Source organism: Natrix helvetica (genome assembly GCF_964273705.1).
Source record: "Natrix helvetica genome assembly, chromosome: 1".
Taxonomy (NCBI): Eukaryota; Metazoa; Chordata; class Lepidosauria; order Squamata; family Natricidae; genus Natrix; species Natrix helvetica.
In genome coordinates this window covers 365,209,821-365,328,690 of record NC_138548.1, presented here as the reverse complement: position 1 = coordinate 365,328,690, position 118,870 = coordinate 365,209,821, and the positions used below count along the sequence as shown (strand labels likewise).

The 118,870-nt window shown below is 45.7% G+C and overlaps 5 protein-coding genes across 10 annotated transcripts in view; all 5 read right to left on the bottom strand.

Moving 5' to 3' along the window:
* Positions 1 to 6,878: 6,878 nt before the first annotated feature.
* LOC309384546 (HLA class II histocompatibility antigen, DR alpha chain) lies at positions 6,879 to 15,855 on the bottom strand (the record flags this gene model as incomplete). Of its 2 annotated transcripts, XM_081938232.1 has the most annotated exons (5): positions 15,701 to 15,855; positions 12,056 to 12,337; positions 10,124 to 10,405; positions 9,221 to 9,371; positions 6,879 to 8,313 (listed from the first exon to the last, which is right to left on the bottom strand). In XM_081938232.1, exons 1-5 carry the CDS (start codon positions 15,786 to 15,788, stop codon positions 8,310 to 8,312), a joined length of 807 nt encoding a protein of 268 aa, XP_081794358.1. In that variant the 5' UTR covers positions 15,789 to 15,855. The 2 variants fall into 2 exon arrangements, with proteins under 2 accessions (XP_081794358.1, XP_081794359.1); XM_081938233.1 differs by lacking the exon at positions 6,879 to 8,313 and having other exon boundaries at positions 9,217 to 9,371.
* Positions 15,856 to 38,063: 22,208 nt separating this feature from the next.
* LOC309384798 (uncharacterized protein) lies at positions 38,064 to 63,833 on the bottom strand. 5 transcript variants are annotated; one of them, XM_081938584.1, is made up of 5 exons: positions 55,148 to 55,865; positions 54,779 to 54,893; positions 54,595 to 54,662; positions 53,284 to 53,413; positions 38,064 to 40,279 (listed from the first exon to the last, which is right to left on the bottom strand). In XM_081938584.1, the coding sequence occupies exons 1-5, from the start codon at positions 55,559 to 55,561 to the stop codon at positions 38,751 to 38,753; spliced, it is 2,256 nt and encodes a 751-aa protein (XP_081794710.1). In that variant the 5' UTR covers positions 55,562 to 55,865; the 3' UTR covers positions 38,064 to 38,750. The 5 variants fall into 5 exon arrangements, with proteins under 5 accessions (XP_081794710.1, XP_081794712.1, XP_081794711.1 ...); XM_081938585.1 differs by lacking the exon at positions 38,064 to 40,279 and adding an exon at positions 48,014 to 50,192; XM_081938586.1 differs by lacking the exons at positions 53,284 to 53,413; positions 54,595 to 54,662; positions 54,779 to 54,893; positions 55,148 to 55,865 and adding exons at positions 60,575 to 60,704; positions 62,544 to 63,811.
* A 4,215-nt stretch (positions 63,834 to 68,048) lies between these two features.
* On the bottom strand, positions 68,049 to 99,189 carry LOC309384807 (uncharacterized protein). The gene is made up of 5 exons (XM_081938602.1): positions 98,891 to 99,189; positions 98,522 to 98,636; positions 74,121 to 74,188; positions 72,454 to 72,583; positions 68,049 to 70,888 (listed from the first exon to the last, which is right to left on the bottom strand). The coding sequence occupies exons 1-5, from the start codon at positions 99,053 to 99,055 to the stop codon at positions 69,693 to 69,695; spliced, it is 1,674 nt and encodes a 557-aa protein (XP_081794728.1). The 5' UTR covers positions 99,056 to 99,189; the 3' UTR covers positions 68,049 to 69,692.
* LOC309384832 (zinc finger protein with KRAB and SCAN domains 5-like) lies at positions 86,246 to 89,326 on the bottom strand. Its single transcript, XM_081938646.1, has 4 exons — positions 88,789 to 89,326; positions 88,443 to 88,557; positions 88,259 to 88,326; positions 86,246 to 87,030 (listed from the first exon to the last, which is right to left on the bottom strand). The coding sequence occupies exons 1-4, from the start codon at positions 89,203 to 89,205 to the stop codon at positions 87,019 to 87,021; spliced, it is 612 nt and encodes a 203-aa protein (XP_081794772.1). The 5' UTR covers positions 89,206 to 89,326; the 3' UTR covers positions 86,246 to 87,018.
* Positions 99,190 to 112,513: 13,324 nt separating the features above from the next.
* Positions 112,514 to 118,870, bottom strand: part of LOC309382524 (uncharacterized protein) — a gene marked incomplete at its 5' end in the record, with an annotated part of 469,143 nt that continues 462,786 nt past the window's right edge. The window contains one exon of the mRNA XM_081934141.1: positions 112,514 to 114,825. Within this exon, the coding sequence (XP_081790267.1) occupies positions 112,922 to 114,825 (1,904 nt within the window). The 3' untranslated portion in view covers positions 112,514 to 112,921. The remainder of the gene's footprint in view (positions 114,826 to 118,870) is intronic.

Sequence of the window (118,870 nt, the reverse complement as noted above, 5' to 3'; positions counted from 1 at the left end):
ACTTGAACATTGGGCACTATCTAATAAAATGAAATTCAGTGGTGAAAAGAGTCAGGTTCTACATTTAGGCATGAAAAACAAAATGCAAAGGTACAATATAGGTGATACCTTGCTCAATAGTAGTAACTGTGAAAAGGATCTTGGAGTCCTAGTGGACAACCACTTAAATATAAGCCAGCAGTGTGCAGAAGCTGCCAAAAAAGCCAGTTCTAGGCTGCATCAACAGAGGGATAGAATCAAGATCACGTGAAGTGTTAATACCACTTTACAAAGCCTTGGTAAGGCCATACTTGGAATACTGCATTCAGTTCTGGTCACCCCGATGTAAAAAAGATGTGGAGACTAAAACATAAGATGATTAGGGAACTGGAGACTAAAACATATGAAGAACGGTTGCAGGAACTGGGTATGTTTAGCTTAAGAGAAAGAAGGGCTAGGGGAGACACGATAGCAGTCTTCCAATATCTCAGGGGTTGCCACAACGAAGAGGGAGCCAAACTATTCTCCAAGGCACCTGAGGGCAGAACAAGAAGCAATGGGTGGAAACTAATCAAGGAGAGAAGCAACTTAGAACTGAGGAGAAATTTCCTGACAGAACAATTAATCAGTGAAACAGAAGTTGCCTCCAGAAGTTGTGAATGCCCCAACACTGGAAGTCTTTAAGAAGATGTTGGAGAGCCATTTGTCTGAAACGGTATAGGGCAGGGATGGCGAAAGTATGGCACACGGAGCCATTTGTCAGGGCAGAGAAGGTGCTGTCTTGTCAGCTGGGCAGCGTTCATGCGGGCGCTGGCCAGCTGAGTTCACCCTTTTTTAAAGCCATTTTTCGCCCTCCCCAGGCCCCAGAGACTTTATAGGAGCCTGGGGAGGGCGAAAAGAGCCTCCCCCGGCCCTCCAGAGGCTTCATGGACACCCACATGTCCATGACACGATCCAATCGGACACCGTTACCTCTCAGTCACCTCATTGCAACTGCCCGGTGGCCTTGACTCAGAGAAGCCGGAAAGGGGCTCCTGAGGGGGACACTGCAGGGATGCAGGCAGACTAGGGGAGCAGAAGGACGCCCAATTGAGTATCTGACGCAGAGAAAGGAGAAGTCGAATCCCTCACAAAGGAACCCTCGATGTTGGCGCTTCCCTCAGAGCCGCGTCTGTCTCTTCCCGCCAGAATAGGCTCCTCCCACCCCTCTCGGGCCCCCTTTTCCCGCTTCTCCGTCTGAGGGAATCGCACTGGGAGAGGAAGAGCAAAGGGGTGGAGCTCCCGCCTCGCTTAACTGTCATCGGGGGACAGGGTCTCACTCAACTCCCCCCCCAGGCAGCAATAATGGTCCCTCCCACTCCCTCACCCTTACTGTGGTTCCCCCTCCCTCCCTTCGCTTCCAGGGCTCCCGGCCAACGTCCCTACAAGCAGCAGGAACAGGCGGAGCCAATGGAGGCTTTCCACAAGCGCCTCCCCAAGAAACAGGAGAAGTGGAGGCGGGGCTTGAGAGAGATATTTCGGAGTTGCCAGGATTCAGTTGCGCCAATGGGAAGCCTTCCTTCTGTTGAGTCATCTGTCTCCGGGCAGAATCTCTGGTGATCTCTCCCTGCGGAGAAAGCCGGAAGCCTTTGAACGCAAAGCGGGGCTACGCAGTTCCGTGTTCACTTTGGAGGGGGGGGGGTGTCCCAAAGAGGACACAGGTGGTCCACGAGCGAAGCAATCTCTCGGTGTGGCAACGACTGCTGAAATGTGGAAATCCCAGGCTACTAGCCGATGAGGCCTGAAATCTAGAGGTCTCCTCTAGCCACGGCCCACTTGTTTTTCCCACGACCCCCGTGACACGTGTCTCTAGCCTTCCACTGCACGGTCAGCTCTTGCTTTCCAGAGGACTCTCTGTATGATTCTCCCCCTTCTCCTTCACGGGGAGCCAGTTTCTCTGGCCTCTGTAGGAAGTTTGACGTCTGAGAAGCACAGGCGATGGCCTTTATCTCTGTCTTCCAGCATGGTGGCTGTCCGTTTCCCCCATCCCACTTGGCTCACGATCCTTAATGACATAATTATTACAAGATACATAAATACTGAAGCTCGATTTTCTTTTCTTTTTTTAAAATAGTATTTATTAAATTTTCCAACATTTAAAACACAAAACGTAAATTTACACCTGTAACAGCTTTTACACATCCGTATCGATATCTTTCGTAACAATCCTATTTACAAAAATTGTAACTTCGTATCACTATCCTAAATTATATCCTTACTTAAATTACAATAACATCCACTCACACATCGATATCATGTATTTCTTTTAAAAATTGCATTCTATATATTATACTTTTTCATTTTATACCTTAGGTTTTATGTTTACTCTCAAGCCAGGAGTACCATCTATTCCCAAAAATTTTTTAAACCTTTATTGAAAATTTTAAAACTTTAAACTACAAATACCTTTTAAAATAGTTAGTTACAATCCTTTTTGACAGTACTAGCATAACCATTTGTTATTCAAATACATTTTTATACCTTCCTAATTATTCCTATATCCATACATCTATGTTTCTAAGCTATACCTTTCATATTGCAAATTTGATAGTACTCGGTTTCTTCCCTCTCCTTCATTTCCATAGACAGTCTATTAGAATTATAGACTGATATTAGAACTACTAACGACCTCTGCTCCTTACGACAGAAGCTTAAGACCCACCTGTTCCAATTAGCTGGCTTAGCAGATTTATAGCTCCATCTTTCACCTCCTGGCAAACATCTTATTGTGGAATTTTTAAGGGAATTTTAATTTTATTAGTAATTTTATTAGTATTTTTAATTAAATATGGTACAGTATATTTTCTACCTCCTCCGTCTATGTCCATGTTTATGTATATGTATATTTATGCACATCTATTTTGATATGTATATGGTTTTTAATAATGATTTTAATAATTATTAATAATTTAATACTTTTTAATTTTAATAATGACTGTACACCGCCCCGAGTCCTGTTTAGGAAAGGGTGCGGTTTATAAATAAAAGTTTGATTTGATTGATTGATTGAGTCTATCCATTTCTGCACATTCATAGATTTTTCTACTTATAATTGTGTCTGGAGAAGTATCTGTTTCTAATTCTGTGCTAAGATGGTTCTACTTGCGGTTAATATATGTAATGTTATGTATTGTAGTTTTTTTCCCCATTTTCCCATCAAAAATACCCAGGAGAAACAATTCCGGCCTCAACTCTATCCTCTGTTCAATCATCTCTTCCAGCCACTTTCTTATCTTACACCAATATTTTCTAACCTTGGGTTACAAAGCTCGAAGCTGAAGCTCGATTTTCAATGTCTGAATCTGCATTACCATTTCTTGGAGAAATATTGATGTATCTCCTGGGATTTATTTATGCAAAGGTAAAAAATCAAATGCATCACTCCAAGGCAGCCTTTTGTGGGGTATTTGGGGGATTGCCTCCTCACCTGGCTACCTCACCTGCTCCAGAAGGAGAAGGAGGAGAAAATTAAGAGGATGAGGCCCAGGCGGGCAGCTTCCCATGTCTGCTGGCCCTTATTCCCCACCATCGGCAAAGGCCTTCGATGACCACCAGATGGCAGCCACGTTCCACAAAGCTTGCATCCGCCTTGCTTGGCCAGCCCTCGCAGACCTCGGCAGGACCAGCAGGGGCAGCAGAGATGCAAAGAAAACCGTTCCTAATGGTTTCCCTAACACTGTGCGGGGCAGAGCAGGCCTCTGCCGGCCTTTAAGGCGAGCAGGGAGAAGTGAAGTTCTCCGTGAATCTACCCCCGCCCCCAACCATCATTTTCTTAATCGGCTGGGCCCGCGCAGCTCATGGGGCGGGGAGGAGAGAACCCCTTCCCACTGCCGCTTCCGGGATGACTTTGAATCAGCATCTCCCCCCCCCCCCGTCTCTCTCCCACTCTCTTTCTTTTACTTTCTCTCGATCTTTCTCTCCCTCCCTCCCTCTCTTCCTTTTTCTTCCTCCCTTTCTCTCCCTTCCTCACTCTTTTCCTCTCCCTCCCTCCCCTTTTCCTCTCTCTCTCTCCCTTTCTCTCTCCCTCTTTCTCTCCCTCCCTCTCTCTCTTCCTCCCTTTCTCTCCCTCCTTCTTTTTTTCCCTTTCTCCTCTCTTCCTCTCTCTCACTCTCTTTCTCTGTGTCCCTCGCTCTCTCCCCCTTCCTCTCTCGCTCTTTCTCTCCCTCTCTCTCTCTCCCTTCCTCCTCTCTTCCTCTCATTCTTTCTCTGCGTCCCTCTCTCCCCCTTCCTCTCTTGCTCTTTTTCTCCCTCCCTTTCTTTCTCTCCCGCTTTTCCTCTCCCTTCCTCCTCCCTTCCTCGCTCTCACTCTCTTTCTCTGTGTCCCTCAATCTTCCCCCTTCCTCTCTCGCTCTTTCTCTCCCTCCCTCTCTCTCCCTTCCTCCTCTCTTCCTCTCTCTCAGTCTCTTTCGCTGCGTCCCTCCCTCTCCCCCTCTTCCTCTCTCGCTCTTTCCCTCCCTTCCCCTTTCTCCCTTCCTCTTTCTCTTGTTCTCTTTCCCTCCCTCCCTCCCTCCCTCTCGCTCTTTCTCTCCCTCCGTCCCTCCCCTTCTTGCTCTTTCTCTCCTGTCCTCTCTCTCCGTTTCTTGCTTTTCATGTTCGGGCACTTTCTGAGGCTGTTGGAACTCCGCCCGCGTTTGTCGCGTGACATCGGGGCGTGTAACACAACCCTTGCCTTTGTGAAGCCAGTCTACCGGGAATCCTTTTTCGGATGGCAGTTTCTTCGCGGACACAAAACACACACACACTCGCAAGAGCTACTGCGGGGGGGGGGAAGCCTGCCAAAGGGCCTCATATATCCCCCACCCCACCCAGGCTGATCACTGAAATAACTGCTGTAGTCCTAGCAAGCGCGTGCGCGCACACACACACACGTGAAGATGGGGCGCTCCCCTCCCGCACCAATGTTGCTATTCCCCTCAGTGTGTCAGATCCAAGAACGACTGACACAGGGCTGAATCTAGGCGATGGGGTAGAAGACAGTGCCTCTGAGCAAGAGCAAAGTGCGCTTCCTTCCCCCTGGGGTCAGCGCCCGGGGTCAAAGACCAAGGATTGCCTTGGGGGGCGGTGTCACCTGGAGTATTCCAACTACGGACCTCTTTGGAAAATAAAAGTCGCCGCTAGTTTATTGGCTTATTGCCACCTAATAAAGCAGAAGCGGGGTCCAATTTCCCTCAAGAAACCGAGAGTCCAATCGTCAGTTGCTTTGCAATGCCCCTCCCCACTCTACAGCCCCTCCCACACACTCCGCTGGACCCACGCCAGGGGTTTTCCACACTTGGATGGGACTTTCCACGAAGAGGCCAATCAAAACTCTGAAACAGGCTTGGTCACTAGTTGCCAGGCAGGGAAAGCCGTTTTCTCGTCCGATTCCCCACTTAAGCTACGCGGCTGCCTTGAAAGCTTCGCATCTCTGCGGAAGAGATTCGTCCGTCCGTCCCCCCGCAAGGCTTTATTAAAGTTTATTGTACTATAAAATGCAATATAATTAAAGATTTTTAAAAAGAGGGGGGGGGGGTCAGGATAGAAAAAAAGAAAAAAAATGCGTTGACCCTTTTCAGTGCCGTGAAAATACTAACTACATTTGACTTTTGAATTATATTTAGTTATTACCAGCCATTTCTAAAACTAAATTTCTGAAACAATTATTCAATCTGAAAACGAAGGCCTATTTTGTTTCCCTATTTCAAGCCTAAAAAAGAACCGATTTCCCAACGAAAACAGGACCAAGTAAAAATCTTCTGTTTAAAAATCTTTGCATTGCCTTCCCAACCAAATCCATTTTCCCCATCCATTTTTGTCAATTGTGAGTTTCCATTTGCACTTATTTAATTTTCTGCACTGTCATCATCTACGGGCAGTCCTTGTCTTCATTTAGTGACCATTCAAAGTTACAACGGCACTGAAAAAAGTGACTTATGATCATTTTTCACACTTATGATCATTGCCGCATTCCCCACGTTCATGTGATTTATATTTGGATGCTTGACAACTGACTCACATTTGTGACGATTGCAATGTCCTGGGGGCCATGTGATTTTTGCAACCTTCTGACATGCAAACACACTGGGGAAAGCCAGGTTCACTTAACAGCCGTGTTGCTAGTTTAACGACTGCAGTGATTCTGTTAAACGTGACCAGAAAAGTCATAATACAATACAATACAATAGTAGAGTTGGAAGGGACCTTGGAGGTCTTCTAGTCCAACCCCCCTCCCTAGGCAGGAAACCCTATACCGTTTCAGACAGATGGCTATCCAACATCTTCTTAAAGACTTCCAGTGTTGGGGCATTCACAACTTCTGGAGGCAACTTCTGTTCCCCTGATTAAATGTGGCAAAACCCACTTAAAAGAATTTCTCACTCAGCAACATACATTTTGAGCTCAGTTGTGGTTGTATGCTGAGGACTACCAGCAAACATTGCCTCCTGAAGTTGTGAATGCTCCAACACTGGAAGTTTTCAAGAAGAGATTGGACAACTATTTGTCTGAAGTGGTGTTGTAGGGTTTCCTGCCTAAGCAGGGGGCTGGACTAGAAGATCTCCAAGGTCCCTTCCAACTCTGTTATTCTATTCTATTCTATTCTATTCTATTCTATTCTATTCTATTCTTCTATTCTATTCTATTGTAAAAATCATCATTTTTTCCAAAGTCCTTCACCAACATGCCCGTAAAAGGAAAATGTTTACTTCCAATTTTATATTCCTTTTTAAACATCCACAGAATGGATTATTCTGCCGTCATGAAATCCATGGCCTTCTGGCTCCTTTAACCCTCCCTCCCCCCACCAAAAAAAGCCCCCTACAAACCACAACCGACACCGCTTCCCTTTCTAAAAGCACCAAAGGGACAGGAACAGACACGCACACAGTTGAGTAATATCTTTATTCGAAAGAAGAAGCATTAGACAGCCTGGAAGCATTCCTATTCTGCAGCGGTTGCAAAAATATAATAATTAAGGAGCTGATTTTGCAGGACATAATTTTAGGGTGTGTGTGTGTGCACACACAGTGGAGGAAAAAAAAAACCTTACTAATTCAACAGGGAGGGCAAGGGAGATAGCTAAATCACTGTCCAGGGTCCTGAAAAAGGGATAGGGGCTTCTGCCTTTGTCTACGCAAGCAGGCTTTCATATTCATCCTGAGCAAGCAAGCTGTGGTTGGACTTCCAGAGAATTTGTGGCCTGGGACGGCAGATTTCACAGCCGAGGCACGCAGGGGGTTGCCTGACGGGAGGTCTTCGAGACAGACCAAGATGGTGTGTGTGTGTGTCATTGAAGAGCTAAGGGATCGTCCTCCGTGCCTTCCCCGACAACAAAGGGGTCCCGGAAAAAACCATGGAGCTGATCAGAAAGGGTGGGGAGGAAATAACTCGAGAGGTGGGGGAGGATGAGTAGCAGAGATGGTGCCCCTTTTAGCTAGCCCTGGTTCCAGGGGGTGGACCAGGTGTCCCCCTAAAACTGCCCTTCTCTATCGCTAGGGATTTTTCAGCAAAGGTCCTGAGTTTTCTCTCAATAAAGGATAATATTTTGTACCTCGGGGTTGACATGAGGAGTTCTCTCCGAGCTTCCTGCAGACATTTCATGACCCAATGATTGTGTTTCCCCGAAAATAAGAGAGGGTCTTTTTTTTTTTACTTTTGATGCCGAAAATATTTATTTATTTATTTATTTTATTGAACTTATTAGCCCTGGGCCTTATTTTCAGGAAGGCCTTGTTATTTTTGAGGTGCAGGAGTCAGCGAGCGTGGTCACCTCCAGGCTGCTGCTGTGTTGCAATATTTTCGGGGAGGGCTTATTATTCAGGGAGATCTTATTTTGGGGGGAAACAGGGCAGGTAATTGCATCAGTGCCGACTGTGTTACATAGGCCAGGTCAGGAAACGTCTGCAAGAAGACAGCCAAGCTTAGAGATTGCTCCCTTCTAGCGCTGATAATGTTAGCTAGTTGGGTCGTTGAAAGGTCTTCAAGGAAACAACCAAGCTCAGAGAGCACCAAGGACTCTCCCGCGCCTCCCCTCCCCCAAGCTCTCTCACTCCAAAACCCACTCCTACATTTCCCTCTAGACCCAATGCTTGGAAGACAAGGGATCGCAGGATCCACTGGGAATGTTGCACTTCTGGGGTCTCCAACAAAAGCGGTGGGGAAAAAAATGTTGGCAGTGGGGCAGAGAGTGTTTTCCCTCCCCCTTTCTGGTTTGCTCTCTGGAGTCGTCACAAGTGTCGGAAAAAGAAAAGTGTGCAGCACAAATGCAGCTCACAGGGGGAGGGGAGGCGGAGAGTCAATCCTGCAATCGTGGTTTACCTGGAAGGAAAGAAAGAAAGGGGGAATTCTGGGTGGGCGAGCCATTGGAGAGAAAGACCCGATGTATAATGCTGTGTCTGATCTCTGTGGGTCTTCCACAGTGGATGGGTGGGGCTTCCTAGGGTCACCCTTTCCTCCAGATGCCTCGAGACACATCCCCCCACTTCAGAATGAACCCCACCCCCAGCTGAGGAGCTAAGTGGGGAGAAACCAACCCACCAAGGCTTCCTCTAAGCCAGGGGTGTCCAAACTTGACAACTTTAAGACTTGTGGACTTCAACTCCCAGAATTCCCCAGCCAGCAGAGCTGGCTGGGGAATTCTGGGAGTTGAAGTCCACAAGTCTTAAAGTTGCCAAGTTTGGACACCCCTGCTCTAAGCAAACCTCAACTGAACTGGATGCTGAATCACGCAGATGGTTCAACTACTTTAGGGATAAGGACTATGGGGGAGGGTTTCCCAAAAAATCAAGACGGAGGCCACAATGCTACAACTGGATCTCCCTCCCCCTCTCTAGTTGTGGCTCCCATCTTGACTGGTTTGACCCCCTCGATTGCCTCTCTTCAGACTTCAAATTGATGGTGTTTGTTTAACAATAAAAGGAATTTGCGGTTTCTTGACGAAGCAACGGAGTCCAGAGAAATACACGCGACGATTCACGCGTCACACGCATGAAAGGAACCTCCCCCATACAAAACGTCAGGTGGCCACTCGGGGGGCGGAACAGAGATGCCCACTGTCTGCCCTCTAGTGGCTCTCTGGGGCTTTGCAGTATTCCCTCACTTCCTAGCTGAGCCTGAGCCTGGGTCCTACTGTGAAACTTCCCGACCAGGCTGATGCCAACCTACTGGATTCTCCCTCCCTTGCCCCCCCCCCCAATGTGAAACTGGAGGGTCTCTGGGAACTCACAGGTTTCCTCGGCGATAGCTGGCCTCTCCCATCTTCCGGCTCTTTATCATCAGGCCGGTGCCAACCACAATGCCCACAAGGCCTATCGCCAGGCCCACCGCGCACACCACGGTCTCGGTCGTCTCCGGGAGGGGCTGTGGGGTATTGAAATCTATGGGAGGAGAAGGAGAAAGGGACAAAGTGGGGATGCTGCCATCCGAGCAGTGGGCACTGCGGGAATTCCCTGGGAGTTATTACTTTGACGGTTGGGGTGGGGGGGCTGGCAGTCAGCACAAATCCAATTTCAGTAAGTCGCAGAAGCCATGGGCTGCAAGGGATTTTGGAGGTCATCTAGTCCAACCCCCTGCCCAGAGCAGGAACTGTCAAACTTTCCCAGACAAATGGCTGACCAGCCCTTTCTTGAAACCTCCCCTCCTCCATGGCTTCAAGTGGCAGGTAGTTCCCCTGCTTCATTGCTTTCCCCATCAGGAAAGGCCTCCTTTAGTTCAAGTTCGGATCTCACCCTGCGGAGTTGCCACCCGTTGCTTCCACCTTGCCTGGAGAATGTCTCCTTCCCCACGTCTACCACCCTGAGAGACCCCTGCCTCTGTGGGAAGATGCCACCATGTCTCCCGCCCCCTCCCTCCTTCTCCCCCACAGACTAAGATCCTCAATAGGATTTGATACCCACCCCCAGGCCTCTTTTCTGCCTCTTTAAGGTGTGGGGAGGGGGAATCCCCCATCTATTCAGCACCACCTGGAACACCTGGGTGTGGGCAGATGTGGGACAGACAGGCATGAGGAAGGCAATCTTGGGACTGGAGTTTCCCAAAGGGGACACTGTCCCCTTTTCAAATTGCTTGAAATACATGGGACCCCTGACCCAAAAGGCTGCCCACCCTCTGCCCCCCTTGTTCTGCTTACTCCAACTCCTGCCAAGGGGCTTCTCGAGGCCCCAGTGTTCCACGTTGCAGATGTAGACGTCGTCCCCGTTTGGGACGAAGGGCAGGTAGGAGAACCGGCGGAAGGAGTGGTCCTTCTTGGGGTAGTAATCCATGGTCTGCACCCCTTCGGTCACCGGCTGGCCGTTCTTCAGCCAGGTCATGTTCAGCACCGGCGGAGAGAAGCTGTCCGCCATGCAGATCAGAATGTTGGGCTCCTCCATCTCCACCGTCTTCTCTGGGTACAGCACCACTTTTGGGAGCACTGCAGGGGGAGAGAGAGGAGAGGGGCTTCGGTTTGGAGGAGGGGTACCTTGACTTCCTCCAACCCTTGGAAGAAGGAGGCCATCCTTCAATGATGGGAAGGTCCTCAGGAGAAGTCTGAAGGACATCCAGCTGGGATCAGGAGTCCACTGATGGCCGGTTGAGTGGTTAGGGGCAGTGAGAGAAAAGATTGGGGTTTGGACCAGGTCAGTCAGTCAATCAGAGCTGGAAGGGACCTTGGGGGTCTTCTGATCCAACCCACTGCTCAAGCAGGAGACCCTAGATCACATCAGGTCACAGGGTTCCCACATGGCGTCAAGATTAATATTTGTTTGCTTTTATGCTGCTCTCCTTCCCTACAAGATTATGCTGGCTGCTTGCGATGTTCAAGAGGAGGAAGGGTGCCTGAGGAAATTTTGCCTCACAAGTTGAGTTGCGGTTTTGTTTGAAAGTATCTCCCTCTCCTTCCCCTCCCCTCCGCCCCATCATGAAGAATAATCTGGACAGGCAGGAAGACTCAGAAGGGGGAAAGGCAGAAACAAACCACTCAGCCAAATCTTGATTAAGGTCATAGATCAGCATAGAAAGGGTGGAATGCAAACAGCAATTGTAGGAGAGGGGGAGGGAGGGGCAGAGAGAGGAGAGAGAGGAGAAAGAGAGGAGAGTGAGAGGAGAGAGTGAGTGAGAGAAAAGAGAGAGGAGAGAGAGTAAAAGAGGAAGGACAGAGACATAGAAGAGAGACAAGAGGAGAGAGAGAGAAAATAGAGAGGAGGAGAGAGAAGGGAAAGGGAGAAAAGAGAGAGAAGAGAGAGATGAGAGAAAAGGGGAGAGAGAAGAGAGAGAGAGAGGAAAGAAAGAAGAGAACAAGGGGGAAGAGAGAGAAGAGAGAGAAGGGGAGAGAGAGAGAGACACCGAGAGAGACTGAGAGAGGAGAGAAGGGGGGGAGAGGGAGATAAGATAGAGAGATGGGGAGAGAGAGACAGGAGAGGGAAAGAAAGAGAAGAGAGGGGAAAGATAGAAGAGAATAAGAGGGAAGAGGAGAGAGAAAGAGAGACGAGAAAGAGAGAGACTGAGAGAAGAGAAAAAAGGGGGAAAGAGGGAGAGAAGAGAGAAAAGAGAGAGAGGAGAGAGAAAGAGAGACGAGAGAGAGAGAGAGAGAGAGAGAGAGAGGAGAGAGAAAGAGAGACGAGAAAGAGAGAGACTGAGAGAAGAGAAAAAAGGGGGAAAGAGGGAGAGAAGAGAGAAAAGAAAGAGAGAAGAGAGAGAGAGAGGAAAGAGAAGAGAAGAGGAAAGAGAGAAAGAGAGAGAAGAGTTACAGGGAGGGCAAAACAAAGAGCTGAATTCCCCTCCCCCATCATTTGAGTTCAAGAGGAAGCATCTCTCAGGGATCCATCTGATCTAAACCTCCCCCTCCTCCCCAAATGTCCTCCGGATTTCGAGTGAGCCCATCCAGGGGTAGCAGCAAGAGACGGGGAGGTCAAAAGATCTCGACTCCTCTTGTGAAGGAGGGGCAAGGCACCTCCAGGGTCCTGTCTGCCATCGTGACTTTTTTGATTCCCCTCCCCATGATGCCAGGGCTCCGGTGGGGATGGGGAGGAAGGAAGAGAAGGAACGAAACCGTCCCCCCCCCCCGCTCTCCCGCCCCCCTCACCGTTAATGGCAGGCGTGTAGTTGGATCTCTTCATCAGGATATCCAAGTTGGACTGCAGGACGGCGATGTTCCCTTGGGCGCCCTCGGCCTGGAAGCTGGTGAAGCGGCCAAACTCGGGCAACCGCCAGATGGTCTGCCTTTGCTCCAGATCCACGTGGAAAATCTCGTCGTTGTCAAACTCGAACATGAACTCGGAGCTGCTGCTGGTGTTCCGGCGGGTTTTCTGGACGAAGGCCACCTGGGACAAGATCTCCTCGCCAGGGACAGAGGGGATATCCTGGGCTGAAAGAGGGAGGGAGGCGGTCAGTCTGGGCCGGGTCTCTCCAGCCACTGAGTTCACGGGAAGCGGGTGGTCCACCTTGGCCTGCCTCCTTCAAGGCCACAGCTATCTTCCCTTATATTATGTACGTATGGTATAAAAAGAATTTGAAGTAAAAGATAATTAAATATAGATTGACAAAGATAGTAGATCAGCTGATATATATTAACTGAGGAATGTGAAATGATTACATTGGGTTATAACTAAGAAAAGTATTAATTGGAAAATATATTAGGGGGGGGGGAATGGAGGAGGAACTTGGAAATACTCCCGACAATGTATAATTGAAGCTATAACAAGAGATTTAAAAATTCTGGGGGCTTAATGATGTATAACTATGTAATAATAGTATAAGGGTAGCTGGAAATTTGAATCCGGCTTACACTTTGGACAAAAAAGAGGCTATTTTGGGGGGGGGAGGGAATAAATGGAATTCTTATATATGTATATCTTTAAAAGGAGAATGTATGCAAAATTATCAATATGATTTTTTCACCAACATGAAACGGAGCTCACTCGGACGCTGAAATACACCCTGCAAATGAGAGGAAGGGAGAAAGAGACAGGGAAAGAGAGAGGATGGGTATGGGGGAGGGAAGCAGAAGGGAGGGAAAGAGTAGGAGAGAGAGAAGGAGTGGAAAGAGGAGAAAGGGGAGGGAGAGAGGGAGGGGAAGTAGAGAAGAGAGGGATAGCAGAAAGAAGAAAGGAGGTAGGGGGAGTAGAGAGGGAGAGGAGATGGGTCGGAGGTGAAGCAGACTACAATATGGGGTATGGAAAGCAGAAGAACTATTGACGGCTGTTGTGGGTTGATGATAAGAGGAACTGATATACTGTAATATTGAACAATCTAATTGTTCGGGTGTAATGGTATATTCTGCCTTATCTGTATGTAAAGGGGAAAAAATGATTAAAAAAAAAACCACAGCCCCCCACCTCTGGAAAAAAAACACCAAAGGGGGGTGGGAGGGAGAAGAGGTCGTAAGGTAGACGCTAGAAAGGGTCTCAAAAACAGCTTCTATCCCAGAGCAGTAACTCTACTATATGCAGAGGTGCAGAGGTCTTCAAACTTGGCAACTTTAAGACTTGTGGACTTCAACTCCCAGAATTCTCCTGCTCTGCTTGGGGGCCCCTGGTATAAGTGCAATATTAATGCAGGTATGGGGAGGGGGGGATCAATTGAATTGTATAGAATGTGGAGGATGTGCGTTTGTATGTTTTATTTTTATAGTTTTCTTAGGTACGATGTATTTATTTACTTATTTGCTTATTCGCTTATTCACTTAGTAACTTATTTATTTATTTATTGGAATTTGTCAAACAAAACTGAGAACAAGAGTCGCCATGGGCAAATAGGCGGCCAGCTAAACTCAATAAAATAATAAAATAAAATAATAAAATAAAATAAAATAAAATAAAATAAAATAAAATAAAATAAAATAATAAAATAAAATAAAATAAAATAAAATAAAATAATAAAATAAAATAAAATAAAATAAAATAATAAAATAATAAAATAAAATAAAATAAAATGAAATAAAATAAAATAATAAAATAAAATAAAAAATAAAATAAAAAATAAAATAAAATAAAATAAAATAAAAAATAATAAAATAAATAAAATAAAATAATAAAATAAAATAAAATAAAATAAAATAAAATAATAAAATAAAAAAATAATAAAATAAAATAAAATAAAATAAAATAAATAAAATAAAATAATAAAATAATAAAATAATAAAATAATAAAATAATAAAATAATAAAATAATAAAATAAAATAAAATAAAATGAAATAATAAAATAAAATAAAATAATAAACAAGTAAATAAGTAAAGCTAATAAAAACACAAGGACAGAGAGGACAGGGACATTAGAGCACTTATGCACGCCCCCCTCTACTGACCCCTTAAGTACGAAGTATGTACTCCGAAGGTGACATTTTAATTTCGTCGTAAAGGGCGCAATGACAATAAAGCATATATTAATATTAATGATTAAACAGTGCAGAGAAGAGCAGCTGGGATGACGAGGGGACTGGAGGCTAAAACATACGATGAACGGTTGCAGGAACTGGGCACGGCTGGTCTAGGGAAGAGAAGGACCAGGGGAGACGCAGTAGCAGTGTTTGGGTATTGGAGGGGCTGCCGCAGAGAGGAGGAAGGGGCTCAAGCTATTCCCCAAAGCACCCGAAGGCCAGACGCGGAGTAATGGATGGAAACTGAGCAAGGAGAGATTCAACCTGGAAACAAGGAGACATTTCCTGACCGTGAGAACAATCCACCCACCGAACAGAAGTTGCCGTCAGAAGTTGTGGGAGCTTCGGCACTCGAGGCTTTCAGGAAGAGACTGGACAGAAATGGTGTGGGGTCTCCTGCTTGGGCGGGGAGGAGTGGACTAGATGACCTACAGTTCCCTTCCAACTCTGTTAATCTTTAATCTGTCCGTTGTCTCCACATGTTCGAGCGAGGGAGGGGCGGGCGGGGCAAAGGCGGCGCCACCCCGGGAGGACTTAGGGGCAGAAGGGTGGTCCCAACTAGGGGAGGGGGGGTCCTCCCTTGTCTGCTCCCTTCCTTGAAGACATCAAACACCCCCCCCGATTCCCGGGGGGCGTCGGGGGGGGGGGGCGGTAAAAGCAATCACCTCCCCAAGGAGGGAGGGTCTCTCTTTTTGCGCCAAGATTAGATCCCCGATGGATCTTTTCCGCCTGGGGAGGATCATCAGAGTGATTGTTTTCCCCCAGTCCGCGGGGCGGTGGCTGCGTCCCTACGAAACCGCCGAACTTGGCAGAACTTTTCCGGGTTCGCGGAACGGCCTGGAGTCGCGGCGCGCGCTGCCCAAGGGCTCGATTCGCCCGTTCGCAAGCGACTGGGCCGCCGTCGGTCAGAAAGGGCGTTAGGGGTCTTTTCCTTGGGTGGGCCGGGGTGGGGTGGACTAGATGATCTACAAGGCCCCTTCCGACTCTGTGTGAATCTGACCCCACCCGAGTGGCCGCGGCCAGCGAGTTGCTTGCACCGGAAGCCACGGAAAGCCCCCCCCCCTTTCTTAGAATAGCCGGTGGTGTGAATGCCACCCCACCTCCCACTCACCCGCGAACTTTCCCACGGGTCGGGTGGGCAGAGAGAATCGGTTCCGACTTCGCTAACTCGGAAAATGAAGGAGGTTGGGCGGAAAATCGAAGGGGGGGGGGGGGTGTCAGAGATTCACCCCCTCTTCTTCCGGGCCGGGTGGGGTGGGGTACAGGCTTGGCTTCTTTTCCCCCCCCTCCCTTCCAACCCCCCCTCTTCCCCCTCCCTCGCTGCGAGGGACCCCCGCAGAGGCGCCCCCTACCTCTCCCGAGCTCAGCCAGGGCCAGGAACAGCAGCACCAGCCGCGCCAGCCCCAAGGGAGTCCCCGCTTCGTTGCCTGGGCCAGCCATGGAGATTCGATCGCAGCAGCTAGACGTCGGACTCGGGAGAGAAAGTGGAAGCGACGCTTCGCGGGGGCAATTTAGCTCCACCGTCGGCTTGGCAGGGCGGGGCGCGCCCGCTCGGGGGCCAAATCAGAAAATCGGGCGGCGGTGACGCCGCTGTCGCCGGGTAAAGGAGCTCCAACAGGTGGACGATATGGGAAATAGACGTCTCAGTCCATCCGTCAATCAGAATAGATCTGGAAAGCACCCTGCAAGTCTTCTAGCCCAACCCCCTGGGCTCGAGCCGGAGACCCTATATGCCATTCCAGACAGGGGGCTGGTCAGTCCTTTAAAAAAAAAAACTCTTCCCGTGTTGGAGCAACCACAACTTCTGGTGGCAAGCTGTTCCACAGGTTAATTGCTCTCAATGCCAGGGAAATTCCAGGATCCTTTCAGATCCATTCAGATCGTCCCGACGCTTGGCAGGGATCCAGCAGCTGCTCTTTGCAAGGAGGTGGGGGGGGGTCGACAAGGTTTAGCCCCGCCTTGAAAGGCGGCTGGGTGAGCCAGTCCTTCTCTCACAGCCCGCCCCACCCCACAGGGTTGTCGTTGTGGGGGTGAAGTGACTGTCAGGAGGATTAGGTTATGTCCGCTGGCTTTGCGTTGTATGTAAGAGTCACTTTTTTTTAACCGGGCAGCAAATGCGGCTGAGGAATAAATATAAAAAGACAGGGGATAAAAATATAGTAATCGTAATTAATTATTTTTTTTTGGGGGGGGGGAAAGATGAAGAAACAGTGCACCACTTGGTGAGGCGCTGGAAGAAGATTGCGATGTAGACTGACGATGTCGACAAAAGTTACATTGACAAAGTGGCAACAATGGAAGAATCTGCCAGAAGTAGAATAGAATAGAATAGAATAGAATAGAATAGAATAGAATACAATACAATACAATACAATACAATACAATAGCAGAGTTGGAAGGGACCTTGGAGGTCTTCTAGTCCAACCCACTGCTTAGGCAGGAAATCCTACACCACTTCAGACAAATGGCTATCCAACATCTTCTTAAAGACTTCCAGTGTTGGGGCATTCACAACTTCTGGAGGCAACTTCTGTTCCACTGATTAATTGTTCTGTCAGGAAGTTTCTCCTCAGTTCTAAGTTGCTTCTCTCCTTGATTAGTTTCCACCCATTGCTTCTTGTTCTACCCTCAGGTGCCTTGGAGAATAGTTTGACTCCCTCTTCTTTGTGGCAACCCCTGAGATATTGGAACAATGCTATCATGTCTCCCCTAGTCCTTCTTTCTCTTAAGCTAAACATACCCAGTTCCTGCAACCGTTCTTCATATGTTTTAGTCTCAGGTCCCCTAATCCTCTTTCTTGCTCTTCTCTGCAAGCCAGAGCTTATCCGAGGTCAGAAAATAGACCAAGTAAACACAAAAAGAGGAAGCTAAAGTGCTCTGGGACTTTAGAATTCAAACAGAGAGGCCACACAACACAACACAACACAATACAACACGCACACACTTCCCTAACAATCAAAGCCTTGCTAGTCTCTGTTTCTCCCCTCTGAGAGGAGATTTTGAAGCATCTCTCTCTCTAGCAAGTGTCTATGGAGATTCTCCATGGTCATCCTTGGTGACAGTTGTCCCAAAGGTGCTTTTTCAAGAGGCAACTGGACTTTCTGGTTTTCCTTTGAAGACCTTTCGCTTCTCATCCCAGAAGCTTCTTCAGCTCTGGTTCTTCTTCTTCTTCATCATCAAACTATTCTCCAAAGCACCAGAGCGCAGCGCAAGAAACAACAGATGGGAACTGGTCAAGGAGAGAAGCAATACGGAATTAAGGAGAAACTTCCTGATGACAATTAACCAGTGGAACAGCTTCTAGGAAGAGACGGTCACTTTTCTGAAATGGTATAGGTTCTCCTGCTTGAACAGGGGGCTGGACTAGAAGACCTCCAAGGTCCCTTCCAGCTCATTCGTTCTATCCTGTTGTTGTTAGTTGTGAAGTCGTGCCCGACCCATCGCGACCCCATGGAGCATGTTCCTCCAGGCCTCCTTCGCCATCTTCCTGTTTTCTACCATCCTCTGGAGTCCATTTAAGCTCATGCCTACTGCTTCGGTGACTCCATCCAGCCACCTCATTCTCTGTCGTCCCCTTCTTCTCTTGCCCTCCATCTTCTCCAGCGAATCCTTCCTTCTCATTAAGTGGCCAAAGTATTTGAGTCTCATCTTCAGGATCCGGCCTTATAAAGAGCAGCCAGGGTTGATCTCCTCCAGGACAGACCTGTTTGATCGCTTTGCAGTCCAAGGGACTCGCAGGAGTCTTCTCCACCACCATAGTTCAAAGGCCTCCATTCTTTCTTACGGTTCTATCCATAGCAGGATTACTAGATTCTGGAACAGCTTTGTTCCTTATCCTTATCTTGTAAATTCACAGAATTCTTTTTTTCCACCGTGATTATTTATACATCCAAACTGGACTGTGATTTTTTCTGTGTCGTGTGTCGTGTGTGTGTGTGTGTGTGTGTGTGTGTGTACGGGGGGGGGGGGGTTATGTGCATAATGGTTATCTTTTCAGAGCTGAGTCAATGGGAATTTCATTTTAATGTATGCTGCTTCATGTACATTTTAAAGTGACAATAATTGTAGGTTTCAGAAATCCATCACGCAGTTTGTGTCCAAAATATCTGTCTGCCCCTCGCAGAGTTTATTTGGCTTTTATCAAGTTTTTACAAGCAAAGCACAGAGCAACAACACATTGTTTCGGTTTTACTCCCCCAGATCTTCCCTAGTGAATCAAGAATGCTATTCAGGCCAAGGTTAACTCCTGCCTATGTAAAGTTTTCGTTCTATCCTGTCCTGTTCTGTCCTACTGTGTATAAGATGGACGAAAATATCTGGATGGAGGATGTGGAGTCCCTGGGGAAAGAAGAATAAAAGAGAAAAGGACTGGAGAAACTTACAAAAGGCAAAGACCAGCAAACAGAAATACACAAAAAAATAAGTGGCATATAAAAAAAAAAGCTAAGTTACTGGTAGCCCTTAACCACAATTGAGCCCTAAATTTTCCGTCGCTAAGCAGGACAGTTCGAAGTGAGCTGCACCCCTTTTAATGACCCTTTTTGCCACACTTTTAAAGCGAATCACTGCGGTTGTTAAGCGAACCATGCTTCCCCCCATTGATGGTCAGAAGGTCGCAAAAGGGGATCACATGACCCCGTCATAAACGCAAGCCAATTGCCAAGACCCTGAGGAACGAAGCATGTGACCACGGGGAGGCTCATAAACGTGAAAAAATGCTCATAAGTCACTTTTTCAGTTCCGTTGTAACTTGGAATGGTCCCTAACGGGATGGTTGCAAGTTGAGGACTACCTGTAGTAGGAGTATTGTTGGGGCTTGGATGCAATCGCAAACCATCTGGAGCAGCCCTTGAACACATTCAAGGCATTCACAGAAACCCTCCTCAGTCAATTGCGGAAGGCAGCTCTGCTTGCAACTGCTGAAATCCTGCCATCAAATGCCCGCATCAACTACGGTGCCCTCTCCCGGGTCCTTGGAAGGGCTCGACGGGCGGACAAAAAGGCCAAATCCAGGCTGAAGAGCTGAGCATCGCCTGGCGCCTCCGAGAACTATCTCCTCCAAAGGACACAGGCGGTGGATCCTCCGCCTGGAGACGGATGACGCTTCCAAAGCTCGCTTTTTCATTGGGTGGGCCGGATGTTCCACTTTCTGGAAGTCAGAAATAGAATTCCGCGGCGCTGACGCTAGCGCTGCCCTCCCCCTCCCCTTCCTCGCTCCCCCTCGCTCTCTTCGCTCCCCCCTCTCTCTCCTCGCTCCCCGCTTAGCTTCCTCCTCACCCTCGCCCTCACTCTTCCTCGTTCTTCCCCCTCCTTCCTTCTCGCTCCCCCCTCGCTTTTCCTCCTCCCTCTCCTCCCTCCCGCCTCGCTCTTCCTCACTCCCCCTCATTTTCCCCTTCACTCCCTCTCCCTCCCCCCTTTGCTCCCTCTTCACTCTCCCCCACACTCTTCCTTGTTCTCCCCCCTTCCCCCCTCGCTCCCTCTCCCTCCTTGCTCGCTCTCCCCTTCGCTCCCTCCTCACTCCCCCCGCCTGCACTCTTCCTCGTTCTTCCCCCTCCTCTTTTCCCTTCTTGCTCCCCACTCGCTTTCCCCCTCCTCCCCTCACTTCCTCACTCCACCTCGCTATCCCCTTCATTTGCCCTCTCCCTCCTCGCTCCCCCCTTCGATCCCTCTCCCCCCTCCTTCCCCTCACTCCCCCTCTCACTTCCTCACTCCCCTCGCTATCCCTCCTTCACCCTCTCACTCCTCCTTTTGCTCCCTCTTCACTCTCCCCCCACACTCTTCCTTGTTCTCCCCCTCCTCTTCCCTCCTTGCTCCCCACTGGCTTTCCCTCTCCCCCCTCCTTCCCCTCACTCCCCCTCTCACTTCCTCACTCCCCCTCGCTATCCCCTTCACTCCTTCACCCTCCTCACTCCTCCTTTTGCTCCCTCTTCACTCTCCCCCACACTCTTCCTTGTTCTCCCCCTCCTCTTCCCTCCTTGCTCGCTCTCCCCTTCGCTCCCCCCGCCCGCACTCTTCCTCGTTCTTCCCCCTCCTCTTTTCCCTTCTTGCTCCCCACTCGCTTTCCCCCTCCTCCCCCTCACTTCCTCACTCCCCCTCGCTATCCCCTTCATTTCCCCTCTCCCTCCTCGCTCCCCCCTTCGATCCCTCTTCACTACCCCCGCCCGCAATCTTCCTCACTCTTCCCCTACCCCCTCTCCCTCCTTGCTCCACGTTCGCTTTCCCCCTTCCTCTTCTTTATTCCTCTCTCGCATTTCCCTCCCACCACCAGTTTTCCGTCCTGCTCTGCGTTAGCAGCCGTTCCTCCCTCCAGACACGGGACTGGGGGTCGGGCTTCCTCGTGCACCTGAGACCGGCAGGAAAGGGGGGATAAGCACTAGGGGTGGAGGGCAAGGGGGCTTTTCTTGAAGACCCCCAATTTCCTCCCTTCCGCTCCGAGCCTCGGGAAGGTGGGAAAGTTTAAAAGTCTACTGTGGGGGCAAGGACCAAGGAAGGTGAGACCCCCCCCTTCATTGCCCCCTTTAGGGTTTCTGCTCCACTCTAACCTTCTCCCCCCTCTCTGGACCAGGGGAATTGGGTTCTCACAAGGCCTTCCTCTTCCAGGAACTGAGAAAGGGGGGAGGCAGAGAGTTTCAGGGAGATCCCGCAAGGCTAAAAGAGAAATAGGAAGTGAATCTTTTGAGGGAGGCGAGTTTGAGGAGGGCCTGAAGCTTCACCCTCCTTCTCTTGGAGGGGTTTCAGCCTATACAGTAGCCCAGGTGCTTCCTGGTGGTCTCCCATCCTCAGGCTAACTAGGCTGATCTCTCTCAGCTAGGTGGGGTCATGGGAGGCTGGGCAGATGCCAGCTGTTGAGGGCTGATGATAAAATATCAGCTAATGGTTGGTGATACCTGATCAGGTGAAGGCTCAGAGCCCCCCAACCCTCTCCCAGCTGCAGCAGGCAGACATCCCACAGGTCGTGTATCCTGAGACGGCCTGAATCCTTTCCAGGGATGGGGGGGGGAGGCTGGAGGGGTCAAACTCCACCCTGGCCCAGCACTGGCCTCGGCAGGCTAGAACTGGGTCCCCACCTGCGACTGAAGGAGGCGGTGTAGTCCGAACCTCTCCCACAATTGTGTCCTTGGACACACCCAGTCACGCAAAATTGGCCCGAGATCCAGGCAGACTCTGGTGGGAGGCCCATCGCTCTCCTGATCAAAGCAGAACTTCTAGGCTCTTTCAATGCTTCCCCCTCCCCCGCAAGGTTTTGATTTTCTCTGAGTTCTTCCTGACAGCCCCACTACACACACAAACACACACACACACACAGAGCAGCAGCACTTCTTCCTCCAACCCCCAACAGCTGCAGAGGCGCTCGGGTTTCGCTTCCCCACGCACCCAGCTTGAAACCCAAAGCATTGGGCTCCTCTGAAGCAGAACTGAAAAACTGGCCATGCTCCAACAGGCAACAAACCTCGATTCTTCATCAGGGCAGCTTCCTCCCTTTGGGGACCACTTTCCCCTGCCCAATCGCTGAGTCTGCAAACGGGGCAGCCCCAAGGTCCTCTGGAAGAGGTTGAAAGGGGCCTTTTCCGACAACCTGATTAGAGGAGTTCTCTCTACGCCTTTCTCTGTCAGTTAAAGCGCATTGAAGAACGTAGCCCTTGACTTATAACGGTTCATTTAGCGACTGTTCGAAGTTACAATAGGACCGAAAAAAGTGACTCTTCGCCTAATATTCTTTCTTTTAAAGATTTTTAATTGTTTTGAATGTTTTTTTAAATACTTTTATGCATATATCAGTTTTTAGCTTTGGTGTATGTAATATCTGTTATGGGTGGCTATCCAAATTTGAGATGGATGATAGATAGATAGATAGATAGATAGATAGATAGATAGATAGATAGATAGATACCTTAGGTAGATGATAGAGATAGAGATAGATGATACTGATATAAAGATAGATAGATAGATAGATAGATAGATAGATAGATAGATAGATAGATAGATAGATAGAGAGATAGATACCTTAGGTAGATGATAGAGATAGAGATAGATGATACTGATATAAAGATAGATAGATAGATAGATAGATAGAGAGATACATAGATAGATAGATAGATAGATAGATAGATAGATAGATAGATAGATAGATAGATGAAAGAGAGAGAGACAGAGACATAGATACTGTATATAGATGATAGATAGATAGATAGATAGATAGATAGATAGATAGATGGATAGATGGATAGATGGATAGATGGATAGATGGATAGATGGATAGATGGATAGATGGATAGATGGATGGATGGATGGATGGATGGATGGATGCAGTTAAGGCCAAGCCACCTTCATCCTTCATTTTTCAGAGGTTGCAATACAAATACAATACAATACAATGCAATGCAATGCAATGCAATACAATACAATACAATACAATACAATAGCAGAGTTGGAAGGGACCTTGGAGGTCTTCTAGTCCAACCCCCTGCCTAGGCAGAAAACCCTATACCGTTTCAGACAGATGGCTATCCAACATCTTCTTAAAGACTTCCAGTGTTGGGGGATTCACAACTTCCGGAGGCAACTTCTGTTCCACTGATTAATTGTTCTCACTGTCAGGAAGTTTCTCCTCAGTTCTAAGTTGCTTCTCTCCTTGATTAGTTTCCACCCATTGCTTCTTGTTCTACCCTCAGGTGCCTTGGAGAATAGTTTGACTCCCTCTTCTTTGGGGCAACCCCTGAGATATTGGAAGACTGCTATCATGTCTCCCCTAGTCCTTCTTTCTCTTAAGCTAGACATAGCCAGTTCCTGCAACCGTTCTTCATATGTTTTAGTCTCCAGTCCCCTCATCATCTTTCTTGCTCTTCTCTGCACTCTTTCTAGAGTCTCCACATCTTTTCTACATCGTGGCGACCAGAACTGAATGCCGTACAATCCAAGCAGGACAATCATCAGCTACTAAAGAAAAAAATATGCTTCTCCATCAGAGAGCAGGATTAATTCATGAGTGCTGTAGAAAAAGAGATGGGGAAGAAAATTAGAATATAAAGAGAAACCTTTAGTGTAAATAACATATTTTTCTTCCTTTTCAGCCCTCCCCCCCAACCCCAAGGCAGACCCACACTGCAAGGGGGAGCGGTTGATAGGCAGGGACATATAGAGGGAGAATCCACCCATTTCAGGGACAAAAAGGCTGGGAAGGACCAGGGATTCCTCCCCATTTCATCTCCAGGGGCTTTTGGAATTCTCCCTAAATGACTTAATTAGGGGGGTACATCAAGAGGGGATCCCCCCTCCCAGCAGATGCTTCAGATGACCAAAGGAGATGGGACTAGGATGGGGCTGGCAGCCTCCGTCAGTAACCAAGAAAGAAACCACTCAAACTCCATATTTCAGCATTAAGAGTACTTTTACTGGTTATGAGTAGAAAGCAGCTAGCAAAGCAAGATCTGAGGCAAAAGCGCGCGTAATCATAGATATCAATATGTGACCCAACTCCCTCCCCCTAGTGATCCCAACCCCCAGTCCAATCCCCACACCCCACAGGTGTCCTGTGGGCTGCAGCTTCAAAACCCATCATCAGGTTGGTATGCCGGATGGTTGGCCTTGGTGGCAATTCCATATCTGCAGCATGCGCAGTAGATGGTGAGAAAATCACTCCCTTCTTCATTCACTCCAGTGCTTTAGCTTCCCCTCCCAAATACCATGTATCTCCCCCCCTCCCCATTTCAAAGCAAGCAGCAAAGCACAGGCTGACATGGGGGGGGGGGTGTCTCTTGGCCAGAAACAGCTTTGGGCTGCTCCCTCCCCGATGGAGGAATAGAAAAGAATCTCCCCATCTTCCCTTCCTTTTGAAATTTCCCAAAACGTGGAAAATTTCTGGGCAAGATTTTAGCTTCCGTTTTTTATTGCAATACTTTTTCAGATCTCTGTAAGGAAAAGCTGCCCAAAATCCAAAAAGCTGCTCTATCTACAGCAAGGAGATATTGTTCAGGCATGGATTTTTGTTTTTGTTTTAAAGGAACAATTAAAGAATTTTTAAAAAAAAACACCTATAACTTTTAGGAGGAGTTCAGATGAGGGAGGAAGAGGAGAAACTCACCTGCAGGAGGTTGGATGGGAATTGCTGGAAGGAGAAAAAGACCCAATCAGGACCCTTCATGGGCTGCAGGACTCAGGGGGTCCCCATCCTCATTGATAGCCCATAGTAGGATGCATGATCTTCCCTTAATAGCCCCCCCCAAGAACAGAAGTTCCCAAAAATATTTCTCAAGGAGCCCCTCTTGGCCACCTGCTAAGCTTGATGAGATGCCTCTTCTTGATGGTCCCCTCCCCACAACCTCTCCTCCACCACCACCCTGACTCACCTTTCTTGCTCTTCAGGTAGGAGAAGAGCCCCACAGCCAGGAAGGTCACTCCTATGACAGCTCCCATTATCCCCGTCCAGAGTTTGCTCCTTGTTAGGTAAGCTCCCCGTTAGGAGAGGGAGTGCGCAGAGAAGCATAATGAGAGTGGTGTGGAAGAACACACATAATCCAGCATACAGGGACACCGAATAGTAAAAGTAATAGTATTTTACTTATGTGGAAACTAGAGGTATTCAGAGTTCAAGTTACACACAGTTCAGTCAGTCAGTTATCCATCGAACACAGTCCAGTATCATATAATCAGTTCTTAGTGACACAAAGTCACTAACAGTAGCAAAAGGCACAGTAACTCACAATCAGCATCTAAAAAACAGAGAGCTAACAGTCATTCTGGCTCCATCTTATGGCTGCTTGAGGTAACAGCAATCAATCCCATTGCAGCAGTACTTAAAGCAACAGTACTACCATCATGGTTTATATATTGCTGACCCAACTGTTAGCTTACATTCCTAACAGTCCTCGCAGAGCTGGAGGAACGTGGCTTTGGGGAAGGAGAAGTCTAATAAACTAAACTTCACCTGAGCAGGAGGATCAGGTCCATCTTCCCCCAGGAGAGTCCATTTTGGTTCCCTCCACAGGGAGGGTCTCTCCCACTTCTCAGGGCAGGATGGGGTCCTCAGAGCAGGAGGGGAGGGGCTTACCCCACTGGTCAGTGATAGGGACTTCCAGGTTGGCGTGCTCCACCTTGCAAGTGTAGACGTCCCCCCACTGAGGCTGGATCTCCAGCATCACCTGCAGCTGGTAGGTCCAGACTCCGTTCTGGAGCTCCTCCCCATAGGCCACGCCCTCCTCCGGCTGTCCGTTCTTCAGCCACTGGATCTCGATCTCCATGGGGTAAAAGCCCGTCACGGTGCAGAGGAGGATGGTGTTGGGGGAATTGGTGTCCATCTTGGTGCGGGAGACGGTGACGGTGGGCTTGGCTGGAGGGAAAGAGGAGAAGGAGGCACATGAGAGACACAGGAGGGCCCAGAACAGGAGACCAAGTTGGTTAGTTCAAGACTCCTTTTGTCTCTTAAAAATATTCTGTGTTTTGAGTATCTGTGGAGATTCTCAGTCAGTCCAGGGCACGGTTGTTGTTGTTACCTTTGGGTGAAGAATGGAGTTGAAGCTGGTAAAAGCAACAGGATCTTTATTTTCTAGCATAGTCAGTTACATTCTAACAAAGGCAAGAGAGAGCTGTCAGCCAGTAGCCAATAATTTCAAGGTATTTTCCCATGCCTAGGCGAGCCTGCAGGTAGGTGCGGACCTGAGTGAAGCCTATGGCCGCACCTGAGCATACACAACAGTTGTACCAAAGGTTCTCTTTTTTTTTTTCAAAAGACAACTGGATTTTGTTTTTCCACTAAGACATTTTTCTCTTCTCATCCGAGAGGTTTCTTCAGTTCTGAGTGCCTGAATCGAAGCTTCTTGGATGAGAAGGAAAATGTCTTCAAGGAAAAAACCAAAGTCCAGTTGCCTTTGGAGAAAAGACCTTTGGGACGGTGTTTGGAGTCATCTTCCAAAGCAAATTGCAGGAAGACGTGAAAAGGGATCCCGAAAAATGGGGAAACCCAAATCAGTGATGGCTAAGCTTTGTCTAAAGGCGTGCCAAAATGGTGTGCACGGAGGCAAAATTGTGTGTGCACACATGCATTGTGTCCAAACCCACAATGGAATGTGCCTCACCCACCTGTGTGTGCACCCCCCCACCCACACAGGTGTGCTCACATGAGGGGATAGTTTTCACCCTCTCCAGACTCTGGAGGCCTTCTGGAAGCCTGTGGAGGCCAAAAACGGCTTCCCCTGCTCCCCCAGAGGCCCCCTGGAAGGCGGAAATGGATTATTTTTGAACTTCTTGTTGGGCCTGTTGGATCCATTTTCACCCTCTCCAGGCTTCAAGAAAGCCTCTGGATCCTGGGGAGGTGAAAAATGGGTCCAACAGGCCAACCAGAAGTTCGGAAACCATCCTGCCTTCTGGAGAGCTTCCGGGGGCCCTGGGGGAGGCCGTTTTTGCCCTCCACAAGCTTTAGGAAAGCCTGAGGAGGACGAAAACTCTCCCCCCCATGTGTGTGTGTGTAGTGCACATGCAAGTGGGTGGGGCGCATTCCATTGTAGGTCTGGGCAAAATGCGCGCGCACACACACAAAAGGTTCGCCCTCACAGATCTAAATCCTTCCTGGTTGGGACCAGGTGAACTCCTCAAAATGGAATAATCTCAAAATAGGCAATTCTGAAAACAGAGTTATGCATACAATAATACAATACAATAGTAGAGTTGGAAGGGACCTTGGAGGTCTTCTAGTCCAACCCCCTGCCTAGGCAGGAAACCCTATACAGTTTCAGACAAATAGCGATCCAACATCTTCTTAAAGACTTCCAGTGTTGGGACATTCACAACTTCTGGAGGCAACTTCTGTTCCACTGATTAATTGTTCTAACTGTCAGGAAGCTTCTCCTTAGTTCTAAGCTGCTTCTCTCCTTGATTAGTTTCCACCCATTGCTTCTTGTTCTACCCTCAGGTGCCTTGGAGAATAGTTTGACTCCCTCTTCTTTGTGGCAACCCCTGAGATATTGGAAGACTGCTATCATGTCTCCCCTAATTCTTCTTTCTCTTAAGCTAGACATACCCAGTTCCTGCAACCGTTCTTCATATGTTTTAGTCTCCAGTCCCCTAATCATCTTTGTTGCTCTTCTCTGCACTCTTTCTAGAGTCTCCACATCTTTTTTACATCGTGGCGACCAAAACTGAATGCAGTATTCCAAGTGTGGCCTCACCAAGGCATTATAAAGTGGTATTAACACTTCACGTGATCTTGATTCTATCCCTCTGTTGATGCAGCCTAGAACTGTGTTGGCTATTTTGGCAGCTGCTGCACACTGCTGGCTCTTATTTAAATGGTTGTCCACTAGAACTCCAAGATCCCTTTCACAGTTACTACTACTGTGCAAGGTATCACCTATACTGTACCTGTGCATTCCGTTTTTGGAAGAGACCTTGGAGCTCTTCAGCCCTCTGCTCAGGCAGGAAACCCTACGCCACTTCAGCCAAGTGGTTGCCTGATCTCTTCTTTAAGTGTTGCAGCATTTACAACTCCTTGGAGGCAAGTTGTTCCACTAGCTATTTTTTCTCACTGTCAGGAAAGTCCCACTTAGTTCTAGGTTGCGTCTCTCCTTGATCAGTTTCCACCCGTTGCTTCTTGTCCTGCCTTCATTGCCTTGAGATGGGAGGAACCTTCTGCCAGATGTGGTGGTGGTGGTGATCAGAGGTGGGTTTCAAATCCCGGCACTACCAGTTCGTCATGAACCAGCCAGATGGAACAAGGATCGAAGTGACAGGTGGGAGCCCTGACAGCATGGAGGATCCTGGCCACGTCCTCAGGCCCCACAAGATCAAATTGTTCCCACATAACAGAGAGTCTCCCCAGGAACTGAATCTGAGCTACTTTCTCTGTCAGGTTTAGGAGAAATTCCTCTGGGCGGCCCTGAAGGTGGCCAGTCGAGCTGTCCTCCCCCAAAAGGGATCGGGAAACCCAGAAGGGGGCTGTGGGGTGACACTAGGCCTTCCTGAAAGCTCTATCTGATGGGAGTCCTCCTTCCTTTCCCTCCAGAGGGTCTCCAAGGGTCTCTTCAGCCTTTTCAGGACCCTCAATTCCTCGGTGGGGGAGAGATCATGTATGAATATAATATATACACATTTCTTGAGCAGGGGGAGAGAGAGAAACCTTACTCGATTCTCCTCCACCCTCGAAATCAGATTTGGGTGGATTTTGTGGGAGGATCAAAAGGATCCCAGATTCCAGACTGAAAGAGAGTTTGGACCCTAGGAAAAGAAGAGAAGATTGTGGGAAGAAGAGGAAGATTTTGTAAATCTGAGAGTATAGAATAAATGGGGAATATGCGTACTTTTATCCAGGTGAATCTGAACGGATCAAATGAGAGGGGAGGGAGTCCTGGTGTCCCCCTCCCAGGGGATCCCCCTCCCCCACCCGCTCACCTCGCTGGCCAATCAGACGTTCCTCCGTCTTGGGCGCCTTATAGTTGTTCACTGCGTAGTTGTGTCGGCAGATGGAGTCCACAATGGCCTTCATGTCCCGCAGGATGAGCTTATCGCTGTTGAATTCGTCTGCATCCACCTGCCCCAACGTTGTGAGGGCCACGAAGTCCCCGCGGTCGCTGTCGAAGTGCAGAAATTCCTGCAGGTCGTAGACCTCCCTGTAGAGGAACGGCACCCGCTGCGTCCCGTTTAGGAAGCGGCACTCGTGCTTCCACTGGTACAAAAAATAGGCTGCCAGAAGGTGGAGTGGAGGAGGAAGAGTGTCAGGTGGGAGTCCTGGGCCCATCGTTCCCAGCCGTCGGTAGAGGAGAAGGGACCCAAGCAAGAAGGAGGAGGGATGGCAAACCTGCTGCTAGAGACTGACGGCACACGCCCCCTGGAGGAAGGAAGGTGGAACGTTTGGGAGTCCAGCAGGAGCCGAACTTAATGGGGGTCCAGAGAGGGGATGAAAAGAGGGGAAAGAGGGGGGCTTTCCTGCTGTGTGCCCTCCTTCCTTCCAGGGTGGAGAAAGGCAGGCAGGAGCTCCACTGGTCCACCAGACCTTCTTTCAGCCAGGAAATTTGGATCCTGCTGGGGCTTCTTTTGGGCCCCACTCCACAGTGGCAGAATCCATAAAATTAGCATCTATAATTTTGGATGCTACATAGAACCCTGACAATGGGGAGGAGGAGGGGGTGAAGAGACCACCAGAAGCACTGGAGGTAACCCTTTATATTTTTAATCTATCTACTAAAATATATCATATGTGTTAAAAGATTTTAATACGTTTTCTTTTCAATGATAACCTGTAAGCCGCCCAGAGTCACCTTGTATGAAAGATATCATAGAACAGAATAACGGAAGGGGCCTTGGAGGTCCTCTAGTCCAACCCCTTTCAGGCCATTTCAGACAAGATGGGCACCATACAAATGTAATATACATAGATAAAAACAAATATCTTATGCCTCCCTCCGTCTCTCCCTTGAGGGGAGATATGGGGAGGGGGAACAATGGGGACATCCGGAGTGATCCTTCTGGGGCCTCCCAGCCCCTCGCTCCCCTCAACTCCCACTTTCTCTGGTTACCCCCAACTTTTCCTCTCCCCCTAATCCTCAGCCCTTCTAGGATTTGGGATAAATTCAGGGCTCTCCCCTCCCTAACCAGCCATCCCCCCAAGACCACCTCAAAGGGTCGCTCTCCAGCCCCCTTCACAATAGGGCGCCTCTCTTGCCCTCCACCTCTTTCTCCACTACTGGGGTCTCAGCCCGTTTCTTCCCCTTCTTTCCCCAGGAGCACTCCCAGCCCCTCTCCTCCCTCTGACGAGCCCCCTCCTTACCGATGGTCTCCTACCCCCCTTCACTTCTAGGGATCCGGACCAGCGCCCCCACCAGCAGCATCAGGGGGAGCCCAGCAAAAGCCATGGATGCTGCCCCACAAGCACCCCCAAAGAGAGGGGAGAAAGACGCCGATGCTCCCAGCCCCAGGGGCGGAATCGGTGGGTCTGGATTGGGATGGGGGAGGGCGCGTTTTCCTCAAACTTCGGAATTGGGAGTGTCCAGAAGGAGCAGGAGGACCAATGGGAATGCTTCCTTCTGCAGCGTCATCGGTCTCCGAGCAGAGCCTCCCTTGACTTCACCCGATAGAGGAGCTACGTAGTTTGGCGCAGCGAGACAAGCGGAGGAAGTGGGAGGGGGGCTTCAGTCTTAACAGAACAGAATGTGGGGGCGCAGCTCAAGGCCCCCCCCCCAGAGTTCATGCCAGCTCTGGAGGGGAGCGTGGACTTCCTTTTGCCGTCCCCCCCAGATCCGGCGCGAAGTGGGGCTGCAGTGGAAGCGAGAAGGGGAAGCGCAGCCCCACAGCCAGCGAGGACTTGGGGGGTCTCTGAGCGGGCTGCTGTGCTGTTTTCTGACCCACCGCAAATGGCAGCTCGGTTTTGGTTCAAGAATGGCTGTTGTTGCTCCCAACAGAGAGAAAAAGGCAAGGAAGTAACAGGCAACAGAGAGAAAGCAGAGCTGTTTAATTCATTCTTTGCATTGGTTTTCACCCAAAAAGGAACTATACCCAACCTACCAGAAACATAACTGTAAAAAACAGACTGGAAATAAAAGTTAAAATAAGCAAAAAGACCTGTCTGATCTTGATTAATACAAATCACCAGGACCTGACAGATTACATCCCAGAGTTCTAAAAAAGAGCTGGCCGGTGTAATCTCAGAACCACTGCACTACATCTTTCAAAAATCCTGGAGCACCGGGGAACTACCAGAGGACTGGAAAAGAGCTGATGTGGTTCCCATCTTCAAAAAACAGACCCAGGAAACTACAAACCAATCAGCCTAACATCAATACCCAGGAAGATACTAGAAAAGAGAATAAAAAAACCAGATCTGCTAACACCTATAAATGAGTAAAGTAATAACTAGCAACCAGCACGGGTTTGTTAAAAACAGATCATGCCAAAACAATCTTATTTCATTCTTAACATAGTGACTAAATTAGCAGACCAGAGAAATACTGTGGATAAAATATACTTAAGACTTCAGCAAGATATTAGATAAAATAAACCACAGCCTACTTCTTTGTAAGCAAGAAAAAAGTGGGATAGACAGCTTCACCACCAAATGGATTTGCAACTGGCTGACAAACCATACTCAATGAGTAGTCCTTAATGAGTCTAAGACTACACGGAGAGAAGTGGGGTACCAAATGGTTCTGTCTTAGGCCCAGAACTCTTCAACATCTTCATAAATGACTTAGATGAAGGAATAGAGGAGGTACTTACCAAATTTGCAGATAATACTAAGCTGGCAGGAGTAGCTCACACACTAGAACCGTGATGGCGAACCTATGGCATGCGTGCCACAGGTGGCAGGTGGAGCCGTTTGTTAGGGCACACAAGGTGTTGGCCTGTCAGCTAGCCAGAGCACATACGTGCACTGACCAGCTGACTTCGGCCTTCTCTTGAGATTGTTTTTCGCCCTCCAGAGGAGTGCGAAAAATTGGGCCTACGGACAAACCAGAAGTCACTTCCGGTTTGCTCATAGGGTCGGTTTTTGCCCTTCGGAGCCTTCAGGGAAGCCTCCTGAAGGCCCCTGAAGGCTCCAGAGGTCGAAAATCAGGCCTACAGACAAACCAGAAGTCACCATTTCCGAACTTCTGGGTTCCCTGTAGGTCCATTTTTCGCCCTCCGGAGCCTTCAGGGGCCTTCAGGAGACTTCACTGAAGGTTCCGGAGGGCAAAAACTGGCCCTACAAGCAAACCGGAAGTGACTTCCAGTTTGTCCATAGATTGGTTTTTCACCCTCTGGAGCCTTCAGAGAAGCCTCTTGAAGGCTCCAGAGGTTAAAAATCAGCCCTAACGGACAAACCAGAAGTCACCATTCCCGAATGTCCGGGTTCCCCATAGGTCCGTTTTTCACCCTCTGGAGACTTCAGGAAGGAAAGCCTCTGGAGCCTGGGGATGGCAAAAAAACAGTGCCAAAAGTGGGGGGGAGCACTGGTCACGCATGCATGCGCACATGTGGGGGAGCGCGCATAGCATTATGAGTGTGGCACGCCCATGCTCCCCCCGCTTTTGGCACAGCAGCCAAAAAAGGTTCGCCATCACTGCCCTAGAAAATATGCTCAAGGTCCAGAAGGATCTTAACAGAACTTGAGCACTGCGCTCTATCTAACAAAATGAAATTCAGTGTAGAGTAAATTCAGTGTAAAGTCCTACACTTAGGTAAGAAAAACCAAAAGGACACATATAAACTGGGCGAAATCAGGCTTCATAGCAGTGATTGTGAGAGGGAGCTCGGAGTCTTAGAAGACAACCAGCTAAATATGTGTCAACCGTGTGCAGCGGCAGCCAAAAAAGCCAATGCTCTCTACATGGGGCTTCCCTTGAAATGCACCCGGAGGCTACAGTTGGTCCAGAACGCAGCTGCGCGGGTAATTATGGGGAGTACTAGGTACTCCCATGTGACACCGTTCCTGCGCGAGCTGCACTGGCTTCCTGTGGTCTATCGGGTGCGTTTCAAGGTTTTGATAACTATCTTTAAAGCGCTCCATGGCTTAGGACCTAGTTACTTGCGGGATCGTATTCTGCCCCATACATCCCTGCGACCAATTCGCTCGCACAGAGAGGGGCTCCTCCAGGTGCCGTCCGCTAGACAATGTCGTGGGGCGGCGCCTAGGAGTAGAGCCTTCTCTGTGGCGGGCCCAGCCCTGTGGAATGACCTCCCCCCGGATATTAGGAATACCTCTGACCTCCGCTCCTTCCGTATTAAGCTTAAGACCCACCTATTCCAAGCAGCTGGCCTGGCTCAACTTTGATCTAACCATATCGCTCCTGACGGGTTTTTAATTGGGTATTTTAATTATATTTAATTTTTAAGGGTTTTAAATACTGTATTTTAATTGTTTTTATCAGCCGACCTCCTCCTTGTGTAAGTTTCAGTGTATGTCTTTGTTATATGTTTGTTTTGTTCACATATTTATTTCGTTATGTTTCATTGTACGCTGCCCCGAGTCCTTCGGGAGAGGGTGCGGCTAAGAAATAAATATATTATTATTATTATTATTATTATTATTATTATTATTATTATTATTATTATTATTATTATTATTAAATTGCATTAACAGAGGTATACAATCAAGATCAAGTGGGGTACTAATACCACTCTGTAAAGCCCTAGTAAGACCACACCTAGGGTACTGCACCCAGTTTTGTTCAGCACCCTATAAAAAGATGTTGAGCCTCTAGAAAAAGTGCAGAGAAGAGCAACCAGGAAGATGAGGGGACTGGAGTGTCAGGCAGCCGGTTCCTTTTAGGATCTTTGGCCTTCCACACTAATATTCTATTCTACTATGCTGTTTCATTAGTGGGGAATTGGGAGGGGGGAATAATAAGGAATAGAATGTATTGTTGTCAAAATAAAATTATTTTCTAGAAACCAAGACCATCTTTCGTTCTCTACACCTCTGCACCTGACTGGAACTGGATGGGTGAAAGCTGCCAGTGTGGCAGAGGAAGATTGGACCATGTGATGGACTTGTGGATGTAGGGGGCAAGATCATAGGTTTAGGTTTATTAAATTTATAGACCGCCCCCTCTCCCCGTAGGGACTCGGGGCGGTGTACAGACTATTCGTGTATAAAACAACAAAACATAACATAAAACATCAGACAAAACAACGCACACATACCGTCTGTATATACAACCCAAACTAATTAAATAATTAAAAACAATGCTAAAACCAATTTAAAACTCCAAAATTTAAAATTTAAAAAGCCATCCAGGAAGGTCAGTAGTGGGTGTTCCCTGTAAGTACAATTACAATTACAATTAGGCCAGGCCGGCTAGTCGAAACAGATGGGTCTTGAGTTTCTTGCGGAAGGAGCGGAGGTCCAAGGTGGTTCTAATATCGGGGGGGGGGGGAGGTCGTTCCAGAGGGTTGGGCCCATCACAGAGAAGGCCCTATTCCTAGGCACCGCCCGCCCGCACTGCTTAGCGGAAGGTACCCGGAGGAGTCCCTCTCTATGAGAGCGGATTGGTCGCAGGGATGTGTGGGGTAGAATGCGATCCCGCAGGTAACTAGGTCCCGAGCCATGGAGCGCTTTAAAGATGACAATCAGCACCTTGAAACGCACCTGAAAAGCCACAGGCAGCCAGTGCAGCTCACGCAGGAAAGGTGTTACATGGGAGTACCTAGTACTCCCCATAATAACCCACGCGGCTGCATTCTGAACCAGCTGGAGCCTTCGGGTGCATCTCAAGGGGAGCCCCATCATGAATTTTCAACTGGGTGGGAAAATCGAGGAAGATTCAGATTCGGGTTTTCACAGATGTGCCAACATGTCTCTCTTAATAAATTGGAATTTTGAGGAATACTTTGCCTTGGACTCGGATTGAATGCTGACATGGAGACTAAAACATGTGATGAACGGTTGCAGGAACTGGGCATGGCTAGTGAAGAGAAGGACCAGGGGAGACATGATAGCAGTCTTCCAATAATTGAGAGGCTGCCACAGAGAGGAAGGGGTCAAGCTATTTCCCAAGTCACCTGAAGGCCAGACAAGGAATAATGAATGGAAACGGACCAAGGCAGGTGTGAGTTGCTGCTGGTTCGCTTTATGCATGCTTCCCTTCTACAATGTCCCAAAATTAGGAACCATCCTGAGTGAGATTTTTGTGTTTGTGTTTCCTTGCACTGCATTCTAGGGTCTCTGTAAGGAAAAACTGGCTAAAATTTCACAAATTTGGGTCATCCAAAAAGGAGGCTTTGTTTACAGGGTCACTTCAATGTTGCTTCAATTGGCTCAAACGCATCCTTTTTTAAAAAATAATAAAAAATAAAGATTTAGAGACTTTTTGAAAGCCACCAAAAACTTGTAGGAGGGGCTGAGATAAGGGAGGAAGAGGAGAAACTCACCTGCAGGAGGTTGGATGGGAATTGCTGGAAGGAGAAAAAGACCCAATCAGGACCCGTCACGGGCTGCAGGACTCAGGGGGGTCTCCCTCCCCTTCGATAGCCCATAATAGGTTGCATGAACTTCCCTTAATAGTCCATCAAACAAGGGAAACTGCCAAAAATATTTCTCAAGGAGACCCTCTTGGCCACCTGCTAAGCTTGATGAGAGGTCTCCCCTAGATGGTCCTCTCCCCACAACCTCTCCTCCAGCCCCCCAGACTCACCTTTCTTGCTCTTCAGGTAGGAGAAGAGCCCCACAGCCAGGAAGGCCACTCCTATCACAGCTCCCATTATCCCCGTCCAGAGTTTGATCCTGGCAGAGCTGGAGGAATGGGGCTCTGGAGAAGGAGCCGCACCTGAGCAGGAGGATCAGGCCCACCTTCCTCCAGGGGGGTCCATTCTGGCTCTGCCCACAAGAAGTGTCTCTCCCACTTCTCTGGGAAGGATTGGGTCCCCAGAGCAGGAGGGGAGAATGGGAGGGGCTTACACCACTGGATGGTGATGGGGTCCTCCAGGCTGGCGTGCCCACCTTGCAAGCATAGAGGTCTTTCTGTTGGGTCTGGGTTTCCAGCATCACCTGGAGCTGGTAGGTCCAGTCTCTGTTGTGGAGCCCCTCCTTGAAGGCCACCTCCTCCTTCTCTGCCTGGCTGTCCTTCAGCCACTGGATCTCCATCTCCACAGGATAAACGCCTGTCACAGTGCGGAGGAGGATGGTGTTGGGGGAAGCGGGATCCATCTTTGTGGCGAAGATGGAGACAGTGGGCTTGGCTAGAGGGAAGGAGAAGGGACATGAAAGAACAACAAACAGAAAAAAGTGTAAGAGGTGGATCATAGGCTTACAATGGCAGACAAGAATCTTGAGAGAACAGTAATTACTTTGGAGATGGATAAAGCTGAATATTTCCTGAGATTCCAGAATTCCAGAGGAAGAAAAAGGGGGAAACCTTGCTGAGATAAGGGCAGTGTCAACGTTCCAAATATCATGCAGAATTAAATCAGAGTCCAAGGCAGAGCTATCCTTAAAGTTCCAATTTAATAAGACAGACATGTTGGCACAAACTGTGGAATCCCAAATCTAAAAGCTTCCTGGGATTCCATCCAGTTGAAAATTCATGATCTTATCCCCACACCCATAAATCCATCATATGGTCCAATCTTCTTTGGACACGCTGGCATTTCCACCCATCTACTTCCGGTCAGATGCAGAGATGCGGAGACAAAAGATGACCTTGGGCTTGGAATAACAACAACACATTCCACAATTCTACTCCTTACTATTCCCCCTCCCAATTACTACACTAATGAAACAGCATAATGAAATAATAGAGTGTGTGGCAGGCCAAAAATCCTAAAAGGATTATAACTGCAGGCTTGACAGGCAGAACTGTTGGTGGATACCTTGGAGATGAATAAACAGAAGATGCTTACTGGGATGGATAAAATATTTAGAATATATACAAGATATTCAACAAGGAACAAACTCTTCAGAGAGGTACATGGGCTTGGCTGGAGGGAAGAAGGAAAAGGAGGTATATGAGAGGCCCAGAAGGGCCAGAACGGAAGACCAAGTTGGTTAGTTCAGATGTTACATGGGACCTCCGAGTGACTTCCAGTTTGCTCAAAGGGTCGTTTTGAGCACTCCAAAGGCTTCAGGAAAGCCTCCTGAAGGTCCCTGAAGCCTCCAAAGGGCTTCCAGGGGGGCGGGGGAGGCTATTTGCACCCTCCCCATGGTCCTATAAAGCCTCTGGAGCCTGGGGAGGGCGAAAAAAGCATGCAAAAATGGGGGGATTGGGGGTCGCGCCTGTAGTGCGTGCATGTGCACTGGGGTGTGTGTTGCACATTGCATTATGGGTGCGGCACGCCTGCACAGAACCCCCCTGTGCTTCCCCCACTTATGGCACTCGAGCCAAAAAAGGTTCGCCATCGCTGTTATAGTATCTATTTCAGACAAGTGACTATCCAGTTTCTTCTTAAAAACACCAGTGATGAAGCAACCACAATGTCTGAAAATAGCTGTTCCACTGGTTGTCTTCACTGTAAGGAAATTTCTTGTTAATTTCAGGTTGCTTCTCTTCTTGATTATTTTACATTCATTGTTTCTGCCCCCTGGTGCTTTGGAAAATAAATTGACCCACCTCCTCTTAGTGGCAGCCTCTCAAGTACTGGAATACTGCTATCGTGCCACTCCTTGTCAGCCCTGCCTCCGTTCCAAACCCAAGAAAGAAAACCGTTGACTTCATTGACGTACAGAAGAGGTACTTTTACTGAGTTTGAAATGATAGCAGCGAAAGAAAAGCAAGATCTGAGCCAAAAGGCATGAAAGTTACATATTGAAAGTTTCTCCAAATCCTTCCCCACAGGCACCCAGGCTGAATGTCCAATCCCCATCCCACATAGTGTCATGTGGGGCATATCTTCAGGTGTTTTCGTCCATTTGGAGTTCCAGGATGGTTAGTCTTGACTGGACGTAAACAACTCCACTCAGCAACTCAGGAATTCGTGACAGCAAACCTCCCTTTTTCTTCACATGGGCCATCTTCACACCAGCTCACTTCTCTAACCCCAATGCCATGTTCCCCCCTACCTGTTACTATGGCAGCTGATAGCAAGCAAGCATCGAAGGAAAAACCAATGCTGGAGATCTGGCTTAATCCTTCTTTTCTGCAGACTAGCCACACCCAAACCCTGCAACTGTTCTTCATACGTTTTAATCTTTAGGTCTTTAATCATCTTAGCTGCTCTTCTTTGCACTTTCTCCAAAGTCTAAACATCTTTTTTGTAATGTGATGTGCTAGAGTTCCAGCAATATAACCAGCACACAAATAAATAATTCAGCAGGAGTCATTTTTAGAAGAAACTTCTTTATATACAATATGATGCATGTATATAAAACCTTTGCAGCAGAAGTCAGAACCAGAAGTCATAATCACAGAAGCAATATCATAGAGTCAATATTGCAAGGACAAAGTAACTCTTATATACAAATAAATCAAGCTAAGCCACACAGGCAATGAGCTGTGTCACCACAGTACCCATTGGCTGACCTATTACCATGTCTATTCTAATTCATGAACTCATACACTGACATGACGACCAAAACTGGATGCAGTATTCCAGGTGTAGTCTTACTAACGCTTTACAAAACGGTACTAATACTTCACATGATTTTGATTCTATGCCTCTCTTTATACTGTACATTCAAGGATTATATTAGCTTTTCTAGCTGCTGCCACGCACGCATGATTCATGTTTAAGTGATCATCCATTCAGACTCCCAAGGTCCCTCTCAAAATTATTGTTTTTGAGCTAGGTTTCATGTAATCTCTTTTTTCCTGCCCAGGTGTAAAATCTTACTTTTCTCCACATTAAGATTTATTTTGTTGGATTCAACCATGTCTCATTTGGATCATAAAGGCACAATATGCATACATATATAAATCTAGAGAGACGTAATGGTCAGTGGTTAGAATGCAGTACTACAGCCTAATTGTCTACAGTCAGGCATCTGATTCTGACAGGCTCATAATTGATTCAGCTTTCATCCTTCTCAAGTGGGTAAAATGAGGATCCAGGTTCCTGGGGATCATATGCTGTAAACTGCTCAGAAAGTGTTGTAAAGCATTCTGGAGTGGTATATAAGTAAGTAGAATCGCTGTTGCAATATAGTTTCTCCCGAGCGTGGATCCTTTTATGATAAGTAAGACTACCATTCTGAGCAAAGCTCTTTCCACATTCCATGCATTTATATGGCTTCTCTCCTGTGTGGATCAACTTATGGCAATTAAGATGACCATTTCGAGCGAAGGTCTTTCCACACTCCATACATTCATATGGCTTCTCTCCTGTGTGGATCATCTTATGTAAAATAAGATGACTTCTTAGAGCAAAGGTCTTTTCACATTCCATGCATTTAAATGGCTTCTCCCCTGTGTGGAGCCTTTTGTGGATAGTAAGTCCACTGCTCTGAGCAAAGGTCTTTCCACATTCCATGCATTTATATGGTTTCTCTCCTGTGTGGATCATCTTATGGGAAATCAGATAACTGCTACTAGCAAAGGTCTTTCCACACTCCATACATTTATATGGCTTCTCCCCTGTGTGGATCATCTTGTGGGAAATAAGATTACCTCTTTGAGCAAAGGTCTTTCCACACTCCATGCATTTATATGGCTTCTCCCCTGTGTGGATGATCTTATGGGAAAGAAGATTACGTTTTTCAGCAAAAGTCTTTCCACACTCCATGCATTTATACGGCTTCTCCCCTGTGTGGATCATCTTATGGGACATAAGATGAGCTCTTTGAGCGAAGGTCTTTCCACATTCTGTGCATTTATATGGTTTCTCCCCTGTGTGGATCCTTTCATGGGAAGTAAGTGTACTTCTATGAGCAAAGGTGTTTCCACACTCTACGCATTTATAGGGTTTCGCTCCTGAGTGGATCCTTTTATGGGAAATCAGATTACTGCTATGAGCAAAGGTCTTTCCACACTCCATGCATTTATATGGTTTCTCCCCTGTGTGGATCCTTTTATGAATAGTAAGTGTATTGCTATTAGCAAAGGTCTTTCCACAGTCATTGCATATGTAGAGCGTCTTCCCAATGTGAATCCTTTCATGGGAATTAAGTTGCCTTCTTGTTCTAAAACATGCTCCACATTCCAAACATTTAAAAGGCTTCTCATTTGGGTCAAACACTTTTGGAGCTGTAAGGAAGTTATTCCCAATAGAAAGAATGAATGCGCCATTAGAATTTTCTCCATTGTCTTTTCTTATAGCATCTTCTCCTTTGTTTTGGGTTAAATAGTGTTCATTTACATGTAATTCAGCTTTGATTAGCTCCACACTTTTCCCAGTATATTTTTCCCTTATTTTCTCTTCTTGGGCAAGAAAGTCTTGCATCGGAGCATCAGTGTAAGATGAGCTTTCCTGATTCCAATTCTTTGACTGGTTTCTCTCATGGCTTTCGAATTCCATTTGAGTTTCATACGTCTCCATTCCATCTTTAGCACTGATCTCTTTTAACAATTCACAGGAATCTTGATTCTTCTGCCCATTATTACCTTCAAAGCAAAAGGAAAAAGAAAATGATAACAAGGTTAGAGGAAAAGATCAAACTGTAGAAAGTGAATTTCCTTCTGAATTACTCTGAAATTCCATTAGGCTGTATGTTTACATGCTTACAGGGCTGTGATATAGACATGTTGAAAGCTTTGAAAATATCAAGAAAACATCTCATTCTTTACAATTATCTTTATATATGAAAAGCTCACTCATATTCAGTTTTGAGTTAAGGAATAGAATAAGAGAGTTGGAAGGGATCTTAGAGGTCTTCTAGTCCAAACCCTTGCTTAAGCAGGAAACCTTACACCACTTCAGACAAATGGTTATCCAATATCCTAAAATCTTCCAGTGTTGGAGCATTCACAACTTCTGGAGGCAACTTGTTCCACTGATTAATTTTTCTAACTATTAGGAAATTTCTCCTTAGGTCTAAGTTGCTTCTCTCCTTGATTAGTTTCCAGCCATTGCTTCTTGTCCTACCCTCAGGTGCTCTGGAGAATAGCTTAAATCCCTTTTCTTTGTGGCAACCCCTGAGATATTGGAACACTGTTATAATGTCACCCTAGTCCTTCTTTTCATTAAACTAGAGATACCCAGTTCCTGCAACAATTCCTCCAGTCCCCTAATCATTTTCCTTGCTCTTCTCTGCACTCTTTCTAGAGTCTCAACATCTTTTTACATCGTGGAGACCAAAATATTGCATGCAGTACTCCAACTGTGGCCTTATCAAGGCATTATAAAGTGGCATTAACACTTCACATGATCTTGATTCTATCCCTCTGCAGCCTAGAACTGTGTTGGCTTTTCTGGCAGCTGCTCCATATTGCTGGCTCATATTTAAATGATTGTCCACAAGGACTCCCAGATCCCTCTCACAGTTACTACTACTGAGCAAAGTACCACTATATACAGTACCTGTGCATTTTGTTTTTCTTGCCTAAATGTAGAACCTTACTTTTTTCACTATTGAATTTCATAATAATCAAGGGAAACATCCAAGGAGGAATTAGGAGAAAACCTAAGAATTATAGAGGTGGGTTAATTTCAGCAGAGGGGGGGTTGCTGGGTGGCTGCTCATGAGTGTGGTCACCTCATGGTTGCTATGTTGTGCTGCTGCGACAGCGTAACACAGCCATTCGCCTCTGAGACTGTGCAAGGCTCTTCGGGAGCCCGCTCACAAGAGAGCAGCCGCCTGGCAACCCCAAAACAATAAGAGCCCCCCCCAACCCGATAATAAGGCCAAGGCCATATTTTGGTATTCAAAAGAAAATAAGACCATGTTTTATTTTCAGAGAAACACAGTAGGTTTAGAGAAGGAAAACAAGAAAAAATAGGTTTTTTGTCTCTATGCGTTGAGTTTTTGCCCTCCTTGGCATCCGGAAATACTCTGCAGGTCGAAAACGGGCTCATTTGTGCCCTCCCAAATCTTCTCTGCATGCCATTTTTCCCCTCCCTGGTGTCCAGAATCACTCTGCATGCCAAAAACAGGGCCGTTTTTCCCCTCCCCAACCCTCTGCGTGTCCTGTTTTCAGCCTCTACACCAGGGAGGGGAAAACAGCACACATGGAGGCCTCCAGAGGCCAAAAATAGGCCCGTATTCACTCTATAAGATGCACAGACATTACTACCCACTTTTTTTGTGGGGGGAAAAAGAGCGTCTTATAGTCTGAAAAATACGGTAAGTTACGGCGGGGTGGTGTATTAGGTAGGGCGAATGTTGCACCGCTTATGCTGTCATTCATAAGCGTCAACGACGGCCATGGTGCTGCAACACTCATAAATATCGGGACTGGGTCTCAGGTAATTGGAGGGGGGATGGTAATAACTTGAACCCGCTGCTAAGTTAACTGCTGTAACTTGGGGATTACCTGTACCATAGGATGCTTTGAGTCACACTGCACGGGGACTTTGTTCTTGAATTGGATTGAGAGAATGCTCTTCCATGGCCTGAGTGTGAAAGTTCTGTTCTCACACCATTTTGGACGTTTCAGAGGACAAATGACAACACACCCCTCTCACATGATCTCCAGAGGACACATAAAAGCACACCTCGTTATCTTCAGCCCTCACAGATTTTCTTTCTCCCTCCCAGGAGATGGTATCTGATTAGCGGTTTTTTAATTTAAAAAACTAACTATAATCTGTCTTCTTGAACTCTCTGATTGGGGACTAGAAAACTCTTACCCAGAGAGATTACGTTCCCATGGTTTTCAAGCATGACATCTGAATGCAGCGCTTTCTGGTCAGGATCCATCTGAGACCACTCCTCCTCAGAGAAATACACGGCCACCTCCTCAAAGGACACAAGACTCTCCTGAACACAGAAAAAAGAACAGAACGGGAGGATTCGCAAGATCTGTTCACCTTCACCATTTATTTAGACGAGGATAGAAGGGGAACTCTTGCAGACAAGACCAAATTGACAGGAATAACGACACTCCAGAAGATAAGCTCAAGATATAGAAGGATCTACAAATTGGGCCCCATCTAATGAAATGAAATCAACAGTGAGAAATGTAAAGCTTTACATTTACGAAAGGAAAAACAAATGCACTGGCATAGAATAGGTGATACGAGGCTTAATAGTAGTAAGGGCAACAGGGATGTTGGAATACTACTGGAAAAGCACATGAGTCAGCACTATGCTATAATTGCCAAATAACCCCAAACAGAATCCTAGGCTGCATTAAGAGAGGGGTAGAATCAAGATGAAGTGTTAATACCACTTTATAATGCCTTGGTAAGACCACACTTGGAATATTGCATCCAGTTATGGTTGCCAAATGTAAAAATGATCTTGAGACTCTAGAAAGAGTGAAAAGAACAGCAAGAAAAATTATTAGTGGACTGGAGGCTAAAACATATAAGGAACAGTTGCTGGAATTGGGTATGTCTAGTTTTATTAAAAGAAGGACTGTGCTCCAAGAAGAAATGGATGGAACCTATTCAAGGAGAGAAACAACCTACAAGTAAAGAGAAATTTCCTGACAGTGAGAACAATTAATCAGTGGAATGACTTGTCTCTAGAAATTGTAGGTGCTCCAACACTGGAGGGGTTTGAGAAGAAATTGGACAGCCGTTTATCTTAAATGTTATAGGACTTCCTGTCTGAGCAGGGGGTTCGACTAGAATACGTCCAAGATCCCTACCAACTCTGTAATTCTGCATAGCAAACTAATCCTACTTCTGGATCAATTGATCTACCGCTCTGTCTGTCACTGATTGATCTAGTAGTCTGCGCCATTGGCTGAAAGGAAGAAAAGAAAGAAGAGAAAATTCCCTGGCAAAGTCATTTCTCAGCCTTTGCAAAGCGGGAATGTTTGATCTCCTAATTGAGGATTGGAAATTATTTTGTAGCCCAAAGTACCATGATTACATGGTCAACACGGCCACTCACTTTGGAGTTTAACAGTCTGCCTTATTTTTTAATACATTTGATTATTTTTGAACTACAGGTAATACATGAGTTTTTTTTTACAAATGTTAATGTGCAATGTATTTAGTTATTTTTCATTAGCCTTGCACAATTCAGTCAAAGAATTACTAAAAAAACCCAGGTCTTTGGCAGTTCCTGCCACTGTGAAATGTTTATTCTTATTTCTTCAAAGACTTTTTAAAAATTGCTTCTTGTAAACTCAAAGTTGGTGGAGTTCCTAGCAGAAAAAGATAACCAGAGGAAGCCATGCTGACTGATAGTAACATGAACCTACTATTCTGCTCTCCATGTTGTAGAAGAACAAAAAATAATCAAGTCCAAACAAGGGGGGAAAATAGTAGGAGGGAACTCTGCACACCCACTTCACATCTTGAAGGGAGAATAGAAATCTAATATCTTTCCCCTTTCTTACTTGATTTGGAGGTTCAACGGCTGTTTGTTCTCCGTCATAAAAACCAGAAAGCTTCATTCTTTGTTTCTCTGTAAGGAATAAAAAGTTTCAAAATGCATATTTAACAAAAGAGGAGAAGGTATTCTATAGAAGAGAAGACAGATTGAAGGTAAGACGGATGGGCAATCGGAGGATCTTCCATTACCTTCCGAGGTGTCTTGACTTTGATCTTCCCAAAGGATCCTCCTAAAAAATAGCTCCTGAGGGGGATTTGATGGGTTCTTCTCTCCCCCAGGATCTCTGATCTCCACAGTGCAGGACTTCAAATAGGAGGAAGGAGAAAAGAAGCAGAATTAATGTACATCACATGCCACAAAGTGGATTCTTATATTTGGAACACAACCTCAAAGCCCCCAATATCCACCAGTGAGGTTGAATGAGAAAACAATGGAAAAATGTCCTACAAGAATCGGTGAATTGCCACATATGATGAAGGCCAGAGAAGTTTGGGAAGGAGGGGTGAATTATTGAAACACTTCCTCTAGTCCCTTCTGAGCTCCCTAAAGTCTCTCACCTGCAACTGGACCTTCTCCTTCTGCTCCTCCGACTGGCTCAGGAGGAAGCCTTCCGCCAGGGCCACCGCCTGGGAGCTGCTCTCTGCTCCACACTCCCGCACCCAGCTCTCCATCTCTGGGGGCAGAAGGAACAGGAGATGCTCCAGAACCACCAGATCCAGCATCTGGGTTTTGGTGTGTTTTTCTGGTCTCAGCCATCGCCTGCAAATGTCATAGAGTCGGCTGCAAAGTCCTCGGGGACTTTCAGCCTCCCGGTACTGGATGAAGTTCCAGGGCTGAACTTCGGAAGGGCGGATGGTTTCCTCCTCCAGGATCTTCTGCCCAGTCCTTGTCCAGGGCTTCCCCCCCTTCCCAGGCTGAGCAGCTGAAGGGCCTTTTCCGCTTCCTTCCTTGGCCAAAGGTTGTCTCTCCATCCTTTCTCTGACCTGCAGAGCAACTCCAGGTGGGTCCAAGGACTCTTCTGGGTCTCCAGGTGCCTTTTCCTTCACAGGGGAATTTCTGGGGCTTCAGGACGGATCCCTGCAAGTTATTCCGCTCTTTGTTTTCCTCCCCAAGAGAAACTTTTGCGTTGCAAAGATTTCAGGTTTCTGCATCTGAGATGGAAAGAAAAAGAAAAGCCAAGAATTGGAAAGTGGAATTCAGCCACTGAAGAACCTTCACCCAACCAACCCCAAGCGGCTCATCCCAGCGCAGGGTCGAGGTCCCCACAAGGAGGGCCGGGAAGGAGGCAGCTAAATAGGCCGCCCAGCTTCTCTCTCGGAGACAGGATCGGGCCCTCTGGGTGCCTGGTGCGAATCCTGCCTCCTCCACGCCCGACTTCTCTACTCTCCTGTTGGGTCTCCGCAAGGCCTCCCCTCCCCTCCCCCCCCCACTCGGGGTCTTCCCCTCCGCCTTCCTGGAATCCCCGCTTCCCCCTACAGGAGCGGGTGCTGGGGAACATGGGACCCGGGAAGAGCCCCCCCCCCTCACCCGGGTCACGTCTGGATCGCCCCCACTCCGGCCAGCCTCTCCGCCTCCTGCCGGGCTCGAGCGATAAGGAGAGCCGAGTGCGGCCTCCTAGAGAGGCAAGCCTTTGTGACGTCACTTCCTTCGACGTTCGGCCTCCAGTGGGCCAATGGGGAAGCGCCTGGCGTTTCCTTCCCTTGGCAGAGGGCGCCCCCTGGAGGATTTGGGGCAAAGTGCCAGGATTACAGAAAGGGCGGGAAAGAGGAGCGCCTCTGAGGTGAAATTTAAAGGGCGGGGATGATGGGCTTGGGAGTAGGGGGAGAAAAGGCTCCCTGTCAATCAAAGGCTTCGACGCCTGTGCTTCTTTTCCCCCTTTGATATGAAGCCAAATGCACTGAAGGAGGTTTTCCTCTTTCTTCTGTTGTGTTTCTAGGGCGGTTTGGTTATTATTTCTATATAGCGCAACTCCCACCGCTTTCATTCGGCCTCCTCCTTAATTTATTCATAGAACAGAAATATCCTTTGTGGCAACCCCTGAGGTATCGGAAGGCTGCTCTCATGTCTCCCCCGGTCCTTCTCGTCAGACTAGCCGTGCCCAGACCGCTGCTCATCCTATGTTTGAGCCCTCAGCCCCCTAATCCTCTGCTGCTATTCTCTGCCCTCTTTCTACGGTCTCCACATCTTTTCTTTCTTTCCTATACCAAACAGAAAGAAAAATAGAAATAAAAAATTAAAGGAAGGAGAAATAGAGGCGTAGAAAGTTGGCACCCACCCTTGTCGTGGAACAATTAAATATTCTAGGAAATATTAAAAAATGCAGAATAGTATACCTCCCCAGGTGAGAGAAGTCTGAGGTAAAAGGGGGGGGGGATTCCCTTCGTTTTAGCACAGGGCAAAATTTTTTTTTTTTTAAAAAAAGCCATTCCAGCCTGACAATTCAATCTAATCAACAAAAACAAAGTCTTTTTAGGCTTGTTTCTTTTGAACACTTTAAATGTGACGATATCCAATTTAACGGCTGGAAAGGCGCAGGATAGCTTCAAACACCCTGTTGTGGCTGAGTGAGGACGAGCTCCCGCCTGAGGGGCTTCTGCACTCTGATTGGTTACGGTTGGTGGAAAGGGGGCGTTTCCCTTTTCCCCGCCTTTTCCTTTTGGGCGCCGTTTGAGATTTACCTCAGGATGTTCCTGTCTTCTCTGCTGCGAACGTCAAATACATTTATATTGATATAAAACTACAAGTTTCCGTCAGTATCCCTCGCTTCCTTTGGACAGTGTCTGTGCAATTCCTCCACATGAAATCTCTTCAGTTGCACCTTCCAGTGGTGAGTTTCCTCCCACAAACTATTAATTCTATAATGCTGAAGAACATTAAATTTGTTATTTGTAATTTAAAGCAGGGATCTAATCTGGTTGCCACCTAAAGAACAACATTTCAGGTGTGGGTTCTTTCTTTTTTATTTTATAATAAGGCTATTTGCATCTGGGAACATTAAAGATCTTTGTGGAATAGCTAAAAAAAAGGCAGTGGCTTTACAAAGTGAAAATCGTGACTGAACAAGAAATGCAAATTCTGGATGGGAAAAAATATTTTAGCAAGAAAGTGGATGGAGCATTTTTAAATGAGTGGAAATTGAAAAGTTTCAATTTGGCATTTTATTGAAAAAACTCTTATAAATTACTTTTAGTGGGTAAACAAACAATCAGATGGCATGAATCATTTTTATGGCCCAACCCAAAATTAACCTAATTTTAGAAAAAAAATGTACTGATAACATTTTGGGGTTCCAATTTGACTAGATGAGAGTTGCTCGAGAGCGATTTTAATCTACTTCTGGGTCCACTAGTGAATTGGAAGATTTTTTTAAAGCCCCCCTCCCCCCCAATTTTCTCCTTCTGTCTATCCAGGAATTGACAGAACCCTGGTGCCTGAAGCACTCGGTGGCTGGTGCCCATATCCACACTTTCAGCTCAAACAGAAGATCATTTCAGGATGTATTGATATTCCTATAGCAGTGATGGCGAACCTATGGCACGCGTGCCACAGGTGGCACGCGGAGCCATTTGTCAGGGCACGCGAGGGAAGCCTCCGGACGGTCCCTGAAGCCTTCAGAACACTTAAAACAACCCTCCGAGCAAACCGGAAGTGACTTCTGGTCGTTTTAAGCATTCCGAAGGCTTCAGGGAAGCCTCCGGACGGTCCCTGAAGCCTCCAGAGGGCCTCCGGGGGGGCGGGGGAGGCTCTTTTCGCCCTCCCCAGGCTCCTATAAACCCTCTGGAGCCTGGGGAGGGCGAAAAAAGCATGTAAATATGGGGGGTCACGCGTTGTGCGCGCATGCGCACTGGGGGGGTCGCGCATTGCATTATGGGTGTGGCAGGCCCGCACACGACCCCCCTGCACTCCCCCCACTTGTGGCATGCGAGCCAAAAAAGGTTCGCCATCGCTGTCCTATAGGATCTCTTTCAGACAATTGACTATCCAGTGTCTTCTTAAAATGACCAGTGATGAAGCAACAGCAATGTTTTAAGGAAAGCTGTTCCACTGATTAATTGTCTTCACTGTAAGGAAGACTCTAGTTGAGGTTGCTTTTTGTAATGTGATGATCAAAGCTGGATGGAGTATTCCAAGTGTGATCTTACTAAGCCTTTATAAAACAGTACTAATCACGTGATTTTGATTCTGCCTCTCATTACACAATCAAGGATTATATTAGCTTTTTTGGCTGCTGCCACACAAATGTGACTCATATTTAAGTGATCATCCATTCGAACTCCCAAGGTCCCTCTCACAATTACTGTTTTTGAGCCAGGTTTCATGTAAGCTGTTTTTCCTGCCCAGGTGTAAAATCTAAATTTTTTCCACATGAAGTTTCATTTTGTTGGATTCAACCTTGCCTCGTTTGGATCACAAACGCACAATATGCATACACATACAAATCTATAGAGACCTGATAGGTCAGTAGTTAGAATGCAGTACTAAAGCCTAATTGTCCACAGCCAGGCGTCTGATTCTGACAGGCTCATGGTTGATTCAACTTTCATCCTTCTCAGGTGGGTACAATGAGGATCCAAATTGCTGGGGACCATATGCTGACTCTGTAAACTGTTCAGAGAGTGTTGTAAATCATTCTGGAGTGGTATATAAGTAAGTAGAATTGCTATTGCTATATAGTTTCTCCCGAGCGTGGATCCTTTTATGAGAAGTAAGACTACCATTCTGAGCAAAGCTCTTTCCACATTCCATGCATTTAAATGGCTTCTCCCCTGTGTGGAGCCTTTTGTGGATAGTAAGTGTATTGCCATTAGCAAAGGTCTTACCACACTCCATGCATTTATGTGGTTTCTCTCCTGTGTGAATTATCTTATGGGAAATAAGATTACCCTTTTGAGCAAATGTTTTTCCACACTCCATGCATTTATATGGCTTCTCGCCTGTGTGGATTCTTTCGTGGGAAGTAAGTCTACTTCTATGAGCAAAGGTCTTTCCACACTCCATACATTCATACGGCTTCTCTCCTGTGTGAATCATTTTATGTAAAATAAGATGACTTCTTAGAGCAAAGGTCTTTCCACACTCTGTGCATTTATATGGCTTCTCCCCTGTGTGGATCATCTTGTGAGAAATAAGATTACCTCTTTGAGCAAAGGTCTTTCCACACTCCATGCATTTATATGGCTTCTCCCCTGTGTGGATCCTTTCATGGGAAGTAAGTGTACTGCTATGAGCAAAGGTCTTTCCACACTCTATGCATTTATAGGGTTTCGCTCCTGAGTGGATCCTTTTATGGGAAATCAGATTACTGCCATTAGCAAAGGTCTTTCCACACTCCATGCATTTAAATGGCTTTTCCCCTGTGTGGATCTTTTTGTGGCTACAAAGTCTACTGCTGAGAGCAAAGGTCTTTCCACACTCCATGCATTTATATGGTTTCTCTCCTGTATGGATTATCTTATGGGAAATAAGAGTAAATCTTTGAGCAAAGGTCTTTCCACACTCCATGCATTCATATGGTTTCTCCCCTGTGTGGATCCTTTTATGGGTAGTAAGTGTACTGCTATGAGCAAAGGTCTTTCCACACTCTATGCATTTATATGGTTTCTCCCCTGTGTGGATCCTTTTATGGCTAGTAAGTTGCATGCTTGTTCTAAAACATTTTCCACATTCCAAACATTTATAACGCTTCTCTTTTGTTTCAATCGTTTTTTGATATGTAAGGAACTTATTTCCAAGAGAAAGAATGAATGTCCCATTGGAATTTTGTTCGTCGTGTTTTCTTATAGCATCTTCTCCTTTGTTTTTGGTTAAATAATGTTCATTTACTTGTACTTTAGTTTTGATTAACTTCACACATTTTCCAGTATATTTTTTCTTTACTTTCTCTTGTTGGGCAAGAAAGTCTTGCATCGGAGCATCAGTGTAAGATGAGCTTTCCTGATTCCAATTCTTTGACTGGTTTCTCTCATGGCTTTCGAATTCCATTCGAATTTCAAATTTTTCCATTCCATCTTTAGCATTAATCTCTTTGAACAATTCACAGGAATCTTGATTCTCCTGCCCATTATTACCTTCAAAGCAAAAGGGAAAAGAAAATGATAACAAGGTTAGAGGAAAAGATCAAACTGTAGAAAGTGAATTTCCTTCTGAATTACTCTGAAATTCCATTAGGTTGTATGTTTACATGCTTACAGTGGTGTGATATAGACATATTGAAAGCTTTGAAAATATCAAGAAAACATCTCATTCTTTACAATTATCTTTATATATGAAAAGCTCACTCAGATTCAGTTTTGAGTTAAGGAATAGAATAAGAGAGTTGGAAGGGACCTTAGAGGTCTTCTAGTCCAACCCCTTGCTTAAGCAGGAAACCATACACCACTTCTGACAAATGGCTATCCAACATCTTAAAATCTTCCAGTGTTGGGGCATTCACAACTTCAGGAGGAAAGTTGTTCCACTGATTAATTTTTCTATTAGGAAATTTCTCCTTAGGTCTAAGTTGCTTCTCTCCTTGATTAGTTTCCACCCATTGCTTCTTGTCCTACCCTCAGGTGCTCTGGAAAATAGCTTAAATCCCTTTTCTTTGTGGCAGCCCCTGAGATATTGGAACACTGTTATAATGTCACCACTAGTCCTTTTCATTAAACTAGAGATACCCAGTTCCTGCAACAATTCCTCTAGTCCCCTAATCATCTTCCTTGCTCTTCTCTGCACTCTTTCTAGAGTCTCAACATCTTTTTACATTGTGGAGACCAAACCATTGCATGCAGTACTCCAACTGTGGCCTTATCAAGGCATTATAAAGTGGCATTAACACTTCACATGATCTTGATTCTATCCCTCTGCAGCCTAGAACTGTGTTGGCTTTTCTGGAGCTGTTCCACATTGCTGGCTCATATTTAAATGGTTGTCCACAAGGACTCCCAGATCCCTCTCATAGTAACTACTACTGAGCAAAGTACCACATATACAGTTTTGTTTTTCTTGCCTAAATGTAGAACCTTACTTTTTTCACTACTGAATTTCATAATAATCAAGGGAAACATCCAAGGAGGAATTGGGAGAAAACCGAAGAATTATAGAGGTGGGTTAATTTCAGCAGAGACCTGTGAGAAGTGAAACAATTTTGAAACACCAAAGCAGGCAAAGGAACCGATGGCTTGCCACAGCGTCGCAAGGTACCATATTTTTCAGACCATAAGACGCACCTACCATGTTTTCCCGAAAATATGACATGTCCTGAAAACAAGGCCATGCCAGATTTTTTTGGGTGGGCAAAAATATAAGCCCTCCCCTGAAAATAAGCCCTTTGGACAACTCCGCCCTACAACCAGGCAGAGTGCCACTCACCGACTTAGCGGTATACCGAAGGTGCCAAGCCACGCGAGTGCCTCCCCCCAACTCTGGCTCCCGTGCGGCTTGGCACCTTCGGTATACTGCTAGTTCGGTAAGTGGTGCTCTGCCCGGCTGGAGAGGGGAGTTGTGTGAGCACCTGTTCCATCCCCCGCTCGCACGTCTCCCAGCCTCACCACGATCTGGGCCAGCTCTCCCTGCAGGGCCAGGCCGCCAGCGCCATCCCAACACTGAGGATGTCTTCTTCTGCGGCTTCCAAACCCCGATCTGCCAAAATTTCCGGCAGCCGGGGCAGTCTTCCAGTAGTGGCCACTTTGGTAGTGTGCTCTATATTTGTAGGTCAGCTGCTGAAAGACTCTCTGTCCCAGTTGCTGGAAGACTCGACAGCAGACATTTGGAGTTTGGAAGCTGCAGAAGCCATCCTCTGTGTTGGGATGGCAGCAGTGACCTGGTCCTGCTGGGAGAGCTGGCCCAGATTGTGGTGAGACTGGAAGGTGCGCGAGTATGGGGTGGAACAGGCTCGCGCGACACTGCTCTAGCCAGGCAGAGTGCCACTCACCAACATAGCAGTATGCGAAGGCACCAAGCTGCACGAGCTGTTCCCCCCACACCCCCAGCTCCCGCGGCTTGGTGTATGGGATACTGCTAGGTTGGGGAATGGCACTCTGACTGACTGGAGTGGGGGGTTGCTGGGTGGCTGCTCATGAGTGTGGTCACCTCATGGCTGCTATGTTGTGCTGCTGCGACAGCGTAACACAGCCGTTCGCCTCTGAGACTGTGCGAGGCTCTTCAGGAGCCCGCTCACAAGAGAGCAGCCACCTGGCAACACCAAAATAAGCCCCACTCCTTGCTAATCAGGCCAAGGCCATATTTTGGGATTCAAAAGAAAATAAGACCCTGTTTTATTTTCAGAGAAACACAGTAGGTTTAGAGAAGGAAAACAAGAAAAAATAGGTTTTTTTGTCTCTATGCGTTGAGCTTTTGACCTCCTTGGCATCCGTAAATACTCTGCAGGTCGAAAACAGGCTCATTTGTGCCCTCCCAAATCTTCTCTGCATGCCATTTTTTCCCTCCCTGGTCTCCAGAAGCACTCTGCATGCCAAAAATGGGCCCGTTTTTTCCCTCCCCAACCCTCTGCGTGTCCTGTTTTCAGCCTCTACACCAGGGAGAGGAAAAACAGCACACATGGAGGCCTCCAGAGGCCAAAAATAGGCCCGTATTCACTCTATAAGATGCACAGACATTACTACCCACTTTTTTTGTGGGGGGAAAAAGAGCATCTTATAGTCTGAAAAATACGGTAAGTTACGGTGGGGTGATGTAGTAGGTAGGGCGAACGTTGCAACGCTTCTGCTGTCATTCACAAGTGTGAACGACGGCCATGGTGCTTCAACACTCATAAATATCGGGACTCGGTCTCAAGTACTTGGAGGAGGGATGGTCATAACTTGAAACTGCTGCTAAGTTAACTGTCATAACTCGGGGATTACCTGTACCATAGGATGCTTTGAGTCACACTGCACGGGGACTTTGTTCTTGAATTGGATTGAGAGAATGCTCTTCCATGGCCTGAGTGTGAAAGTTCTGTTCTCACACCATTTTGGACGTTTCAGAGGACAAATGACAACAAACCCCTCTCATATGACCTCCAGAGGACACATAAAAGCACACCTCGTTATCTTCAGCCCTCACAGATTTTCTTTCTCCCTCCCAGGAGATGGTATCTGATTAGTGGTTTTTTCATTTAAAAAACTAACTATAATCTGTCTTCTTGAACTCTCTGATTGGGGACTAGAAAACTCTTACCCAGAGAGATTACGTTCCCATGGTTTTCAAGCATGACTTCCGAATGCAGCGCTTTCTGATCAGGATCCAGCTGAGACCATTCCTCCTCAGAGAAATTCACGGCCACCTCCTCGAAGGACACCAGACTCTCCTGAACACGGAAAAAAGAACAGAACGGGAGGATTCACAAGATCTGTTCCTCTTCATCAATGATTTAGACAAGGGGATAGAAGGGGAACTCTTGCAGACAAGACCAAATTGACAAGAATAATGACACTCCAGAAGATAAGCTCAAGATATAGAAGGATCTACAAATCGGGCCCCATCTAATGAAATGAAATCAACAGTGAGAAATGTAAAGCTTTACATTTACGAAAGGAAAAACAAATGCACTGGCATAGAATAGGTGATACGAGGCTTAATAGTAGTAAGGGCAACAGGGATGTTGGAGTCCTACTGGAAAACGACTTAAACATGAGTCAGCACTATGCTATAATTGCCAAATAACCCCCAACAGAATCTTAGGCTGCATTAAGAGAGGGATAGAATCAAGACGACATGAAGTTTTAGTACCACTTTATAATGCCTTGGTAAGACCACACTTGCATCCAGTTTTGGTTGCCAAATGTAAAAATGATCTTGAGACTCTAGAAAGAGTGAAAAGAACAGCAAGAAAAATTATTAGTGGACTGGAGGCTAAAACATATAAGGAACAGTTGCTGGAATTGGGTATGTCTAGTTTTATTAAAAGAAGGACTGGGGATGACATGACAGCAGTGCTCCAAGAAGAAATGGATGGAACCTATTCAAGGAGAGAAACAACCTACAAGTAAAGAGAAATTTCCTGACAGTGAGAACAATTAATCAGTGGAATGACTTGCCTCCAGAAATTGTAGGTGCTCCAACACTGGAGGGGTTTGAGAAGAAATTGGACAGCCATTTATCTGAAATGTTATAGGGCTTCCTGTCTGAGCAGGCGGTTGGACTAGAAGACTTCCAAGCGCCCTACCAACTCTGTCATTCTGTTCCACTCTTCACTAATTCCCAAAGCAGAGATATGCACAAAGTTAAATGGCTGTGCTTCACACAACCCCTCATTTTAGGTGAGAAAATGGGCAAACCTGAAAATTGCTTTCACTGAAGAAATATTTGGGGAAGCTTTATCAAGTTCATTGATTCTGAAAAATCTCCAAAACCTTTCAGCAAAGTAATCCTACTTCTGGATCAACTGATCTATCGCTCTGTCTGTCATTGATTGATCTAGTAGTCTGAGCCATTGGCTGAAAAGAAAAGAAGAGAGAATAGAAATCTAATATCTTTTCCCTTTCTTACTTGATTTGGAGGTTCAACGGCTGTTTGTTCTCCGTCATAAAAACCAGAAAGCTTCATTCTTTGTTTCTCTGTAAGGAATAAAAAGTTTCAAAATGCATATTTAACGAAAGAGGAGAAGGTATTCTATAGAAGAGAAGACAGATTGAAGGTAAGACAGATGGGCAATCGGAGGATCTTCCATTACCTTCCGAGATGTCCTGACTTTGATCTTCCCAAAGGATCCTCCTAAAAAATAGCTCCTGAGGGGGATTTGATGGGTTCTTCCTTCCCTCAGGATCTCTGATCTCCACATTGGAGCCCTTCAAATAAGAGGAAGGAGAAAAGAAGCAGAATTAATGTACATCACATGCCACAAAGTGGATTCTTATATTCGGAACACAACCTCAAAGCCCCCAATATCCACCAGTGAGGTTGAATGAGAAAACAATGGAAAAATGTCCTACAAGAATTGGTGAATTGCCACATATGATGAAGGCCAGAGAAGTTTGGGAAGGAGGGGTGAATTATTGAAACACTTCCTCTAGTCCCTTCTGAGCTCCTTAAAGTATCTCACCTGCAACTGGACCTGCTCCTTCTGCTCCTCTGCCTGGCTCAGGATGAAGCCTTCCGCCAGGGCCACCGCCTGGGAGCTGCTCTCTGCTCCACACTCCCGCACCCAACTCTCCATCTCTGGGGGCAGAAGGAACAGGAGATGCTCCAGAACCACCAGATCCAGCATCTGGGTTTTGGTGTGTTTTTCCGGTCTCAGCCATCGCCTGCAAATGTCATAGAGTCGGCTGCAAAGTCCTCGGGGACTTTCAGCCTCCCGGTACTGGATGAAGTTCCAGGGCTGAACTTCGGAAGGGCGGATGGTTTCCTCCTCCAGGATCTTCTGCCCAGTCCTTGTCCAGGGCTTCCCCCCCTTCCCAGGCTGAGCAGCTGAAGGGCCTTTTCCGCTTCCCTCCTTGGCAAAAGGTTGTGTCTCCATCCTTTCTCTCTCCTGCAGAGCAACTCCAGGTGGGTCCAAGGACTCTGGTGGGTCTCCAGATGCCTTTTCCTTCACAGGGCCATTTCTGGGGCCCCAGGACGGATCCTTGCAAGTTATTCTGCTCTTTTTTCCCGTAAGAGAAAAAAATGGCTCCGATTTTCTGGGACCCGGGAAGAGCTCCCCCCCCCCTCACCTGGGTCACGTCTGGATCGCCCCCACTCCGGCCAGCCTCTCCGCCTCCTGCCGGGCTCGAGCGATAAGGAGAGCGAGTGCGGCGTCCTAGAGAGGCAAGCTTTTGTGACGTCACTTCCTTCGTCGCTTCCTCTGTTAAGCCAGCCGTGACGTTCACCCTCCAGTGGGCCAATAGGAAAGCGCCTGGAGTTCCCTTCCCTTCTCCTTAATTTATTCATAGAATAAAACAGAAATATCCTTTGTGGCAACCCCTGAGGTATCGGAAGGCTGCTCTTATGTCTCCCCCGGTCCTTCTCTTCAGAGTAGCCGTGCCCAGTTCCTGCAACCGCTGCTCATCCTATGTTTGAGCCCTCAGCCCCCTAATTCTCTTTGCTGCTCTTCTCTGCACTCTTTCTAGGGTCTCCACATCTTTCTTTACTATACAAAACAGAAAGAAAAATAGAAATAAGAAATTAAAGGAAGGAGAAATAGAGGCGTAGAATGTTGGCACCCACCCTTCTCCTGCAACAATTAAATATTCTAGGAAATATTAAAAATGCAGAATATTTAATGTGTCTGAACCAAGCAAACATAAGGTGTCAATCAACACCAACCGGATGCCTGGATTGGCTGATTCATGTAGGCGTCACCAGGGGGAGCTAACGTTATTCTGATTGGTTGCCGGTTTGACAACTATATAAATAGCTGTCAAACCGGAGTTCTCCATTCTGTTCTTGTTATGCATAGATTGAGTCTTAATAAAGCTGTTACTTTACCGGATCGCCACAGCATCTTAATTAACAATTACGTACATAATAGTATACCTCCCCAGGTGAAAGAAGTAGAAAAGAAGTTTGAGGTACAATGGGGGAGTGGGGGGGGGGAGGTCACTTCATTTTAGCACAGGGCAAAATAAAAAAAATTCTTTTTTTAAAAAAGCCATTCCAGCCTGACAATTCAATCTAATCAACAAAAACAAAGTCTTTTTAGGCCTGTTTCTTTTGAACACTTTAAATGTGACGATATCCAATTTAATAGCTGGAAAAGCGCAGGAGTTTCAAACACCCTGTTGTGGCTGAGTGAGGACGAGCTCCCGCCTGAGGGGGATCTGCACTCTGATTGGTTGCTGTGGATGGAAAGGGGGCGTTTCCCTTTTTCCCGCCTTTTTCTCCTGGGCGCCGTTTGAGATTTACCTCAGGATGTTCCTGTCTTCTCTGTTGTCAGAGAATATAAATATAAATGTCAAATACATTTATACTGATATAAAACTACAAGTTTCCGTCAGTATCCCTCGCTTCCTTTGGACAGTGTCTGTGCAATTCCTCCACATGAAATCTCTTCAGTTGCACCTTCCAGTGGTGAGTTTCTTCCCACAAACTATTAATTCTATAATGCTGAAGAACATTAAATTTGTTATTTGTAATTTAAAGCAGGGATCTAATCTGGTTGCCACCTAAAGAACAACATTTCAGGTGTGAGTTCTTTCTTTTTTTATTTTATAATAAGGCTATTTGCATCTAGGAACATTAAGGATCTTTGTGGAATAGCTAAAAAAAGGCAGTGATTTTACAAAGTGAAAATTGTGACTATTTGAACAAGAAATGCAAATTCTGGATGAGAAAAAATATTTTAGCAAGAAAATGGATGGAGCATTTTTAAATGAGTGGAAATTGAAGTTTCAATTTGGCATTTTATTGAAAAAACTCGTATAGATTACTTTTAGTGGGTAAACAAACAGACAATCAGATGGCATGAATCATTTTTATGGCCCAACCCAAAATTAACCTAATTTTAGAAAAAAATGTACTGATAACATTTTGGGGTTCCAATTTGACTAGATGAGAGTTGCTCCAGAGAGATATTTTAATTTACTTCTGAGTCCAATAGTGAATTGGATGCAGTTTTTTCTCCTGACCTCTGGTGCTCTAGAAAATAAGTTTGTGGCAGCCTCTCAAGAACTGGAATACTGCTATCATGTCACTCCTAATCCTTTTCTGTAGACTAGCTACACCCAAATCCTGCAACCATTCTTCATATGTTTTAGTCTTCAGACCTTTAATCATCTTAGCTGTTCATTTGCACTTTCTCTAAAGTCTAAACATTTTTTTTGTAATGTGATGATCAAAGCTGGATGGAGTATTCCAAGTGTGGTCGTACTAAGTACTAATCACGTGATTTTGATTCTGCCTCTCTTTACACAATCAATGATTATATTAGCTTTTTTGGCTGCTGCCACACAAACATGACTCATATTTAAGTGATCATCCATTTGGACTCCCAAGGTCCCTCTCACAATTACTATTTTTGAGCCAGGTTTCATGTAAGCTGTTTTTCCTGCCCAGGTGTAAAGTCTAATTTTTTTCCACATGAAGTTTCATTTTGTTGGATTCAACCTTGCCTCCTTTGGGTCACAAAGGCACAATATGCATACACATACAAATCTATAGAGACCTGGTTGGTCAGCGGTTAGAATGCAGTACTAAAGCCTAATTGTCCACAGCCAGGCGTCTGATTCTGACAGGCTCATGGTTGATTCAACTTTCATCCTTCTCAGGTGGATAAAATGAGGATCCAGATTGCTGGGGACCATATGCTGACTCTGTAAACTGTTCAGAGAGTGTTGTAAAGCATTCTGGAGTGGTATATAAGTAAGTAGAATTGCTATTGCTATATAGTTTCTCCCGAGCGTGGATCCTTTTATGATAAGTAAGACTACCATTCTGAGCAAAGCTCTTTCCACATTCCATGCATTTATATGGCTTCTCTCCTGTATGGATCATCTTATGGCAATTAAGATGAGCATTTCGAGCAAAGGTCTTTCCACACTCCATACATTCATATGGCTTCTCTCCTGTATGAATCATTTTATGTAAAATAAGATGACTTCTTAGAGCAAAGGTCTTCCCACATTCCATGCATTTAAATGGCTTCTCCCCTGTGTGGAGCCTTTTGTGGATAGTAAGTCCACTGCTCTGAGCAAAGGTCTTTCCACATTCCATACATTTATATGGTTTCTCTCCTGTGTGAATTATCTTATGGGAAATAAGATAACTGCTACTAGCAAAGGTTTTTCCACACTCCATGCATTTATATGGCTTCTCTCCTGTGTGGATCATCTTATGGGACATAAGAGTACCTCTTTGAGCAAAGGTCTTTCCACACTCCATGCATTTATATGGCTTCTCCCCTGTGTGGATCCTTTTATGGGAAATAAGATTACGTTTTTCAGCAAATGTCTTTCCACAGTCCATGCATTTAAATGGTTTCTCTCCTGTGTGGAGCTTTTTGTGTCTTCTAAGTCCACTGCTCTGAGTAAACGTCTTTCCACACTCCATGCATTTATACGGCTTCTCCCCTGTGTGGATCATCTTATGGGAAGTAAGTGTACTGCTATGAGCAAAAGTCTTTCCACATTCCATGCATTTATATGTCTTCTCTCCTGAGTGGATCCTTTTATGAGAAATCAGATTACTGCTATGAGCAAAAGTCATTTCACACTCCATGCATTTATATGGTTTCTCCCCTGTGTGGATCCTTTTATGGATCGTAAGTATATTGTTATTAGTAAAGGTCTTTCCACACTCATTGCATATGTAGAGTGTCTTCCCAGTGTGAATCCTTTCATGGGAAGTAAGTTGCCTTCTTGTTCTAAAACATGTTCCACATTCCAAACAGTTATAAGGCTTCTCATTTGGGGCAATCACTTTTTGAGATGTAAGGAAGTTACTACCAAGAGAAATAATGAATGTGTCATTGGAATTTTCTGTGTTGTCTTTTCTTATAGCATCTTCTCCTTTGTTTTGTGTTAAAAAGTGTTCATTCACATGTAATTCAGCTTTGATTAGCTTCATACTTTTCCCGGTATATTTTTCCCTTATTTTCTCTTCTTGGGCAAGAAAGTCTTGCATCGGAACATCAGTGGAAGATGAACTTTCCTGATTCCAATTCTTTGACTGCTTTCTCTCATGGCTTTCAAATTCCATTTGAATTCCAAACGTCTCCATTCCATCTTTAGCACTGATCACTTGATTCTCCTGCCCATTATTACCTTCAAAGCAAAAGAGAAATGAAAATGATAACAAGATTAGAGGAAAAGATCAAACTACAGAAAGTTGTGAATTTCCTTCTGAAGTTTTCCAAAATTCCATTATGTTGAATCTTTGCATGCCTACAGTGGTATGATATAGACATGATGGTTTCTATAGTCATGAATTATGAAGGCAAAAATGGCACACACGTAGGGTTTAGGAGGCCAAAACTAGGCCCATATTCACTCTATAAGATGCACAGACATTTCCACCCACTTTTTTTGTGAGGAAAAAAGAGCGTCTTATAGTCTGAAAAATACGGTGTCACAGCGGGGTGTTGTAGGGCGAATGTTGTAGTGCTTCTGTCATTCGTAAGTGTGAACGACGGCCATGGTGCTTCAACACTCATAAATATCGGGACTGGGTCTCAAGTACTTGGGGGAGGGCTGGTCATAACTTGAAACAGCTGCTAAGTGAACTGTCATAACTCAGGGATTACCTGTACCCTAGGATGCTCTGAGTCACACTGCACAGGGGCCTTTGTTCTTGAATTGGATTGGAAGAATGCTCTTCCATGGCCTGAGTGCGAAAGTTCTGCTCTCACACAATTTTGGATGTTTCAGAGGACAAATGACAACACACTCCTCTCATATGACCTCCAGAGGACACATAAAAGCACACCTTGTTCTTTTCAGCCCTCACAGATTTTCCTTCTCCCTCCCAGGAGATGATATCTGATTAGTGGTTTTTTAATAAAAAACTAACTATAATCTGTCTTCTTGAACTCTCTGATTGGGGACTAGAAAACTCTTACCCAGAGAGATTACGTTCCTATGGTTTTCAAGCATGACTTCCGAATGCAGTGCTTTCTGATCAGGATCCAGCTGAGACCATTCCTCCTCAGAGAAATACACACCCACCTCCTCGAAGGACACCAGACTCTCCTGAAAACGGAAAAAAGAACAGAACAGGAGGATTCGCAAGATCTTTTCATCTTCATCATTTATTTAGACAAGATTTTGGAAGATTAGTGCTCGGCCACCTGAGAACCACCACAGATCTGCTGTTAGACCCCCTGCAATTTGCCTAGTGAGCAAATAGATTGACATATGATGCTGTTAATATGAGACTGCACTATATCCTACAACATCTTGAATCTCCAAAGACCTATGCAAGGGTCCTCTTTGTAGACTTCAGCTCAGCATTCAATATCATCATTCCAGAAATTCTTCTAACTAAATTAAATCATCTAGCTGACCACACTTGTAAATGGATCATAAGCTTCCTAACATACAGGAAGCAGCAGGTGAGGCTAGGCAAAATCACATCAGATTCCTGTACAATTAGCACAGGAGCATCCCAGGGCTGTGTGCTCTCTCCACTTCTCCCTATACACCAATGACAGCATCTCAAAAGATTCCTCTGTTAAAATACTGAAGTTTGCAGATGATACAACAGTGATTGGTCTCATTCAAGACGATGAATCTGCATACAGATGGTAGGTTGAACAACTAGCCTTGTGGTACAGCAAGAACAATATTGAACTAAAATCACTCAAAACCATAGAAATGGTGGTGGGTTTTAGAAGAAAACCTCCTATACTACCACCTCTTACAATACTAGACAACACAGCACAGTATCAACAGTAGAGACCTTCAAGTTTCCAAATTCTATCATCTCAAGACTTAAAATGGACAACTAACATCAAAAGCGTCATCCAAAAAGCACAACAAAGAATGTTCTTTCTGAGCCAACTCAGGAAGCTCAAACTGCCCAAAGAGTTGCTGACTCAGTTCTACAGAGGAATTATTGAGTCTGTCATTTGCACCTCCATAAGTGTCTGGTTTGGCTCTGCAACGAAAACCAAGCAAGACAAATATAGAGTTCAAATTAGAACTGCAGAAAAAACAATGGCTACCAACCTGCCTTCCATTGAGGACCTGTATACTGCACAAGTCAAAAAGAGGGCCGTGAAAATACCTACAGACCCTTCACATCCTGGACATAAATTGTTTCAACTTCTATCCTCAAAACGACACTATAGGGCACCGCACACCAGAACAACTAGACATGAGTTTTTTCCCTGAATGCCATCACTCTGCTTACCAACTAATTCCCACAACACTGTCAATAATTTACTAAGAATGTATTACTATTATTCTTCTCTTCCTTTCTAGTATCTATCTCTCCCCACTTATGACTATAACCATGTTGCTTGTATCTTTCATTTTATACTGTGTTTATTTGTTTCCTAGTTCGATTTGATAGCTTATTAGTAACCTTGCTTATCCGAGTGTAGTATCTTTTTATTCTTGATGAATGTATTTTATTCTCCTTATGTACACTGAGAGCATATGCACCAAAGACAAATTCTTCTGTGTCCAATCACACTTGGCCAATAAAGAATTCTATTCCATTTTTTAAAAAAGAGGATAAAAGGGGAACTCAACAAATTTGCATGCAAGACCAAATTGACAGGAATAACAACAGTCTTGAAGATAAGCTGAAGATATAGAAGTATCGACGGATTGCCCGATCTATCAAAATGAAATCAACAATGAGAAATGTAAAGTTCAACTTTAGGGAAGAAAAACCAAATACACTGGTATAGAATAGTTGATACCTGGCTCAACAATAGTAAGTGCAAAAGGGATCTTAGTGTCCTAGTGGACAACCTCTTAAACATGAGTCAGCACAATGCTACAGTTGCCAAAAAAAAACCCCAACAGAATCATAGGCTGCATTAAGACGGATATACTCAATATGACATGAAGTGTTAGTACCACTTTATAATGCCTTGGTAAGACCACACTTGGAATCCTGCATCGAGTTTTGGTTGCCAGATGTAAAAAAGATCTTGGGACTCTAGAAAAAGTGCAGAGAACAGCAACAAAAATTATTAGTGGACTGGAGACTAAAACATATAAGGAACAGTTGCTGATATTGGGTAGATCTAGTTTCATGAAAAGAAGGACTAGGGGTTGACATGATAGCAGTGTTCCAAGAAGCAATGGATGGAAACTATTCAAGGAGAGAACCAACCTACAAGTAAAGAGAAATTTCTTGAAAGTGAGAACAATTAATCTCTTGCCTTCAAAAAATGTGGGTGCTCCAACATTGGACGTGTTTATGAAGAAACTGGACAGCCATTTATCTGAAATATTACAGAGTTTCCTGTCTGAACAGGACATTGAAAACCTCCAAGAGCCCTACCAACTCTGTTATACTGCTCCATTGTTCCCAAATTCCCAAAACAAAGATATGCACTAAGTTAAATGGCTGTGCATCACACAAGTCCTCATTTTAGGTGAGAAAATGGGCAAATCTGAAAATTGCTTTCACTGAAGAAATATGTGGGGAAGCTTTATCAAGTTCATTGATTCGGAAAAATCTCCAATGCCTTTCAGCAAAGTAATCCTACTTCTGGATCAACTGATCTACCGCTCTGTCTGTCACTGATTGATCTAGTAATCTGAGCCATTGGCTGAAAGGAAGAAAAGAAAGATGAGAAAATTCTCCAGCAAAGTCATTTCTCAGCCTTTGCAAAGCGGAAATGTTTGATTTCCTAATTGAGGATTGGAAATTATTTTGCAGCCCAAAGTACCATGATTTCATGCTCAACACGGCCACTCCCTTTGGATTTTAATAGTCTGCTTTATTTTTTAACACAATTTGCTTATTTTTGAACTACAGGTTATAAATGAGGCTTTTTAAAAATGGTAATGTGGCAATGTGAGTAATTATTTATTTTTCATTAGCCCTGCACGATTCCGAGTCAAAGAATTACCCCCCAAAAATGGGCCTCTAGCAGTTCCTGCCAAGGCGATATGTTTATTCCTATGTCTTGAAGGATTTTTTAAAAACTACTTCTTCTAAACTCAAAGTTACTGGAGTGCCAAGGAGAATAAGATTACTATACTGACTGACAGCAACCAGAACCTGCTATTCTGCTCTACATGTTGTGGAAAAACACAAAAATAATCCAGGCCAAACAAGGGGGCAAAATAGAAAGAGAGAGCACTCTGCACATCCACTTCCCTTCCTGAAGGGAGAATACAAATCTAATAACTTCCCTTTCTTACCTGATTTGGAGGTTCAACCACTGTTTGATATCCATCATAAAAACCAGAAAGCTTCTTTCTTTCTTTCTCTGTAAGGAATAAATAATTATAAAATGCATATTTAACAAAATAAGAGGTACATTACAGAAGGTAAGACAGATGGGATCTCTCTGGATAATCAGAGGAACTCCCATTACCTTCTGAGTTGTCTTGACTTTGATTTTCCCAAGGGATCCTCCCGAAAAATAGCTCCTGAGGGGAATTTGATGGGTTCTTCTCTCCCTCAGGATCTCTGATCTCCACAGTGCAGCCCTTCAAATAGGAGGAAGGGGGGAAAAAGTAGAATTAATGTACAGTTCAGTGAAAATCCAATGGAAAAATGTTCTACAAGAATTGGTGAGTCACCACGTTATGAATGTACCAGAAGTTTGGGAAGGAGGGGTGAAGTACTCAAACACTTTCTCTATTCCCTCCTGAGCTCCCTAAAGTCTCTCACCTGCAACTGGACCTGCTCCTTCTGCTCCTCCGCCTGGCTCAGAAGGAGGCCTTCCACCAGGGCCACCGCTTGGGAGCTGCTCTCTGCTCCACACTCCCGCACCCAGCTCTCCATCTCTGGGGGCAGAAGGAACAGGAGATGCTCCAGAACCACCAGGTCCAGCATCTGGGTTTTGGTGTGTTTTTCTGGTCTCAGCCATCGCCTGCAAATGTCATAGAGTCGGCTGCAAAGTCCTCGGGGACTTTCAGCCTCCCGGTACTGGATGAAATTCTGCGGCTGAACTTTGGAAGGGCGGATGGTTTCCTCCTCCGGGATCTTCTGCCCAGTCCTTGTCCAGAGCTTCCCCACCTTCCCAGGCTGAGCAGCTGAAGGGCCTTTTCCGCTTCCCTCCTTGGCCAAAGGTTGTGTCTCCATCCTTTCTCTGTCCTGCAGAGCAACTCCAGGTGGGTCCAAGGACTCTGGTGGGTCTCCAGGTGCCTTTTCCTTCACGGGGCCATTTCTGGGGCTCCAGGATCCCTGCAAGTTATTCCGCTCTTTGTTTTCCTCCCCAAGAGAAACTTTTGCCTTGCAAAGATTTCAGTTTTCTGCATCTGAGATGGAAGGAAAAAGAAAAGCCAAGAATTGGAAAGTGGAATTCAGCCACTCAACAACCTTCACCCAACCTGGCCGGAGCCCCAAGCGGGAAGGAAGCAGCTGGGGAGGCCTCCGGAGACAGGATCGGGCCCTCTGGGAGCCTGGTGCGAATCCTGCCTCCTCGCCCGCCTTCTCTCCTCTCCTGCTGGGCCTCCGCAAGGCCGACCCTCCCCTCTTCCCCACTCGGGCTCTTCCCCGGATCCACGCCGCCTTCCCGGCATCCCCGCTTCTCCTGCTTCCCTCTGCAGGGAGTGGGCGGTTGGTGTGCATGGGACCCGTGAAGATCCCCCTCCCCTTACCAAGGGAACGTCTTGATGTCCCCGTCCCCCCTCCGCCAGCCTCTCCGCCTCCTGCGGAGCCCGAGCAATTAAGGAGAGTGAGTGCCGCGTCCTAGAGAGGCAAGGGTTAACGATGTCACTTCCTGCGCCGCCGCCTATGGAAAGCCAGCCGTGACGTTCGCCCTCCAGTGGGCTAATGGGGAAACGCCTGGAGTTCCCTTCCCTTGTCAGACGGCGCCCCCTGGTGGATTTGTGGCAAAGTGACAGGTCGTAGAAAGAGCGGGAAAGAGGAGCTCCTCTGAGGGGAAGGGAGAGGGCGGGGATGATGGGCTTGGGAGTGGGGGAAGAAAGGGCTTTTTCAATGCCTCCATGTCAGACAAAGGCTTCAACGTCTGTCCTTTCCCCCCTTTTATATTAACTCAAATGCATTGAAGGAGGTTTTCGTCTTTCTTCTGTTGCGTTTCTAGAGCGGTTTGGTTATTCTATATAGCCCAACTCCAACTCCACCTCTTTCATTCGGTCTCCTCGTTAATTTATTTATAGAATAGAGATAAGAGAAAAGGAAATAAATCTCCTTTGTGGCAGCCCCTCAGATATCGGAAGATGCCATCATGTCTCCCCTCATCCTTCTCTTCATGTTTCCCTTCAAAAAATATACAATTTAGCAAATTGTCCCTTAAAAGCCAAATCCCACCTTACAAAGAACCGAAATAGACAGAAAGTGATCAAATAAAATAAAAAAGACAAAAAAGCTTCCTCCCCCCTCCAAGAGACAACCACAAGAACTGCACACACCACAAAGGAAGGGACTTATGGGCATAGAAAAGGGCAATTCAGATGTTTGGGGAGGTTGGGAGACGTTTCCTTGACCTTCCCCATCCAGGCCCTGCCTATCAATAATCTCCTGCAGTGTAGGCCTGACTGGGGGCCAGAAAGAGCGGGGGAGGGGAGATTTCTTTCCAGCATTGTCTTATTTCTACTGCAGGTTTTGCTTTATATTCTCCTTTTCTTCCCCATCTCTTTTCCCCACAGAACTCCTGAATTGATCCCGCCGTCCCTTCCCGCTTTCTGTGGGAAAGATTTCTTTAGGAAGAGCTGGAGAATTTCTCCCTTTGAAAGGGGCCGATTGGGGAGGGGAGAAGAATCAGAGCCTGGATCTTCTCCTGCTGAGACCCCCAGCTTTCTTTCAGATCCTCCCCTTTAAGGGGACAGGGAGTGGAGATCATCTAGTCTTCCTTCTGGAACTCTTGGCTTGCCTGTCCCTCCAGACCCCCCAACCTCTCCTGCTCAGCCAAGACCCCCAGTCAGAGCCATGGCTCCAAACATCCACCAGACAGCCACTTCACTCGAAATCCCTCTGGTGCTTAGCCATGTGTGCAGACCAGTGGATCCATGGACATCCCAGAAAGTCTGCATGCTGAGATCTGCATACCGCTCTATAAGGCCTTGGGGAGGCCAACTTAGAATCCTGAATCCAGTTCTGGTCACCACGATACAAAAAAGATCTTGAGACTCTAGAAAGTCTAGTTATTTGCGGGATCGTATCCTGCCCCACACATCCCTTCGGCTGATTCGCTCACACAGAGAGGTTAAGTTTTTAATTTTTATAAACTTGTACTGGGGTCTATTTAATCCGATTTTAATTATATTTATTATCGATTGTATGGTTTTAATTTTGTACCTGTGCACCGCCACGAGTCCCTTCGGGGAGAAGGGGCGGTCTAGAAGTCTAATAAACTAAACTAAACTAAACTAGAGCTTTGGAACTTTGTTATTGCACATGCTGACTGCTGCCAGAATCCTTTGTATGCAAAAATGGAAAGATCCCTCTATCCCAGTGGTGAAATTCATTTTTTTTTACTACCAGTTCTGTGGATGTGGCTTGGTGGGCATGGCAGGGGAAGGATACTGCGAAATCTCCATTCCCACCCCACTCTGGGGCCAGCCAGAGGTGGTATTTGCTGGTTCTCCGATTTGGTATCTCAAAAGTTTTTCTACCGGTTCTCCAGAACTTGCTGAATGTCACCACTGTTACATCCCCAAGATGGAAGGATAGATGGAAAAAATGAGGGAGTTGGCAGAGATGGAAAAGTCAATTGTTTTGATCAGAGAAAGAAATAGATCCAGCTGTATTTCTACCTGGAAACCATTTCTGGACTTTGTGCTTGAGGGGGGTGGGGGAATGAGACCTGAACTGGGATCTGCTGATTAGGTTTGGTTTTTGTTATTGTTATAGAAATTATTAGATTTATTCAGAATGTCCTGTAGGAGTAAAAAGTTGAAGCTGTAATTTCACTTTATATTTTACTGTGCTGAAATGTCCCCCCACTCTTCTCTCCTTCTTCCTGTTATGCTACACTTCTCCTTCTCCTTCCCCTTTCTTTTCTTTTCTCCTTCTATTACTATTTTTATTTTCTATTTCATACTATGATAATCTTAACAACAAAATTAATAAAAAGCAGCCTTTTGTGTTAAAAGCGCTTCCTCTTCCACAGCCAAAATATCCAAATTCCTGGGAAAAAAGCTCATCACGATTCCACTCCAGATCTGCACTTTTCTGCTGGCAAAATTTCTTCCAAAATGTTACTTGATATATTTTTCTGCTGAAAGAGAGACCTTTGAAAGGATAGGATCCCACTGGGATAGGATCCCTGGGACCAGAGCTTTGGTCTTGCGAGCTTTCATACTCTGGAGCCCCTTCTCGGGAAGCTTCTCCCCAGCAGAGGTTGTGTCCTTCTCTGTGGTATAGTTGTATAGTGCCTGTTTTGTACATATTTGTGTTAAATTAATTTAATTTAATTAATCAACATTTTAGTCCCCCAATCTAATCCCAATAACTATCATTAAAACAAATATCATGTCACCATTTTTCAACATCCAAGTTTTATATTTATTACTTTTAATATATTATATAAAATATGCATAATATTGCGCCCTCAATTTCTTGTGTCTGCCTCTATTCTAGCTCCCAGTAATGCCAATCTTGCATTACAAAACATTTCCTCTATCCATCATCTCTCACCCATTTTAAAAATTTCAATTCTTATTCGTTTTTTGACTTGCCTCCCATATTCCTCCCTTGGGTGTTCTTCTCTATCTACATCTTTCATTTCTTCCATCTCTACTATCCTTTGCTGCCAAGCCTCCAGAGGATCTGCCCAACTGTCCATTTTCCTTTCAAAAATATCTTTCTGTTTCTCCAGTATCATTTTTTGGTCTTTTTGACTTGTATTTTCCCTGAATTGCTTCATTAATTTTTATTACTTTCTCCTTTTTATCTTGTTTGTTTGTTGATTTGTCCATTCTACCTTTTCCCCTGGTCTCTCTATTATTTCCTCTATTTCCTGGGCTTTTTGATCATTATTCATTATCCCTTGTGAAGATTTATATTATTCATTAAATCCATTATTTCCCTGTGATTCCTTGTCATGGAATCATAAATGCTTTGGAACATTACCACCAATTCTTTTTGCAACCCACTTATTTTCCCCTGCTGAAACATCTTGCCTTATTTTATTTTTTTAATAAGTTCAAATATCGCTTAGTAGTCTGTCAATGGTCTATCACTGCCCCAGAGTCTCAATTATCTTTGCCCTCAGCCAGTCAATCTGGAAACCATTTACTCAGTTCTGTTGTTGCTCCTCTGGGAATACAGTAATATAGTTCTTTATATCCCACAAAGAGTCAATTTAGTTCTTTTTAGGTAATCCAGGAAAATTTCCAAATGTCTTCTTAAATCCCCTCTATAAATTCAATCCTAACTCCTGATATTTGAAAGTCACTTTACTTTAGTGTCTTCCGTATTTTCACCATTTGAGCTCCAGGAGTCACAGAGTAGTTAAATATAAAACAATAGATAGTACAGCAGTCCTCCAGGTGTTGCTTCACTTTCTCTTCTGTCTTATCAGTATTTTCCCAGGGTTAAAGGAGTATAATGTATTCCATTCACCAGTAGATGGCGCTTTCTGCTTAACTCAGAGGTGGGTTGCAAATCTTGGTGCTACTGGTAAGCTCACACGTCTGGATAGGTGGGCAGAGTCTCCAGCCACAGCAACTACCAGTTTGCTCAATCCGGGCCAAACCGGGAGCAACCCACCTCTGGCTTAACTTCAATGTTGCATAAATTCTAATAAGTTCTATTATGTTTATTCAAACAAATAATCAAAATTCAAACAAGTAGTTCTAGTATTTTAAAATTCCTTATTCCCAATAAAAATTAGTGATACAATCCTCCTATATTTTTAAAGGCTTTGCGCTCTTTCTTAATATTTATTTGTCTTCTTTAGGGTCTGTAATTTTTCTCTCTGCAATTGTTCGCCACTTAAACCAACTCTTCAAAGAGTCCCTTTTCCAGAGTTTATTTTCTTTAGGATTGGTTTTAGATAATAAAGTCACCTCACCCAGTTACAGTCACTGTTCACACATCGCTTGAGCACATTTTTTGTTTCTTCGGGTGCCCCAGCTTCACGGCAGCCATAATGGCTGCCTCTCCTCCTCATAGTGGGATGAGAGGAAATTAGCCCTGGATAAAGCAGAAGAGCCGCCGCTGTCCACGACCTGCAGGGCACCCCGCCACTCTTCGTCACCCCTATAGGGTGATTTTAGCCCCTTATAGGGCCCTCCTATGAAGGGATTTGGCGCAAGTTCACGAACCCCAGTTTTCGTGTCCAATAGTGCAGCAATGTCAACTGGAAGCCCCAAATGGATCTTTTGGTGGCTTCTAAATCTACTGCTCCGAGTAAACGTCTTTCCACACTCCATGCATTTATACGGTTTCTCCCCTGTGTGGACCATCTTATGGGAAATAAGATGACTTCTTTGACCAAAGGTCTTTCCACACTCCATGCATTTAAATGGCTTTTCCCCCATGTGGATCTTTATGTGCATAGTAAGTGTACTTTTCACAGGAAAGGTCTTTCCACACTCCATGCATTTAAATGGTTTCTCTCCTGTGTGGAGCTTTTTGTGGCTTCGAAGTCCACTGTTCTGAGTAAACGTCTTTCCACACTCCTTGCATATATACGGCCTCTCCCCTGTGTGCATCATCTTATGGGAAATAAGATGATTTCTTTGAGCAAAGGTCTTTCCACACTCCATGCATTTATATGGTTTCTCTCCTGTGTGGATCCTTTTATGGATAGTAAGTGTATAGTTATGAGCAAAGGTCTTTCCACACTCCATGCATTTGTAGAGCTTCTCCCCAGTGTGAATCCTTTCATGGGAAGTAAGATGCCATCTTGTTCTAAAACATTTTCCACATTCCAAACATTTATAAGGCTTCTCTTTTGTGTCAATCGCTTCTTGAGGCGTAAGGAAGTTATTTCCAAGAGAAGGAATGCATGTTTCATTGTAATTTTGTCCATTGTGTCTTATAGCATCTTCTCCTTTGTCTTGGGTTAAATAATGTTCATTCGCATACAATTCAGCTTTGATTAGCTTCACACTTTCCCCAATAAATTTTTTTCTTATTTTTTCTTGTTGGGCAAGAAAGTCTTGCATTGGAGCATCAGAGGAAGATGAGTTTTCCTGATTCCAATTCTTTGACTGGTTTCTCTCATGGCTTTCAAATTCCATTTGAATTCCAAACGTCTCCGTTCCATCTTTAGCACTGATCACTTGGAACAGTTCACAGGAATCTTGATTCTCCTGCCCATTATTACCTTCAAAGCAAAAGGAAATGATAACAAGGTTAGAGAAAAAGATCAAAGTGTAGAAAGTTAAGTGAATTTTCTTTCTGAATTTCTCTGAAATTACATTAGTTGTATGTTTGCATGCTTACAGGGGTGTGATATAAACATGATGATTTCTAAATTCATGGGTCATGAAAGCTTTGAAAATATCTAAAAAACATATCTTTCTTTATTAACGGTATAGGGTTTCCTGCCTAGGCAGGGGGTTGGACTAGAAGGCCTCCAAGGTCCCTTCCAACTCTACTATTGTATTGTATTGTATTGTATTGTATTGTATTATCTCTTTATATGCAAATTTCACTCAGTCTGTTTTGAGTTAAGGAATAATCAGGGGAAACAACCCAGATGGGTTAATTTCAGCAGAGACCTTTGAAAAATGAAACAATTTTGAAACAAGCTCCTTCTTCCCCGATGTACCTTGGAGCAGCTGCTCCATGATGTCCATCTGGTGGGCGGGACCCCTGCTCGGCCCTCAATCCCAGCAAGGAAACTTTGGAGCGAAATCCCTTGCTGAAGCCTCCCATTGGGTTGTAAATGCTCTTCGTGCTGAGACTGGAAAGGTTGGGATGCTTCAAGAATGGCTATTTTGCTGCCCCAAAGTCTTATCCGCTTGCAAGGGCTCTTTGGCCGGATCTGGTACAGGCTTCGCTTCACACAGAACCGCTGCCTAAACCACTTAATGCGCGATCACAGGAGACCAGTAGTGCGTGCAAGATCTTGCCCTGCAGTACTTTAGGCCTGTGTTCATTTAGGACCTGAGGATTGCACGAGATCCAGGGCAAAAGTCTCTTAAAATGAAGAAGCCCTCCCTCTCTTTGCAAAGCATTTTACCCTGGATGTCAGGCAGGCTTTGGTTAGCAGAGAACAGAGGCCTAAAGCACTGTAGTGTGGGATCACATGAGATCAATAGTCCTTGATTTCCCACTACTGATCTCACATATCTCTCACTACTTTAAGTCACTTTTTTCTGCAAATGCACCGAAGTAGGCAAAGGAACCAACGGCTTGCTACATCGTCACAAGCTAAGTCCCGGCGGGGTGGGGTGGGAGTACAGGTAGGGTGATAGCTGTTGCAACGCCTCTGCTGCCATTTGTAATTGTGAATGACAACCGTGGTGCTGTAACATACGTAATTTCAGGACTGAGTCTTAAGTACTTGGGAGAGGGCTAGGTCGTATTTTGGAACGGTTACTTAGTGAACTGTCATAACTCAGGGATTACCTGTACCTTCCGATGCTCTGATTCACACTGCATGGGGCCTTTGTTCTTGAATTGGATTTGGAAAATGCTCTTCCATGGCCTGAGTGTGAAAGTTCTGTTCTTACACAATTTTGGACATTTCAGATGACAAATGACAGCACACTCCTCCAAAATGACCTCCAGAGGACACATAAAAACAACCTCATTCTCTTCGGCCCCCACAGATTTTCCTTCTCCCTCCCAGGAGATGATATCTGATTAGTGTTTTTTTAATCAAAAAAACTAGCTATAATCTGTCTCCTTGAACTGTTTGATTGGGGACTAGAAAACTCTTACCCAGAGAGACCATGTTCCTATGGTTTTCAAGCATGACTTCTGAATGCAGCGCTTTCTGGTCAGGATCCAGCTGAGACCATTCCTCCTCAGAGAAATACACAGCCACTTCCTCGAAGGACACAAGACTCTCCTGAACATGGAAAAAAAGAAGAGAACAGGAGGATTCGCAAGATCTATGCAACTTCATCAAAGATTTAGACAAGGGGATAGAAGGGGAACTCCTCAAATTTGCAGACAAGACCAAATTGACAGGAATAACGACACTCCAGAAGATAAGCTCGACATATAGAAGGATCGACAGATTGGGCTCCATCTAACGAAACGAAATCAACAGTGAGAAATGTAAGGCTCTACATTTAGGGAAAGAAAAACCAAATGCACAGGCATAGAATAGGTGATACCTGGCTCAACACTACTAAGTGCAACAGAGATCTTGGAGTCCTAGTGGACAATCACTTAAACATGAGTCAGCAGTAGGCTACTGTTGCCAATCAAAACCCAAGCAGACTCATAGGCTGCATTAAGAGAGGGATAGAATCAAGATGACATGAAGTGTTAGTACCACTTTATAATGCCTTGGTAAGGCCACACTTGGAATATTGCATCCAGTTTTGGTTGCCAGATGTAAAAAAGATTTTGAGACTCTAGAAAGTGTGCTGAGAAGAGCAACCAATTATTAATGAACTGGAGGCTAAAACATATTAAGAACTGTTGCTGGAATTGGGGATGTCTAGTGTCATGAAAAGAAGGACAAAGGGGTGACATGACAGCAGTGTTCCAAGAAGCAATGGGTGGGAACTATTCAAGGAGAGAACAAACCTATAAGTAAAGAAATTTCCTGACCTCCAAGATCCCTACCAACTCTGTTATTCTGTTCCACTCTTCCCACATTCCCAAAGCAAAGATATGCACGAAGTTAAATCACTGTGTGTCACTCAAGTCCTAGTTTTAGGTGAGAAATTGGGAAAATGTGAAAATTGCTTTCACTGAAGAAATATTTGGTGAAGTTTTATCCAGTTGATTAATTCTGCAGAACTTTCAGTGCCTTTCAGCAAAGTAATCCTACTTCTGGATAAACTGATCTATCGCTCTGTCATTGATTGATCTGGTAGTCTGAGCCATTGGCTGAAAGGAAGAAAAGAAAGAAGAGAAAATTCCCTGGCAAAGTCATTTCTCAGCCTTTGCAAAACCAGAATGTTTGGAATGGAAATAATTTTGGAGCCAAAAGCTTATTGTTGAACTACAGGTAATACATGAGGCTTTTTAAAAATGGTAACGTGGCAATTGTGAGTATTTAGTTATTTTTCATTAGCCTTGCACAATTTTGAATCAAAAAATTACCAAAAAAAGGGTCTCTAGCAGTTCCTGATACTGTGATACGTTTATCACAGGTACTCCACCAACTTTGAGTTTCCAAGAAGTAGTTTTTTAAACTACTTCTTGGAAACTCAAAAGTTGGTGGAGTACCTAGCAGAATAAGATAACCAGAGGAAGCCATGCTGGCTGATAGAAACTTGAACCTGCTATTATGCTCTCCAAGTTGTGTAAAAACACAAAAACAATCCAGGCCAAAAAAGGGGGGGAAATAGTAGGAGGGAATACTCTGCACACACCCAGTTCACTTCCTGAAGGGAGAATAGAAATCTAATAACTTTTCCCTTTCTTACTTGATTTGGAGGTTCAACCGCTGCTTGATCTCCGTCATAAAAACCAGAAAATTTCATTCTTCGTTTGTCTGTAAGGAATAAATAATTTCAAAATGCATATTTAACAAAATAAGATGAGGTATTCTACAGGAGAGAAGGTAAGACAGATGGGATCTCTCTGGGTAATCAGATGATTTTCCATTACCTCCTGAGGTGTCCTGACTTTGATCTTCCCAAGGGATCCTCCTGAAAAATATATCTTGAGGGGGATTTGATGGATTCTTCTTTCCCTCAGGATCTCTGACCTCCACAGTGTAGCACTTCAAATAAGAGGAAGGAAAAAAGAAGCAGAATTAATGTACGTCACATGCCACAAAGTGGAGTCTTATATTCGGAACACAACCTCAAAGCCCCCAATATCCACCAGTGAGGTTGAATGAGAAAACAATGGAAAAATGTCCTACAAGAATTGGTGAATTGCCACATATTATGCAGGCCATAGACATTTGGGAAGGAGGGGTGAAGTATTCTATTCCCTCCTGAGCTCCCTAAAGTCTCTCACCTGCAACTGGACCTGCTCCTTCTGCTCCTCCGCCTGGCTCAGGAGGAAGCCTTCCGCCAGGGCCACCGCTTGGGAGCTGTTCTCTGCTCCACACTCCCGCACCCAGCTTTCCATCTCTGTGGGCAGAAGGAACAGGAGATGTTCCAAAACCACCAGGTCCAGCATCTGGGTTTTGGTGTGTTTTTCTGGTCTCAGCCATCGCCTACAAATGTCATGGAGTCGGCTGCAAAGACCTCGGGGACCTTCAGCCTCCCGGTATTGGATGAAGTCCCAGGGCTGAACTTCTGAAGGGCGGATGGTTTCCTCCTCCAGGATCTTCTGCCCAGTCCTTGTCCAGAGCTTCCCCCCCTTCCCAGGCTGAGCAGCTGAAGGGCCTTTTCCGCTTCCCTCCTTGGCCAAAGGTTGTGTCTCCATCCTTTCTCTGTCCTGCAGAGCAACTCCAGGTGGGTCCAAGGACTCTGGTGGGTCTCCAGATGCCTTTTCCTTCACGGTGCCATTTCTGGGGCTCCAGGACGGATCCCTGCAAGTTATTCCGCTCTTTGTTTTCCTCCCCAAGAGAAACTTTTGCCTTGCAAAGACCACAAATGGCTTCCAGTTTCTGTATCTGAGACGGAAAGAAAAAGAAAAGCCAAGAATTGGAAAGTGGAAATTCAGCCACAGAAGAACCTTCACCCAACCAACCCCAAGCGGCTCATCCCAGCGCAGGGCCGGGAAGGAGGCAGCTGGAGAGGCCGCCCCGCTTCTCCCCCCCTCCGGAGACAGGATCGGGCCCCCGGGGAGCCCGGTGCGAATCCTTCCTCCTCCTCGCCCGCCTTCTCTCCTCTCCTGCTGGGTCTCCGCAAGGATGACCCTCCCCTCTTCCCCACTCGGGCTCTTCCCCGGATCCCCTCCGCCTTCCCGACATCCCTTCTTCTTCCTGCAGAGAGAACGCGGCTGGGGAACATGGGACACGGGAAGAGTCCCCCCCCCTCACCAGGGGCACGGCTGGATCTCCCCCCGCCAGACTCTCCTGCAGCCTCTCCGCCTCCTTCGGAGCCCGAACAATTAAGGAGAGTCCCAGGGGTTAAGAAGAGTGAGTGCGGAGTCCTAGAGAGGCAAGGCTCAGTGACGTCACTTCCTTCGTCGCTTCCTCTGATAAGCCAGCCGTGACGTTCACTCTCCAGTGGGCCAATGGGGAAGCGCCTGAGGTTCCCTTCCCTTGGCAGAGGGCGCCCCCTGGAAGATTTGGGGCAAAGTGCCAGGGTCATAGAAAGGGCGGGAAAGAGGAGCGCATCTGAGGTGAAATTTAAAGGGCGGGGATGATGGGCTTGGGAGTAGGGGGAGGAAAGGCCTCTCTCAATGCCTCCCTGTCAATCAAAGGCTTTGACGCCTGTCCTTCTTTTCCCCCTTTGATATGAACCCAAATGCATTGAAGGAGGTTTTCCTCTTTCTTCTGTTGCGTTTCTAGGGCGGTTTGGTTATTTCTTCTATATAGCGCAACTCCCACCTCTTTTATTAGCTGACTCAGAGCTGGGTTCCTTTGGCCTGCCATGCCCCCGAACCGGTTGCTGCTGCTGTTTTTTAGTTCTGCGCGTGAGCAGAACAATTTTAAATGAATTGCCCATGTGCGTTCAGTGCACACTGGCAAGCGAACTAGCAGCAAAGCCGGCCGAAACCCACCCCTCGCCAACTCCATGACATTTGCAGGCGATGGCTGAGGCCAGAAAAGCACACCAAAGCCCAGAGGCTGGACCTGGTGGTTCTGGAGCAGTTCCTGTTCCTTCTGCCCCCAGAGATGGAGGGCTGGGTGCGGGAGTGCGGAGCAGAGAGCAGCTCCCAGGCGGTGGCCCTGGCGGAAGGCTTCCTCCTGAGCCAGGGGGAGGAGAAGAAGGAGCAGGTCCAGTTGCAGGTGAGACACTTTAATGTAGGGAGCCCAAAAAGGGAATAAAGAATGAATACTTCACCCCTCCTTCACAAATTTCAAACATTCATAATATGTGATGATGTCCCACCAATTCTTGTATGAGATTGTTCCATTGTTTTCTCACTCAACCTCACTGAACTCGAGTGCCGACCCACATAATGTAATGTCCCCGCTCACCTGTGTGGACCGTGCATTTTTGCACAAGGCTTCCTCGCCACTCCCATCGCAGGGAGGCGGAACCGGAATGTCCAAGATGGTTCCGCCCCAGACGCCTGATGGAACCTGATAGGTTCCAGACGGAGCTTGGGCCATTTCCTGTAGCCCTGACCCGCACCCCGATGGAGGACCTAGTGGCTGCATGGAACAGTGCGGCCACCGGGGCCTTGGACCGGGTTGTGCCTTTGCGGCCTCTCTTGCAGCAGCGAACCACCCAGGCCCCTTGGTTTACCGAGGAGCTGAGGGTGATGAAGTGCCGCAAGAGACGCCTAGAGAGCAGATGGAGATCGTCACGCTCTGAATCTGACCGATCACAGGTGAGAGCCCATTTACGGACTTACCTTGTGGCGTTAAGAGTGGCCAAGCGTCAGTATTGTGCCACTCTTATTGCGTCCGCAGATAACTGCCCTGCCGCCCTGTTTGGGGTAACCCGCTCCCTCCTTCAACAGAGGCCGCGGGAAGCCCCTTTGCAGGGTAGACCAGAGGAATTTGGGGAGTATCTGCAGGACAAAATCGCTCAGATTCGAAGCGAGTTGGTCCCTACTAGTGGTCTAGAGGGGACATCGGAGGTGGGTCTTGAGGCTCCACTCTGGGAGGAGTTTGACTCTGTTACTTCCGACGATATGGACAGGTTGCGTAGGCGACTGCGAGCCACCACATGTTTACTGGACCCGTGTCCCTCCTGGCTTGTACTGGCATCCTGGGAGGTCACACGAGGCTGGCTCCAGGAGTTAGTCAACGCTTCTTTGAGTGAGGGGTTCTTGCCGGCCGTCCTGAAAGAGGCGGTGGTGAGGCCCCTCCTCAAGAAGCCTTCCCTGGACCCAGCTGTGTTAGCCAACTACCATCCCGTCTCCAACCTTTGCTTTCTGGCGAAGGTTGTAGAGAGTGTGGTGGCACAACAGTTTCCACGCCACTTGGAGGAAACTGATTATCTGGACCCGCGCCAGTCTGGTTTCCGGCCCGGCCACAGCATGGAGACGGCATTGGTCGCATTGGTGGATGATCTCTGGAGGGCCAGAGATGGGGGTTGCGGAGATATCGGCGGCTTTTGATACCATCGACCATGGTATCCTATTGTATCGACTGGAGGGGCTGGGGGTGAGGGGCACCGTTCTGCGGTGGTTCTCCTCCTACCTCTCTGGCCGAGTGCAATTTGTATTGGCAGGGGGGCAGAGGTCGACCTCGAGGCCGCTCACTTGTGGGGTGCCACAAGGGTCGGTCCTCTTGCCTCTCCTGTTCAATACATATATGAAGCCGCTGGGCGAGATCATTCGTGGGTTCGGGGTAGATTACCATCTGTACGCGGATGATACCCAGCTGTACATCTCTACCCCAAACCACCCCAACGATGCCGTCAAAGTGATGTCCCGGTGTCTGGAAGCCGTACAGATCTGGATGGGAAGTAACAGATTCAAGCTCAACCCGTCCAAGACGGAGTGGCTGTGGCTACCGGCACCCCAGTTCAACCAGCTGATTCCATCACTGGCCATTGGGGGCGAACATCTGGCCCCCGTGGATCGGGTACGCAATTTGGGCGTCCTCCTAGATGCCCGACTGTCAATGGACGACCATGTGACAGCCGTGGCAAGGGGGGCGTTTCACCAGGTTCGCCTGGTGCGCCAATTGCGACCCCTATTGGACCGGAACGCCCTTCGCACAGTCACCCATGTGCTTGTGACGTCCCGGCTAGACTACTGTAACGCTCTCTACATGGGGCTCCCCTTGAGATGCACCCGAAGACTGCAGTTGGTTCAGAATGCGGCCGCGCGGGCAGTTTCGGGAGTCGCTAGATACTCCCACGTAACACCTCTCCTGCGCGGGCTGCACTGGCTACCTGTAGCTTTTCGGGTGCGTTTCAAGGTGCTGATTATCATCTTCAAAGCGCTCCATGGCACAGGACCTACTTATTTGCGCGATCGTATCCTGCCCCACACATCCCTTCGGCCGATCTGCTCACACAGAGAGGGACTCCTCCGCGTGCCGTCCACTAGGCTGTGCCAGCGGGAGACGCCCAGGGGAAGGGCCTTCTCTGTGATGGGCCCGACCCTCTGGAATGACCATCCCCCTGATATTAGAACAACCACGGACCTCCGCTCCTTCCGTAAGAAGCTCAAAACCCACCTGTTTAATCTAGACGGCCTGGCCTAATTCTAGCTCTCCCACCTCAGTCTGTATTTTTAAATTTCACGGGTTGGTCTTAAGGCTAAGTTTTTAATTTGTATAAACTTGTACAGGGGTTTAAATCCGATTTTAATTATATTTATTATTATTTGTATGGTTTTCATTTGGTACCTGTACACCGCCCCGAGTCCCTCCGGGGAGAGGGGGCGGTCTAGAAATCAAATCAAATAAATAAATAAATAAATAAATAACGTCTAAAGCATTTCCATGACTACTATCAACTTGAGAAGGGGGGAAAATGCCATGCATACTTTTGGCCAGAGTAAATAGTCTCATATTTCTGTAACTGGGATGTGAATGCGCATGTCCAGAACCCTGCCATAACGTCCTGTTGGAGAATGTGATTCATGACTTCAGGCAGAGGGGAGGAGACACAGGGGTAAAGTTCAGATGCCATTAAGCGGGATTTAGTTTCGGCTCCACAGAAGTCCATGCCAAGAAGTTAGTCCTAACAAATGAATGGGTTTTTTTTGAACTTTGTCTCGAGGCTTGTAAATTAATTAGGTCAGCTCTTGGAAACTTCACAGATTTTCACAGAAGATTTCAGTGTATATGCAAACGTCAAAGGAGTAATAATTTCATAATTCAATAATCCAATTCCAATAAGATGGTGTCAAGCCTCCCAGTAACATGTCCCCAAAAATGAAGTCCAAGGCATCTATCTTCCTTTTCAAAGCCACTTATTAGAAACACATTAAATTAGCAAGGACTTAGTGTGTAATTCAGACCCCGAACCAGATCCATATTACACCCAATAAAAGCATAAATTAGAAACTTCCCCCCCTGAGTCACAACCACCAATCAATTATCAGTCCAACAGCCCAGTGACTCCAAATTCCACCTTCAGCCAGCTGCAGGCATCGTCTCTCTTCCCACAGGAAAGGAATGCCACCTAGATATAAATATTCCCCCTTTATCTTTACATCCTTTCAATAGTTAGAAAGTGGCGATCCACTGAAATATTTATAAAATTAAATTACTACAAACCTAAAAGCTAATAGAAAAAGAGTACGAAGGCTACAGGAATATCAGTTTGCTGCAGAAATTAAATCCAGAAAGCACACACAGGTAACTGATTCAGCAGGATTCATTAACTTCTCTTTACATACAATATATGACACATAAGTAAATATACAATACCAACAGGGAGAGGAGAGAAGTTTTTCATTTCAGTTCAGAGAGCAGACCAGACTAGTTTTGATTCTCAGCACAGACTCAGAGTTGCAGGGCTAAGCCACGCTCTGGCTCCAAACTGTTTCAGTTTCCAAAGAGCTCTCATTTGCTGACCCAGTTACTATGCCTATTCATTGGCTGACTTGTTACCATGTCTTCCCAGTCATGAACTCTCATGTACTGGCAAAAAAATATGGCTACACATATGTCATCTTCAGGGTCGATAGGCTTCCCACCTTCAAGTGCAAACAACTTCCTGCAAAGAGACAACCATAAAAGATTAATTAACTCTAACCTCCCCTGCCACCTCCAGGAACCCTGTGGCTTATGAGGATTCTTCTCATGGAAACTTTTAATCATTCTATCAGCATTCACCTTCCAGCTTTTTACGCAGGTTGTCTCAGAAATAGGATATCCTTTCCAATGTATTAAATACTGTAATTGCCCCCTATAAATATGGGAATCTAAAATTCGTTTAACTTTGTAATGTTCATAACCCGCAATCAGTAAAGGTTTCTGTGGAGCCTGATCTACTGGCCTAAGGAAGGAACTGACAGCCCGCTTTAACAAACTGCTATGGAAAACTGGATGTACTTTCCCTAGTAGGCGTGGGAGCCTAAGTCTCACCGTAACTGGGTTTATTACCTTGATGATTTCAAAAGGACCTAAAAACTTTGGTTCTAACTTCCTAGATGGCCACTGCAACTTCAAATATTTTGTAGACAGGTAAACTTTATCGCCTACTTTAAATTGTGGCTGCTGGGAACGATGTTTAGCAGCTTGCATTTTTTGATTTTCACGACTTCCGCTAAAGCTTGCTTAGTATTTTCCCAGGAGTTTTTCAACATCCATCCATTCATTTACTGACATGGATGAGGGGGGGGGGGCTCTGTAGGTAACTCCAGCATAGGGACAAATTCCATCCCAGTGCTGATTTGAAATGGAGTTAACGCCCTGCTACTGTGCACTGCAGTGTTTAAGCCTGTAAGAGCTCTACCCAATTTGATTGCTGATAATTTACATCAGAAGTCAGAGACAAAGAGAGGGGGAGAGAGAGATGAGAGAGTCAGAGGGGGGAGAGAGAGAGAAAGAGAGAAACAGGCGGCCAAGCTAAGTGCCTGAAGGACCCCATCCTGTCACTGGGAGTCCAGGCGCTTCAGCGAGCCTCTCTGGTCCGCGGGATTTAAAATTATGAATTTAGTGGTCCCTGAGGTCTGAAAGGCGGGTGACCCCTGATTTACATAACATCTCAAATACTGCCCAATCTTACGCCAGTCTGATGTTCTGCCTGCTCCATTCATGCTTGGATGGAATGCAGAACTTTGCTCTTGGGATGACCCAATCACTTTTATAAACTCCAGCCAGAACTTAGCCGTGAATTGGACACGCCTGTCTGATACAATCCTGCAAGGAACCCCCGTGTAGCCGATAAATGTGTTTAACAAATAGTCTAGCTAATTTCCTCGCTGAGGGGGAGACCATTGCAGGCTATAAAATCAGCTTGTTCGGAGAATAAGTCAACCATGGTCCAGATTGGTGTCAATTCACTGTCCTCAGCTCCTTCATTTCTCTGGGGATCATGGAATACATTTTTGGTTTGGGTAATTTGGCTCCTTCCACGAATTCTATCATGCAATCCGTGGATCGGGGGTGGGGGGGAGGTAATATATTGCATTCTTCTTCACTAAAGGCCTTCTCCTTTTGAGCCATTCCTGTGGTTTTCTGACCCACTGCAAAGAGCAGGCTGGTTCAATAATGGCTGTTGTTGGGGAAAGTAGGGGAAAAATAAGGGGTGGGGGGTTTGGAATGTATTCATATCTTGAGAGGCTTTCTAAGGGTTCTAATTAAATTACCAATATTTACCAATTTCCTCGTTGGAGTCGCACTTGTCAGTTTCAGCTCTTGAGTGTCCAAATAGATGAAAAAGCTGGAGCTGCCTTTCCTTCTCTCGCTTGGGCTTCACTGACCAGTCAGGGAGGGAGAATAACCTGGGTGGGAGGGGGACACGGGGGTCCTGTCTTCTCCTGGTAAAGAAATAACAGCCCAGCATCCCATAAGCAGAGCTGTGCAACAACAGGATTTCGATAAAGGCAAACGCAGCAACCCAGAACACCAGAAAAGAAAGCCAGCTATACATCTTGCAACAAAAATGGATACCTACACAAAGGTCATCTTGCTAACCTTGATGAGAGACATCCCCTAGATGGTTCCCTGTTCACAATCCCTTATCCAGCCCCACAGACTCACCTTTCTTGCTCATCAGGTAGGAGAAGAGCCCCATAGCCAGGAAGGCCGCTCCTATCACGGCCCCCACAGCCCCCGTCCAGAGTTTCCTCCTGGCAGAGCTGGAGGAATAGACCTCTGGGGAAGGCGAAGGAGCCTCAAATGAGCAGAAGGATCAGGCCCACCTTCTCCCAAGTGGGTCCATTCTGGCTGTCCCCCTTCTCAGGGCAGGGTGGGGTCCCCAGAACAAGAGGGGGGGGGGCTTACCCCACAGGATGGTGATGGGGGCCTCCAGGCTGGCGTGCTCCAACTTGCAAGCCTAGAGGTCACCCCGCTGAGGCTGGGTCTCCAGCATCACCTAGAGCTGATAGGTCCAGTCTGTTCTGGAGCTCCTCCCCGAAGTCCACACCCTCCTTCTCTGGCAGCCCATTCTTCAGCCACTGGACCTCGATCTCCATTACTGTTCTTGAGCCAGGTTTCATTTAATGTTTTTCCTGCCCAGGTGTAAAATTTTACTTTTCGCCACATTAAGTTTCATTTTGTTGGATTCAACCTTCTCTCATTTGGATCAGAAAGGCACTATATGCATAAACATAAAAATCCATACAGATATGGTGGGTCAGTAGTTAGAATGCAGTACTACAGGCTAATTGACCATAGTCAGGAGTTCGATCCTGACTGGCTCATGGTTGATTCAGTCTTTCACCCTTCTGAGGTGGGTAAAATGATGCTTTGGACAATACGCTGACTTTGTTAACTGCTCAGAGATTGTGGTAAAGCATTGTGGATTCGTATATCAGTGGAATTGCTTTTGCTATAGTTTCACCCGAGCATGGATCCTTTTATGAGAAGTAAGATGACCATTCTGAGCGAAGCTCTTTCCACATTCCATGCATTTATATGGCTTCTCCCCTGTGTGGCTTCTTTTATGGGAAATAAGATTACATCTACGAGCAAAGGTCTTTCCACATTCCATGCATTTAAACGGTTTCTCTCCTGTGTGGAGCTTTTTGTGGCTTCTAAGTCCACTGCTCTGAGCAAATGTCTTTCCACACTCCATGCATTTATATGGTTTCTCTCCTGAGTGGATCTTTTTGTGGCTTCTAAGTCCACTGCAATGATTAAATGTCTTTCCACATTCCATGCATTTATATGGCTTCTCCCCTGTGTGGATCATCTTATGAGAAATAAGAGTAACTCTTTGAGTAAAAGTCTTTCCACATTCCATGCATTTAAATGGTTTCTCTCCTGTGTGGAGCTTTTTGTGGATAGCAAGGTTACTACTATAAGCAAAAGTCTTTCCACACTCCATGCATTTAAATGGCTTTTCCCCTGTGTGGATCTTTTTGTGGATACTAAGTCTACTGCTCAGAGCAAAGTTCTTTCCACACTCCATGCATTTATATGGTTTCTCTCCTGTATGGATTATCTTATGGGAAATAAGAGTAACTCTTTGAGCAAAAGTCTTTCCACACTCCATGCATTTATACGGTTTCTCCCCTGTGTGGATTCTTTCATGGGAAGTAAGTCTACAGCTGCGAGCAAAGGTCTTTCCACACACTATGCATTTATATGGTTTCTCCCCTGTGTGGATCCTTTTATGGATAGTAAGTGTACTGCTATGAGCAAAGGTCTTTCCACATCCTATGCATTTATATGGTTTCTCCCCTGTGTGGATCCTTTTATGGCTAGTAAGTAGCCTGCTTGTTCTAAAACATTTTCCACATTCCAAACATTCATAAGGCTTCTCTTTTGTTTCAATCGTTTTTTGATATGTAAGGAACTTATTTCCAAGAGAAAGAATGAATGTCCCATTGTAATTTTGTTCATCGTGTCTTATAGCATCTTCTCCTTTGTTTTTGGTTAAATAGTGTTCATTTACTTGTACTTTAGTTTTGATTAGCTTCACACTTTCCCCAATAAATTTTTTCCTTGTTTTCTCATGTGGGGCAGGAAAGCCTCGCATCGGAGCATCAGTGGAACATGAGTTTTCCTCATTGCAATTCTTTGACTGGTTTCTCTCATGGCTTTCGAATTCCATTCGAATTCCAAACTTCTCCGTTCCATCTTTAGCACTGATCACTTGGAACAGTTCACAGGAATCTTGATTCTCCTGCCCGTTGTTACCTTCAAAGCAAAAGAGAAATGAAAATGATAACAAGGTTAGAGAAAAAGATCAAAGTGTAGAAAGTCAGATGAATTTCCTACTGAATTTCTCAGAAATTCCATTAGGTTGCATGTTTGCATGCTTACAGGGGTGTGATATAGACATGATGATTTCTACATTCATGAGTCACGAAAGCTTTCAAAATATCTAGAAAACATCTCTTTCTTTATAATTGTCTATATATGTGCAAATCTCACTCAGAGTCTGTTTTATAAATCTCAAGATTTATTGGGGTGGGTTAATTTCAGCAGAGACCTGTGAGAAATGAAACAATTTTGAAACAAGCTCCTTCTTCCCTGATGTACCTTGGAGCAGCTGCTCCATGATGTCTGGCGGGCGGGCGGTATCCCGCTCGGCCCGTTCCTTAATTCCAACCATGAGACTTTGGAGCGAAATCCTTGCTGAAGCCTCCCATTGGTTTGTAAACGCTCTTCGCGCTGAGACTGGAAAGGTTGGGAGGCTTCAAGAATGGCTATTTCACTGCCCCAAAGTCTCATCGGCTTGCAAGGGCTCTTTGGCCGGATCTGGTACAGGCGTCAGTTTGCAGAGAACGGAGGCCTAAAGTACTTTAGTGTGAGATCACACGAAACCAAGTAGTGCAAGATCTCAGGTTACTAATCTCACGTGATCTCACACCACAGTACATTAGTCCTACATTCTTTTAAGAACAGAGGATTGCACGAGATCCAGGGCAAAGGTCTTTGAAAACGAAGAGGACTTTCCTCTCTTTGCAAAGCATTTTGCCCTGGATCTGGTGCAGGCCTTGGTTAGCGGAGAACAGAGGCCTAAAGCACTGTAACGCGAGATCACGTGAGATCAACAGTGCTAGATTTCTCATTACTTAAAAAAAATACAAATAATACAAACCTAGATTTCCCACTACTGATCTCACATATCTCTCACTACTTTTTTTTTCTGCAAATGAACTGAAATAGTCCTCCCTTTTCTGCAAATTCACCAAAGTAATAATACAATACAATACAATATTGTAGCAAAGGAACATCATCGCAAAGTACCGCTTTGCGCTCCACAGCGTCGGGGAGGCTGAAAACGGGAGGCGCAGAGGGTTTGAGAAGCCAAAACCAAGCCCTTATTTGCTCTCTAACACACAGATATTTCCACCCATATTTTTGGGAGAGGAAAAGTGCATCTTATAGTCTGAAAAATATGGTATGTCCTGGCGGGGTGAGGTGTGGTAATCGATAGGGTTCTTGAATTGGATTGGGAGAATGCTCGTCCATGTGCTAAGTGTGAAAGTTCTATTCTCACACACTTTTGCAGGATTTCAGAGGACAAATGACAACACATTCCTCTCACATGAGCTCCAAAGGACACATAAAAGCACACCTTGTTCTTTTCAGCCTCCACAGGTAAGTTCAAATAGAAATGGAAAAATACAGACAAGAAATGGCAGAGAAAGCATGTAAGCAGAGAGACATCGACTCTTTCCTTCCTTGGAGTACGAGAAGATCCTTTCCATCTCCCTCAAAGGAGATGATATCTGATTAGTAGTTTTCAAATCAAAAACTAACTATAATCTCTCTTCATGAACTCTCTGTAGACTAGAAAACTCTTACCCAGAAGAGAGACCACGTTCCTATGGTTTTCAAGCATGACTTCCAAATGCAGCGCTTTCTGGTCAGGATCCATTTGAGACCATTCCTCTTCAGAGAAATACACAGCCACCTCCTCAAAGGACACCAGACTCTCCTGAACACGGAAAAAAGAACAGGAGGATTTGCAAGATCTGTTCATTTTCATTGATGATTTAGCCAAGTGGATAGAAGAGGAACTCCTCAAATTTGCAGACAAGACTAAATTGACAGGAATACCAGCATTCCAGAAGATACACTATATTGCCAAAAGTATTTGCTCACCTATCCAAATAATCAGAATCAGGTGTTCCAATCACTTCCATGGCCACAGGTGTATAAAATCAAGTACCTAGGCATGCAGACTGTTTTTACAAACATTTGTGAAAGAATGGGTCGCTCCCAGGAGCTCAGTGAATTCCAGAGTGGAACTGTGATAGGATACCACCTGTGCAACAAATCCAGGCGTGAAATTTCCTCACTCCTTTATTTATTTTATTTCTTGGATTTCTAGACCGCCCCCTCTCCCAAAAAGGGACTCGGGGCGGTGTACAGTCAATGCAGATAAAAATACAATCATAAAACAATTAAATACATTTGGATGGAGGAGATAGGCTGTACAAGAAATAAATATATTCTAAAATCCTAAAAAACATCCCCAAATACTCCTAAATATTCCAGTCAACTGTCAGCTGTATTATAAGAACGTGGAAGTGTTTGGGAACGACAGCAACTCAGTCACGAAGTGGTAGGCCACGTAAACTCCTCCAAAATCAGTGTGTGACCTCACAAATGCGCTTCTGGAAGAATGGTCAAAAATTTGCATAAACACACTCCTGAATCTTGTGGGCAGCCTTCCCAGAAGAGTTGAAGCTGTTATAGCTGCAAATGGTGGACCGACGTCATATTGAACCCTGTGGATTAGGAATGGGATGTCACTTACAGTAAGTTCATATGCGAGGAAAGACAGGTGAGCGAATACTTTGAGCTCCAGATATAGAAGGATCAACAGATTGGGCCCCATCTAACAAAATGAAGTCAACAGTGAGAAATGTAAAGTTCTACATTTAGGGAAGAAAAACCAAATGCACAGGCATAGAACAGGTGATACTTGGCTCAACACTACTAAGTGCAACAGAGATCTTGGAGTCCCAGTGGACAACCACTTAAACATGAGTCAGCAATATGCTACAGTTGCCCCAAAAAACCTCAAACAGAATCATAGGCTGCATTAAGTGGGATAGAATCAAGATGACATGAAGTGTTAGTACCATTTTATAATGCCTTGGGAAGACCACACTTTGAATACTGCATCCAGTTTTGGTTTCCAGATGTAAAAAAAATCTTGAGACTCTAGAAAGAGTCCAGAGAAGAGCAACCAAATTTATTAGTAGACTGGTGGTTAAAACATAGAAAGAACTATCGCTCTGTCTATCATTGATTGATTTAGTAGTCTGAGTAATGTTCAGACAAAGAAGAGAAAATTCCCTAGGAAAGTCATTTCTCAGCCGTTGCAAAGCAGGAATGTTTGATCTCCAAATCATATAATTGGAAATTATTTTGTAGCCCAAAGTACCGTGATTACATGTTCAACATGGCCACTCCCTTTGGATTTTAATAGTCTGCTCTATTTTTTAATATGATTTGCTTATTTTTGAACTACGGGCTATAAACCAGGCTTTTTAAAAATTGTAATGTGGCAATGAATTTAGTTATTTTTCATTAGCCTTGCACAATTCCAAGTCAAAGAATTACCCCCAAAAATGGGCCTCTAGCAGTTCCTGCCACTTTATTCCTATTTCTTGTAGGACTTTTAAAAAATTGCTTCTTATAAACTCAAAGTTGGTGGAGTACCTAGCAGAACAAGATAACCAGAGGAAACTACAGTATGTTGTAAGCAACTTCAACCTGCTATTCTGCTCTCCATGTTGTGGAGGAACAGAAAAATAATCCAGATCAAAAGGTATAGGGTTTCCTGCCTAGGCAGGGGGCTGGACTAGAAGACCTCTAAGGTCCCTTCAACTCTGCTATTGTATTGTATTAACAAGGTTTGTGGGGGGGGGAACTAGAAGGAGGGAGCACTCTGCACATCGCTTCACTTCCTGAAGGGAGAAGAGAAATATAATAACTTCCCTTTCTTACTTGGTTTGGATGGTCAACTGCTCTTTGATCTCCGTCATAAAAACCAGAAAGCTTCTTTCTTTCTTTCTCTGTAAGGAATAAATAGTTTCAAAATGCATAATTAACAAAATAGGAGGAGGTATTCTATAGAAGAGAAGAGAGAGTGAAAGTAAGACAGAGGGGCAATTGGAGGATCTTCCATTACCTCCTGAGGTGTCCTGACTTTGATCTTCCCAAGGGATTCTCCTGAAAAATAGCTCCTGAGGGGGATTTGATGGATTCTTCTCTCCGTCGGGATCTCTGATCTCCACAGTGCAGCCCTTCAAATAGGGGGAAGGAAAAGAAGAAAGAGAATTAATGTACATCACATGCCACAAAGTGGATTCTTATATTTGGAACACAACCTCAAAGCCCCCAATATCCACCAGTGAGGATGAGTGAGAAAACAATGGAACAATCTCCTATGATGAAGGCCAGAGAAGTTTGGGAAGGAGGGGTGAATTATTCAAACACTTTCTCTATTCCCTTCTGAGCTCCCTTAAAACTCTCACCTGCAACTGGACCTTCTGCTCCTTCTGCTCCTCCGCATGGCTCAGGAGGAAGCCTTCCGCCAGGGCCACCGCCTGGGAGCTGCTCTCTGCTCCACACTCCCGCACCCAGCTCTCCATCTCTGGGGGCAGGAGACCCAGGAGCTGCTCCAGAACCACCAGGTCCAACATCTGGGCTTTGGTGTGTTTTTCTGGTCTCAGCCATTGCCTGCAAAAGTCATGGAGTCGGCTGCAAAGTCCTCGGGGACCTTCAGCCTCCCGGTATTGGATGAAACCCCAGGGCTGAACTTCGGAAGGGCGGATGGTTTCCTCCTCCAGGATCTTCTGCCCAGTCCTTGTCCAGGGCTTCCCCCCCTTCCCAGGCTGAGCAGCTGAAGGGCCTTTTCCGCTTCCCTCCTTGGCCAAAGGTTGTGTCTCCATCCTTTCTCTGTCCTGCAGAGCAACTCCAGGTGGGTCCAAGGACTCTGGTGGGTCTCCAGATGCCTTTTCCTTCACGGGGGAATTTCTGGGGCTTCAGGACGGATCCCTGCAAGTTATTCCGCTCTTTGTTTTCCTCTCCAAGAGAAACTTTTGCCTTGCAAAGATTTCAGGTTTCTGCATCTGAGATGGAAGGAAAAAGAAAAGCCAAGAATTGGAAAGTGGAATTCAGCCACTGAAGAACCTTCACCCAACCAACCCCAAGCGGCTCATCCCAGCGCAGAGCCGGGAAGGAGGCAGCTGGAATGGGGAGCCTGGTGCGAATCCTGCCTCCTCCTCGCCCGGCTTCTCTCCTCTCCTGCTGGGCCTCCGCAAGGATGACCCTCCCTTCTTCCCCCACCCATTCGGGCTCTTCCACGGTTCCCCGCTTTTCCCTGCAGGGCGAGGGCGGCTGGGGAACATGGGACCCAGGAAGAGCCCTCCCCCCCTCACCTGGAGCACGTCTTGATGTCCCACCGCCAGACTCTCCTGCAGCCTCTCCTGCGGAGCCCCAGGGGTTAAGGAGAGCGAGTGGGTGGCGTCCTAGAGAGGCAAGGCTCAGTGATGTCACTTCTTTCGTCGCCTCCTATGGGAAGCCAGCCGTGACGTTCGGCCTCCAGTGGGCCAATGGGGAAGCGCCTGGAGTTCCCTTCCCTTGGCAGACGGCGCCCCCTGGAGGATTTGGGCCAAAGTGCCAGGATCGGAGAAAGGGCGGGAAAGAGGAGCGGGTCTGAGGGGAAAAGGGGAGTGCAGGGATGACGGGCTTGGGACAGTGGTGGGGTTCAGCCAGTTCGCAGCACTCCGGGAGAAACGGTTGTTAACTTTCTGAGCAGTTTGGTGAACTGGTTGTTGGAAGAAATCATTAGGGCAGAGAACCGGTTGTTAAATTATTTGAATCCCACCACTGGCTTGGGAGTAGGGGGAAGAAAAGTCCCTCTCCAGGGTTCTCTGTCAGACAAAGGAATCAGTGGAACAACTTGAGATTTACCTCAGGATGTTCCTCAATGTCTTCTCTGCTGCGAGTGTCAGATACATTTATATTGATATAAAACTAGAAGTTTGTGTCAGTGTTTCCCTCTTCATTTGGACACCAGCTGCATATTTCCTCCACAATAAACCTCTTCAGTTTCACCTTCCAGTCGTGGGTTTCTATTTTATCCCGATAGCGTCGGAAGCAAAAACAGGTCCAGTTCCAAGAAGGGAATAAAATGGAGGCTGCTTAAAATAGGAGTATTGACGGGCAGAACCAAGAACGGCCTGCAGTTAGAAGAGGACAGAGCTGGAAGGGACCTTGGAGGACTTCTAGTCCAACCCCCTGCTCAGGCATAGGAGAAGTTATATATACCATCTCTGACAAATGGCTGCCCACTCTCTTCTTAAAAATTAAGAGGACTGGAGGCTAAAACATATGAAGAACGGTTGCAGGAACTGGGCATGTCTAGTCTAGTAAAGAGAAGGACCAGGGGAGACATGAGAGAAGTCTTCCAATATTTGAGAGGCTGCCGCAGAGAGGAGAGGATCAAGCTATTTTCAAAAGCACCCAAAGGCCAGACAAGGAATAATGGATTGAAACTTACCAAGGAGAGATTCAACCTAGAAATAAGGAGGAACTTTTTTCTGACAGTGAGAAGACTCAACCAATGGAACAGAAGTTGCCCTCAGACTTTGTGGGAGCTTCATCACTTGAGACTTTCAAGAAGAGATTGGACTGCTATGTGTCGGAAGTGGTGTACAGTCTCCTGCTTCAGGGTGGGGGGGGTGGACTAGATGACCTACAAGGTCCCTTCCAACTCTGTTAATCTATTTTAGAGACTTTTTAAAAGCCCTGATAACTTTTGTGTGGGGAGGGGTTCAGGTGAGGGAGGAAGAGGAGAAACTCACCTGCAGGAGGTTGGATGGGAGTGGCTGGAAGGAGAAAAAGACCCAGTCAGGATCCTTCATGGGTTGGAGGAGTCAGGAGTTCCCCTCCCCATTGAGAGCAGAAGTTCCCAAAATATTTCTCAAGGAGACCCTCTTGGCCACCTGCTAAGCTTGATGAGAGGCCTCCCCTAGATACTACCCTCTCCACAACCGTTCATCCAGCCCCCCAGACTCTTCAGTTAGGAAAAGAGTCCCACAGCCAGGAAGGCCACTCCTATCACGTCCCCATTATCCCCATCCAGTTTGCTCCTGGCAGAGCTGTAGGAACGGGGCTCTGGAGAAGGAGGAGACTCACCGGAACAGGAGGATCAGGCCCATCTTCTACCAGGAGGGTTCATTCTGGTGATGGGAGCCTCCAGGCTGGCATGTCCCACCTGGCAGGTACAGGTCCTCCGTGGTGGGCCTGGATCTCCAGAATCACCTGGAGCTGGTAGGTTCAGTGTCTGTTCTGGATCTGCTCCCTGAAGGCCACGCCCTTCTCTGGCCACCCGTTCTTCAGCCACTGGATCTCCACGGGGTAAAAGCCCATTGAGGTGCAGAGGGGGATGGTGTTGGGGGAAGCGGGGTCCAACGTGGTGGGGGAGATGGTATAGGTGGGCTTGGCTGTAGAGGAGGGACGGGAGAGACGCAACAGCACCCAGAACAGAAGACCAGGTTTGTTACTTCAGATGCCACATGGGACTGATCCTGTCCAGAGCCCTGGTCACCCTATGATTGCAGGATGTACCAAGGCTTTGGCAGGGCCATATCGAGGTCCTTGCCGAGGGGGGAAATTTGGGGGGTTTCGGAGGGAGATCTCCCCAGACCAGGCTACACCTGCAGGCAAAAAGCCTCCTTCCCACTTGTTCCAGGGAAGGAGGTAGGGAGGGGTCCGACTCCCATATGGCAGATGTTCTTTCTCCAAAGGCTAAAATTCTTTTTTGTAATGCAATGAACAAAACCGGATGCAGTATTCCAGGTGTGGGCTTCCTAAGGCTTTATAAAACAGTACTAATACTTCAAGTGATTTTGATTCTATGTCTCTCTTTATACAATCAAGGATTCTATTAGATTTTTTGGCTGCTGCCACACAAACACACACACACACACACAAACAAACAGACGTGACGTTTAAATGCTCATTCGGACTCCCAAGATCCCTCTCACAATCACTGTTTTTAAGTTTCATTTGTTGGATTCAATCTTCTCTTTTGAATCAGAAAGCCACAATATGCACAAACATAAAATTATATAGAGGCATGGTTGCTCAGTGGTTAGAATGCAGTACTACAGTTTAATGGTCCACATCCAGGAGTCTGATCCATGGTTGATTCAAACCTTTCATCGTTCTGAGGTGGGTAAAATGAGGACCCAGATTGTTGAGGACAATATGCTGACTTTGTAAACTGTTTAGAGAGCGGGGTAAAGCATTACGGAGTTGTATATAAGTCAAAGTGAAATTGCTTTTGCTATTGTTTCACCCGAGCATGGATCCTTTTATGATTAGTAAGACTACCATTCTGAGAAAAGCTCTTTCCACATTCTATGCATTTATATGGCTTCTCTCCTGTGTGGATCATCTTATGGGAAGTAAGTGTACTGCTATTGGCAAAAGTCTTTCCACATTCTATGCATTTATATGGCTTCTCTCCTGTGTGGATCATCTTATGGGAAAAAAGATGACCTCTTTGAGCAAAGGTCTTTCCACACTCCATGCATGTATATGGCTTCTCCCCTGTGTGGATCATCTTATGGTAAATAAGATTACATTTTTGAACAAAGGTCTTTCCACACTCCATGCATTTATATGGCTTTTCTCCTGTGTGGAGCTTTTTGTGTCTAATAAGTCCACTGCTCTGAGTAAATGTCTTTCCACACTCCATGCATTTATATGGCTTTTCTCCTGTGTGGAGCTTTTTGTGTCTAATAAGTCCACTGCTCTGAGTAAATGTCTTTCCACACTCCATGCATTTATACGGCTTCTCTCCTGAGTGGATGATCTTATGGGAAGTAAGTGTACTGCTATTGGCAAAAGTCTTTCCACACTCTATGCATTTATATGGTTTCTCTCCTGTGTGGATAATCTTATGGGAAATAAGATGATTTCTTCTAGCAAAGGTGTTTCCACACTCCATGCATTTATATGGTTTCTCCCCTGTGTGGATCATCTTATGGAAAGTAAGATAACGTCTTTGAGCAAAGGTCTTTCCACACTCCATGCATTTATATGGCTTCTCCCCTGTGTGGATCCTTTTATGGGAAATAAGATTATTTCTTCTAGCAAAGGTGTTTCCACACTCCATGCATTTATATGGTTTCTCCCCTGTGTGGATCATCTTATGGAAAGTAAGATAACGTCTTTGAGCAAAGGTTTTTCCACACTCCATGCATTCATATGGCTTCTCCCCTGTGTGGATCCTTTCATGGGAAGTAAATTGTCTGCTTGTTCTAAAACATTTTCCACATTCTAAACATTTATAAGGCTTCTCTTTGGTGGCAATCGCTTTTTGAGATGTAGGGAACTTATTTCCAAGAGAAAGAATGACTGTCCCATTGTAATTTTTTCCCTTGCTTCTTCTTATAGCAACTTGTCCTTTGTTGTGGGTTAAATAGTGTTCATTTACTTGTACTGTAGTTTTCATTAGCTTCACACTTTCCCCAATATATCTTTTCCTTATGTTCTCTTGTTGGGCAAGAAAGCCTCGCATCGGAGCATCAGTGGAACATGAGTTTTCCTCATTGCAATTCTTTGACTGGTTTTTCTCAGGGCTTTTGAATTCCATTCGAACTCCAAACTTCTCCGTTCCATCTTTAGCACTGATCTCTTTGAACAGTTCACGGGAATCTTGAATCTCCTCCCCATTATTACCTTCAAAGTAAAACGGAAATAAAAAATGATAACAAGGTTAGAGAAAAAAGATCAAAGTGTAGAAAGTCAAGTGAATTTCCTTCACAACTTCTGGAGATAAGTTGTTACACTGATTAATTGTTCTAACTGTCAAGAAACATCTCCTTAGATCTAAGTTGCTTCTCTCCTTGATTAGTTTACACTCACTGCTTCTTGTCCTACCCTCAGGTGTTTTGCAGAATGGCTTGATTCCTTCTTCTTTGTGGCCGCTCCTGAGATATTGGAACACTGCTGTCACCTAGTCCTTCTTTTGATTAAACTAGACATACACAGTTCCTGCAACCGTTCTTCATATGTTTTAGTCTCCAGTCCCCTAATCATCTTCATTCCTTTTCTTTGCATTATTTCTAGAGTCTCCACATGTTTTCTACATCGTGGCGACCAGAACTGAATGCAGTATTCCAAGTGTGGCCTTACCAAGGCATTATAAAGTGTTATTAACACTTCACGTGATCTTGATTCTATCCCTCTGTTGATGCAGCCTAGGATTGTGTTGGCTTTTTTGGCAGCTGCTGCACACTGCTGGCTCATATTTAAATGGTTGTCCACTAGGACTCCCAAGATCCCTCTCACAGTTACTATTATTGAGCAAGGTACCACATATAGTGTACCTGCGCATTTTGCTTTTCTTGCCTAAATGTAGAACCTTACTTTTTTCACCATTGAATTTCATAATAATCAGGGGAAACATCCAACGAGAAATTAGGAGAAAAGAATTTTTGGGGTGGGTTAATTTCAACAGAGACCTGAAACAGTTTTGAAACAAACTCTTTCTTCCCCGGTGTACCTTGGAGCAGCTGCTCCAAGGTCTTTGAAAACTAAGAGGACTTTCCTCCCTTTGCAAAGCATTTTGCCCTGGATCTGGTGCAGGCCTTGGTTAGCAGAGAACAGAGGCCTTAAGCACTGTAACGCGAGATCACGTGAGATCAACAGTGCTAGATTTCGCAGTACTGATCTCACGTATCTCTCACTTTTTAGCCCTCTTTTGCCTGCAAATTCATCGGAGTAGGCAAAGGAATTGACAGCTTGCCACATCATTGCAAGGGACCATGTTTTGTGGACCATAAGAAGCACCTAGGTTTAGAGAAGGAAAACAAATTAAATAGTTTTTGGCTTTCCTGGCATCCAGAAGCACTCTGTAGGCCAAAAACGGGCCCGCTTTTGCCCTCTGAAGGCCTCGGCCGGTCCCGGTTTTGCCCTTCTCGGCATCGGTTAGGCTGAAAATGGGATGCTCAGAGGGTTTGGGAGGCCGAATGTGCTCTATACAGACATTTCCACCCACGTTTTGGGGGGAGGGGGGGGAATGCGTCTTATAGTCTGAAAAATAAGGTAAGTCCCAGTGGGGTGGGGTGGGGTGAATAGGTAGGGCGAATGTTGCAGTGCCTCTCCTATCATTCCTAAGTGTGAATGATGAGTGGGTGTCAAGTACTTGGGGGAGGGCTTCTCATAACTTAGAAGAGTCGCTAAATGAATTGTCGTATCTTGGGGATTACCAGTACCCTAGGATGCTCTGAGTAACATTGCATAAGGCCTTTGTTCTTGAATTGGATTGGGAGAATGCTCTTCCATGGGCTGAGTGTGAAAGTTCTGTTTTCACACAATATTGGAGGTTTCAGAGGACAAATGACAACACACTCTTCTCACACGATCTCCAGAGTACACATAAAAGCACGCCTCGTTCTTTTCAGCCTCCACAGAGAAGTTCAAAGAGAAATAGAAAAATACAGACAAGAAATGGCAGAGAAAGCATGTAAGCAGAGAGACACTGACTCTTTCCTTCCTTGGAGTACGAGAAGATCCTTTCCTTCTCCCTCACAGGAGATGATATCTGATTAGTAGTTTTCAAATCAAAAACTAACTATAATCTCTCTTCATGAACTCTCTGTAGACTAGAAAACTCTTACCCAGAAGAGAGACCACGTTCCTATGATTTTCAAGCATGACTTCCGAATGTAGCGCTTTCTGGTCAGGATCCATCTGAGACCATTCCTCCTCAGAGAAATACACAGCCACCTCCTCGAAGGACACCAGACTCCCCTGAACACGAGAAAAAAGAACAGAGGATTCACAAGATCTGTTCATTTTCATCCATGATTTAGCCAAGAGGATAGAAAGAGAACCCCTCAGATTTGCAGACAAGACCGCATTGACAGGAATACCAACACTCCAGAAGATCAGATCGAGATATAGGATTGACAGATTGGGCCCCATCTAACAAAATGAAATCAACAGTGTAAGGTTCTACAATTAGGAAAGAAAAACCACATGCCCAGGCATAGGTGATACCGGCCTCAACAGTAGAAAGTGCAACAGGGAACTTGGAGTCCCAGTGGACAACTGCTTAAACATGAATCAGCAGTAGGCTACAGTTGCCAAAAAAAAAATCCAAAACCCAACAGAATCATAGGCTGCATTAAGTGGGATAGAAGATGACATGAAATGTTAGAATGACTTTATAATGCCTTGGTAAGACCACACTTGGAAAATTGCATCCAGTTTTGGTTGTCGTATGGATAATAGGAACGATGAGAAGACTAATAGTAATAGTAATGCAGCCTTAGTGAATAGTTTGACAGTGGTGAGGGAATTATTTGTTTAGAAGAGTGATGGCGTTGAGGGACAAACTCTTCTTGTGTCTAGTTGTCCTGTTGTGCAGTGCTCTATATCATCGCTTTGAGGGTAGGAGCTGAAACAATTTATGTCCAGAATGCGAGGAGTCTGTAAATATTTTCACGGCCCTCTTTTTGACACGTGCAGAGTACAGGTCCTCAATGGAAGGCAAGTTGGCAGTAATCATTTTTTCTGCAGTTCTAACTATCCTCTGAAGTCTCCGTCTGTCTTGTTGGGTTGCAGAGCCAAGCTAGACAGTTATGGAGGCTGCAGATGACAGACTCAATCATTCCTCTGCAGAACAGAATCAGCAGCTCCTTGGGCAGTTTGAGCTTCCTCAGTTAGTGCAGAAAGAACTTTCTTTGTTGTGTTTATTTTGATGACGTTTTTGATGTTAGGTGTCCATTTTAGGTCTTGAGGTATTACAGAATCTAGAAATTTGAAGGTCTCCACCTCCTGTTTATACGTGGTTTCATTGTTGTCTCGAATGAGACCGATCACTGCTGTATCACCTGCAAACGTCAATTGTTTAACAGATGGGTCGTTTGAGATGCAGTCATTGGTATATAGAGAGAAGTGGAGAGAGCACACAGCCCTGGGAGGCTCCTGTGCTAATTGTACAGGTATCTGATGTGATTTTGCCTAGCTTCATCTGCTGCTTCCTGTACTGTTAGGAAGCTTGTGATACACTTAGAAGAGTGACCAGGGGGTTGGACTAGAAGACCTCCAAGATCCCTACCAACTCTATTATTCTGTTCCATTGTTCCCAAATTCCCAAAGCAAAGATATGCACCAAGTTAAATGGTTATGCTTCACACGTCCTAATTTTAGGTGAGAAAATGGACAAATCTGAAAATTGCTTTCACTGAAGAAATATTTGGGGAAGTTTTATCAAGTTCATTGATTCTGAAAAAACCTTAAGTGCCTTTCAGTAAATAATCTCACTTCTGGATCAACTGATCTATCGCTCTGTCTCATTGATTGATTTAATAGTCTGAGTAATGTTCAAAGAAGAGAAAATTCCCTAGGAAAGTCATTTCTCAGCCGTTGCAAAGCGGGAATGTTTGATCTCCTAATCCAAATCAGATAATTGGAAATTATTTTGTAGCCCAAAGTACCGTGATTACATGTTCAACATGGCCACTCCCTTTGGATTTTAATAGTCTGCTCTATTTTTTAATATGATTTGCTTATTTTTGAACTACGTGCTATAAACCAGGCTTTTTAAAAATTGTAATGTGGCAATGAATTTAGTTATTTTTCATTAGCCTTGCACAATTCCAAGTCAAAGAATTACCCCCAAAAATGGGTCTCTAGCAGTTCCTGCCACTTTATTCCTATTTCTTGAAGGACTTTTGAAAAAGTGCTTCTTATAAACTCAAAGTTGGTGGAGTACCTAGCAGAACAAGATAACCAGAGGAACCTATGCTGGCTGTAAGCAACTTCAACCTGCTATTCTGCTCTCCATGTTGTGGAGGAACAGAAAAATAATCCAGGTCAAAAGGGATAGGGTTTCCTGCCTAGGCAGGGGGTTGGACTAGAAGACCTCTAAGGTCCCTTCCAACTCTGCTATTGTATTGTACAAACAAGGGGGGGGAGTAGAAGGTGGGAGCACTCTGCACACCCGCTTCACTTCCTGAAGGGAGAATAGAAATCTAATATCTTTCCCCTTTCTTACTTGGTTTGGAGGTTCAACCGTTATTTGTTCTCCGTCATAAAAACCAGAAAGCTTCATTCTTTGTTTCTCTGTAAGGAATAAATAATTTCAAAAATGCATAATGAACAAAATAGGAGGAGATATTCTATAGAAGAGAAGAGAGATTGAAGGAAAGACAGATGGGCAATCGGAGAATCTTCCATTACCTTCTGAGTTGTCCTGACTTTGATCTTCCCAAGGGATCCTCCTGAAAAATAGCTCCTGAGGGGGATTTGATGGGTTCTTCTCTCCCTCAGGATCTCTGATCTCCACATTGCAGCCCTTCAAATAGAGGGAAGGAAAAAAGAAGAGGAATTAACGTATGTCACACAACACAAAGTGGATTCTAACATTCAGAACACAACCTCAAAGCCCCCAATATCCATCTGTCAGGTTCAGTGAGAAAACAATGGAAAAATGTCCTACAAGAATCGGCGAATTCCCACATATGATGAAGGCCAGAGAAGTTTGGGAAGGAGGGGTGAAGTATTCAGACACTTTCTCTATTCCTTTCTGAGCTCCCTAAAGTCTCTCACCTGCAACTGGACCTGCTCCTTCTGCTCCTCCGACTGGCTCAGGAGGAAGCCTTCCGCCAGGGCCACCGCCTGGGAGCTGCTCTCTGCTCCACACTCCCGCACCCAGCTCTCCATCTCTGGGGGCAGGATAGCCAGGAGCTGCTCCAGAACCACCAGGTCCAGCATCTGGGCTTTGGTGTGCTTTTCTGGTCTCAGCCATCGCCTACAAAAGTCATGGAGTCGGCTGCAAAGTCCTCGGGGACCTTCAGCCTCCCGGTACTGGATGAAGTTCCAGGGCTGAACTTCGGAAGGGAGGATGGTTTCCTCCTCCGGGATCTTCTGCCCAGTCCTTGTCCAGAGCTTCCCCCCCTTCCCAGGCTGAGCAGCTGAAGGGCCTTTTCCGCTTCCCTCCTTGGCCAAAGGTTGTGTCTCCATCCTTTCTCTGTCCTGGAGAGCAACTCCAGGTGGGTCCAAGGACTCTGGTGGGTCTCCAGATGCCTTTTCCTTCACAGGGGAATTTATGGGGCTTCAGGACGGATCCCTGCAAGTTATTCCGCTCTTTGTTTTCCTCCCCAGGAGAAAAGTTTGCCTTGCAAAGATTTCAGGTTTCTGCATCTGAGATGAAAGGAAAAAGAAAAGCCAAGAATTGGAAAGTGGAATTCAGCCACTGAAGAACCTTCACCCAACCAACCCCAAGCGGCTCATCCCAGCGCAGAGCCGGGAAGGAGGCAGCTGGAATGGGGAGCCTGGTGCGAATCCTGCCTCCTCCTCGCCCGGCTTCTCTCCTCTCCTGCTGGGCCTCCGCAAGGATGACCCTCCCTTCTTCCCCCACCCATTCGGGCTCTTCCACGGTTACCCGCTTTTCCCTGCGGAGCGAAGGCGGCTGGGGAACATGGTACCCAGGAAGAGCCCTCCCCCCCTCACCTGGAGCATGTCTTGATGTCCCACTGCCAGCCTCTCCTGCAGCCTCTCCTGCGGAGCCGCAGGGGTTAAGGAGAGCTAGTGGGTGGCGTCCTAGAGAGGCAAGGCTCAGTGACGTCACTTCCTGCGTTGCCTCCTCTAATAAGCCAGCCGTCATGTTCTCCCTCCAGTGGGCCAATGGGGAAGCGCCTGGAGTTCCCTTCCCTTGGCAGAGTGCGCCCCCTGGAGGATTTGGGCCAAAGTGCCAGGATCGGAGAAAGGGCGGGAAAGAGGAGCGGGTCTGAGGGGAAAAGGGGAGTGCAGGGATGATGGGCTTGGGACAGTGGTGGGGTTCAGCCAGTTCGCAGCACTCCGGGAGAAACGGTTGTTAACTTTCTGAGCAGTTTGGTGAACTGGTTGTTGGAAGAAATCATTAGGGCAGAGAACCGGTTGTTAAATTATTTGAATCCCACCACTGGCTTGGGAGTAGGGGGAAGAAAAGTCCCTCTCCAGGGTTCTCTGTCAGACAAAGGAATCAGTGGAACAACTTGAGATTTACCTCAGGATGTTCCTCAATGTCTTCTCTGCTGCGAGGGTCAGATACATTTATATTGATATAAGACTAGAAGTTTGTGTCAGTGTTTCCCTCTTCATTTGGACACCAGCTGCATATTTCCTCCACAATAAACCTCTTCAGTTTCACCTTCCAGTCGTGGGTTTCTATTTTATCCCGATAGTGTCGGAAGCAAAAACAGGTCCAGTTCCAAGAAGGGAATAAAATGGAGGCTGCTTAAAATAGCAGGATTATTGACGGGCAGAACCAAGAACGGCCTGCAGTTAGAAGAGGACAGAGCTGGAAGGGACCTTGGAGGACTTCTAGTCCAACCCCCTGCTCAGGCATAGGAGAAGTTATATATACCATCTCTGACAAATGGCTGCCCACTCTCTTCTTAAAAATTAAGAGGACTGGAGGCTAAAACATATGAAGAACGGTTGCAGGAACTGGGCATGTCTAGTCTAGTAAAGAGAAGGACCAGGGGAGACATGAGAGAAGTCTTCCAATATTTGAGAGGCTGCCGCAGAGAGGAGAGGATCAAGCTATTTTCCAAAGCACCCGAAGGCCAGACAAGGAATAATGGATCGAAACTGACCAAGGAGAGATTCAACCTAGAAATAAGGAGGAATTTTTTTCTGACAGTGAGAAGACTCAACCAATGGAACAGAAGTTGCCCTCAGACTTTGTGGGAGCTTCATCACTTGAGACTTTCAAGAAGAGATTGGACTGCTATGTGTCGGAAGTGGTGTACAGTCTCCTGCTTCAGGGTGGGGGGGTGGACTAGATGACCTACAAGGTCCCTTCCAACTCTGTTAATCTATTTTAGAGACTTTTTAAAAGCCCTGATAACTTTTGTGTGGGGAGGGGTTCAGGTGAGGGAGGAAGAGGAGAAACTCACCTGCAGGAGGTTGGATGGGAGTGGCTGGAAGGAGAAAAAGACCCAGTCAGGATCCTTCATGGGTTGGAGGAGTCAGGAGTTCCCCTCCCCATTGAGAGCAGAAGTTCCCAAAATATTTCTCAAGGAGACCCTCTTGGCCACCTGCTAAGCTTGATGAGAGGCCTCCCCTAGATACTACCCTCTCCACAACCGTTCATCCAGTCCCCCAGACTCTTCAGTTAGGAAAAGAGTCCCACAGCCAGGAAGGCCACTCCTATCACTTCCCCATTATCCCCATCCAGTTTGCTCCTGGCAGAGCTGTAGGAACGGGGCTCTGGAGAAGGAGGAGACTCACCGGAACAGGAGGATCAGGCCCATCTTCTACCAGGAGGGTTCATTCTGGTGATGGGAGCCTCCAGGCTGGCATGTCCCACCTGGCAGGTACAGGTCCTCCGTGGTGGGCCTGGATCTCCAGAATCACCTGGAGCTGGTAGGTTCAGTGTCTGTTCTGGATCTGCTCCCTGAAGGCCACGCCCTTCTCTGGCCACCCGTTCTTCAGCCACTGGATCTCCACGGGGTAAAAGCCCATTGAGGTGCAGAGGGGGATGGTGTTGGGGGAAGCGGGGTCCAACTTGGTGGGGGAGATGGTGTAGGTGGGCTTGGCTGTAGAGGAGGGACGGGAGAGACGCAACAGCACCCAGAACAGAAGACCAGGTTTGTTACTTCAGATGCCACATGGGACTGATCCTGTCCAGAGCCCTGGTCACCCTATGATTGCAGGATGTACCAAGGCTTTGGCAGGGCCATATCGAGGTCCTTGCCGAGGGGGGAGATTTGGGGGGTTTCGGAGGGAGATTTCCACAGACCAGGCTATACCTGCAGGCAGAAAGCCTCCTTCCCACTTGTTCCAGGGAAGGAGGTAGGGAGGGGTCCGACTCCCATATGGCAGATGTTCTTTCTCCAAAGGCTAAAATTCTTTTTTGTAATGCAATGAACAAAACCGGATGCAGTATTCCAGGTGTGGGCTTCCTAAGGCTTTATAAAACAGTACTAATACTTCAAGTGATTTTGATTCTATGTCTCTCTTTATACAATCAAGGATTCTATTAGATTTTTTGGCTGCTGCCACACACACACACACACACACACAAACAAACAGACGTGACGTTTAAATGCTCATTCGGACTCCCAAGGTCCCTCTCACAATCACTGTTTTTAAGTTTCATTTGTTGGATTCAACCTTCTCTTTTGAATCAGAAAGCCACAATATGCACAAACATACAATTATACAGAGGCATGGTTGCTCAGTGGTTAGAATGCAGTACTACAGTTTAATGGTCCACATCCAGGAGTCTGATCCATGGTTGATTCAAACCTTTCATCCTTCTGAGGTGGGTAAAATGAGGACCCAGATTGTTGAGGACAATATGCTGACTTTGTAAACTGTTTAGAGAGCGGGGTAAAGCATTACGGAGTTGTATATAAGTCAAAGTGAAATTGCTTTTGCTATTGTTTCACCCGAGCATGGATCCTTTTATGATTAGTAAGACTACCATTCTGAGAAAAGCTCTTTCCACATTCTATGCATTTATATGGCTTCTCTCCTGTGTGGATCATCTTATGGGAAGTAAGTGTACTGCTATTGGCAAAAGTCTTTCCACATTCTATGCATTTATATGGCTTCTCTCCTGTGTGGATCATCTTATGGGAAAAAAGATGACCTCTTTGAGCAAAGGTCTTTCCACACTCCATGCATGTATATGGCTTCTCCCCTGTGTGGATCATCTTATGGTAAATAAGATTACATTTTTGAACAAAGGTCTTTCCACACTCCATGCATTTATATGGCTTTTCTCCTGTGTGGAGCTTTTTGTGTCTAATAAGTCCACTGCTCTGAGTAAATGTCTTTCCACACTCCATGCATTTATATGGCTTTTCTCCTGTGTGGAGCTTTTTGTGTCTAATAAGTCCACTGCTCTGAGTAAATGTCTTTCCACACTCCATGCATTTATACGGCTTCTCTCCTGAGTGGATGATCTTATGGGAAGTAAGTGTACTGCTATTGGCAAAAGTCTTTCCACACTCTATGCATTTATATGGTTTCTCTCCTGTGTGGATAATCTTATGGGAAATAAGATGATTTCTTCTAGCAAAGGTGTTTCCACACTCCATGCATTTATATGGTTTCTCCCCTGTGTGGATCATCTTATGGAAAGTAAGATAACGTCTTTGAGCAAAGGTCGTTCCACACTCCATGCATTTATATGGCTTCTCCCCTGTGTGGATCCTTTTATGGGAAATAAGATTATTTCTTCTAGCAAAGGTGTTTCCACACTCCATGCATTTATATGGTTTCTCCCCTGTGTGGATCATCTTATGGAAAGTAAGATAACGTCTTTGAGCAAAGGTTTTTCCACACTCCATGCATTCATATGGCTTCTCCCCTGTGTGGATCCTTTCATGGGAAGTAAATTGTCTGCTTGTTCTAAAACATTTTCCACATTCTAAACATTTATAAGGCTTCTCTTTGGTGGCAATCGCTTTTTGAGATGTAGGGAACTTATTTCCAAGAGAAAGAATGACTGTCCCATTGTAATTTTTTCCCTTGCTTCTTCTTATAGCAACTTGTCCTTTGTTGTGGGTTAAATAGTGTTCATTTACTTGTACTGTAGTTTTCATTAGCTTCACACTTTCCCCAATATATCTTTTCCTTATGTTCTCTTGTTGGGCAAGAAAGCCTCGCATCGGAGCATCAGTGGAACATGAGTTTTCCTCATTGCAATTCTTTGACTGGTTTCTCTCAGGGCTTTCGAATTCCATTCGAACTCCAAACTTCTCCGTTCCATCTTTATCACTGATCTCTTTGAACAGTTCACGGGAATCTTGAATCTCCTCCCCATTATTACCTTCAAAGTAAAACGGAAATAAAAAATGATAACAAGGTTAGAGAAAAAAGATCAAAGTGTAGAAAGTCAAGTGAATTTCCTTCACAACTTCTGGAGATAAGTTGTTACACTGATTAATTGTTCTAACTGTCAAGAAACATCTCCTTAGATCTAAGTTGCTTCTCTCCTTGATTAGTTTACACTCACTGCTTCTTGTCCTACCCTCAGGTGTTTTGCAGAATGGCTTCATTCCTTCTTCTTTGTGGCCGCTCCTGAGAAATTGGAACACTGCTGTCACCTAGTCCTTCTTTTGATTAAACTAGACATACACAGTTCCTGCAACCGTTCTTCATATGTTTTAGTCTCCAGTCCCCTAATCATCTTCATTCCTTTTCTCTGCATTATTTCTAGAGTCTCCACATCTTTTTTACATCTGGCAAACAAAACTGGATGCAGTATTCCAAGTGTGGCCTTACCAAGGCCTTGTAAAGTAGTATTAACACTTCACGTGATCTTGATTCTATCCCTCTGTTGATGCAGCCTAGGATTGTGTTGGCTTTTTTGGCAGCTGCTGCACACTGCTGGCTCATATTTAAATGGTTGTCCACTAGGACTCCAAGATCCCTCTCACAGTTACTATTATTGAGCAAGGTACCACATATAGTGTACCTGCGCATTTTGCTTTTCTTGCCTAAATGTAGAATCTTACTTTTTTCACCATTGAATTTCATAATAATCAGGGGAAACATCCAACGAGAAATTAGGAGAAAAGAATTTTTGGGGTGGGTTAATTTCAACAGAGACCTGAAACAGTTTTGAAACAAACTCTTTCTTCCCCGGTGTACCTTGGAGAAGCTGCTCCAAGGTCTTTGAAAACTAAGAGGACTTTCCTCCCTTTGCAAAGCATTTTGCCCTGGATCTGGTGCAGGTCTTGGTTAGCAGAGAACAGAGGCCTTAAGCACTGTAACGCGAGATCACGTGAGATCAACAGTGCTAGATTTCGCAGTACTGATCTCACGTATCTCTCACTATTTTAGCCCTCTTTTGCCTGCAAATTCATCGGAGTAGGCAAAGGAATTGACAGCTTGCCACATCATTGCAAGGAACCATGTTTTTTGGACCATAAGAAGCACCTAGGTTTAGAGAAGGAAAACAAATTAAATAGTTTTTGGCTTTCCTGGCATCCAGAAGCACTCTGTAGGCCAAAAACGGGCCCGCTTTTGGCCTCTGAAGGCCTCGGCCGGTCCCGGTTTTGCCCTTCTCGGCATCGGGTAGGCTGAAAATGGGATGCTCAGAGGGTTTGGGAGGCCGAATGTGCTCTATACAGACATTTCCACCCATGTTTTTTTGGGGGGGGGATGCGACTTATAGTCTGAAAAATAAGGTAAGTCCCAGTGGGGTGGGGTGGGGTGAATAGGTAGGCAGAATGTTGCAGTGCCTCTCCTATCATTCCTAAGTGTGAATGATGAGTGGGTGTCAAGTAGTTGGGGGAGGGCTTCTCGTAACTTAGAAGAGTCGCTAAATGAATTGTCGTATCTTGGGGATTACCAGTACCCTAGGATGCTCTGAGTAACATTGCATAAGGCCTTTGTTCTTGAATTGGATTGGGAGAATGCTCTTCCATGGGCTGAGTGTGAAAGTTCTGTTTTCACACAATATTGGAGGATTTCAGAGGACAAATGACAACACACTCTTCTCACGTGACCTCCAGAGTACACATAAAAGCACGCCTCGTTCTTTTCAGCCTCCACAGAGAAGTTCAAAGAGAAATAGAAAAATACAGACAAGAAATGGCAGAGAAAGCATGTAAGCAGAGAGACACTGACTCTTTCCTTCCTTGGAGTACGAGAAGATCCTTTCCTTCTCCCTCACAGGAGATGGTATCTGATTAGTAGTTTTCAAATCAAAAACTAACTATAATCTCTCTTCATGAACTCTCTGTAGACTAGAAAACTCTTACCCAGAAGAGAGACCACGTTCCTATGATTTTCAAGCATGACTTCCGAATGTAGCGCTTTCTGGTCAGGATCCAGCTGAGACCATTCCTCTTCAGAGAAATACACAGCCACCTCCTCGAAAGACACAAGACTCTCCTGAACACGGAAAAAAGAACAGAGGATTCACAAGATCTGTTCATTTTCATCCATGATTTAGCCAAGAGGATAGAAGGGGAACTCCTCAAATTTGTAGACAAGACCGCATTGACAGGAATACCAACACTCCAGAAGATCAGATCGAGATATAGGATTGACAGATTGGGCCCCATCTAACAAAATGAAATCAACAGTGTAAGGTTCTACAATTAGGAAAGAAAAACCACATGCCCAGGCATAGGTGATACCGGCCTCAACAGTAGAAAGTGCAACAGGGAACTTGGAGTCCCAGTGGACAACTGCTTAAACATGAATCAGCAGTAGGCTACAGTTGCCAAAAAAAACCGAAAACCCAACAGAATCATAGGCTGCATTAAGTGGGATAGAATCAAGATGACATGAAATGTTAGAATGACCTTATAATGCCTTGGTAAGACCACACTTGGAAAATTGCATCCAGTTTTGGTTGTCGTATGGATAATAGGAACGATGAGAAGACTAATAGTAATAGTAATGCAGCCTTAGTGAATAGTTTTGACAGTGGTGAGGGAATTATTTGTTTAGAAGAGTGATGGCGTTGAGGGACAAACTCTTCTTGTGTCTAGTTGTCCTGGTGTGCAGTACTCTATATCATCGCTTTGAGGGTAGGAGCTGAAACAATTTATGTTCAGAATGCGAGGAGTCTGTAAATATTTTCACGGCCCTCTTTTTGACACGTGCAGAGTACAGGTCCTCAATGGAAGGCAAGTTGGCAGTAATCATTTTTTCTGCAGTTCTAACTATCCTCTGAAGTCTCCGTCTGTCTTGTTGGGTTGCAGAATTAAATCAGACAGTTATGGAGGTGTAGATGACAGACTCAATCGTTCCTCTGTAGAACAGAATCAGCAGCTCCTTGGGCAGTTTGAGCTTCCTCAGTTAGTGCAGAAAGAACTTTCTTTGTTGTGCTTTTTTTGATGACGTTTTTGATGTTAGGTGTCCATTTTAGGTATTGAGGTATTACAGAATCTAGAAATTTGAAGGTCTCCACTGTTGATACTGTGGTGTCAAGTATTGTAAGAGGTGGTCGTATGGTAGGGTTTCTCCTAAAGTCTACCACCATTTCTACAGTTGTAGAGTTTTCAGTTCCAGATTGTTCCAGTCGCACCACGAGGCTAGTTATTCAACCTCCTGTTTATACTTGGTTTCGTTGTTGTCTCGAATGAGACCGATCACTGCAGTATCATCTGCAAACTTCAATTGTTTAACAGATGGGTCGTTTGAGATGCAGTCATTGGTATATAGAGAAAAGTGGAGAGAGCACACAGCACTGGGAGGCTCCTGTGCTAATTGTACAGGTATCTGATGTGATTTTGCCTAGCTTCATCTGCTGCTTCCTGTACTGTTAGGAAGCTTGTGATACACTTAGAAGAGTGACCAGGGGGTTGGACTAGAAGACCTCCAAGATCCCTACCAACTCTATTATTCTGTTCCATTGTTCCCAAATTCCCAAAGCAAAGATATGCACCAAGTTAAATGGTTATGCTTCACATGTCCTAATTTTAGGTGAGAAAATGGACAAATCTGAAAATTGCTTTCACTGAAGAAATATTTGGGGAAGTTTTATCAAGTTCATTGATTCTGAAAAAACCTTAAGTGCCTTTCAGTAAATAATCTCACTTCTGGATCAACTGATCTATCGCTCTGTCTCATTGATTGATTTAATAGTCTGAGTAATGTTCAAAGAAGAGAAAATTCCCTAGGAAAGTCATTTCTCAGCCGTTGCAAAGCGGGAATGTTTGATCTCCTAATCCAAATCAGATAATTGGAAATTATTTTGTAGCCCAAAGTACCGTGATTACATGTTCAACATGGCCACTCCCTTTGGATTTTAATAGTCTGCTCTATTTTTTAATATGATTTGCTTATTTTTGAACTACGTGCTATAAACCAGGCTTTTTAAAAATTGTAATGTGGCAATGAATTTAGTTATTTTTCATTAGCCTTGCACAATTCCAAGTCAAAGAATTACCCCCAAAAATGGGTCTCTAGCAGTTCCTGCCACTTTATTCCTATTTCTTGAAGGACTTTTCAAAAAGTGCTTCTTATAAACTCAAAGTTGGTGGAGTACCTAGCAGAACAAGATAACCAGAGGAAACTACAGTATGCTGTAAGCAACTTCAACCTGCTATTCTGCTCTCCATGTTGTGGAGGAACAGAAAAATAATCCAGGTCAAAAGGTATAGGGTTTCCTGCCTAGGCAGGGGGTTGGACTAGAAGACCTCTAAGGTCCCTTCCAACTCTGCTATTGTATTGTACAAACAAGGGGGGGGAGTAGAAGGTGGGAGCACTCTGCACACCCGCTTCACTTCCTGAAGGGAGAATAGAAATCTAATATCTTTCCCCTTTCTTACTTGGTTTGGAGGTTCAACCGTTATTTGTTCTCCGTCATAAAAACCAGAAAGCTTCATTCTTTGTTTCTCTGTAAGGAATAAATAATTTCAAAAATGCATAATGAACAAAATAGGAGGAGATATTCTATAGAAGAGGAGTGAAGGTAAGACAGATGGGCAATCGGAGAATCTTCCATTACCTTCTGAGTTGTCCTGACTTTGATCTTCCCAAGGGATCCTCCTGAAAAATAGCTCCTGAGGGGGATTTGATGGGTTCTTCTCTCCCTCAGGATCTCTGATCTCCACATTGCAGCCCTTCAAATAGAGGGAAGGAAAAAAGAAGAGGAATTAACGTATGTCACACAACACAAAGTGGATTCTTACATTCAGAACACAACCTCAAAGCCCCCAATATCCATCTGTCAGGTTCAGTGAGAAAACAATGGAAAAATGTCCTACAAGAATCGGCGAATTCCCACATATGATGAAGGCCAGAGAAGTTTGGGAAGGAGGGGTGAAGTATTCAGACACTTTCTCTATTCCTTTCTGAGCTCCCTAAAGTCTCTCACCTGCAACTGGACCTGCTCCTTCTGCTCCTCCGACTGGCTCAGGAGGAAGCCTTCCGCCAGGGCCACCGCCTGGGAGCTGCTCTCTGCTCCACACTCCCGCACCCAGCTCTCCATCTCTGGGGGCAGGATAGCCAGGAGCTGCTCCAGAACCACCAGGTCCAGCATCTGGGCTTTGGTGTGCTTTTCTGGTCTCAGCCATCGCCTACAAAAGTCATGGAGTCGGCTGCAAAGTCCTCGGGGACCTTCAGCCTCCCGGTACTGGATGAAGTTCCAGGGCTGAACTTCGGAAGGGAGGATGGTTTCCTCCTCCGGGATCTTCTGCCCAGTCCTTGTCCAGAGCTTCCCCCCCTTCCCAGGCTGAGCAGCTGAAGGGCCTTTTCCGCTTCCCTCCTTGGCCAAAGGTTGTGTCTCCATCCTTTCTCTGTCCTGGAGAGCAACTCCAGGTGGGTCCAAGGACTCTGGTGGGTCTCCAGATGCCTTTTCCTTCACAGGGGAATTTATGGGGCTTCAGGACGGATCCCTGCAAGTTATTCCGCTCTTTGTTTTCCTCCCCAGGAGAAAAGTTTGCCTTGCAAAGATTTCAGGTTTCTGCATCTGAGATGAAAGGAAAAAGAAAAGCCAAGAATTGGAAAGTGGAATTCAGCCACTGAAGAACCTTCACCCAACCAACCCCAAGCGGCTCATCCCAGCGCAGAGCCGGGAAGGAGGCAGCTGGAATGGGGAGCCTGGTGCGAATCCTGCCTCCTCCTCGCCCGGCTTCTCTCCTCTCCTGCTGGGCCTCCGCAAGGATGACCCTCCCTTCTTCCCCCACCCATTCGGGCTCTTCCACGGTTACCCGCTTTTCCCTGCGGAGCGAAGGCGGCTGGGGAACATGGTACCCAGGAAGAGCCCTCCCCCCCTCACCTGGAGCATGTCTTGATGTCCCACTGCCAGCCTCTCCTGCAGCCTCTCCTGCGGAGCCGCAGGGGTTAAGGAGAGCTAGTGGGTGGCGTCCTAGAGAGGCAAGGCTCAGTGACGTCACTTCCTGCGTTGCCTCCTCTAATAAGCCAGCCGTCATGTTCTCCCTCCAGTGGGCCAATGGGGAAGCGCCTGGAGTTCCCTTCCCTTGGCAGAGTGCGCCCCCTGGAGGATTTGGGCCAAAGTGCCAGGATCGGAGAAAGGGCGGGAAAGAGGAGCGGGTCTGAGGGGAAAAGGGGAGTGCAGGGATGATGGGCTTGGGACAGTGGTGGGGTTCAGCCAGTTCGCAGCACTCCGGGAGAAACGGTTGTTAACTTTCTGAGCAGTTTGGTGAACTGGTTGTTGGAAGAAATCATTAGGGCAGAGAACCGGTTGTTAAATTATTTGAATCCCACCACTGGCTTGGGAGTAGGGGGAAGAAAAGTCCCTCTCCAGGGTTCTCTGTCAGACAAAGGAATCAGTGGAACAACTTGAGATTTACCTCAGGATGTTCCTCAATGTCTTCTCTGCTGCGAGTGTCAGATACATTTATATTGATATAAGACTAGAAGTTTGTGTCAGTGTTTCCCTCTTCATTTGGACACCAGCTGCATATTTCCTCCACAATAAACCTCTTCAGTTTCACCTTCCAGTCGTGGGTTTCTATTTTATCCCGATAGTGTCGGAAGCAAAAACAGGTCCAGTTCCAAGAAGGGAATAAAATGGAGGCTGCTTAAAATAGCAGGATTATTGACGGGCAGAACCAAGAACGGCCTGCAGTTAGAAGAGGACAGAGCTGGAAGGGACCTTGGAGGACTTCTAGTCCAACCCCCTGCTCAGGCATAGGAGAAGTTATATATAGCATCTCTGACAAATGGCTGCCCACTCTCTTCTTAAAAATTAAGAGGACTGGAGGCTAAAACATATGAAGAACGGTTGCAGGAACTGGGCATGTCTAGTCTAGTAAAGAGAAGGACCAGGGGAGACATGAGAGAAGTCTTCCAATATTTGAGAGGCTGCTGCAGAGAGGAGAGGATCAAGCTATTTTCCAAAGCACCCGAAGGCCAGACAAGGAATAATGGATCGAAACTGACCAAGGAGAGATTCAACCTAGAAATAAGGAGGAACTTTTTTCTGACAGTGAGAAGACTCAACCAATGGAACAGAAGTTGCCCTCAGACTTTGTGGGAGCTTCATCACTTGAGACTTTCAAGAAGAGATTGGACTGCTATTTGTCGGAAGTCTCCTGCTTCAGTGGTGGTGGGGGGTTGGACTAGATGACCTACAAGGTCCCTTCCAACTCTGTTAATCTATTTTAGAGACTTTTTAAAAGCCATGATAACTTTTGTGGGGGGAGGGGTTCAGGTGAGGGAGGAAGAGGAGAAACTCACCTGCAGGAGGTTGGATGGGAGTGGCTGGAAGGAGAAAAAGACCCAATCAGGATCCTTCATGGGTTGGAGGAGTCAGGAGTTCCCCTCCCCATTGAGAGCAGAAGTTCCCAAAATATTTCTCAAGGAGACCCTCTTGGCCACCTGCTAAGCTTGATGAGAGGCCTCCCCTAGATACTACCCTCTCCACAACCGTTCATCCAGTCCCCCAGACTCTTCAGTTAGGAAAAGAGTCCCACAGCCAGGAAGGCCACTCCTATCACGTCCCCATTATCCCCATCCAGTTTGCTCCTGGCAGAGCTGTAGGAACGGGGCTCTGGAGAAGGAGGAGACTCACCGGAACAGGAGGATCAGGCCCATCTTCTACCAGGAGGGTTCATTCTGGTGATGGCATGTCCCACCTGGCAGGTACAGGTCCTCCGTGGTGGGCCTGGATCTCCAGAATCACCTGGAGCTGGTAGGTTCAGTGTCTGTTCTGGATCTGCTCCCTGAAGGCCACGCCCTTCTCTGGCCACCCGTTCTTCAGCCACTGGATCTCCACGGGGTAAAAGCCCATTGAGGTGCAGAGGGGGATGGTGTTGGGGGAAGCGGGGTCCAACTTGGTGGGGGAGATGGTATAGGTGGGCTTGGCTGTAGAGGAGGGACGGGAGAGACGCAACAGCACCCAGAACAGAAGACCAGGTTTGTTACTTCAGATGCCACATGGGACTGATCCTGTCCAGAGCCCTGGTCACCCTATGATTGCAGGATGTACCAAGGCTTTGGCAGGGCCATATCGAGGTCCTTGCCGAGGGGGGAGATTTGGGGGGTTTCGGAGGGAGATTTCCACAGACCAGGCTATACCTGCAGGCAGAAAGCCTCCTTCCCACTTGTTCCAGGGAAGGAGGTAGAGAGGGGTCCGACTCCCATATGGCAGATGTTCTTTCTCCAAAGGCTAAAATTCTTTTTTGTAATTCAATGAACAAAACCGGATGCAGTATTCCAGGTGTGGGCTTCCTAAGGCTTTATAAAACAGTACTAATACTTCAAGTGATTTTGATTCTATGTCTCTCTTTATACAATCAAGGATTCTATTAGATTTTTTGGCTGCTGCCACACACACACACACACACACACACACACACACACAAACAAACAGACGTGACGTTTAAATGCTCATTCGGACTCCCAAGGTCCCTCTCACAATCACTGTTTTTAAGTTTCATTTGTTGGATTCAATCTTCTCTTTTGAATCAGAAAGCCACAATATGCACAAACATACAATTATATAGAGGCATGGTTGCTCAGTGGTTAGAATGCAGTACTACAGTTTAATGGTCCACATCCAGGAGACTGATCCATGGTTGATTCAAACCTTTCATCCTTCTGAGGTGGGTAAAATGAGGACCCAGATTGTTGAGGACAATATGCTGACTTTGTAATAGAGAGCGGGGTAAAGCATTACGGAGTTGTATATAAGTCAAAGTGAAATTGCTTTTGCTATAGTTTCACCCGAGCATGGATCCTTTTATGATTAGTAAGACTACCATTCTGAGAAAAGCTCTTTCCACATTCTATGCATTTATATGGCTTCTCTCCTGTGTGGATCATTTTATGGGAAAAAAGATGACCTCTTTGAGCAAAGGTCTTTCCACACTCCATGCATGTATATGGCTTCTCCCCTGTGTGGATCATCTTATGGGAAATAAGATTACGTTTTTGAACAAAGGTCTTTCCACACTCCATGCATTTATATGGCTTTTCTCCTGTGTGGAGCTTTTTGTGTCTAATAAGTCCACTGCTCTGAGTAAATGTCATTCCACACTCTATGCATTTATACGGCTTCTCTCCTGTGTGGATGATCTTATGGGAAGTAAGTGTACTGCTATTGGCAAAAGTCTTTCCACACTCTATGCATTTATATGGTTTCTCCCCTGTGTGGATAATCTTATGGGACATAAGAGTACCTCTTTGAGCAAAGGTCTTTCCACACTCCATGCATTTATATGGCTTCTCCCCTGTGTGGATCCTTTTATGGGAAATAAGATTATTTCTTCTAGCAAAGGTGTTTCCACACTCCATGCATTTATATGGTTTCTCCCCTGTGTGGATCATCTTATGGGAAATAAGATGATTTCTTCTAGCAAAGGTGTTTCCACACTCCATGCATTTATATGGTTTCTCCCCTGTGTGGATCATCTTATGGGACATAAGAGTACCTCTTTGAGCAAAGGTCTTTCCACACTCCATGCATTTATATGGCTTCTCCCCTGTGTGGATCCTTTTATGGGAAATAAGATTACGTTTTTCAGCAAATGTCTTTCCACAGTCCATGCATTTAAATGGTTTCTCTCCTGTGTGGAGCTTTTTGTGTCTTCTAAGTCCACTGCTCTGAGTAAATGTCTTTCCACACTCCATGCATTTATACGGCTTCTCTCCTGTGTGGATGATCTTATGGGAAGTAAGTGTACTGCTATGAGCAAAGGTCTTTCCACACTCTAAGCATTTATATGGTTTCTCCCCTGTGTGGATAATCTTATGGGAACTAAGACTATATCTATGAGCAAAAGTCTTTCCACACTCCATGCACTTATATGGTTTATCCCCTGTGTGGATCATCTTATGGGAATTAAGTGTACTGCTATGAGCAAAGGTCTTTCCACACTCTATGCATTTATATGATTTCTCCCCTGTGTGGATAATCTTATGGGAAATAAGGCTATATCTATGAGTAAAGCTCTTTCCACACTCCATGCATTTATATGGCTTCTCCCCTGTGTGGATCATCTTATGGGAAAAAAGATGACCTCTTTGAGCAAAGGTCTTTCCACATTCCATGCATTTATACGGCTTCTCCCCTGTGTGGATCATCTTATGGGAAGTAAGTGTACTGCTATGAGCAAAAGTCTTTCCACACTCCATGCATTCATATGGCTTCTCCCCTGTGTGGATCCTTTCATGGGAAGTAAATTGTCTGCTTGTTCTAAAACATTTTCCACATTCTAAACATTTATAAGGCTTCTCTTTGGTGGCAATCGCTTTTTGAGATGTAGGGAACTTATTTCCAAGAGAAAGAATGACTGTCCCATTGTAATTTTTTCCCTTGCTTCTTCTTATAGCAACTTGTCCTTTGTTGTGGGTTAAATAGTGTTCATTTACTTGTAGTGTAGTTTTCATTAGCTTCACACTTTCCCCAATATATCTTTTCCTTATGTTCTCTTGTTGGGCAAGAAAGCCTCGCATCGGAGCATCAGTGGAACATGAGTTTTCCTCATTGCAATTCTTTGACTGGTTTCTCTCAGGGCTTTCGAATTCCATTCGAACTCCAAACTTCTCCGTTCCATCTTTATCACTGATCTCTTTGAACAGTTCACGGGAATCTTGATTCTCCTCCCCATTATTACCTTCAAAGTAAAACGGAAATAAAAAATGATAACAAGGTTAGAGAAAAAAGATCAAAGTGTAGAAAGTCAAGTGAATTTCCTTCACAACTTCTGAAGATAAGTTGTTACACTGATTAATTGTTCTAACTGTCAAGAAACATCTCCTTAGATCTAAGTTGCTTCTCTCCTTGATTAGTTTACACTCATTGCTTCTTGTACTACCCTCAGGTGTTTTGCAGAATGGCTTCATTCCTTCTTCTTTGTGGCCGCTCCTGAGAAATTGGAACACTGCTGTCACCTAGTCCTTCTTTTGATTAAACTAGACACACACAGTTCCTGCAACCGTTCTTCATATGTTTTAGTCTCCAGTCCCCTAATCATCTTCATTCCTTTTCTCTGCATTATTTCTAGAGTCTCCACATGTTTTCTACATCGTGGCGACCAGAACTGAATGCAGTATTCCAAGTGTGGCCTTACCAAGGCCTTGTAAAGTAGTATTAACACTTCACGTGATCTTGATTCTATCCCTCTGTTGATGCAGCCTAGGATTGTGTTGGCTTTTTTGGCAGCTGCTGCACACTGCTGGCTCATATTTAAATGGTTGTCCACTAGGACTCCCAAGATCCCTCTCACAGTTACTATTATTGAGCAAGGTACCACATATAGTGTACCTGCGCATTTTGCTTTTCTTGCCTAAATGTAGAACCTTACTTTTTTCACCATTGAATTTCATAATAATCAGGGGAAACATCCAACGAGAAATTAGGAGAAAAGAATTTTTGGGGTGGGTTAATTTCAACAGAGACCTGAAACAGTTTTGAAACAAACTCTTTCTTCCCCAGTGTACCTTGGAGCAGCTGCTCCACGTTGTCCATCTGGTGGGCAGGACCCCCATTCGGCCCATTCCTCGATCCCAGCGATGAGACTTTGGAGCGAAATCCCTTGCTGAAGCCTCCCATTGGCTTGTAAACGCTCTTTGCGCTGAGACTGGAAAGGTTGGGAGGCTTCAAGAATGGCTATTTCACTGCTCCAAAGTCTCATCGGCTTGCAAGGGCTCTTTGGCTGGATCTGGTACAGGCGTCAGTTCGCTGAGAACGGAGGCCTAAAGTTCTTTATCGTGAGATCACACGAAACCAAGTAGTGCAAGATCTCAGGCTGCTAATCTCCCGTGATCTCACACCACAGTACATTAGCCCTAAATTCTTTTAAGAACAGAGGATTGCACGAGATCCAGGGCAAAGGTCTTTGAAAACTAAGAGGACTTTCCCCCCTTTGCAAAGCATTTTGCCCTGGATCTGGTGCAGGCCTTGGTTAGCAGAGAACAGAGGCCTTAAGCACTGTAACGCGAGATCACGTGAGATCAACAGTGCTAGATTTCGCAGTACTGATCTCACGTATCTCTCACTTTTTAGCCCTCTTTTGCCTGCAAATTCATCGGAGTAGGCAAAGGAATTGACAGCTTGCCACATCATTGCAAGGGACCATGTTTTGTGGACCATAAGAAGCACCTAGGTTTAGAGAAGGAAAACAAATTAAATAGTTTTGGGTTTCCTGGCATCCAGAAGCACTCTGTAGGCCAAAAACGGGCCCGCTTTTGCCCTCTGAAGGCCTCGGCCGGTCCCGGTTTTGCCCTTCTTGGCATCGGGTAGGCTGAAAATGGGATGCTCAGAGGGTTTGGGAGGCCAAATGTGCTCTATACAGACATTTCCACCCACGTTTTGGGGGGAGGGGGGGGAATGCGTCTTATAGTCTGAAAAATAAGGTAAGTCCCAGTGGGGTGGGGTGGGGTGAATAGGTAGGGAGAATGTTGCAGTGCCTCTCCTATCATTCCTAAGTGTGAATGATGAGTGGGTGTCAAGTACTTGGGGGAGGGCTTCTCATAACTTAGAAGAGTCGCTAAATGAATTGTCGTATCTTGGGGATTACCAGTACCCTAGGATGCTCTGAGTAACATTGCATAAGGCCTTTGTTCTTGAATTGGATTGGGAGAATGCTCTTCCATGGGCTGAGTGTGAAAGTTCTGTTTTCACACAATATTGGAGGATTTCAGAGGACAAATGAAAACACACTCTTCTCACACGATCTCCAGAGGACACATAAAAGCACGCCTCGTTCTTTTCAGCCTCCACAGATAAGTTCAAAGAGAAATAGAGAAATACAGACAAGAAATGGCAGAGAAAGCATGTAAGCAGAGAGACACTGACTCTTTCCTTCCTTGGAGTATGAGAAGATCCTTTCCTTCTCCCTCACAGGAGATGATATCTGATTAGTAGTTTTCAAATCAAAAACTAACTATAATCTCTCTTCATGAACTCTCTGTAGACTAGAAAACTCTTACCCAGAAGAGAGACCACGTTCCTATGGTTTTCAAGCATGACTTCCGAATGCAGTGCTTTCTGGTCAGGATCCATCTGAGACCATTCCTCCTCAGAGAAATACACAGCCACCTCCTCGAAGGACACAAGACTCCCCTGAACACGAGAAAAAAGAACAGAGGATTCACAAGATCTGTTCATTTTCATCCATGATTTAGCCAAGAGGATAGAAAGAGAACCCCTCAAATTTGTAGACAAGACCGCATTGACAGGAATACCAACACTCCAGAAGATCAGATCGAGATATAGGATTGACAGATTGGGCCCCATCTAACAAAATGAAATCAACAGTGTAAGGTTCTACAATTAGGAAAGAAAAACCACATGCCCAGGCATAGGTGATACCGGCCTCAACAGTAGAAAGTGCAACAGGGAACTTGGAGTCCCAGTGGACAACTGCTTAAACATGAATCAGCAGTAGGCTACAGTTGCCAAAAAAAAAATCCAAAACCCAACAGAATCATAGGCTGCATTAAGTGGGATAGAAGATGACATGAAATGTTAGAATCACTTTATAATGCCTTGGTAAGACCACACTTGGAAAATTGCATCCAGTTTTGGTTGTCGTATGGATAATAGGAACGATGAGAAGACTAATAGTAATAGTAATGCAGCCTTAGTGAATAGTTTTGACAGTGGTGAGGGAATTATTTGTTTAGAAGAGTGATGGCGTTGAGGGACAAACTCTTCTTGTGTCTAGTTGCCCTGGTGTGCAGTGCTCTATATCATCGCTTTGAGGGTAGGAGCTGAAACAATTTATGTTCAGAATGCGAGGAGTCTGTAAATATTTTCACGGCCCTCTTTTTGACACGTGCAGAGTACAGGTCCTCAATGGAAGGCAAGTTGGCAGTAATCATTTTTTCTGCAGTTCTAACTATCCTCTGAAGTCTCCGTCTGTCTTGTTGGGTTGCAGAGCCAAGCTAGACAGTTATGGAGGTGCAAATGACAGACACAATAATTCCTCTGTAGAACTGTATCCTTTATTTCGATTTTCGATTTTTTGATTTTTATACCGCCCCCTCTCCCCAAAGGGACTCGGCATCAGCAGCTCCTTGGGCAGTTTGAGCTTTCCGAGTTGGCACAGAAAGAACATTCTTTGTTGTGCTTTTTTGATGACGTTTTTGATGTTAGGTGTCCATTTTAGGTCTTGAGGTATTACAGAATCTAGAAATTTGAAGGTCTCCACTGTTGATACTGTGGTGTCAAGTATTGTAAGAGGTGGTCGTATGGTAGGGTTTCTCCTAAAGTCTACCACCATTTCTACAGTTGTAGCGTTTTCAGTTCCAGATTGTTCCAGTCGCACCACGAGGCTAGTTATTCAACCTCCTGTTTATACGTGGTTTCATTGTTGTCTCGAATGAGACCGATCACTGCTGTATCACCTGCAAACGTCAATTGTTTAACAGATGGGTCGTTTGAGATGCAGTCATTGGTATATAGAGAGAAGTGGAGAGAGCACAAAGCACTGGGAGGCTCCTGTGCTAATTGTACAGGTATCTGATGTGATTTTGCCTAGCTTCATCTGCTGCTTCCTGTACTGTTAGGAAGCTTGTGATACACTTAGAAGAGTGACCAGGGGGTTGGACTAGAAGACCTCCAAGATCCCTACCAACTCTATTATTCTGTTCCATTGTTCCCAAATTCCCAAAGCAAAGATATGCACCAAGTTAAATGGTTATGCTTCACACGTC

Bases quoted from the DNA above. Each gene is read 5' to 3' on its own strand.
- LOC309384798 (XM_081938584.1), bottom strand. From the start codon at position 55,561: ATGGAGACACAACCTTTTGCCAAGGAGGGAAGCGGAAAAGGCCCTTCA. The intron at 53,414-54,594 runs GTAAGAAAGGGA...TTCCGTGTTCAG, and splicing joins CCGTTGAACCTCCAAATCAA to GAGAGTCTGGTGTCCTTCGA. The intron at 40,280-53,283 runs GTAAGAGTTTTC...TTTGCTTTGAAG, and splicing joins TGGGAACGTAATCTCTCTGG to GTAATAATGGGCAGAAGAAT.
- LOC309384832 (XM_081938646.1), bottom strand. From the start codon at position 89,205: ATGGAGACACAACCTTTGGCCAAGGAGGGAAGCGGAAAAGGCCCTTCA. The intron at 88,558-88,788 runs GTGAGAGTTTTA...CCCTATTTGAAG, and splicing joins AGCAGAAGGTCCAGTTGCAG to GGCTGCACTGTGGAGATCAG. The intron at 88,327-88,442 runs GTAATGGAAGAT...TATTCCTTACAG, and splicing joins AAGTCAGGACACCTCAGGAG to AGAAAGAAAGAAAGAAGCTT.
- LOC309384807 (XM_081938602.1), bottom strand. From the start codon at position 99,055: ATGCTGGACCTGGTGGTTCTGGAGCAGCTCCTGGCTATCCTGCCCCCA. The intron at 98,637-98,890 runs GTGAGAGACTTT...CTCTATTTGAAG, and splicing joins AGGAGCAGGTCCAGTTGCAG to GGCTGCAATGTGGAGATCAG. The intron at 74,189-98,521 runs GTAATGGAAGAT...TATTCCTTACAG, and splicing joins AAGTCAGGACAACTCAGAAG to ACAAACGAAGAATGAAATTT.